Source organism: Cryptomeria japonica, chromosome 1 (assembly GCF_030272615.1).
Source record: "Cryptomeria japonica chromosome 1, Sugi_1.0, whole genome shotgun sequence".
Lineage (NCBI taxonomy): Eukaryota > Viridiplantae > Streptophyta > Pinopsida > Cupressales > Cupressaceae > Cryptomeria > Cryptomeria japonica.
Window position 1 is genome coordinate 260,659,023 of NC_081405.1, and position 144,179 is coordinate 260,803,201.

Sequence of the window (144,179 nt, forward strand, 5' to 3'; positions counted from 1 at the left end):
GGTTGTTATGTAAGGGTTTGGGCCCTCTCCCGACACTGAAAAACAAGGAAAACATGCTGAACTAAGCGAAAGCACTATAGTTTAAAGAATGTATGCTAAAACAACATAAGCATTGATGTAGGCATAAAGAGACACTAAACTAACAAAATCACTAATATAAAAAATTAGAGATGCTAATTGACAAAGATTTTATACTTGCCAACACAAACATTGATTCTATAAAAAAATGCATACATTTGATCAAAGGTGATAACACACATAACATAAGTGTTGATTCATATAACCCACAAAATAAAGGTTAGTTCATTCCAAAACATATGTTTCAGATATAAAAAATTTAATTCTTTTTGGGTTAGAACAAAAATCAAAATAAAACAACAAATATAAGAAGTCAAAAAGTATATTACAACACAAAACACACTAGAAATAAAAAAACAATCAAAACAGTTACTACATGAAGCTAAGACATTAAAAGATTGAAAGAGTTGAAATGTAGGACGAATGCGTAGGAAATGAAAGAGGTGTCGATCCCATTGTGGGAGTGGTATAGTCAAAGCACTGATGCACAAGGCTAAAGCAAAAATTTATAACCTTTAACATTAAAAAACTCAATAGTTCTTAAACTAATAGTTAGTTACTCAGAGATAGGTCTCATTGGGATGTAAAAATATAGGAAATAGAAAACAAAGCATAAAACATGAAAGAAATAATCAAATAATATAAAAAATTAAATTATACCTTACTTTGTCTCTAAAGTCTAAGTGATGCACCCAATTCAATTGATTTTCTCTTGATTCTTTGCTATGTGGATGGCTCTCCAAATAGCATAACCTTAGCAATTTGATAGGCAAAATGAGACAAATGGAGAAAAACAAGGAGATGACAAGTGAAAACTAAAAAGACAAGATGTAAAAGGTGTAGGATTGGAAAGGTGAAAAATGGAGAAAAGAGGAAAGTGTAGGATGTCTCTATGGAGAAAAGGATTCTCATAGATGTGTGAGAAACCAATTAAATAATTGCTTAAATGATGAGTTTGAAATTAAAAAAATTGTAGGGAAAAAGAAGAAGTATTAGCTTGAGAAATTTAATCAAATGTGCTCATCAACAAAAAACTTACATAGATGTAAATATCTTTTGGAGAGTAAAGATTCTATTTGTTCATTTGAAACAAATTCATATTAGTTTCAATGTGAAATGAAAAGATGGAAAATACCAAAAGAAGCTTGGAAATAGAGTTTGTGTCATTTTCTCTTTTGATGAAGTAGAACTCAACGAAAACTTTTTATTTTTTATTGTGATATCTACAAAAACATAAAGACCAAGTATGTTTGTATTTTGGTTAATGCTGGGGAAGCGTACCAGTAGCTGTTATAGATAACTTCATGCACCCATAGATTCTAAAACAGTACATCAAATTTTGACAATTTTTTTTTCTCGTCTCTGCATGCAACTTAACTGTTTATAGCTATTGTTTTGGCTTCTTGGTGGTAACAATGTATGTTGTGGGATTTGTTAGGCGTGCAAGGGTCAAAAAGTATACATTTCAAAGTGTGGCCTTGCTTAAAGATGACCCAATAACTAGGGGAAGAGCACCAGTAGCCGTCATAGTTCCAATAACCACACACTTATTGTCATATTTTTGAAAAGCCCATTAATAAATTTCACATGTACCAATAGCTGATCACTTTTTTGTCAATTTTTGTTCATAATTGGCCCATTTGTGCACCACTATTGGAACATTTGTGAAAAACTATTGGGACATTTGTCCACATGTAGTGGCGATTTTGAGTGGATGGTTACTTGAACATCTTTAATTAGGTATCAGGCGACACTTTGAAATGTATACTTTTTGATCTTTGTGCGCATAACTGATCCCACAATGTGCATCATTACTACCAAGAAGCTAGAACAATAGCTATAAGCCGTTAAGTTGCATACAAAAACAACTTAAAAAAACCATCAAAATCCGATGTACCGTTTAAGATCTATGGGTGTGCGAGGTTAGCCATGACGACTACTGTCGCTCTTCCCCTATGTGCATAAAATTGCCAATGCTTATGCACAAATGCCTGCCCTATAGGTACTAATAAAGATGCACAAATAGGTCAATTATTGTCCAAAAATGTTTAAAAATAGATAAGTACATGTGAAATTTATTAATGAACTTTTTAGAGTTTTTTAAAATTTCTTTAAAATTAATAATTGAGAGTTGGTTGTGCTAGAACATAGACGTAACTAGTGCTTCTCCCGTACTCATAGCCAGTCTATTTCTTGAAGATAGAGTTGAATGAAGTTGAAGAATTCATTTCATTTTAAACACAAATGACTGAAAGCTTGATTAATATGGCTGACTGTTTGCAGGTGTTTTCTGGTGATTTAAATGGTGACTATCGTACTGTACGCGTTGGAAATCGACGGCTCAAAATTGTATAGCCTACCTAGTGGTCAACCGTTAAAGCTGCCACCCTGAATGAGGAAGGTACGTTTGGTTTGCAGGCACCACAGATACCTACTTTGCTCCCACGCCTTTCCTTCCTTATGTACTCAGAATTAGGTGAGTTACGGTCCTCACAAAACTGACATTAATTCAATTCTTGTCAAATTCTCGATATGCGTGTTGTTCGCGCTAATTCTAATATAAACAAAATATATTAAAAAATAAAAAATCTAATATAAATAAAATATAATAAAACATAAAAAATATAATATAAATAAAATATATTAAAAATTATAATAAAAATATTGTTAAAATATATTAGATAAAATATATAAAATATTAAATAAAATTTACTAAATATATAAATAAAATTTATTTACCAACGTTTTCCCCGAGGTTGTCTGCCAATGCACGGACTGTACTTACCTGCAAAAGTTTAATAGGGAGGAGCATAGGCTATGCAGTGCCTTTTAAAGGGCTGCATAGCCAATGCCCGCCTTACCTTCCTTATGTACTGGGAGTTAGTGAGTTACGGTCCTCACAAAACTGACATTAATTCAATTCTTGTCATATTCTCGATATGAGTGTTGTTCGCGCTAATTCTTATCTTCCTTACCATTTTCGCATTTTGCATGTATCGGTTAATTCCTGCTAAAATTCCTGAGTGGAAGCGACAACCAGGGAGTCTAAAGTTGTTCATGTCGGGAAGTTGGTGAGATAGATTTTGGTGGGCATTGAGTGTATGACTTTGGCTTAGGTAAGTTCCGGTCCCCACAACAGTAACATGAATTTTTTTGTGCATTTCTCATTTACTCCACTGTAAAGTCCATGTTGAATGCAAGAGTTATTCGTGCCAGTTCCTGTCTTTATTAGCATTTTCGCATTTTGCAGCCATAGGCCAATTGCTGCTAAAAGTTCTTCTCGGAAGCAAGCAGCAGGAGTTTGAAACTGTTTTCTGGTGTTTTAAAAGGTCAGTTTTCTTCTTAGGCATAATATAAATGGTTTTTCATGCTCATGTCCACAAGGTTGGTGGGCTTTGAGTTTTTAACTTTCGCTTTGGTAGATCACTTGTAAGCTATGCTTTTGTAGATTCTTTCTATTGAAGGCATCTTATATGGGTTATTTTGAAAAGCGTGAGGTGTCTGTTACCGAAGTTGAATAAATGAATTTGAGCTTATAATTCCTGCCTGGAAGCGACAACTTGGTGGGATAGATTTTGGTGGGCATTGAGTGTATGACTTTGGTTTAGGTAAGTTCCGGTCCCCACAACAGTAACATGATTTTTTTTGTGCGTTTCTCATTTACTCACTGTAAAGTCCATGTTGAATGCAAGAGTTATTCGTGCTAATTCCTGTCTTTATTAGCATTTTCGCATTTTGCAGCCATCGGCCAATTGCTGCTAAAATTTATTCTCGGAAGCAAGCAGCAGGAGTTTGAAACTGTTTTCTGGTGTTTTAAAAGGTCAGTTTTCTTCTTAGGCATAATACAAATGGTTTTTCATGCTCATGTCCACAAGGTTGGTGGGCTTTGAGTTTTTAACTTTCGCTTTGGTAGATCACTTGTAAGCTATGCTTTTGTAGATTCTTTCTATTGAAGGTATCTTATATGGGTTATTTTGAATAAAAATTTTCAGGGTGACTTGATGGTTCTATTTATTTTTGGTCATTCCTTGACTGTGTTTTCTACAGTTCATTGTGTCCATCTGCGTAGAAGGTTTTGGAATGTCTGTTACCGAAGTTGAATAAATGAATTTGAGCTTATAAAAGAAGCTTTCAAACTCTTAGGTATTCATTTTCTCTTAAAAGTCACCTATTCTGGAAGCAGCAATTTTTTGTTTTTCAGTTTCTTTTAACTTCCTGTTCTTGGCGGGATTCTCAATGCAAATTAGTAAAGTTTTCGGTCGTTATTGCTCTCACTGATGTGCCTTTTGATATCTATTTTGCTGCTGTGTTTGCTTATTTTGCTGCTATTCTTGCTCCTCTTGCAGCAGCCATGATCTTGATGTTTACTAGAAATGCTGCGTAAGACAAAAAAAAATAAAATAATAAATAAGTTATTTAAAACAAAATCTGTTCAAACTCGCCCATTCACTCATGCTTGGTTCTTGCCTTGATAGTCGATAGGCCATATTTTGTGGGCAACTCCCCATCGGATTCCTATTCCACATTCTCACGCCAGCAAAAAAATTTCCAGATTCATTTGGGGAAAAAATGACTTTCAGACACATTCAGAAAAAAAACACTCGACTCGTTTATTTTTTTCCCTTTCGATAGCCATATTCGGCGTGTTCATTCTACTTTTTGTTCCATTTTCACAAAACTTACTTTGTCCCTTCATAGAGTTAGTAACGATGTTTAGTGTTTACTATACTCTATCTTGGCATCTATATTGACATTTTAAAATTTATTTGGGTTGTGCGGCTAGAATAACGCAGTAGCCATTATAACAAGATTTACGGATAGGTTTAAAAGTTTTTTAGGGTTTCTAAGACGTCTAGTTGTCCATTTTCATTTTTTTAATTAAAAAATTTACTATTTGCAACAGCAACAAGAAAACGGTTAGCCATAGATCATAAAATAGTACGAAAAGTCATTTATGTGAAATAAATTATATTTAAAATAAAATATAATATTTTTACTGATAATTTAGGTTAGATATAGGGTTTAGGGTATAGTGCTCTATACTTTTACTTGTAGTATGCAGCTCAAGACTTGTTTGAGAGGACCATCCGCAGGTGGCACATTCATTCATCAAAGTTTGGAGGGTATGCTTTCTCACAACTCTTGGCACTAGCTATGGGACCTTTTAAACAGCACCCCATAGTCCCTACCTCCTTCATAATTTCTATGCACTCTTCCGTATGCGGTGACTGCACCAGTACGCCTGCCTGGAAATACGCGGCTACCGTTTTTTACGCTTGCACCCTCCCTCTCTCTCTCTCGCCAGATATGCCCTCTAGTGGAGCAAGTTTCGCCACCAATTTTGGCGGGCCCCTCTTCCCTTGCTAGATTGCGATTTTTATAGCAGTCTCGTAGGGGAAGGGGGAGGGAGGGCCTGCCAAAATGGTGGAGCGTGGGGCCTTTCTAAAATCCCTTTTATTTTTTTAATATTTTTGAGAAATTTAATTTAATAAATTTTTATATAGTTTTTTTAATATATATTTTTTAACTGTATTTTATTTTTATTATTTAATATATTTTATTTATATTATATTTTTGAATTTTTGAATATATTTTAAATTTAATTTATTTTAATTATATTATATTTATTTATTTTTTAATATCTAATTAGTTATGCTTATGCATGGATGCATTCAATTCATTCGTTTTACCAAAATATGTCATTTAAAAATATGGTTATGGTTATTGCTTGGGTTATAATTAGAAATTGTTAGAATTAGGGTCACAATTAGGATTAGAATTAAAGCTTTTGATCTCAATTATAACAATTTCTAATTATAATTCTTTAATTCTAATCCCAATTGTGACCCTAATTCCAACAATTTCTAATTATAACCCAAGCAATAACCATAACCATAATTTTAACATTAATTATAACCTTAACCTCAACTCTGACCCTAACATCAATTCTAACCCTAAATATAATAATAAAATAAAGCCTTAATTCTAGCCCTAAATGTAATTAGAACTATAACCCTAATTCTAGTCCTCATCCTAAACTCAATTTTATTTTTATCTGATCCTAATTATAACTATAGCTTTAATTCTAAGCTTAAGTCTTATCCAATTTCTAATTCTAATTATGACTTTAATCCTAATTTTGATTATAATTTTCTAACTCTATCCCTCATTCCAATTCAAACCCTAAGAATAAGCCTAATTCTAACCCAAAAAATAACCTCAACTTAATTCTAAAACAAAAACTAACCCTCACATTAATTGTAAGCTTAACTTTAACTATAATTCTATCCTTAGCCCTATCCTTAACCCTATCCTTAACCCTAATCATAAGAATAACCCTAACACCTATTTTAATTCTTACCCTAATTATATTATAACCCTAACCCTTATTCTAACCATTAACCTAATTCTAACCTAATCATAAGCCTAATACTAATTTTAATCCTAATTATAATCTTACTTCTAACACTAATTATAACCTAGTTGCTGAGCACTCTAACTTCGTGCTACTCATAATCTTACATAAAAATTTCAAATTACTCCTAATTTTTTACAATACCTTACTTAGCAAGTCCCCTATTTATAACTAAGGTTTCAGGGCCACATCATCAAACATGATGCCACATCAGCATGCCTTTTTGCCAAGGTGTCCAAAATAGCCCAAAAAAAGGTGAGACCAATAGTCGTTCATGAGGGGCCTCAATACTTGTGCAGTTGATGTGGCATCATATGGGTATTAAAGCTACACATTAAATCAACAAGTATGGGTATTAAATCAACAACTATTATCACATCAATTGGAAGGTCCTCTCTTATTCATGATGTAAGTTTTGAGCTAGCATATGCACCTTAATACTCTTTCTAAGGTTTCTGTGAATAACCAATAATTTTTTAAATGACATATTTTGGTAAAAGGGATGAATTGAATGCATCCATACATAAACGTAATTAATTAGATATTAAGAAATAAATAAATATAATATAATTAAAATATATTAAATAAATATATTAAATAAAGAAAATATATTAAAAAATAATATATTAAGAATATATTAAAGATTTATTGAAAATATTTTTTAAATTTATCAAGTAAAATATAAATTAAATATATTTAAAAAATAAAAATATATAATATAAAAAAAATATATTAAATAAAAAATTAAGTACAATTAAAAAATATATATTAAACAATTATATAAAAGATTTATTAAAAATTTATTAGATAAATATATGAAATATTAAATAAAATTTCTCAAAAATATATATATATTTTTTAAAGGGGTTTTAAAGGCACCCTGCGCTATTTCGCTAGACGTTTGGAGGGGAAGGGGAGGGGGGTGCCAAAATGGTGGCGAAATAGCGGGGCCCCTGAGGGCATTTCTAGCGAGATTGAGAGGGTGCAGGCATAAAAAACGGCAGTCGCGTATCGGACGTTATAGTGCAGTCACCTTATAAGAAAGCATGCATAGAAATTAGGAAGGAAGTAGGGACTACTGGATACTGTTTAAAAGGCCCCATAGACAGTGCCACAACTCTTACATACCTATCAACCACTTGGTTCCCAAACCCTTTGTTCGCTTAAGTACAATGGAATGTGTATTAAAGAAGCTCACATACATTCTATCGCCAACTTATCGTACATCGCCCGTATGGAGGAGTTGATCACTATTATTTGCAGCCTTTTCCCAAGATGATAATCTTTACTTTTCTTTTTTATTATATTGGATAAAGCTGAAGCTGAGTATCAAGGATAAAATAGCAGTTCATAAAGGAACTGTTGGAATGCATGTAATTTCTCCCTATCGCAAACTTCAGTCTGCCACCGTCACTTCTACCATGCATCTGCAGTTAGTTCATTTACATGCACCGAACATGCAATGTCGGGCAGGAAATTCATGCATAGGATAATCGATAGTTAACAAGAATGCATAGATTAGTAAAGAAGTAGATTGCATATTTCTTCATAAGAATTTCATAAGATAGGAGTTAAAACTGTTTGTTCAGTCCTCTATTTGGCGCCATCCATCTCCCTCAGGAACTGTTGAAAAGAAACTAAAAAATACAAAGCCAAGCATCAAGGACTGCAATATATGTAACTTATAGAACAGCAATTACAGACAAAGGATTAAATTAGGAAATTTATTATAATTTAATACACTTACAGTAGTCCTCCCAACTTCAACAAAATACTTCAAACTGTTTTTAATCCGCAGACTACAACAACAATGTGTTTTTAATCAGCAGGCTACAATAACATTTATAAAACAGCTTGCTGTGTGTATAATTTTTTAGTTGAAAGTAGTTATTTTTCAATAAGATATTCTTGATTCATTTCATAAATTGATCTGTAGGTAAAATAATAATGATAAAAAGAAAGAAATTTTATATTTTTATATATTTGTAATATATATAAATTATAGGCAAATATAAGACTACTTTTATTATAGTCCTCGATAATTAATAATAATAAAATTAGCAATATAAATAGATTATAAGTATTATATTAGAAAATGTTTTTTATAATTTGTTTATGAATTTTTTTCTTTTTTAATTGATTTTGTATCTAGTTTATTTTAATTTAAAATTTATTAGAATAAAAATATTCTATTAATTTGATTAATATATTTTTTTATAAATGGATAAAAAATAAATTTTTAATTTATTTAGATGAATAAAAAACCTCGTTTTTATATATAAATACCCTTGTTGCACGAAAAATTCTTTCATTTCATCTTTGTTATTCTGGAGCTCTTTCTCTGCATTAAAGGCTGTACAAGTATGTTGAATATCTTGGAAATATCTTCAAGAGACAATCAATGTATACCCTTCCTCCGTTGATAACCACTCTGGTATTGACATTATAGAAACGAATACAGTGTAGAGTGAGCTCTAGTGCTTCATCTCCTTCAATCTTCTACTCGTTTGTCTTGGTTCGCAAAAGGGTGGGAACAACCTCTTCTGCCAGCATGAATCATGACTTACAAAGTTTAATGTTATAGGGTTTTCAATAATTTTAGAGTCATTTAATGTTACACGTCCGAGCCATTTCATTCTTTTGTATTTTTAATTTATTGCTCCTAATCAAGCCTCTTCTTGAGCTATGCTTTCTGGCTTCGCCACCTCTCTCTCACTAAACACAAATGGGTTTGTGTTAATCCATAATTAGAATCTACCATATTTTAATCATTCTCTTCTATTTTGATTTATTGTCAGTAGGATCTGGTTCAGATCTTAATCCAGTTCACTAGAATTGCTCTCCACCGAGATTTTTTTTTGGTTTTCAATTGTGGAGAATTGCGGTTTTCTCAATTAGCAACCAATATCTTTCTTTAACCTCTCCATTGAAATGTTTCCTAGTTTGGTTGATGCTGAAATCAGTTTGTTCTGATTCAACCTGAGGTCTTCTCACTATTCGATTTATATAGTGGTGGGTTCTTTTCACTCTATTTACGGTTATCCACGGTGAATAGGCCTTTTATTAAATTTTAATCTAGACTCTTCACATCCTTGCCTATGTTAATGTTTTTAACTTTGAATTACATTACTGATTTTTTAAAAATCCACAATCATATTTCTATTTGAACCAATGCAGAATTAGTTTTCCCTATCCTGTAACCAAGTCTCTTATTTATAATCTAGTTGGCAAGTCTCTTATTTATAATCTAGTTGGCTTGCGTTCAATGGGTTTTTCTATTTTTATATTAAGGTTTATTTTTTGTTATGGGTTTTTCTATTTTCATATTAAGGTTTATTTTTTTTTATATCCATTTATTTGTTGTATATGTTTATGAGATCTCCTCTTTATTTGATTGTGTGCTTTATAAAATTTTGACCAAATCATTTTAAGTCCATTGTCGTTTTTCTTCTTTAACACCATTTATTTCTTATTTATTTTGATTTATGATGAATATACTTTGTCCAAATTCATACGGAAGTCTCTTCTTTTTCCTTCCTGTTCAATTGTTTTGCTGACCCTTCAGTTCGTATCTGGAACGTGTGCAATGAGCTTAGATATTCTTACATTTGCATGTAAAACAAAATAAAACAATACTAAATCTGCTACACATTTGTTCTTCTGTTTGCACAGAAACCCAGCTTATGCCAATTATGCTCTGTCACGCAGCCCAATTATCTATTTTTCCTCTTTTTACCTCCTACAAAACTCCTGCCCAGCCCAACATGTATACCATTTCTTGTCTAAATTAAATCTGCAGGTTTATTGAATTGTTTCCTCCTTTCTCTCTATTCGCAGTCTCCAAAAGGTATTTTCCTTCTCTACTCCTATGCACGACTTAACTTATCCTTCAGCAGCCTTTGCTGGAAAAGAACTAATTAGAATTCTAGAAGACCTTAACACAGTGCAACACGCTGCACCTGAATAGTACAAGCATAAAAAATAAAATAAGATATCTATGCCTTAAGTACTTCAATTTGGGTTTAGGTAATTTATCCTCAACCAACGGTGTTGTGATCTTTTATTTCCATTATAATTAATGATCTAACTTCTCAAAAAAAAAATTTGGTAAACTCTTTTATAAATTTTTTAAAAAAATGTCTTAATTACTGGTTTTAACTTTTAATTTGTAAACTATGGTGAATTTATCCACCACTATTGTTACTTTCTCCATTTCCCTTCAAATTAATTTCTTGAAACTTCTGATTAAAAATCTTAGCTACACACCTCTCTACATCAATTAAAGTTCTCCCCTTGTTGATTAAATAAAGAATACAATACCAAAAATCTGAAAGTTAAACACATTATGCCTAGACAATACAGGTATACAAAGTACATCCTTATCCAACAGCATACAAGATTAATTTACACATATCTATTGTAATGTTAAATTTATTTAATGTCTTCTCATATACACCTATCTGCTTATTCCTTGCACTTCCCATGACTGCAAATGATATAGTTATTCTTTTAGTGCCAAATTCTTTATTTTTTTGTGTGGGTTTCTTTGTTTTACTTATTTTTCAGTAAATCCACTTTAATAGGTATGACTCTTTTACCCATGTATTGTGGTGGGAATTGTTTGTATTATAAATGTTGGAAGTTAATCTTTTAATACATTCTCATTTTAATGTAGTTTAATATTTTATTGTGATGGATTTATTGTGTTTATATATAAAGAGAAGAATTATTTTTTTTTACAAAATATATTACAAATGCTATTTACTTATATTATAATCAATTATTCCTTACAAAATAACTTTATTTTTTACAATTTCATCAACCCTCTTCATAAATTACCTAAACTATATCTACAGCACAATCATTATACCTTGTTGGAGTGCAAATGCTGGTATTGTAAAAGGAATTTTCAAAGCATTAGATCATGCGTGCATTCATAGTGAGTCTTGCCTTATTTGCTCTTCATTCAAGTGTCGTATCTTTGCCTAGGGAAAAATCTGTATAGAGGTCGTATTGTCTTGTATGACTGGAAATTTTTGACTTTCAATTTAAGATATCATGTTACAAGGACAAGATCAAAATAAATATGCAAATGTGATCTGATTCATGTGGTTCTACTTCTATAGCAGATTTTAGTTATGAATGTTCGATTTTAGCAGGAAATACAATGACTAAAGCTATTCAGAAATAACTGGAAAGCAAAGTTGATGGAATGTTCTTTGGATCTGATGAAGTTTAGAAGTCTTTTATACTGAAATTCTCGATGGTTCTTTACAGGTTCCTTATCAAGATCAACTTCTACAACTGCTGCACCTCTATGCACTGATTTATTTATTCACCAGGAATATACCATTTTGGTGTAAAAGGTAAATTAGGGAAACTTACAATAATCTTTTGCCTTTAATTTTTTTCCCCTTATTTTTTAGAGATCAAATTTGGTTCAATATCCAAATAATTTAGTGTTGTTTGGTAGGTGTACCACGGCCGTTTTTTTTTATTTTTATTTTTTTTAATATTCTTTTTTTCATATTTTATGTGAATTTTTTTTTATTAATATTTTTTGTCAAGTCTATTTAATCAATTATTTTCTATCAATAAAAGTAATTATTATTATTTTTTTCAAAATAAACTTAATTTTCATGAAATTCAGATTTATGTTTTTTAATTTAATATATTGTAGAAATTATTTATGATTGATTTAGAAAATTTGGTATTATAGAAACCTTAGGAATGATAGTTTTTAGGTTTATATTTAAAGAAGTTTTTTTTATATAGTTTTATTTATTTTATTTTCAACATTTCAAATAAAGTGAATAATAGAGATTTGAGTCACTCAATTTAAATGAAATTAAATGAAAAAATAAATACAAAAATTTCTATTGAAAATAAAATTAATTATTGTATATATTCTTTATAATTATTTTTATATATTCAAAATAATTTAATAATTTAATAAAGTTCAAAATAATTTAATAACGTTCAATCACTCATTTAAATTGTTTACATTAATCATTAAAAATGTCTATTTTCAAATTTACAATTAATAATATTATTTTATTAAAATTAATTATAATTAATATTACAGAAATATAATTAAAATAACAATCCTAAACTAATAATTAACAATTAATTTTGAGATTAATTTTATTATTATAATTATACAATTTTTTAATTAAATTAGAAAAATATTTTAAGATAAATATACTTAATATTTATATTGTAATTGTTTATATTATTTTATTGCAATAAGATTTATTGTTAATATTTCATAAATATAATTAAAATAATATAATTTTAAAATAACAATAATTCAAAATTATAATAACTAAGAATTATAGTATCTAATCAAAATTTTGATTAGATACTATATATGATTTTGTTAAGTCTAAGTGGTGGATACTGTTTTATCATTAGCACTTGCTTTGTAAAATGGGCATGAAAAAAAATTCAATTAGAAGTAGATTGAATTAAATAAATTTTTTTTTGACAAAAGGCCAAGGCCTATAATATATTTATAATAAGATTACAGTATATAATGTTGAAGGGGAGATAAAACACCCTTCATTCTAGAAAATCAAAATTACTTTACACCTAAACTTCTAATTCTTCCTTAAGAGGATAGGAGATACGAGATACGAGACATGTGCCCCCAAAACATTGTAGAAACATCTCAAACCAACTCATATGAAGATTTTATGACAAATTTTATTTATTAATAATAACAAAAACTTTGAAGTTATTATTCCATAACATGTCTAAGTATATTTTAAAAATTAAATTAATCTTTCTATTGAAAATTTTCTAACAACGGTTTTCTTAGTTTCTTTATTTGAGGTTATTGTCATAATTTTTAAAACTATAATAATAGTAAAAAATATACTCTAATATTACAAATCTAAACAAGAAAACATTATAATCTAAACTAATTGTTATCATGTAGTTACAAAATAGTAAGCCTTGCCTTATTTGCTCTTCATTCAAGTGTCGTATGCCTTTGCCTTGGGTAGTAAATTTTTGGCTTTCAATTTTAAGCTATCCTGCTCTAGGACAACATCAAAATATGCAAATGTGATTTGATTCATGGGGTTCTACTTCTATAGCAGATGCGATCTGATGCATCGAGTTGTATAGCAAATGTTCAGTTTTAGCAGGAAATACAAGGATTAAAGTTGTTCCATTCAGAATGTTTGTGTGATATGGCCGTAGAGAAATGCAATGGTCTATTTTGTTTTGGAGACGATATAAGCTAAAAGCTACTATGTGGATAATTTAATTTTATTGTGAACAATTCGGTTTCTGGTGCAAAAAAATAAAAATAATTTGTTTTAGATTTTTATGATCGAAAAAATAAAATAACTGAACAGGAAAGACGGTGGAATTTGACGGTCACCCCTACCTGTCATATGAATTTTTGATGATGGTTTAGTCATTTCAATGCCTTTCATTTGACGTTTTAAGAAAAATATTAACTGTCAAAAAATATAAAAGTAGAAGATTGAAGCAATGAAAGTCAATGCACATCTTTCTTAGGAAGAAATGAAAATCATTATCTTAATGAGAAAATAATGATAAATTAGTAATATATGCAAAATTCTTGAATTTACTAAATAAGTTTCTAAATTAATACGCTAATATATATATTATATTATATATTAACATTAAATGATAATCAACTAATACTTACTAATTTAGTAATAATAAACATATAAATTTTAAAATTATATATGTTATGACAAGTTTCTATAAAAATTGACTAAATTTCTAAATTCATATATAAAAAAATAGAATATATTGTAAAAATTCATATTAAAATATTTAATCAATTATATTCTATCATTTCAATTATGACAAGTTTCTAAATTCATATGAAAAAATAGAACTATTCTAAAAAATCTTATTAAAATATTATAAAATTAGAAACAACTACATCCTTCCATATTCTAAATCCTTCCATTTCAAAATATTCTAAATAAATTTGTATTTTTATAATAAACATTCTAAACTAATATATATATTATCTATTAAATTTTTTTACGGTTTACGGTTCAAAATTGAAAAAACGGCCATTTTCCCTGTCAAATTCCAGGCCTGGTGGAATGTTCTTTTGATGTGATGACGTTTGCAAATCTATTGACTGAAATTCTAAATGATTCTTTACAGGTTCTTTTTCATTATGGCGTTTGAATTCAAGATCAACTTCTGCAACCTTTGCACCTCTATGAATTGATATATTTATTGATTTGGCTTGGGAATATACCATTTTGGTGTTAAAGGTAAGTTAAAAAAATTGTTGTCCTTTTTTAACCTCTCTTTTAGAGTTCAATTTGATTTAAAACATATAGTTTTGTGTGTACAGTAAGTGTAAGAGGTCTTCTTTTTATATCCTTTTTTAAATGCATTCATCGCTGTAGGATTTTGAGTATTTTGTGTTTTCTCTATTCTTTAATATGTTTGAGGTTGTTTGCTTTAGTGAAAAAAATGTGTCCTTTTCTTTGTATCAAAAAAGTATTTTTGTTATGTATAAGGTTTCAAACTTGAATATATGTTTTTTTAATGTTAACTTGAATATATGTTTTTTTGTTTCAAAAAGATTAAGCAAATTTGGTTTGTGTTAGCATTTTGGTAGGTGTGGGGAGACTCCATTCAGGGTTTGATTTAATCCTCAGGAGTTTCTATACAAGTGGGTTTGATCTAATTTCCTTCAATTAAAGTTACCTTTAGGACTTAAATAATAATCATTTTAAAATTATATGATAATGATAAGTGACATAATATTGTAGGATTAGCCTTATACAATTGCAATGAACATGAGAACTTGTCATTAAATGTCTTTGATATCTATTAACACTTTGTCAAATGTAAGACCTTAGGACATGAATACCATCAAATTCCATGCCATCTCAAGTGAAAATTGGTAGTAAGCATCATGGTTCGATTGAACAACTCGCATAAGGTGGAGGTTGTGCAAATTCAAAGTCAAATTGATATAATGATCAAACTTGGCAAAAACAAAGCTTGATAGATGAAGAGGTTCGCTATCACTTCCTCAAATAATAATTTCAACTTTTTTTATCACTATATTGAGAATACTTGCAACAACTAATAAATTTAGAAGGAGCCTAACTTGCTAATAAAGCATGGGAGAATTATGGAAGGTAGTTTCTCTTTTCTTGAATATATAAGAGTTTCCTCTTATATGACTTGCAATATATTATATGAATAACACTCACAAGGATTTGAGCATACATTCTTAGTCAAACCCCTGTTTTGGTGATTTTCACCTCAACAAATAGCGGATTGTATAGTAAAATAATGTGTGCAGGAATCTTGTGTGTGGAAGACCCTAAAATGAATGCAAACAACTAGAGCAACCCTAAAGAGTAAACCCTAAATGCTTGTAATTGACAAAGTAAATTATCTAAATCAATGATGCAAAGTGATCTAAAACATGAATGTAAATATGTAAATTGATGTAATGAAGCTCACGCAAAGACATGAAAACAACGTGAAATCATACCCAACCCCTAAGGGAGGGGTTCAAGCCAATCGTCAATCGGTGATCTATTATTCTTCAATATCTTCTAGGCTCCTAATTGAAGATGAATGCTTGACAAATACTTGATGAATGCTTGATGAATGTTGTTGAAGACTCCACATAAACTTTTCATAAGCTTAATACTAATTTTAATCCTAATTATAATCTTACTTCTAACACTAATTACAGTACCTTACTTAGCAAGTCCCCTACTTATAACATGATCAAACATGATGCCACATCAGCATGCTTTTTGCCAAGGTGTCCAAAATAGCCCAAAAAAAAGGTGAGACCAATAGTTGTTCATAAGGGGCCTCCATACTTGTGCAATTGATGTGGCATCACATGATTGGCATACATTTCATTCAATTATGGGTATTAAAGCTACATGTTAAATCAACAAGTATGGGTGTTAAATCAACAACTATTATCACATCCATAGTTGAACTACTCGCGGCTCGGCTCGACTCGCCAAGCCCCTGAGAAAAAAACTCGGCAAAAACTCGAGAAAAACTCGGTGAAAAACTCAGCAACATAAAAACACGCTTAATTTTAATAAAAAATGCATTTTTTTTGCAAAATTTAATGAGAAGATGCATCCAATGAGTCAATAAATGATAACACAAAAGAAACAAGTTGATTCTAGATATATTTAAATGCAAAGTGTCTACAAAATCGCATCCTCATGAGAAATGCTGATGGCTGGAAGCAAAATAGTAAATAGTTTTTGTAAAACCAAAAGTAAATACAACTTCCTCTTCCCAGCTCTAGCTAAAACTACTTTCAAACTTTCATCATATTTGAAATTTCATCATTCATACTCATAGTTTCAAACTTTCAAATCTAAAATGTATAATACCAGGATTTCTTCAATGCTAATTATGTTGTTATATGGAGCCTAATCAAACTCGGAGGTTAAATTTTCCCTACTTCCATCAATGCAGTTTCCCCTATATTTTTCGACGGGGGTTTGGGGGTAGCGCCCCCAAGTTGGGGTCAAGGGGCATCGCCGAAGGATCCTGAAATTTGACAAAGTCTGGAAAATTGAAGAATACTCCAAAAACTAGATTTTGCATTATAACTCCTGGAGGTCCGAAACCACTCCCAAACATCCGAGAGTATATATGGAATATAACTTAAAGTATATACTTAAATGTTATGTTCCATATATGAATCCTGACTCGGCGATTACTTGAGGGCATAGTGGGCTCTCAGGGTGGCCCTTCCAAGTGAGTTTCCCCCTTCTCAGCCCAAAACCATATAGAAAAACAAAAAATGCATGTATTTTTTGCCGTTTTCTGTTGTTATGCTAACCTAGGCGAGTTTTCCTTTAAAACTCGCCGAGTTTGTGACAAAAAGTCGCCAAAAACTCGGCGAGTTTTCCTGGCGAGTAGAAGTCATTACTACTCGCCAGGTCCAAAAACTCGGTGAGTTTTTGTCACTCATCGAGTTTTCGGCGAGTGTGCCATCTATGATCACATCAATTGGAAGGTCCTCTCTTATTTATGATGTAAGTTTTGAGCTAACATATGCACCTTAATGCTCTTTTTAAGATTTCTCTGTATAACCAATAATTTTTTAAATGACATATTTTGGTAAAAGGGATGAATTGAATGCATCCATCCATAAACATAATTAATTAGATGTTAAGAAATAAATAAATATAAAATATATTAAAAAAATATATAAAATAAAGAAAATATATTAAAAAATAATATATTAAGAATATAATAAAGATTTATTGAAAATATTTTTTAAATTTATCAAGTAAAATATAAATAAAATATATTTAAAAAATAAAAAAATATAATATAAAAAAAAATAAAAAATAAAAAATTAAGTACAATTAAAAAATATATATTAAACAATTATATAAAAGATTTATTAAAAATTTACTGAAAATATAATTAAAAATTTATTAGATAAATATATAAAATATTAAATAAAATTTCTCAAAAATACATATATATTTTTTAAAGGGGTTTTAAAGGCACCCTTGGCTGTTTCGCCACCATTTTGACAGCCCCCCATTTTGACGGTCCTCCTTCCTCCCCTTCCCTGCGAGACGTTTGGAAGGAGAGGGGAAGGGGAAGGGGAAGGGGAGGGGGGTGCCAAAATGGTGACGAAATAGCGGGGCCTTGGAGGGGGAGGGGGTGCCAAAATGGTGGCCAAATAGCGGGGCCCCTGAGGGCATTTCTAGCGAGATTGAGAGGGGTGCGGGCATAAAAAACGGCAGTCGCGTATCAGACGTAATAGTGCAGCCACCTTATAAGAAAGGATGCATAGAAATTAGGAAGGAAGTAGGGACTGCAGGATACTGTTTAAAAGGCCCCATAGACAGTGCCACAACTCTTACATACCTATCAACCACTTGGTTCCCAAACCCTTTGTTCGCTTAAGTACAATAGAATGTGTATTAAAGAAGCTCACATACATTCTCTCGCCAACTCATCGTACATCGCCCGTATGGAGGAGTTCATCACTATTATTTGCAACCTTTACTTTATTTTTCTTTTTTATTATATTGGATAAAGCTGAAGCTGATTATCAAGCAAAAAATAGCAGTTCAGAACAGTTTATATATAACTCTGCGCATTTTTGTATTAGTCCAAAGCAGTCGTCTGGAGTTGTGTCCTTGTTCTACATTAGGATGTAGGTAGTTCTTTACCGGATCTGCGGTCATGTATACATATCTCTGTCTATTTTGTTCATATCTATTGTAAACAGTTTATTCCCTTATATGCAATATAAAAAGAAAATAAAAATTCTTTCATTTCTAAATAAAAATTCTTTCATTTCACTTTGCTATTCTGGAACTCTTTCTTTGCATTAAAGGCTGTACAAGTATGTTGATCATCTTGGAAATATCTTCAAGAGACAATCAATGTATCGACATTATAGAAAGAATAGAGTGTAGAGTGAGCTCTAGTGCTTCACCTCTTTCAATCTTTACCCATTTGTCTTGGTTCGCAAAAGGGTGGGAACAACCTCTTCTGCCAGCATGAGTCATGATTTACAAAGTTTGATGTTATAGGGTTTTCAATAATTTTAGAGTCATTTAATGTTACAGGTCCGAGCCATGTCATTATTTTGTATTTTTAATTTATTGCTCCTAATCAAGCCTCTTCTTGAGCTATGCTTTCTCGCTTCGCCACCTCTCTCTCGCTAAACACAAATGGGTTTGTGTTAATCCATAATTAGAATCTAGGATATTTTAATCATTCTCTTCTATTTTGATTTATTGTCAGTAGGATCTGGTTCAGATCTTAATCCAGTTCACTAGAATTGCTCTCCACCGAGATTTTATTTTGGTTTTCAATTGTGGAGAACTGCGGTTTTCTCAATTAGCAACCAATATCTTTCTTTAACCTCTCCATTGAAATGTTTCCTAGTTTGGTTGATGCTGAAATCAGTTTGTTCTGATTCAACCTGAGGTCTTCTCACTATTCGATTTATATGGTGGTGGGTTCTTTTCACTCTATAACTTATTCATTGTCTTTTTACGGTTATCCACGGTGAATAGGCCTTTTAATAAATTTTATTCTAGACTCTTTACATCCTTGCCTATGTTAAATGTTTTTAACTTTGAATTACATTACTGATTTTTTTAAAATCCACGATCAGATTTCTATTTGAACCAATGCAGAATTAGTTTTCCCTATCCTATAACCAAGTCTCTTATTTATAATCTAGTTCTATTTTCATATTAAGGTTTGTTTTATCCATTTATTTGTTGTATATGTTTATGAGATCTCTTTATTTGATTGTGTGCTTTATAAAATTTTGACCAAATCATTTTAAGTCCATAGTCGTCTTTCTTCTTTAGCCTCTATCCATTTATTTCTTATTTTGATTTATGATGAATATACTTTGTCCAAATTCATATGGAAGCCTCTTCTTTTTCCTTCCTGTTCAATTGTTTTGCTGACCCTTCAGTTCGTATCTGGAACGTGTGCAATGAGCTTAGACATTCTTACATTTGCATTTAAAACAAAATAAAACAATCCTAAATCTGTTCCTCTGTTTGCACAAAAACTCAGCTTATGCCAATTATGCTCTGTCACGCAGCCTAATTATCTATATTTTATATTTTTACCTCCCACAAAACTCCTGCCAAACATGTATACCATTTCTTGTCTAAATTAAATCTGCAGGTTTATTGAATTGTTTCCTTCTTTCTCTCTATTCGCAGTCTCCAAAAGGCATTTTCCTTCTCTACTCCTATGCACGACTTAACTTATCCTTCAACAGCCTTTGCTGGAAAAGAACTATTTAGAATTCTAGAAGACCTTAACACAGTGCAACACGCTGCACCTGAATAGCACACGCATAAAATAAACTAAGATAGCCTTCATCACTTTAATTTGGGTTTAGGTAATTTATCCTCAACCAACGCTGTTGTGATCTTTTATTTCCATCATAATTAATGATCTAACTTCTCAAAAAACAATTAGATAAACTCTTTTATAAATTTAAAAAAAAAGTGTCTTAATTACTGGTTTTAACTTTTAATTTGTGAACTATGATGAATTTATCCATCATTATTGTCTCCATTTTCCTTCAAATTGATTACTTGAAACTTCTGATTAAGATTTTCAAATTGATTACTTGAAACTTCTGATTAAAAATCTTAGCTACACACCTCTTTACATCAATTAAAGTTCTCCCATTGTTGATTAAATAAAGAATACAATACCAAAAATCTGAAATTATACCTAGACAGTACAGGTATACAAAGTACATCCTTATCCAACAGCATACAAGATTAATTGACACTATCTATTGTAATGTTAAATTTATTCAATGTCTTCTCCTATATACCTATCTGCTTATCCTTGCACTTCCTATGACTGCAAATGATAGTTATTCTTTTAGTGCCAAATTCTTTATTTTTTTGTGTGGGTCTCTCTGCTTTACTTATTTTTCATTAAATCCACTTTAATGGGTATGACTCTTTTACCCATTTATTGTGGTTGGAATTGTTTGTATTATAAATGTTGGAAGTTAATCTTTTAATACATTCTCATTTTAATGTAGTTTAATATTTTATGTTAGTGGATTTATTGTGTTTATATATAAAGAAAAGAATTATTTTTTTTAACAAAATATTCTTTATATCATCAATGCGATTTACTTATATTATAATCAATTATTCCTAACAAAATAACTTTATTTTGTACAATTTCATCAACCCTCTTCATAAATTACCTAAACTATATTACAGCATAACCATTATACCTTGTTGGAGTGCAAATGCTGGTATTGTTAAAGGAATTTTCAAAGCATTCGATCATGCGTGCATTCATAGCGAGTCTTGCCTTATTTGTTCTTCATTCAAGTGTCGTATCTTTGCCTAGGGAAAAATCTGTATAGAGGTCGTATTGTCTTGTATGACTGGAAATTTTTGACATTCAATTTAAGATATCATGTAATAAGGACAAGATCAAAATATGCAAATGTGATCTGATTCATGTGGTTCTACTTCTATAGCAGATTTGAGTTATGAATGTTCGATTTTAGCAGGAAATACAATGACTAAAGCTATTCACAAATAACTGGAAAGCATAGATGATGGAATGTTCTTTTGATCTGATGAAGTTTAGAAATCTTTTATACTGAAATTGTCGATGGTTCTTTACAGGTTCCTTATCAATATCAACTTCTACAACTGCTGCACCTCTATGCAGTACTGATTTATTTATTCACCAGGAATATACCATTTTGGTGTAAAAGGTAAGTTAGGGAAACTTACAATGATCTTTTGCCTTTAATTTTTTTCCCCTTATTTTTTAGAGATCAAAATTGGTTCAGTATCCAAATAGTTTAGTGTTGTCTCGTAAGTGTACCTCTTTATTTTTTTAATATTCCTTTCTTCCTATTTTATTTGAGGTTGTTTGTTTTAGTGATTTTTTTTTTATCAATTCCTTGTGAAGTATATTTAATCAATTATTTTCTATCAATAAAGTAATTATTATTTTTTTTCAAAATAAACTTAATATTCATGAAATTCAGATTTATATTTTTGAATTTAATATATTGTAGAAATTATTTATGATTGGTTTAAAAAATTTGGTATTATAGAAACTTTAGGAATGATAGTTTTTAGGTTTATATTTAAAGAAATCTTTTTTAATAGTTTTTTTTATTATTATTTTCAACATTTCAAATAAAGTGATTTTTCTATATAGATATATAAATTTTATATGTAATTTTTTTAATATAATTATTGAAGTGAATTATAGAGATTTGAGTCACTCAATTTAAATGAAATTATATGAAAAAACAAATACAAATTTTTTTATTGAAAATAAAATTAATTATTGTATGTATTTTTTATAATTATAATTATATATAATTTTTTAAATCATTCTATTTTTTAAATTATTTGAAAATTATTTTTATATATTCAAAATAATTTAATAACGTTTAATTACATTTTTTTTTTCATTCAATCATTAAAAATGTCTTTTCAAATTTACAATTAATAATATTTATTTTATTAAAATTAATTATAATTAATATTACATAAACATAATTAAAATAACAATCCTAAAATAATAATTAACAATTAATTTCGAGATTAATTTTATTATTATAATTATACAATTTTTTAATTAAATTAGAAAAACATTTTAAGATATATATACTTAATATTTGTATTATAAATGTTTATATTATTTTATTGCAATAAGATTTATTGTTAATATTTAGAGATCAATTTGATTTTTAACTTATAGTTTTGTGTGGATGATAAGTGTAAGAGGTCTTCTTTTTATATCCTTTTTAAAATGCATTCGTCGCTGTAGGCTTTTGAGCAATTTGAGTTTTCTCTATCCTTTAATATGTTTGAGGTTGTTTGCTTTAGTGAAAAAAATGTGTGGTGTTGGTTGTAATATTTTTCATAACTTGTATTAAAAAAAGTATTTTTGTTATGTACAAGGTGTCAAACTTGAATATATGTTTTTTTATTTCAAAAATATATGTTTTTTTATTTCAAAAATATATGTTTTTTTAATTTTAACTTTGTATATATATATAACATCAGTAGCTATATAGTTATAAAATGATATTCTCAAAAAATCTATACAAGTGGGTTTGATCTATTTTATTTCAATTAAAGTTACCCTTAGGACTTAAATGATTATCATTTTAAAATTATATGATAATGATAAGTGAGATAATATTGTAGGATTAGCCTTATACGATTGTAATAAACATGAGAACTTGTCATTAAATGTCTTTGATATCTATTAACACATTGTCAAATGTAAGACCTTAGGACATGAATACCATCAAACAACATGCCATCTCAAGTGAAAATTGGTAGTAAGCATCATGGTTCGATCGAACAACTCGCATAAGGTGGAGGTTGTGCAAATTCAAAGTCAGATTGATATAATGATTAAACTTGACAAAAACAAAGCTTGATAGATGAAGAGGTTCGCTATCACTTCCTCAAATAATAATTTCAACTTTTTTTATCACTATATTAAGAATACTTGCAACGACTAATAAATTTTAAAGGAGCATAACTTTAATAAATGCATAGGAGAATTATGGAAGGTGGTTCCTCTTATATGATTTGCAATATACTATATGAATAACACTCACAAGGATTTGAGCATACATTCTTATGAAAATAGGGTTTTGGGTGGCTATATAGGGTTTTGACTTAGTCAAACCCCTCTTTTGTTGATTTCCACCTCAATAAATAGCCGATTTGTATAGTAAAATAGTGTGTGCAGGAATCTTGTGTGTGTGTGCAAGACCCTAGAATGAATGCAAACAATCTAGAGCAATCCTAAAGAGTAAACCCAAAATGCTTGTAATTGACAAAGTAAGTGGTCTAAATCAATGATGCGAAGTGATCTAAAACATGAATGTAAAGATGTAATTTGATGCAATGAAGCTCATGCAAAGACATGAAAACAACATGAAATCATACCCAACCCCTAAGGGAGGGGTACACGCCAATCGTCAATCGATGATCTCCTATTATTCTTCAATGTCTTCAAGGCTCCTAATTGATGATGAATGCTTGCCAAATACTTGATGAATGCTTGATGAATGTTGTTCAATGTTGTTGAAAACTCCACATAAGTTTTTCTTTCACTACATAGAAGGATCCTTTATGCTTGCTAGCACTTGCACATGGACCGACCAAATTTTCAGGGCCGTTAGATATGATGATATTAGAGTGAATCCCAAAGTTACAATTGATTCTGAGTTGTTTTGATATGCAAAATTGGGCCTTAAAGGTCAAAATAAGACATAATTAGGGTTTATGATTTAATGATTTATTGGAGGTATAAAATAAAAAGGGGCACATTTAGGGTAAAGGGCCCAATTTTATGATGTATGAAGTGATAAAATATGTTTTTAGATTTAATTAAATTAATTAATTAAATGCCTAAAGAGAAATTACAATGCAAGATGCAAACACACTAAGGTGGGTGCTAAACTAAGCGTAGAATTGTACCACCCTAGCAAGGGTGTACAATTTACGACGCTACACCGTGTTACTATGAAAGGACCCAACCAGTTAGGTTCAAATTTTCTTGGCTTTTCACGTTCTGCTAGGTTCTTTTTATTTTTCTTGAGGACCCAATCTCCCACCTCAAAGTGTCTTGGCCTTACCCTTTTGTTATAAGTTCGTTTTAGTTTGTTTTGATAGCCTTGTAGGTGATTTAGTGCACTTTGCCTTTTCTCATCAAGCATTTCTATCTCTTGTAGCCTGGCAACTTTGTAGTCTTCTTCTGATATGATGCCTTTTAGAGAAACTTTGAGAGACAATAATTCTATCTAAATAGGTAAAATAGCTTCAATACCATAGACCAACGAGTATGGGGTGGCACTTGTGGTTGTGCACACACCTGTTCTGTAAGCCCAGAGTGAAGGACTTAACTGGAGGTGTCAGTCTCTTCCTGCTTCATTGACAACTTTCTTTAAAATTTTTAATATTGTTTTATTAGTTGCATCTACTTGAACATTACTTTCGGGATAATATGGAGTTGCAAATTGATTTTGAATTTGGAATTTGTCACATAGTTCACGTACCTCCTAGTTTCTGAATGGACACCCATTATTGGTTACTTTTCACATTGGGACTCCAAATTGGTAGATAATATAATTAAGTAGGAATTTTTCAATCTGCTTTCCAGTGTTATAGGTTAGAGGGATTGCCTCCACCCACTTGGTAAAATATTCGATAGCTGTTGGGATGAATTTATGTCCATTTGAGGATGTGGGATTTATCTTGCCCACAAGATCTAGTCCCCATTGTGAGAATGGCCATGATGATGTGATAGGTTGAAGATCCTAAGCGGGTGCATGGATCAAATCTCTGTGTATCTGACATTGTCTGCACTTCTATACATATTTATAAGCATCCTTTTCCATGGTTGGCCAACAATATCCAATTCTCTATAATTTCTTTGCCAACATAGAACCACTGGAATGTGCCCCATGGATTCCATCATGCACTTCTTGTAAAGCTAACTGTGCTTCTTTGACATCTAGACATCGAAGAAGGGTCCCATCAAAGCCTTTTCTGTACAGAGTATCAACAATGATAACATGTCTAGATGCTTCACGTATGAGAGTTTTCCTTTGATTTCTAGATAGGTCAGGAGACATATATTGGTCATGCAAATATGCATATATTTCATTGTACCATGGTGATTCTGGGCCTACTATCATGCATACATACTCAGAAGAAGGGATCTCATATGTTGGTACTATTAGCTATTCCACTATGAACTTGAATTGAGTTTCATTGTTTGGCATATCCAAAAGGGATCCTAAAGTTACCATAGCATATGCTGATTTATTTTCTTGTCTAGGAATTTACTCAAAGGTGATATGATTGAAGTGTTGTTTGAGTTCTTCACTCCTTTGCTTATAGGGAATCAATTTGTCATCCTTGGTATTATCGTCATCATTGACTTGATTAACAATGAGTTGTGAGTCTCCATAGACATTTAGGTCTGTTATTTTTCATCAGATTGCAGTATGAAGTCCTATGATGAGAGTTTCGTATTCAGTTATGTTTTTTGTTCATGGAAAACTTATTCTTTAAGATTTAGGAATTGAGTCACCTTGAGAGGTGACCAATAGGATACCGACAGATGCGCCATGATTGGTGTAAGAACCTTCAATATATAGCTTCCAGGGTATTGAGGCTATTATGGTGAACACAAATTCATTAGGGAAATCTGCTAGGAGTGGATGATCAGATTGATGTTCTTGCCAAAATCTTTGACAAGCTGGAAGAATACAATGTTTGGCTCAACCTAAAAAATTGTGTGTTCGGCGTGATATCTGTTAAAATCTTGGGATTCATTATATCCAATAGAGGAATTCGGGTAGATCTTGCAAAATTCAAAGCTATATTAGAAATGCCACGACCATCTACACTAAAACAACTTAGAAGCTTGCAAGGAAGGTTGCAATCCATTAGATGCTTCATAGCACAATTGGCAGAAAAGTGTCAACCATTTCAACACCTTCTCAAGAAAGGTATAAATTTCAAATGGATAGATCAATGTCAAGAAGAATTTTAGGCATTGAAGGAATACATATTGTCAACACTGGTATTAGTTCCACCAACACTGGGTAAACCTTTACTTTTGTATATATCAATAACCAGTTCTTCTCTAGGTGTCTACATTATAATCTTGAATATCTTGTTAAAGGTTGTTTTTAAATGACTTCAGGAAAAAGGTTTCCACTTTTAACAATTTTGGTCCCCCATTTTAATACACATGCCCATTTTTAAAAGAAAATAATGAGATTGTTGATATTATTGAACCAATAAATTCATAAACAGAACATTTACATGTAATTTTTCTACTAGCTAATTATAACAATAATTTGGGATGTTCCAAACTAGCAAATTAACAAATCATAGTATATTTTGATGCAATTGGCTAACAATATGGTTGTCTATTTCATGACTTGACTAGTGATATATCCATGATGACCTTGATAGTTGAACATGGTTGACCTACTAAATGGACCATGGGTACTATTTATGAGTGCTAGATTGATCCTATGATTATGGTTTTGACTAAAAAAATTGCAAAATTGTGACTCAAAAATTTGGCTAATTCTTGTTCATTTCACTAACTTCGATATAAGTGGATTAAAAATATGTTTATGTGATTTATTGATTTGCACTTGTATATAAAATCATTCACTTATGTTCTATCCATAGTCTCCCTTCTACATCTTTCCAATTCATAGTGTGTTCATTGAGCATATATTAGAATAATTTGATTAGTGCACTAGAAAGAACAATATTCATTTCAAGATAATCATCTAAGATATCTATGTGCTTACTTTCTTGTTGTTGATCCCTAGCACAATAGCACAATAATAAATTAATTCTATCTAGAAATTAATGTAGGGGAATGTGTCCCTTAGCAATACAAAGAACCTCTAAAATTATTCTAATATACTATGAGCCCTTAAAGTATATTGATAATAGAGAATTCAATAGATTGTGAAGTAAAAGTGCACAACTAGTAAAATTAGATTTATGATTTATAAAGTAGATCCACACATGTTAAAATGCCTTAGATCCATGGAATCAACCTAAGAACTATCACGGTCTTTGCACATAATTAAGGTGAAATAAAGGTAAAGTGAATCTACTTCTAACTTTAAGAGCAATCAATTTATCATAGTACTATATGTTTGTTTCTATCTATATTGAAATATTTGGTTAATAAAATCATAGGATTGTTGTAAGAAATCTTTGGAAATACTCTCCTTGGTCGTATAGAGCCTAAATTCTAGTAGAACTACCCACTCTCGCTAGTTGGCTCATAATTACCTACAATTTGATCCTTGTTAATACAAACTAACCAAAAATCCAAATTTTTAAATTCTCAAGTATATAGTTTTAGGATTGTGGGGTTCAATCTGGATCACCGACATTATTAAGCCCTATAATATATTTAAAGTCTAATTTCATAATTTAATTATTTTAAAAATTATCAAATGTGATATTTTTAGTCACCATCCATGCACATCCAAACTTTGAGACCTCCCTAATACTACATTTTCATGCTAGTGGTGTACTGAATTTTCATTTTGATATTGATATATCATCTATTCTATGTATGCTATAATGAGAAGGGATTCATTATTTTTCTTATTATATATTAGACCATTATGATTTTTAAGGATTTGTATATCTTTTTTATATAATTTCCCTTTTATGTCTAACACCCAACATAGGTTTACCTTGTCCTTTAGAAGGGTAAAAAAATTCATTTAATGTATAATCAAATGCATGAATATTTGACATAAAAGCTATTATTTTATATAATATTTCATAACACCTTATAAATTTATATTTCCTTTTATAATTTAGTAACGTAAATATAGTAAAATATTTTTCAGTAACCTATACTTCCAAACTTTAGGAGGTTTTCAAAATAAAATCATGCTACTTATACGATTTTAAGAAAGTTATTTACTTTGCATAGACTTGATTATAAAAAGTCATAGTTTTTTAGCACATGTACATGTAATTTTTGACAAATGATTTTTTATAAATTTCATCTCTTCTAGTTTGAACTTCAAGATCTTTGAGCAAAATGAGTCCACTTATATTTTATCTTAAATGGTTAAAATTAATGGATTAACCACTTAAATTGTTTTTCGATGAGAAAATAGTTTGGTATTTTTTCATTTACACATATAATCTAATAAATTGTACAAATTTGTTTTATCACCTATTAAGGAATTTTTATTAATTTATATTACGTCTTAGTGTCTTTTATCTTGTTCTTCTTGTTTTCTTCTTTTTGTTCTTTAATTGTTAATAGATCTATGTGTTATGCTATTAAGATTATTTAGATTTGGAAGTTGCACTATTATATTTTAAGAGTTAGAAATCAACTATGTTTGTTTCTTCTTTAAGGGCATAGTAGCATGTGTACATATAATATCAATAATCTATAATATGAAATTTTAAGTCATAAAATATTTGAATACATTCTTATACGTAGGGTGTGGATAAATTGAATGAATTCATTTGTTTTTATTTTTGTGAATAAATATTTTTATGAGATTCATGCAAATAAACTCTTTGGTTCTAAAGAGACAAAAAGTGTAGGAGAGCTACTAACTCTTGTCATTTGACTCATTATTGCCCTCAATTTGATCATGTGTGTTGCCTTGTTAATGTAACTAACCTAATCTCCATGTTTCAATTCTCTAATGCACTTTCTAGGATTGTGGTGTTTGGTTTGAATGACCAACACAATAAAGATATATAATATTTGAAATGTAAATTCATAGTTTACCAATTTAAAAATTGTAATCAAATATGATATTTTTAGCCACTACATCTACACTTCTAAACTACAAATTTGAGACATGTACAACACTAAATTTCTATGCTTGTTAAGGATTTTCTTATCATCTATATTTTTTCTTAAATCTTTGGAAAGCAAGACATTTTTTTCTTATATTTAAAAAACAAATAGTTTTCATTTAGTGTGCAATCAAGTGCATATGTTTATAAACAACATTTCAGTTTCCCATAGACTTGAGTTCATATGTTCATAACTTTGTAATATGCATCCATATAAGTTTTAAATATGATTTTCAATTAATTTTTTTTACCTAACCTATCCTCTTAGTTGTCCACATGTTTCTTATTAGATAAAATTCATATATTTCTTTCAACACCTCACTATTTATTCTAGTTATCAAATATTAGACATTGACCTTCAACAAACTAGATTAGATAATTGTTCTTACAAACTAAACAACAAATTTGTGTGCTTCCTCTTCATCATATTCAAATATTTAGACAAGGCAGATTCAATGGACTTAACTATCATAAGTTGTACAAAATTAAGAAGAAATAATGTAAGAAAAAATAGTAGTCAAAATAACTATGCTATGCAAATGAATTTATTTGTATAAATCATTATCTTTAAGTAAATATGTTTTCAACCTTTAAATTTAAATTTGAGTTGGCTCACTTAGTCTAGTAGAAATAATTGGTACATTAGAGTAAACTTGTAAATTATTTAAGTATGTAGTCTATTATAAAAAAAAATAATTGACAAAAATAAATTTAAATAAAGCTAGAGACTGAAAAAGTTACTTAAAGATTTCGTTACAACAACAATTGTTATTAAAACCATGAGAATAAAAATCCAAGGAAGTTTATTACATAACTACCCCAAAAACCTCCAAAGAAAACAACAAAATAAAATATTACATAAAAATAAATTAAAAACTCAAATCTAATTAAAATATCACATAAAAACATACAAGTTTATATTAAAATAATATATCAAAAACACAAACCTCGAACTAAATCAGTGGATATTCACTTTTCATCTTTTCAAGTGTTTCAAATGAATAATATTTTATAAAAGCCCATCTAAGATCACATTTTTACATTATGCCAACAACATTGTGTATCAAGTGACATGCTTTTGTGACTTCTCATAATCCCCCAAAAAATAGGCTGAACATTTGGGAATACAACCTTGAACTTAGAACGAGGGAGTCAAAACCCTACCACTGAATCTAATCAGAGTTCTCAACCCTTTTTTAGTTGGATTGAGGCTAGATCCATTGGATTCACCCCTCTTTCAATGTAAAGGTTAATTTGGTTCATTAGTGGTCTTATTCTATTAGGTAAAATCCTATTTCCAGATTACAGCTCTATAATTTGGTGAACCCCACATTTTGCATGCTTAATTTTTTATTATCTGATTGTTTATGCATTTTCAAATTTAAAGATTAAAATCACCCCCCAAAAAAACCAAATTTATAATTCTAAAATTTCAATTTGATTTTCATTGGCCCGCCATTTTGAATTTCCATTCAATTTCTCATTTTATTATTTTTCGTACTCTCTGGCTTTTGGCCTTTACTGGCCCGCTTTTCCAAATTTCCAGCCACTTTCCCATCTAATCACATCTGAAACTGTTTGCTTTTGGCCTTCAGTGACTTGTCATTCCAAATTTCCATCCAATTTCTAGTGTAAGGCCCAACGCGTTTCAATTTCATACTTTTTCCCTATGTTTTCTTGCATGCAATTTCCATAATGCAGTCTTTTTATGCCAAGCACAGCAATTAGATAAGAGACCGCGATTGAAAAACTCATAGTCGTAGGTATGCAAGTCACATGCATCACTGCGTTGTGAAATCTGGTGCGTCATAATATTCCAAATGTTTGCAACTCCAGATGACATGTTTAACCAATTCTTTGCATTCACAGGAATAGACAATTTTGGCATGTTTGATGAAGTTGATTCGCTTGTCCATTGAAAGTTTTTTTTTTTCTAAAGTTGATCAATTCATGATCGTTGAATTTGATTAGTTTTCTTTTTGGTCTTGAGAATAATCTTGCTGACCTGTTTAGTTTGTGGTGGTGAATGGTTTGTCTTAAAAAGTAAAGTCCTCCAGACTAGGAGTTTTTCTTAGATCAAGAGTTTCAGAGGTGTTCAACTTGAAGTGTAAAATTAGTTTCATTAATTGTCGAAGTATAGATTCTAGTTCGTAGGAATCAATGTTGTATCTTTTAAGGCTATATACAAAATGTAATATTCTTTAATTAAATTTTTAATAATTTTTATTTTGAATAATATATTTGTTCTATGATCTTTTTGTTGCTATTTTTGTAATCTTATCGTAGCATCAAAGTTGGTTAGTGTTTGACTCCATGGAAGTGTCCAGTGAAATGAGAGCATTTAAGAGATGTTCTTCTTACAATAATAAATAAAAATTATTGTAGAGTGAGTAACATAGGAGTGGCTAGCTAGTATAGAAGCTTAAGTGTGTTGAAGAATTTAGGAGAAAATGGATACCTTCAAAAAATACTATTTTATGTCATTTGATAGAAGTAAAAGTAATATCTTTGTTGTTTAAACGAATCTTTAGTCCTTGTTATATTTTTCTCTTACTAATTACAACAAACATATACAACAAATATATAGTCTTTCTATATTTTCTTACTAATCCTATTCATACAATTATCGATCCATCAAATTTTGGTATATAAAGATAAGGAGGGCAGCATCCTTTGTTAAGAAATTGGAAGTTGATGAAGGATGGAAGGAGAATTGCAATTGTTGTTGCTGTTTTAATGTCAAGCTGCTAAACAGTTCCAATCCTCATTGAAGGTTGAAGGTACGCTCAATTACAGCTATTTCTGTTTCATCATTCCTTGCATTGCTTTACCCTTTTCGAATGCTTACATTACAATTATGACAATGTCCATATGTTATTATTATCGTACTGAAGTTATCACTCTATTCTATGGTCCGTGTGTTGTATTTTGATCGACATATTTAATATTTAAAAAGTTTGAATTTAAGATTTAAAATTGTTAAAAATTAAAAGTTAAAAAAATGTTAAAATTAGAATTGAATTATGACTATTTTACTATTAATCGAATGAAAATGCAATTTAATTGAAACATATTTGACTCAAATGATGGTTCTTTTAGAGGGCCTATGTTTTATTGTCCTATAAAGTACAATGTGACTGCCATTACATTATTCAACTACATAGATGTTGGATTGGAAGTGGTAGGATTGAAACTAACTCGTCTACATAATATGAGTTATAAATTGAATTTTTATTTAATTATTTATTTTTGTAAGAAATGATGTTCAAATGACATTCCTTTATTTTAAATATTATATTGACAATGTATATTATGTAGATTGTCTTGAATGTTTTGTATGAAATCAATGGTAAAATGAAATTATATTTTTTTAAATTGGATTAAATAAATTGTATTCTATTTATAGAGCAATTTAAAAAATCAAGTTATCCAAAAATTTCTTAATGGTCATCTAGTTGACAATTGTAAGATATTATTTTAGTTATGGGTTCTTTAATGAAATACTACTGCATCTTCTTGATTGCAAATGGTAGACATTCACATGGACTAGAGGTATTGCACACTAGTTAGTCTACAAGGTTGTGGATATTCTAATTATCACCATTCTCAAGGTTAATAATATCCTTGATAATTTGCTAGTCACCATTACTAAGTGAAAGAGAACAAAATTGAGTGGCACAATTTTCATACAAGCCTAATAGGGTGCCATAATTTCTAAAGGGGACAATCCATTAAATGAAATTTGCATTCCATGGTAGGAGACATTGTTAAGGGTAGGTCATTGAGTTGCACCAACCAATTCCACCAAATAGGAGTATGAAAGTATATTCTTCATGAGAGTGCTGATATCCCAAGCTTATATGTGATGAATCTCTTATAAATATTTTACTATATTATTATAGTTAAATTTGAACTAAAATAATTTTACATAAAGAGTCTTTTTTTATAATTGTTAATCTCGTCTTAATGACCTCTAGTTGTAGTCGAGATAATTTGGTGGTTGAGAAGGATCTTCCATGATACATCTTTAATTAAAGTCTTAGCAATACATTTCAATATCAAATATTTAAATTGGATTGAGGAGTCTTTGACATCCATACAACCATGTTTATAAACTTGATTTCAATGTAGGAAAGAGTTTGAGTCATTTACCTTGTCCCGTCTCTCTTGACTAAAAGAAATTATATGATGTTTTCAACAAATTCAGTATGCAGTTAGATTTAGTACACAATCAACAATAAAAATAAAAGATATATTGATATTGTTTAACAATCTAAATTCTTCCAACTAAAAAATTCTAACATTTAATCTATCTAGTACTTTATAAAATTTAAATAAAATAGAATAATTTAATGTAACTCTAAAAAATTAAGAATGGAATACATAGAATAATGTAAATCTGATAATATTTTTTAATCTATTCTCTCTCCAATATTTAGAATGCATATTTAATCATATTTATTAACTAATTGAAATTCAAAATATAACATAAATTTGAGTTAATTAATAACTACTATAAATGTACATCCTGACATGGCACTAGAAGAGAAGGCAAAAAGGCATGGAGAAACTCTATTTTGTCCCTACGTGTTAGAGGATTTAGTAATTTTGGGGAAGTTGAATGCCCTCATTTGTTGTTTTTAAGACTTAAAACTTGTATTGTCCAATGAAGGAATTTGAAGAATAGACGTTTAATCTTGTTCAAGTTGCCATGTTTATGTCTAGACACATTGCAATTTCAAATTGTCTTCGAGTGTGTTTGAAGGCAGTGGCTTTTTCAGTTGCTCAATTCATGCTAACTTAATTCGCTTAGGTTTTTTTTGTCTTGAGAAAAATCTTGCTCACTTGTTAGACTGTGTGGCAACAAGTAGTTTGTCCTAAAAAGGAAATTCTTGCAGTTTAGGAGGTTTCTTAGATTAAGGGTTTTAGAGATGTTCAATTTAAATATTAAGTGTTAGTTTCAGTTAATTGTCAAGTTTAGAGTGAAGTTTGTAGGAATTAAGATTATGTTTTAAGATTATACAAAATGTAATTTTTAAAAAATATATAATATTTTTTATAAAAATAATATATGTTATTAAATGATATTATTGTTGTTATTTTTCATAATATTATCATGGTATCAAAGCTGGTTTGAGTGTGACTCCATCATGAGAGTGTTTAACGAAGTGAAAATCTTAAGAGATGACCCTCCTAGAATTGTAGAGTATATATAAGAGTACCTAGCTAGTTTAAGAGCTCAAGTTTCTTGAAGTATTTAGGAGGAGAGAAATCCACTTTAAAAAGTATTATTTTCTCTCATTTGAAAGAAAAAACTTTGAGGTGTCGAAGGATAGGACTCTATATCCGCGTGTTCTATTTAGGATGGAATGGAGAAGGTACTATTGTTATTACTATTTTTGAGGCCAATGCAATCAACCATCTAATATTCGATGGAAGTTATATGTGATGGGATCATCAAAACACATAAAGGAAATATAGGTTCCTTAACATGGCTCCATTTAGGAGTTAGAGGACGAGAAGTGCTTGAGGTCTCAAAAGGGGTAGTGGTCTACTCATTTGATAGTCTAGGGGATGCTTAGCTGTAGGGAGGGTGTTGGAAATATCATAAATGAAAATTTAACTTTCTGAAAGAAAGACTAGCTTTCTTTTAAAATAATCACAATTATCACACCAAAGATAACCAACAAAATGTTTTTGTTTAAACTAGTCAACTATTTAAAATTGTGTTGATTTCTAATGATTTTATTTTAAACATAAAATGTATTTAATAAAATTAAAGTAAATGTTTAAGGAGAATAAACTACTTAAAATAACTTTAAGAATAGATAAGCTTAAATAATATTTTTGATATTGAAGCATATATAAAAATAAATGTGGAAATTAGACCAAACTAGTGGATCTCTCTATCATAGTTCTATACAAGAAGAAAACTGGAAACATAGTTATATCCACAAAAAATGTCATTTACATGCACAACAAGATAAAAATAGAAGAATGATGAAATACCAATAAACAAAAATATCATTACTATACAAGTAGATAAATGATTCTATTATCAAGAACTAAATATTTATGACAACGATGTGAAGAAAATGAATAGGATGCCATCAAATATAAGGAAGAAGAAAATGCACTCTTCTTATTTGCAATATAAGAAAGAAAGAGATTTTTTGGGTGGCTATTTAGGGGTTTCCCTTAAGAAAGCTCCATAAACGATCTAATGGGTTTTTTTTAATATATGAATTTGGCTAAGAGGCCACTCCCAAGTTTATAGATTTTTCCCCATGCACACTTTCCAATTCTATTGTTTAGATTTGCCCAAAACAATCAAAAAGCTACAATATATGATATGTGTAAAATACATGCTACAATAATTGTATCAACCCACAAAAAAAAATATTCAAACATTATTTATGTATTTACTCTTTACCCCCTAGTGACATAGTGTGCTCATTATTTAGCTCATTTGCAAACAACTTTGTTGGAAATTGTAAGATCCCAACCACCACACTAATGCATTCACATGCTCATCCTACAACAAACATGAATGCAACTGTTAATACATGAAGACATAATGATTTAGCCTATCCTTGTCACCTCTCCTCACTTTTCTAGGCTTGGTCTTATCAACAAATTTATTAGTTGCCAGTAACCCATGTGTTGCCCATGCTCTATAGACTCATTCATAGCAGTTTAGTTTTTTTATATTGTTATTGAGCTTGTATGGCTACTCACTTTCTTGATAGTCCAACTCTATAGAGCTACTGATGAGAAGTAGTGTGTCTAATGAAAGTTGTCAAGTCAAAATGTAACAGCTAAATCTCAAGTGGAAAGTCTATAATAGTTTGTTTTTATCAATATAAATCTTACATTTTTTCTCTATTATTTAACCTTTTTCTATTTTCCTACAACAAGTATTAGAGCTGGAAAGATATAAGGGAGTGTAAATTGCTACACAAGCAAAGGGATCTAGAGTGGTTTTGAAGCAGTCAACCATAATCATAGAAGTAGATCAAAGTTTGAGAGGGATTTGTCTAGCCACACTCATTAAAAGTAATAAAGAATGACAAATATGATCATTGTAATTGTTTGTGTCGTGTGTGAAGTAGGGTACCTGCAGCTGCAACATAAACACTCAATAGATCATTACAAACATGGTTATCAAATTGAAATAAAATGAAAGATAAACCATCACAAAGCAACCTACTGCCATCTAAGAGATGCGAGTATGGATTTGCTCTCAGATTTGGATAAGAAATCCCAGTGAGTTGACTACACCTAGACGGAGGATTTGAAATGATATGATATGCAAGCTAGATGAGATTGATTATGCTAGATTGATCCAAGAGTCTAATTAAGCCAACAATATGCATGATTAAGCTATGATGATGATGCAATTAAGCTAGAAAAGAGATTGATTAAGCTACATGATTCAACGATTATGCTAGAAAATGATCAAATTAAGCTAGATCTAAGATGTAATTGCCTATAATAACAATGCTTAAATGATATGCTAAAATGGATATGCCTATAGTAACAATGCCTACAATGATATGAGATGGGATTTGCTTATAGTAACAATGCATAAGATGAAAATGAGATGGGATTGTTTGTGCTCCAAAATGGGGGATATTTATAGGATTTTGAAGGCCAGGGGTGAGGTGGCAGGAATCAATGGTCAAGATTGAATTTGAATATATCAAGGGTGAAATTGGAGGAGGTTGGAGAAGAGGTTGGAGGGAGGGACACTTGTCATCTCTGTGGTGACAAGTGTCAAGGAGCCTTTCTCATAAGAGGGCAAGTGTCCAAGGGATGAGATATTTGGCATAAGTGTCGTGTGTCTCAAGGGGAGAATATCCACACCATAGGAGGTTAGGATAAGGTGGTTAGGATGTGAAAGATAGGATAGGGTTAGTTAAACCCAGGGTTAGGCAAGAGGGATGGTTAGGTTAGGTGGTTAGAAGTTAGGAGGCATGTGGGTAATTTGAATTTAAAAATTTAAATAATAGGAAAAGGCTAATTAACTTTCAACAACTCATAAATTGATTTGTTTTAATTAATTAGGGGATTAGAAGGAATGAGTTAAATGGGAGGTGGATTAATTAATTAATATTAATTAATCAAAGGGGACTATTGAAATGAACCTATTAAATAAATCCTTAGATTATTAATAAGTAGATGAATGGGAGAATTTAATCAAATTGCTAATGAATTCAAATAAATTGGGAAGGGGGATTAATTAAATAATTGCTTATTTAATTAATTATCTTCAGACCATTTTTAGGGGTATACATTTTGCCCTTTTTTGAAGCGAGGTGTGATTACGCGTTGATTCAAAGAATATTTTCATTTTGATGATGTTAATATGATATCGGTTCGATAGGATGCCCTTGACATTGATTTCTAAATTGTGGTACGATGATGCCCCTTCGGGAGGTCAATTGAGATAATTGACTTTTGGAGTGTTTGGATCTTTGCGAAATTGATTTCTCGATTAGAAATGATTGGATTTCTGCAACATTGATTGATGAAAGTGTGAGTTCTTTGATCACGATGATGTGGTTTTGGATGCGATGATTGATAAAGTTTGATTGAATTGATAAGATTGATGAGATCGAGAGCTAGTCTAGTTTTAGGAATGACACCTCCTGTATAAGATAAAGATGATCAAAGCGTTTGTTTTCAAGAACGATATATGGGTCAGTGCAAGAAGATGAGTCCACTTTTTGGCCAAAAAGTGGAAGTGTTTTCCCTGATTTTCAGATTTTGTCTCATTTGAGCTTAAATTTTGAAACACTTAGAGATTGAATCTTGGAAAAAGTCAGTAATATAAAAGATAGCCCTCTGAGTGTAGTTTCCAAATATATAATTTATTTTAATACCCACATAATAAAAAATAACTTTTTAAATGGAGTTCTGAAAACTATGTTTTAAAAATGCCTGTTTCAAGACCACACCATGCATGTGTACGACCCACACTTTTTGACACAATTAAAATTATTTTCTCAAACCGTTTTGGGAAATGGTTTGTAACACACTGAAGATTGATGAGCATATTTTTTTGTATTTTTTTCTAATATTTTTTTTTTAATTAATTTTTTAATGGCCGTAATTATCTTTTTAAAAATTTGACGTGTACGACCCACATAATTTGATGTAAACTTAACATTTTTTGATTTTTTTTTTTTTAAATACAAAAGAATTTTGTGTAGATTGATGACATAATTTTTTTTCCAAAATTCTTTAAAATAAAAAAGTTATTAAATTAACAAAATTAGTTAATATTTCAAATTTATGGACCCGATTTAGTATAAATTAAATGAAAAATAGTTAATATAATCAATTTTTAAATAAATTTACATATTTAGAATCTAGACAGTATAATCTTAAATGGGTTTTAATTTCGTATAAAAATTCTCTAATTAGAGGCGCGTAAACTATTTCTGAAGTTCATATTTGTGCTTTCATTCATGGAGATTTGAATTTGCAGGTCCATGTCTCAGGTGTGGCCATCCCAGGCCTATCCCGGGCCTAATCCCGAGCCAAGTGGCGGGTTGTGGAATCAACTTATACAAAACGGGCCCTCGTTTTCAAACAAGGGCGGATTGTGGAAAAAAAGGAAAAATGCCATTTAGAAACGGGGGCCCGCTTTTAAACAAAACGGGGGCCCGTTTTTAGAAACGGGCCCCCATTTTTAAAAACGGGGGCCCGTTTTTAGAAACGGGCCCCCATTTTTAAAAACGGGCCCCCGTTTCTAAAAAACGGGCCCCCGTTTTAGAACAAAACGGGGGCCCGTTTTTAAACAAAACGAGCCCCCGTTACCTTTCGGCTCGGGAGCCCGAAGCACAAACGGGCCCCCGTTTATAAGAGTGCATTTTCCAATGCGCGGACTTCCGCGAATTTGTGACTCATTACCTTGCACTTGCCCATATCCTGTATAAGACTTGATCAAAACGTCTAGTTTCAAGAAAGATACATCTTGTATAAGACTTGATAGAATAGATCAGATGTGATCGATTGATAGAATTGATAAGGTTGACTAGATAAACAACTAACATTTTGTTGATATCAGGTTGCAGGAAGATTCAGATATGCTGATGTTGGTACATTGGAGGGAGTAGCACAAGATTTTCTCTAGGTCGATAATATCTGGGGAGAGATGAGTCATTGTTCTGATTGTGTATACACTTATGATGAGACATTGATGATTCCTGCAATAGATTTTGGCCATGGATAAGATGATCTTTTTGTAATCCCATGCAAGAGTAAAATGCAAGCTAAATACAAATGCAAATGCAAAGCTACAATCGGACTAGTCATTGGGTTATTGCGTTTTGTCATCATTGAGCATTTTAAAATGTGGGAAGTGAGTGCAAACATCGATGGTATAATTAAACCATGATGACCTGAGCACTACTTTCCTAGGTTTTGATATTGCAAGTTAGCACAAGAATCGAGGTATAATTGAACAAGAATGACTAGAGTGTTGCTTGCATAAAACAGGCAATACTAACCATTTCTATATGTAATTTGGAAATGTCTTCAATGATACTTCGATGATCATGTCATGAGACAAATTTGCACATATTAATGATTAATTTACAGACAACAGACAAGAAAAATATCATGTTCCTTCCTTGTTCCTCTAGTCAAAGACATCCTAGAGTCACTCAGAAATCATGATAGCGAAAATCAAGATATAAAAGTTGAACCAAAGTGTTAAAATCATTATGCAAAAAAAAATTATTGATTGAAAAGTATGGGTCGTGCTTAGACTGACATGTGATAGCTTTGATGGTTGATAATTTGATCTCATGTTCAACGTTGGATGCGTCTCAGTTTTCGTTTTGACAGAAGCAGCCTCACTATTGTTTTACCTGTTTGATTAAACTCAAAACAATAAAAAAAATTGGCCCCAACTAGGTGCAAGATTTTGCCACAAGCCTAGCAAAAAAGTCACTATGATATGCCCAATGATCCAAACCATGACGAGAAACCAGCTGTGATGCCTGTGTATGGACAAAGGCTTTATTATGGATATGAATAATGTTGACGGAAAATAAATGCAAGTAGAAGGATGCAGGAACTGATAGATGGAAGAGTTGGCAGATAGATAGCGCCTGTTTGCCAGGTTTTCTCCATCTGTTTTTATTGCACTTTTACACATATTTGATTTTTTTTTGTCATTGTTTCTGTATTTTTGTATTTTTACTGTTTTTTATTTTTTTGCTTTTTCATTGTTTTTTATTTTTTTGCTTTTTCACTGTTTTTTATTTTTTTAATTTTTTTACTGTTTCTTATTTTCCTGCTTTTTCACTATTTTTTAATTTTTCAGACATAAAATTCTTCAGATGCATGCTATTGATGGGTTCCTCGAGTTGATCTTTGTCCTGTGTTGATAGTTGATATGCTCCCGATCGAAAGACTGCTGTGACCACAAACAGACCCAACCAATTTGGTTCAAACTTCCCTTTCTTTTCTCGATCTGCCTGGTTTCGTGGATTTTCATTTAGTACTAGTTCTTCAACTTGAAATGCTCTTGGTTTGACCTTGTGATTGTAACTTCGACACATTCTTTGCTCATATACTTTTAAATGATCAAAAGCATTTTGTCTTCATTCATGGATCAATTGTCTTGTTGTGCAAGCAAAACTCCTAATGATACTTCGACGGTTGATACATATAGTAAAAATGGCTTTCCTATAATTTGTGACATTAGGATGGGTAGTTGCATGAGATAGGCATTGATCTTATTGAATGCGTCCTCACATTGATAGTCCCAGTTGAAATTAACATTTTTGTGCAATACATGAGTAAATGGTTGGCATTTATCTGCTAGCATCAAAAACATCATCCAAGCTACGTCTTGCGGGATATGAGGTATATTCGTTTATGGGAGTCCCTGTCTCAAGTTGCAATATTTTTGCTTGCAACTTTTGATTCTCCTCTTTAGATTTTTCATACAACCCCTTATAGGTGATGTTTTCCCTGACTAAAAATTTTGTCTGGTCCAAATTTAATCTGGCAACATCCAAGTTTAATTTAGCAGTGACCCTAGGGTCAGTCTTTCCAACCTGATGAACCATGAGGTGTCCAAAGGTTTCTTCGATATCCACAATAATAGGCCTTTTTTCCTTTGGATATAACCACTGTAGGAGATCCTTTTTATCAGGATCATATCCGGAGCCTAGGAATAATTTGTCTATCTCCTGAGGCAACACCTGTTGATTCAGGTCTTGCTTCTTCAAGAATCCATCAAACAGAAGTGCTGAATTTATGTCCCAACCAGAAAAGATGATAACATCGGCCTCTTTTAGTAATCTCCTCCCTTTCTCAGGGGTCATATCTTTCATGAGGGTATCGATTTCTTCTTGTAGTCTTTTCATCTGTTCTTCTTCTAGTCTTCCAGCCATGCTTCGTTTCACATGTGCCCCTTTATATTGGTACAAGAATGAAAAAAATTCCCTCAAAGAGGCGAATCCATCGTCAGCAACAAAATCTTCATGCTCTGTCATCCTTATGTCAACTACATCTTTAATGTTAATTTCACCAGTGTCCATATTCACCTTTGCTTCAAAACCAGGAGGATAATCTTCTCTAGGAGAATCAACAGGGATACTACTAGCAGTTGATTTTGGTGACATGTGAGCCAATGGTTGACTGTCCTTCTCATTGTTGATAAAATGAAGGAATTGTGGGGGCACTCTATGCATGATTTCTACTTCATGTTGAAGTAGCTTTTTGGCTATTTCCAGAGGATCTTGGAGGTTTCCAAGTAAGTCTCCATCCACCATCCCCCTTGCCCTTTTCCATTTGAAGGCCTCCCAAGTCATTTCACTCCTTTCTCTCAAAACTCTGGCCTCCTTTCTTTCAACGTTCTTGATCAAGTCATCTGGCATTTTAGCCACATGTATTCCAGCCTTTAGCTTTTGTGATGCCCTGGCAGCTCTTATATATCCCTCAGGATCAAAGTTCTCTCTAGGTTCACCCAGAGTCATGCCATAGTAGTCTAATTTATTTTGAAGTAGATGATAACTTTTTGAACTTTTAACAATAAAATCAGAAAAAGCCAATAAACCTGGAACAATGGACTGTTTATCGAAATCCGTGAGATGTTTGGCACTGACAGTAGATAGTTGTCTCACAATCTCCAAGCTAGCCACCCTGTTTGGTACTGTAATTGGAAGCATGTGTGGCTTTCCTTCATACCCAAATACCCTGATTTCTGTATGATTATTGTGGCAATACCAATCACCCCAATTGTGATCAATCTGTGACTTCGGAGAGAAGTCCTTTGGCCTGAGGAATCTCTTAATCTCAGGGGACAGAGTATAATCTCTATGTTGCCCAAAGGCCGCACTAAGGGGTTTCACAAAATACTCCTGAAAGTGCCAGTACTGGTTGTTCATGAATCTCTGATCCCATGCAGAAACCCACAACTGAACTGGTTTCTTCAAACCATTCTTATCATAAGCTCTGATGCAGAAATCATCTGACCAGAAATTGATTTCTTGTCCACAATAAAGAATAATATGCATTAATAAAGAGTATAATGAAAAATGGATATTCATAAGGTCCCCTTTTAACTTCTCTAACCCATGATTTAGGGCATCTGCAACACAAGTGGCATAATCAAAGGGTCTAGGGTCTTTCGATTGTAAGTCAGCACACAGAACCATAACCCCAATATCCATGAGAGGATGAGCCTCTAAGCCTAATACTTGGGCTGCAGCATAATATGTATACTTAAAATACGAATGGAAATGGTTGACATCAAATGGCACCTTGTCATTTTTGCTGAATGGAACAAAGGACCCGCCCACTTTCGGCCGGTGGATAGGTAATCTCCATGTCCTGTAGATATTTTCCAAGCTAAAGAATTCTTGTGACAGTTTCTGCATATTTATTCTCTCCTCTACTTCCCAGTCTAGATCAAATACCATATCAATAGTCTATTTGTTAATCACCACCAAAGGATTCCCTCGATAGTCGCATATGGTTTTGGTTCTTGGATTATAACAATCCACCAGAGCTTTCATTAGTTCAACATCCACAAACACATTTGGGACTACCAGTTTCCCTAAGTTTTTCTTCCATAGATTACTTATGGGCTCAGGAGCATCCCTTCTTTTGTAACTAAATAGGAACAATTCATGTCCCCTGATTTCGGTCCATATGTCTCCCAGATGTTCGAATCTATCCTCCAGTCCTTCTTCTTCACTCTTGATCTTTTTAGACCTCACACTGGATGTCGGGCACTGGTCTAGCAAATCTTGAGTCAAAGCTCTTCCTTCCTTCTTCTATCTTTTGGGCTTCTCTTTAGGGTTTAGTTCTTTCCCTTTCCTACTCTTTTTGGGAGAAGAAGACGGTTCCATAATTTTAGCAAATACAAGAAATTACACTTACTTGGAGAAATGTCTAGCTCTTCTGATTGTCGTCCACGAATTTTCGCAAGTTCCTCGCAATTTTCAGTCTCTGGGCATCAATCTGGCTCTTATGAAGATTCGATCAATTCAACTGTAACCGCATGGGCAACTTGTGCACAGTTAATGTCTCTGTGTCTACAACGGCTATTCAAATGTTTAAACTTAATTGCAGATGTGACATTCTTCACTTGGGCCTTTAACTCTTTCGCGGGAAGTACAGTTCGACCAAAATGATCGTAAGTCAAGTTTTCGATGAAACCCTTGTCTTCGGTCGAATGTTTTAATCTTTCATCGATAGCTCACTTCCCTCGATATCACTTTTTCGGTGAATAGCCAATGTCGAAAAGCCATTTTCAAGACTCATCGAAATCATCTTTTCATCGATGAACTTTCTTTCGATAAGTCATTTGCAAGTTTCATCGAAATCAAATTTCGATGAGTTCTGTTCTTCGGTGAAAGTTTATGCAAGCTCTTCGAAAGTCTTTTTCCTTCGATATCCCCCTTATCGATAAAACACCTCTGTTCTTGTTCGATATAATGTTATCGATGAGATTTGCATTTCGATGAATGCTTTATGAGTTTCTTCGGCAGTTGTATTTCTTCGAAATCACTTTTTGCTTTCTGCCTTTTTGCTTTTCAATGAAACTGGAGTATCGATGAGCGGCTTCCTTCATTTATCGAAAGTGGCATTCTGCCGAAAACATTTTGCATAGCGCTTTACACGTCATACTCCATTTCGACGAAAACATTCTTTCGGTGAAACTCTTTTTGAGATGCTCGATATGATATCTTGGCCAATAATTTCTTTAGTTTTCACGCTCATGAGAAGATTTCTTTTTTGTTTTAAATATAGTGTTCAACACCTAGTTAATGTAGTTGTGGGTTCAATTGTGTTAAGATATAAGGATATGTCATGGTCATTAGGAAAGGTATCAATGGCAGTATGTCTTTGATTTTCCCAATCAATAAGTTCAGGGTGGATTAGACATAAGAGGTCTTTAGGTTGAGATGTTTCAAGGATATTTAGGGTCTTGATAGAGCTGTCAAAGTTTTCAATATGTATGTCAATGTCTAGAATGGTACTCTCGTCAGAATGATCTTGCGCAAGGAGCTCCTGATCGTCCTCGATTAAGTCCAAGTGAGTCAAATGTGATTCTAATTCAAGTGGGCTAGTTCCTAATGTTTTCTCTACATATATATGGACTACATCGACTCCTACATCTTCTTCAAAGAAATTTTCTTTTGCTGATTCTTCAGAATGATAGGAATCCCATTCCCATTCATTAGAATTTGTCTCACTTGCAGCTTGCAATCTGTAGATTTGTTCATATAGCGTTTGATTTGTTTTCTTTGCTATATATTTTCTTCTTTCATATTCAACTTCTTCTAGACTGAGATTGAGTTCTGTCAACCTTGTTATCAACTCTCCTTGATTTGTACTAGGTTCTTGCTTGTTTTGATTGAGAGTTAATGATGCTTGGGAGGTGCATTTAGTTTGTTTTTCTTGTTGATCAGAAGCTTGCTTCTTTTGCCATTTCATGCTTGCTTGTTCTCGTTGCTTGGCACTTGTTTCTTCCATTTCAATTGCAAGTTGTTCTTGTGTGTTTTCATATTCATCTTATTGTTGGCTAGAGGATGTGTTCTCTGATAGAGTAACTTGTCATACCCTAAGCATGCTTTGTCTGTAGTCTGCTGAGTATTAGGTTGGATACGTTCTGAGATACCTTCTTTTCTTTTTCCTATAGGACCTATTCTAGTGTATCCCATTTTATGAAGGATGTTAAATCCTTTTCCATACTTTTTAGTAGGGTATTCTGACATTGTTGATCTTTTGTTGGACTTCTTCATCTTTGTATAGCCATCATAGCACATCCTTGTCTTTTCTTTCCTCTGATAAGGTCCTAGCACTAACAAATGCTCCATCAAATATTGGAAGATGTTTCACAGTTGGTGGTTGTTTAGAATTTGATGGTTTTCCATAGGATTTTGGAGAAAGTGGTAGTTGTGATAGTGAATATTTTCTGTTCACTCGATCTCTTAACTGCATTTATTTTTCCATACTTGACAAAATTGAGGCAAATGGTTTTTCTTTGGATTGTGTGTTTGAAGATGATGCCTCCCTATTATGAGGAACAATGGCTTCTTGAGTTGGTTTTACATTACTGCAGTATTGGAATGGATTTGAATATGCTAAGATTGTGATTTCCTACGTATTGTAAGGAAATTTTAGGAACTGATGATATGTTGATGGAACATCTTGTATGTCATGTATCTAGGGTCTTCCCAAGAGTATGTTGTATGATAAGTCCAAGTCTATAACTTGGCACACTGTGTCTTTCTGCAAAGGTCCCACTCTGATGGGTAATATCATAGTTCTTTTAAAAGAACACTCTTCTTCATCATATGCTTTGATGGTGATCTTTTTCTGGGGATCAATTGCATCTTCTAAATAACCTAGAGCACGGACAAGACTCTATGAGCAAATGTTTAAGCCATCTCCACCAACTATTAGGACATGTTTAACGTGCATCTTATGAATGAGGACTTCAATATGCAAGGGAGCATTATGAGGATGTTGCAAGGACATGTTGTCTTCTTCGGTGAATGATAAGTAGTGAGGGGTTATGTGTTAGAACTCGGAGGCCACTGATAGGTGGGGGGGTGTGAATCAGTTGTCTATTAATTTTAATCGAAAAATAACTTAATCAAACTTGATGCATGATACCGATAAACCAAACTTAATGTCGGTTGACAGTTTAACAGTTAATTACAGTGTCGGTAAAGTTTAATGCATGAAACAAAAAGACAAATAACATCCACAACACGTAACACATATATTTGTACATGGAAACCCTGTAAGGGGAAAAACCATGGTGGGAAACCTTACCCACAATCAAATGATACTACTATAGATAGTACATGTGTGTACAAATGGGGTCTGCACATGCAGAAAGGCCAAGTGCCTTGAGCTCACTACTCAATCACAAAATGAGAGTTACACTGACTACAACTGGATGGTTAAATCCAACGATAATGTACTACTCAAAATAGCATCTTCATATGCTGGATTCAGTATCGGTTAAGATCTGATTGTCTTCTTTAAAACCTTCCTTTTATCTTCAAATGATGTCTGCGTGAGTATCTCTTCTTATATTCGCATATACCTTATTACATTCCTCTTCCACTACTATGTTAATCTCACAAATGAGATCTTACATATACCAAAACCTAAGACCAAATGTGTAGGTCGGCTTATTAAGAATATTATAATTAAATCAATTACAAATAAGTTAAGATGTGATGCATCATGTCGGCTTAATGCATTTACAATAATAACCAATCAATAAATCATCCCCATAACGTGTCATGCTGATCTGGAATAGATAACGCTTGTCGGTCCATAACCTAGACCAATTTGCCGGTAATAACAAATATGCAAACTCGATTAGACCAATAACCAAATCACCAAAACCAAGTGTTCAAACCATGTCTTCGACATAACAAAGTAATCTTTAGATGATAACAAGTCATCCTCTGTGTCGGTGAACAATATAACCTGTCGGTGAACCAAATACCAGTGACTGTGCATAAGTCATTGAAAATGCCGGTGAACATAACCAAACATCTCTAGAAGGATAGGTGTTGATAAGAGTTGACAAGTGTTGACATCAATGACAAAACCAATACAACACATCCATAATACCAACAATCTCCCCCTTTGGCATTGATGGAAACACAAGATGAAAAAAAACCAAAAATCAAAAACCAACAATCTTCCAAAGAGATCAATTTACCAGAAATCAAAATACATAATATTACTCCCCCAATGAGTAATCTCTCTCCAAAAGATAATGTGTTTTTCCATAGATATCTCTCCCCCTTTGACGTCAAATGCCAAAGCAATACAAATACCAGAACACAAAACCAATAGTTATAGCCAACTACTCCCCATGAGAAGTAGCTCTCCTTCATCAAAGCCGGAAAAAGGTTTCTCTGTTAATTTCTGTTGGTCTGATGCCATTCTCCAACTGTCTAAGTTTCTACCGGTGAGGGTATAACCCCAAGCTTCTCTCTAAGATATTCAAAAGTTTCCTTAGGCAAAGGCTTAGTAAAGATATCTGCAATCTGCTCTTTAGTATTCACATAAACCAATTTCACTTCTTTTGCTTCAACATTCTCTCTCAAAAAATTGAATTTGATAGAAACATGTTTAGTTTTAGAGTGAAATACCGGATTCTTAGATATATCAATTGCTGCCATATTATCATAGTAAATGATTATAGGTTCTTTGCATTTTACCTTTATGTCCTTCAACATTTGCTTAATCCATAATACCTGAGTACAATTAGTTGTTGCTGCAACATATTTTGATTCTGTTGTTGATAATGATGTACAACTCTATTTCTTGCTCAACCATGAAATCAATCTGTTACCAAGAAAGAATGCTCCACTGGTGGTGCTCTTTTTGTCATCTACATCTCCTGCCCAATTTGCATCTGTGTATGCACATAAATCAAAATTTTCATCTTTACGATACCATAAACCAAGATTTGTTGTGCCTTGTAGATATCGAAAAATCCTTTTCGCTGCTAATTCATGATTTTCCTTAGGATTACTTTGAAATCTTGAAACAATACATATTGCATTCATGCATTTGGGCCTTATCTCATCTATGTCCACACACTTTCCCATACATTTTGTAGACACCTAAAATTATCTTCCAAATTTTTTGTTATTGTCAATCTAATTGTCATTATCACTTTTGAACTAACAAAATAGATTTTATATATTTAGTTAATTATCTTAATTTATCTCCTAACGTTAATTATAGAATTTTTATTATTTAATTATTCATCTAATCATTCCTCCAACATTAATAAAATAAATTAGGACTATTTATTCAATTAATCGATATCATTTCTACAGTCTAACCTTAGATAAGTAAATTAAAAAAATATTTATTTGGGCCCATCCTACATTCATGTCGTTAATTCACTGAACTCAATTGATTAATCTCATTAAACACTTACACTAATCAAACCATGATTAATTTAAAATTTATATTTCTCACTAATTTGATTAATTTATTTATCACTCTCACAACTAAAAAAAATTAATCAAAAATAATTTATAATAATAAATTATATACCTTTATTAAATTAATCTTTATTAACGCAGAACGTTCATTTTCCTTGAGAAAGGCGTAGCTGATATTATTTTAAGTAAAATGCAAAGCAGCGCATAGAATGGAATATTGGGGCCTCTTTATGGTAATCATGCTTCCACTCAGCCGACATAATTATTCTCAATTTGAGAAAATTTAGAAAGTCAAAGTTATGGCTTTCACATAGATGAAAAAAATATTCCTCGACAGACTAAAAAGTTATGGCTTCCACATTTACAACTCTGAGGTCGAATCACATGATTACTTACTCTTACTATCTCTTTTAAAGTTTATATCAGAATATATTTTTTCAATCGATGTGCAAGCCATAATAACTTTTGCTTTCGCAATTCTTCCAAATTGAGAATAATTATGTCGTCTGAGACCCTACCCAATAATTTTGGTATGTAAGGATGAGTAGAGCAGAACCCTTGGTTAGGAAATTGGGAGTTCAGGAAGGATGGAAGGAGAATTGCAATTTTTGTTGCTGTTTTAATGTCCATCTTCTAAACAGTTTCAATCCTCATGGAAGGAGAATTACAATTTTTGTTGCTGTTTTACACCTATTTTCTGTTCCATTCTTTGCATTTCTCTACCTTTTTCCAAAGCTTAAATTAGAGTAATGACAATGTCTATCTGTTATTATTATGCTACTGAATTTATCATGGTCTCTGTGTTGTATTTTGACTGACAGATTTAATATAAAGAAGGTTGAATTCAACATTTATGATTTGTTAGTCGCTATTACTAAGAGGGAAAGAGAACAAAATTGAGTGCCACAATTTCCATTCAAACTTAATAGGGTGTCATAATTTCAAAAGGGGTGAATCCATTAAATGAAATTTGCATTCCATGGTAGGAGACATTGTTAAAGGAAAGTAAATTCTTCATGAGAGCACTACCATCTCAAGTTTATATGTTATGAATGTCTTATAAATATTTTACTATATTATTAATAGGTAAATTTGAACTAAAATAATTTTACATGAATCATCTTTTTTGATAATTGTAAATCTCATCTTAATGACCTCTAGTTGTAGCCAAGATAATTTGGTGGTTAAGAAGGATCTTTCATGGTACAGCTTTAATTAAAGTCTTAGCAACACATTTCAATTTCAAATATTTAAATTGGATTCAAGGGTCTCTGACATCCATACAACCATGTTTATAAACTTGATTGCAATGTAGGAAAGAATTTGCAATCACTTACCTTGTCTCGTTTCACTTGACTAAAATAAATTATATGATGTTTTCAACAAATCCAGTATACAATCAACTATAAGAATAAAAGATATATATCATTGATATTTTTTTAACAATCTAAATTCTCCTAACTAAAAAATTCTAACATATAATTTATCTATTTTTTTTGGGTCAGTAACATATAACCTATCTATTACTTTACATAATTTAAATACAATAGATTAATTTAATTAATTCTAAAAAAAAATAGAATAATGTAAATCTGACAATATGTTTTTTAATCTATTGTATCTCCAACATTTAGAATGTAACTAATCGAAATTCAAAATATAACATGAATTTCAGTTAATTAATAACTACTATAAATCTGCATCCTACGTGGAACTAGAAGAGAGGCGTGGAGAAACTCCGTTTTGTCCTTACGTGTTAGAGGGTGCAGCATGGAGGAATGGAGAGGTAAAGAAATCATAGAAAACATTCCAAGAGGAGGAATAGGGGTGCAGTAAATATGGGGAAGTTGAATGCCCTCATTTCTTATGCTTATGATAAATATATAAGACTTAAAACTTGTACTATCCAATAAAGGAATTTGAAGAATAGATGTTTAATCTTGTTCAAGCTGCCATGTTTATTTCTAGATACATTGCAATTTCAAATTGTTTCTGATTATGTTTGAAGATAGTGGCTTTTTGAGTTGCTCAATTCATGCTAACTTAATTCGATTAGTTTTTTTTGTTTTGAGAAAAAATCTTGTTCATTTGTTAGATTGTGTGGTAGTGAGTAGTTTGTCTTAAGAAATAAATTCTTGCAGTTTAGGAGGTTTCTTAGATTAAGAGTTTTAGAGATGTTCAGTTTAAATATTAAGTGTTAAATTAGTTTCGATTAATTGTCAAATTTAGAGTGAAGTTTATAGGAATTAAGATTATATAAAATGTAATTTTTAAAAAATGTATAATAATTTTCTCTCAAATAATATATTTTATTCAATGATATTATTGTTGTTATTTTTCATAATATTATCAGGGCATCAAAGTTGGTTTGAGTGTGACTCCATCATGAGAGTGTTTTTAAGAAAATGAAAGGATCTTAAGAGATGAGCCTCCTAGAATTGTAGAGTATATATAAGAGTAACTAGCTAGTTTAAGAGCTCAAGTTTCTTGAAGTATTTGGGAGGAGGAAAGAAATCCACTTTAAAAAGTATTATTTTCTGTCATTTGGAAGAAAAAACTTTGAGGTTTCAAAGGAAAGGATTCTATAACCATGTGTTCTATTTAGGATGGATTTGAGAAGGTACTATTGTTATTACAATTTATTAGGCCAATGAAATCAACCATCTAAGTATTCAAATGGAAGTTATATATGATGGGATCATCAAAACACATAAAGGAAATATAGGTTCCTTAACATCAACCTTTTTCTATTTTTGTACAACAAGTGTTAGAGCTGGAAAGATCTAAGGGAGCACAGATTGCTACACAAGCAAAGGGATCTAGAGTGGTTTTGAAGCAGTCAACCCCAATCATAGAAGTAAATCAAAGTTAGAAGTAAATCAAAGTTTAAGAGGGATTTGTCCAACCAATATCACTAAAAGTAATCAAGAATGACAAATATGATCACTGAAATTGTTTCAATCATCAAGTGTCACGGTGCCAAAAGAAAAGAAATAAAGGAAATAAATTTTTGAAGAGATTGCTAAAATTATCAAAAAGGCCACTAAAAAATCTTAGTAGCAAAAAATTTGTAGTCAAAGTAAATCACATGCATCGCTAAGGCTACAACTATGCTATATTGTAGGTGACCCCAAAAAATGAAAAAGTGGATAGTAGAAATAAAACTACTAAGGTGTTGAAAGAATCCATTGAAAGATAGTTGATTGAAGCTATTAGTCTGAGAAAAGTTGATCTTAGAAGAAATTGCCCAGCTAAAAAGATGAGATCGTTAGATTTTTGTAGAAGGAGAGATGTACAAACAAAATGATCATAGAACATCACTCTAGATGAAGTGTGGAGCCACTACTAGCAAAAAGGAAAATCACTAAAGGGAAGTATTCATTATGGATATTGTTGGATCATATTATCTAAGGAGGTTGTATTCTTAGTAATCATTGTTGTATAAAATATCGATGTTAAGCATAAAGAGATTGGATGCAAGTTTATGCAATCTATGAAATGGAAGAGTTGCATTCTTTGGTGTTAACACTTTTTTAGGGGTGTTAACCTTTTATTTATGTCTTATTCTATATAGAAGGCTGACAAAAGTTAGAATATGTCATAAGAAAATAGGGTATTATGTATCTCTAAGAGATTGCTTGTGTTAAGCTACCATTGAAGGTGTGTTTAGTTGCATACTTACATTTTCGATGTAAATTTTCATGAGAAATAAAATAAGGTTGTTGTAGTGTTTGGTGAAGTTGTTGAGGATCTTGATATCACAATAGGATAAAAAAGTTCTTTTTGGTTAAGAAGAGGCCATTGACGATAGAGCTGCTTGTTGGAGCAAGGGTCATTATTTTGATTATTCACATATTTTGTTACCATTATTCTACGATTGTCAAGGAAGGATCTCAGTTGAATAAAGATATTTAAATTTTTTGGATTGGAGGTGAGAGGATTTACAGATGTTTGACTAGATCCAAAAGAGATAACAATAGCCTAAGAATGAGGACTCTAGGATAGCAGGTAAACAAAAAGTATGCATATAATAATATTGATATGTAAATGGGCATAGGTAATGAACTTGTATTTTGAGAAAATGTTTCATTGCTAGTAACTTGTGTTAAAAGGTAAAATTGAAAGTTTAATGCAATTCTTATCACACCAAATTTTTGAAGGAGGTGCAAGATTGGTTGTACCCAACACCCTAGGGTTCTTTTTTCATCCAAAGATGGAAACCTCGGCATATGCAAATTTAATTTACCCAAGTGTTTTGTAAGCCCTGTTAAGGCGGGCCTACATAGATTAGTGTGACAATAATTTAGTGTGTATTATGCATAGAAGGTATGTGGCATCAAGTTGTGCAATTATCTAAGATGAATCTTTGATTAAGAGGAGAATGTGACATGGTGTAATCTCAAAGTATGGGACCAAGGTAATATTTACAAGAGAGTTTAACATATCAATGAACCACGTTGATAAAATGATTCCTACATAAATAGTGAGTATAATGGTTGGTCACCCATGTATCTCAATAGATGGATCACTTTTTATATGGATGTAATAATCATTTTTACTATAGGTATAGAAATAGAAGTTAGGATCCTCGAGCACCAATATTGTGACTTAATGGGAGGTGTTGAGGGAAAATGAGTGGATCACACCTAAAACTACAATGGAGTGGTAACCAAGTGGGAAAGAACTCATTGTTAGAGCATACCGATAGTATTATGGGATTTCCAAGGCTCGATCCCTAGAACTAGAAGATATAAGATGCCAAAATATCAATGAAAGAAGTCAAGAAGGAAATTGGAATTGGTAGTTGTGATGGGGGAATGTTGAAAAATATTTATCAAAACTACTGCACTAAATGCATTCACATGCTCATCCTACAACAAAACATACTAAAACAATGAATACATGAAGACTTAGTGGTATGGTTTATCCTTAGCACCTCTATTCACTTTTCTAGGCTTGTTCTTATCAACAAATTTATTGTTTGGTAGTAACTCATGTGCTGCCCATGCTCTTCAATCCCATATGAAGAAGTTCATTTTCCTATTTATTGTCAATAAGCTTGTTACTCACTCTGTTGTGAGTCTATCTCTACGGATCTATCTAGGAGAAGTAGTGTTTCTGATGTAAGTTGTCAAGTTAGAATGTAAGAGCTAAATCTTAGGTGGAAAGTCTAGATAATAGTTTACTTTTATCAATATAGATCTTATGTTTGTTCTCTATTATTTCACCTCCCTCTATTTTCCTACAACTGGTATCAAAGTTGAAAAGATCTAAGGTTTTGATAAGATCTAAGGGAGTTCATATTGCTACACAAGCAAAGGGATATGGAGTGGTTTTGAAGTAGTTAGCCATAGTCATAGAAGTAGATCAAATTTTAAGAGGGATTTTTCCTACCATAGTCACTAAAAGTAATAAGGAATAAGTAGTAGAAACTTTGTAGTCAAAGTGGATCACATGGCCAAGGCTACAACTATGTTATATTATAGGCTCCAAAATATGAATAAGTGGATTAAAAAAAAAAGACAAGCTGCTAAGGTGTTGAATGGAGCCATTTGAAGATAGTTGATTGAAGCTATTAGTTTTAGAAGATTCAATCTTACAAGAAATTTCCCAATTGAAAAGATAAGATCACTAGATTTTTTTTAAGGAAAGATGTGCAAAGAAAATAGTGATAGTACATCACTCTAGATAATGAAGAGTGGAGCCATTGATAGCAAAAAGGAAAATTGTTGGAGGGAAGTATTAAAATTGTGTAAATTATTGGATCATTGTTCTATGAGGATGTTGTAGTCTTAGGGATCAATTTTGTATAAAAGATAGATGTTAATCATAAAGAGATTAAATAAAATTTTATCCAATCAACGAAATGGAAGAGTGACATTCTCTGGTGTTAAATCTACTTTAGGGGAGTTCTTTAGTGGTGTTGTCTTTTTTATTTCTAACTTATTATGTATAGAAAGTTGTCAAAACATAGCTAATGTCATAAGAAAAGAGGGTATTGTGTATCTCTAAGAGATTGCATGTGTTAAGTTGTCATTGAAGGTGTGTTTAGTCATATGCTTGCATTTTCCATAGTAAAGTTGCATGATAAATAAAATGAAGTTATTGAAGATCCTAATATCACAATAGGATAACATCATTGTTTTTGGTCAAGAAAATGCAACTGATAACACTTTCTTGATGGAGGACAATCTTTTGTTTACAAGGGTCATTATTTTGGTTCATTTAAATATTTTGTTACCATCATTCAACCATCGTCAAGGAAGAATCTCAATTTAATAAAGATATTTGAAGGTTTTTGATTGGAGGTAAGTGGATTTACAAATGTTTGAGTAGATCCATAAGAGCCAACCATAGCTAAAGAAGGAGAACTCTAGGATAGGAGGAAAACAAAAAGTATGCATAATTATATTGAGATGTAAATGGGCATAGGTAATGAGATTGTATTTTGGGAAAATGTTTCATTTCTAGTAACCTATGTTAAAATATAAACCTAAAAGTTTGTTCCAATGATTCTCATACCTAATTTGTTATAGGGGGTGCATGATCAATTGTACCCAACACCCTAGAGTTCATTTTTGGCCCAAAGATGGAAACCTAGCCATATGCGAATTTAATTTACCCAAGTGTTTTGTAAGCCTATTGAGTCAGGCCTACGTGGATTAGTGTGATAATCATGTAGTGTGTATCCTCTTATGCATAAAGAGGATGTACAATCAAGTTGTGGAATTATGTAAGCTTGCTGTTGAATTAGAAAAGTTCAATATTTCATTAAGGGGAGAATATGAGATAGTGTAATCTTAAACTATGGGACCAAGGTAATATTTGCAAGAGAGTTTCACATATTGATGAACCATGTAGATCAAAAGGATTACTACATAAATAGTGAGTATAGTGGTTGATTACCCATGCATCTTGATAGATGGATCACTTTTTATTTGGATGCAATAATAATTTTTAATAAAGTTACATAAAAAGAAGCTAGAATCCCCATGCACCAATATTCTAACTCAATGGGAGGTGTTCAGAAAAATTGAGTGGATCACAACTAAAACTAAAATGGACTGTTAACCAAGCGGGCAAGAGCTCATGGTTAGATCATCCCAATAGAATCATGGAATTTCCTAGGTAGGATCTCTAGAATAAGATGCCAAAACATCAATGTAATAAGTCAAGAAGGAAATTGGAATTTTTAGTTGTGATTAAGGGGGAGTGTTGAAATTTATTAATCATAATTACCACACTAAATTCATTCACATGCTCATCCTACAATAAACCAGGTTGAAACATTTAATACATAAAAACTTGATGATTTGACTTATCCTAATTATCTCTACTCACTTTTCTAGGATTGTTCTTATTAACAAATTTATTGTTTGGTAGTAACCCATGTGTTTGTCATGCTCTACAAACCCATCTATAACACCTCTTATATCTATCTATCTATCTATCTATCTATCTATCTATCTATCTATCTATATATATATATATATATATATATATATATATATATATATATATATATATATATATATATATATATATATGTTGCCAATAAGCTTGCATTTCTACTCACTCTTTTGGGAGTCCATCTCTATAGATCTGTTTATTAGAAGTAGTGTGTTTGGTGGAATCTGTCAAGTCAAAATGTAAGAGCTAAATCTTAGATGGAAAGTCTCCATATTATTTTCTCTAATCAATGTAAATATTATGTTTGTTCTCTATTATTTCACCTCCCTCTATTTCCCTACAATTGGTATCAAAGATGGAAAGATCTAAGGGAGTGCATATTACTACACAAGCAAAGGGATATAGAGTGGTTTTGAAGCAGTTAGCCACAATCATAGAATCAGATCAAAGTTTAAGAGGGATTTGTCTAGGAACAATCAGTCAAAGTAAAATTAATAATGCTAAATATGATCATTGAAATTATTTCATTCATCAAGTGTCAAGGTACCAAAAGAAAAGAAAGGAAGGGGATGAAAATTTGAAGAGATTGTTGAAATTGTTAGAAAGGCTACCAAAACAACTTAGTATTAGAAACTTTGTACTCAAAATGGATCACATGGCTGAGGCTACCAATATGATATATTGTAGGCCCAAAAATATGTACCAAGGTGTTGAATGAAGCCATTTAAAAATATTTGATTGAAGTTATTAGTCTAAGAAGATTCAATCTTACAAGGAATCACTTAGTTGAAAAGATGAGATCACTAGATTTTTTAGAAGAAGGAAAGATGTACAAACAAAATGGTTGTAGTAAATCACTCTAGATGAAGAAGTGTGGATCCATTTCTAGAAAAAAGGAAAATCATTAGAGGGAAGTATTTATTGTGGAGATTTTTGGCTTGCTATTGTATGAGGAAGCTACAATCTTGGGGATTGATGTTGTATTCAAGATAAATGTTAAGAATAAAGAGAATGGATGCAATTTTATGAAATATATGAAATAGAAGAGTGACATTATTTGGTGTTAACTATACTTTAGGGGAGTGCTCTAGGGGTGTTGTCTTTTTCATTTCTAACTTATTTTGTATAAAGGTTATCAAAAGTTACATCATTTCATAAGAAAAGAGGGTATTCTAATCTCTAAGAGATTGTGTGTGTTAAGTTTCCATTGAAGGTTTTTTTAGTTGTATGCTTGTATTTTCCATAGTAAATATGCATTGGAAATAAAATAAAGTTATTGTAGTGTTTGGTGAAGCTATTGCAGATCTTGATATCACAACAGGATAACATTGTTGTTTTCGGTCAAGAAGAGGCCATTGACTATTTCTACTTGCAAGAGGACAATCTATTGTTTAGAATGATTATTGTTTTAGTTTAGAGTGACATGGCCTGTCTAATACAAAAACTCCTAAGGGTAAGTAATTTCCTTGAAACATTTTAAAATATGTAACTTCAACTAAAACCCTTAGTGTCACCATGATAAAACATAAATATTTTCATATTTTCTCATTAGTATAGTTACTAGGTGAAAATTAACATGATGATGGTTATTTAATGTTGTATCATTGACACACATAGTATTCTGGTTATGTAGTGGGAGATTCATTATCTTTAAGGTCTTCCTATCAGAGGCTTCCACAGCTATAAAGTTTTTGGTTTGCATATGATTATATTCAATAATTACTTAATTGGAAAATATAAGTGCATTATATCCATAAACAAAAAGGAAATATTAGATACCTATTGGGTTGGACTTGGGACTTGGTCATGGATGTTTATTTGGTGGCTTCAAGTTCTAGGAAGATTCAATCAATCCCTTACCCTTTTTAAGTTTAAGATGGTTAAAAACCACTATTAGTGGTTCAATATTAAGTTTTAGGTACTATCATAAAAATTTCCTTTGAACCATCTAGGTCATTATGTTGAGGTTGTTGTTTCCTTGAGTTTTTTTTTCATTTGTTTTTCACAACCTATGACTAAGAAACCAACTAATGATATTAGCATACAAAACTTTGTGCACCCTTGTCCCAAGGTCAAAATATATGCTATGATACTAAATTTCATAACTAACTTAAAATTCAATAAAACTTAATTTTTATAGATGACATATTTAATTTTCTCAAACAATATAATTGAGAAAAAATTGACTCAAATATTAAGTCATGCTATGTAGTACATATCAATTCAATAAAATGAGATGCCCATAAACTCATGTATTTTAATTGGGAAAACTATACAATACAAATATTTGTATGAACTAAAATTTGATTAAAATTCCATTATTACAAGAAATTATATCTTGTGTGTTCTCCCTATTGACAAGTTGGTTCTTCAACCTTAGCTTGCTAATGGTTTCAACTAGGGTGCAATGTGATCCAAATAGGTTGATGCAAATCCTTACCCATCATTCAAGGTGCATATTTAAGAGATGCCAATTACACTAACATATCATGCACAAGGTAATAACTAATAACCTTGACCCATAAGGAGGTTTTCCTAGCTTTATTGATCTAGGTAACCAATTCCCAAAATTGGGAATGTTAAGGATTCAACCATGGGGATTAACTTACACTCTTAATTTTTCTATTATTCTTTTAAGCTTCATTTTCCCCTATAATCCAAAAGATGGGTAGGGTAGACTGATTATTAGGGATAGCTCTATAAAATAGAAAAATGGACTTGATATAAGGAATATGTTGAAACTTGATTGGTTTGGGAAGAGGAACGTGGTATTCTCTACATTCTTAAGGTCTACCTTATAAACTAGCATTCATCCTATGAAAACTATGTAGTGCATGACAAGGAATGGATGGTGGAGTGATTTAACTTGCAATGAGACTTGAATTAGATAATTTTCCACTCCACTCATCTAGACATTAATAGGTAAAGTGCATCATGCTAAGATTTATTATAGTTTCTTGTTAATATGAGTATTTCATAACTATATATTAGAGTGGATCCTACTTGTCTTAATCCTTTTGGTTAGATTATAAGCTGTACTCATTTTCTTCACAATTTTTCCATCTAAAATAACCACCATTTCCTAATATTAAAATAATATAAATATATTAAAGATTCTATAATTTAAACTACCTGTATCAATATCACACCTAATTTTAATTCCCGTAATAGATGTTACATAGTAAATCATTTTAGATGTCTTTTTTTTATAATTCAGAGCTGAAGCGGTATTTTTTAGCTTTTCCCTGGTGCTAATAACCAAACAAGTATACTCAAACCCAAGACCTCTCATTTAGGAGGCTCGCAGCTAATTGTTGCATTGTAGGGTCATCCCAAATCATTTTAGATGTTATTACAATATAGAAAGTTAAAAAATATTTATTTCTTTAATTTCCATATTCATTATACTCAAGTGGAAAATGATATAGGACAATGATGGTTTCAATTTAAAATAAACCTATAGGGGTCGAATCCATTCTATTAGAACCAATAAAGTGGAGTACATCCTTTTCTAGGTAGATTTGTAAAAAAGATTAAATAATACAAATGAAAGATGAATTTTTTTTTGTTATAGTTAAAGATTTTAAATAGTATAAATACTACACTAAATAGGCCATAATAGAATTAGTATGCCTAAGAAATCACTAGGTGAGTGAGGAAACTCACTAATAAGTGAACTAAGTGTTTATGACATCTAGGTTTAATTAATGCACAAATAAACCATCAATTTAGTCATCACTCCAAATGATAAACCATAATAAAACCAAAATAATGAGAAACAAAGAATAAAGTATATTTCTATAGGCATAACATCTAAATACCAAGTCAAATCAATATCCTAAATATTGGAGGGTATATCCTATGTACTAATAACACTTTTTTGTTCAAACGAAGTGCAAAAGAAGAGGAAACAAACCTATAACTAGGTGTTCAACTAAACCTTGGTGCTTGGAGAGACTTCAAACTAATCACCAAATGCACAAATATATATTTATGTACCTTTTATTCTTTCCATATAGAGAAAAAGATGCCCCTTTTGACTAGTGAAATGCCCATTTATTTCTCCCTTTTGTTTTCTTCTATGCCTAATTAATTATTGGTTATCACCAAAATGCATAACATTCCCCCATGAATTTCCATTCCATGTAAAACAGATCAGGCCATTTATTCTTCTTATCATCCCTCTCAACAAGGCCATAACATTTCCTATCTTACAGTTTTCCTATCACACTTCTTTCTTTGATTTGTTTCTTTATTTATTTTTGGATTTAATTTTTTATGTTTCCATCTTTCATGGGTCAATGGAAATGAATAGTGCTTTTAATTTATTATTCATTTTCTTCTTCTTATTGATCAATAAATTCCTCTTATTTAATTTTATTTTTAATTCATCTTTATGCATTTATGTTTAATCTTGTATATATAAAAATCAATTAGTATTGGTCTATATCCTAGGTTGTTAGAACTTGAACCAAAATTATTATCATTCTTCAATAATATAAACAAAAAGTATTTAAGTGATCAATGTATCAATTGAGTGAGAATCTAGGTTCTTGAGGTTACATGTATCATATGGACAATCCTTGCAATTTATGGGTAAACAAATAATTTCATAACATACTATATATTTGACACTTGGTTAGCGGAGTCCATGGTTAGGCCATTTTTTGTTTTATTAACGGTAACATGGATTTTAAAAGGGCCGAAACCCTTACACAATAAGAAGGATAAGCATTAAGCACATTAGAGAAAAAAAAGCATCTAAAAGGACCAAATGTGATAAGTTACACAAAGAAAGAAACTACAAACCCAAACAAACAACCAAGTCACTTTAGGGTTGTTTAAATCTAGATTATTTGAACAATTTTTGTTTTACAATAGGATTTTTTTTTGGAAACTACATAAGACCAAAAGTGGGTTCATCAAGCAAACTTGATCTCATGAGAGAGATATCTATAGTGTTAAGAGCATTCCCTTCATAATTAACAAATTTTTGAGTTTTAGTAGATGAAATAGCTTCAAAAACAACATGCATTTGTTCCCTTTTCCTCCACACAAATTGGTTTTCCATGTTACATGGGCAATTTGTAATACCATGGCCCACTTTGCAGCAATTGAGGAAGATCATAGTATAGTTTTCAGGCTTAATTTGATACACCCATACACCAAGTTTGAAAGAAAAGTTAATATTAGAAGGGGTCTTATTTCTTTTAGACATATGAGCATAGATTCTAGAAAACAACAAACACTTTTTTATTTTATTGATTTGATTAGTAGCAAAGTATTGTCAAAAAAAGAAATTTCTATAAGCATAAAAACCTCTTCATCCCAATATTCCAAAGGAAAATTTAGAAATCTAATCCAAATAGGAAATTTGAAGGAGTCTTGTTTTAAATTGTTATAGCCAAGAGGCCATTTTTAAGACATGCCATTTTACCCCATAAAAAAAGGACCTTCCAGTAGATCCTAAGAGCAGTCATCAAGGTTAGAAATGGAAAAGAAGAAAACTTTATTTAACAAAGAGAATACCTCAACTCGGCCCCTTAAATTTTATTTTAAAAGAATTCATCTTCTAATAGCATCTTGATATTGGTGTGATTGCCACAAAATCTCCCATTGAGCAAGATCTCAAACCATACAATTGACTTAGTATTAAGGGAGTCAAGGATAGAAATTTGAATATATGCCCCACAACCATGACCTAGATAGAGATAATATCATTAGAACAATACTCACCAAAAGGCAAATTTAACAACATAGAACACTTGTGTTCAACAACCATACTAGCGCACTCGACATCGACATCATTGATGTAGGTATTTTGCATAATAGTATCAAGCTCAAAAGTATGCAAATATGAGAAGGGATCATCAAACATTATCATACCACAACCAAAAGATGGAGATGTCACTATAGAGGGACTCGAGTAAGACTATTGGGTGAAATCATTCCCAACTAAAGTTATCATATTAATAGAACAAAACCTTATATTAAGACTAACATAAAAAAGAAAGGTGTAGAAGGAAAAGAAACCTTCTCATAAATAGATTCAAACAAATCTTTAATATCTCTATTTATAGAGCATAAAAATCCCCCAAGACTTGGACATGACCCATAACCCTCACTTCATCTAAACTTATTGAAAACCCAAAGTAAGCCATCTCATGGGGAAGAGCCACAAAAAGATGAACTTGATGGAGTGTTGAAACATCAAATATGAGAAGGAGGAATCCCTTTCATATCCCATGAATTTTGACTACATCCAAACACTACTTGATGTCCTCATGCACCTGCTTCTATCAAGCCTCTAAGAGAATGTCCAAATATAGCTCATCCACCTCAAACAAATAGTTCATAGGAAATCATCAAATTAAGTTCCATGATTACCTTCAACATCATCGAAAGCTCCATCTCCACTATCCATCCTCAAAAGGGTTGACATCTGTATTGTCACCATCCTCATCTCCATTGTATGTTTCTTCTAAAATATCCACACTCTTGAAATGTGTAACTTCCCTTGTTCCCACACCCACTCCTACCATTGCAACAATGCCCATGTATAATTCCATGCATTAATTTTTTGAGAGAGAGAGAGAGAGAGAGAGAGAGAGAGAGAGAGAGAGAGAGATATTTGTGTCTCCAGAAGATCTCTTCTTTTGATAGAATCTTTTCATACTCAGAAAGTAGTGATTTTTCTTTAAGGAAGAGATGTTCATCTATCCCCTTCTCAAGAACTTCCTTGTTAACATCCTTAAGATCCTTTTCTATTAAGAGTTTCTTGTCAAAGATGTTCCCAAAGTTCTCCCTATTCCACTCCAAGAGCTTCCTTTTGATAAGCTTCAGCTTGTTTTCCATAATAAACATTTTCTAGCCTGAGAAAACTAAATCATTCCACCAATGTTCAATTAGGTTGATGATGTTATCATCCCTAAACCACATGCTTTCAAATTTGAAAGGGCAGTTTCTAGGGGAGTGGTCTGTCAAGATGTTAAGTTGAAGTGGAAAGTGGTCTGAACTAGATAAAGGTAGGATCTCTGCTTCCATGGTGTAGTTGAGCTCCAAAAGCCCTCCATGGATAAAAAATCAAGTTTTTTCGCAATATTGCAGAAACCTATCCTTCTATTGTTCCATGTAAAGGCGTTCTCTGCCATCTGAATTTCCAATAGAGAATTCCTAATGATCCAATTATTGAAGTCCACAGCCGTTGGGGGTAGCTTGATACTGCCTCCCCTTTTGTCTTTTATCTTAGTGATGACATTGAAATCTCCACCAATGATACACACTTCACTCGGGTGATTATGAAGGAAGGCCTCAAGTTTCAACCAAACCAGAGCTTTGTCCCTATTCTGGATAGGACCATATACATTGATCAGATTAAATCTTAACTTATTTTTATAGCAAGCTACTACTCCACCTATCCAATTATGTTTTATCTCTAATTGTGAGAATGAGGAGAATCTAGGATACAAGATGATTGCCAAGCCCCCTAAAGCCCCCATGGCTGTGGAATGCTTCAGTGTTAACCATACTAGCATGCTCGACATCGACATCATTGATGTGGGTAGTTTGTATAATAGTATCAAGCTCAAAAGTATGCAAAGATGAGAAGAGATCATCAAAAACTATCATACCACAACCAAAAGATGGAGATGTTGCTATAGAGGGACTTGAGTAAGACTATTGGGTGAAATCATTCCCAACTAAAGTTATTGTATTAATAGAACAAAACCTCATATTAAAAATAACATAAAAAAGAAAGGTGTAAAGCGACAAGAAATCTCCTCACAAATAGCTTTATGTAAATCTTTAATATCTCTATTTATAGAGCATAAAAATCCCCTAGGACTTGGATAGGAACCATAACCCCACTTCATCTAGACTCATAGAAAACCCAAAGTGAGCCACCTCATGGGGAGGAGCCACAAAAAGATGAGCTTGATGGAGAGTTGAAACAACAAATATGAGAAGGAGGAGGCCCTTTCATAGCCCATAAATTTTGACCACATCCAAATACTACTTGATGTCATCATGCACCTACTTCTATCGAGCCTCTAAGAGAATGTCCAAATATAGCTTATTTACCTCAAATAAATAGTGGCACCATTCATCCTTCACAGGAAATTGTCAACGTAAGTTCCACGATTACCTTCAACATCATTGAAAGCTCCGTCTCCACTATCCATGCAAGAGGAATACACCATAGTCAATCACCTTCTACCTCATTAGAATATTCATCTCGATTGCCCAAAAAAGATGAATATGGAATAGTGACTACCTTTGCCTTCACTATGGTTTTTGTTGCTTCAATTTTTTTCTTCTCAAGACTCTATTTTAGACTACACCTAGAGAGGGCCATCCTCTTTGTATTCAAAAGGGGAAATTAATCGATTCACCATCTTCGACACCTTCATCCTCAAAAGGGTCGACATCTGTAGAGTCACCATCCTCATCTCCATTGTGTTTTTATTTTGAAACATCCACACTCTTGAAATGTGTAGTGCAAAAAAAACTTCCCTTGTTCCCACACCCACTCCCACCATTGTAATAAGGCCCATATATAATTCTTCTTCATTTCTTGCTTGTCATTGACTTTTTGAATCCCAAAAGTTTCTTGAAATTGCATTGACCATATGATATTTCAACTTTTCTCAATATAAGCACAATCTAGATAACCTTGCACCTTGAATATCGAATATCCACAAAATTCCTTACAAAATTCACCAATTAGTGATTAGTCCAACTAGTCAAAAACATATTTCATGCATTAATTTTGATAGATAAAATAAGTAATAATAACATTCATTAATAGTAAAATTATTGAATCATAAAGACGCCTACACAAACATACACTTAATTGAATAACATTTAATGAATACAAGTTCCACCCCTAGTCTAAATTACAACTAGTCTAGGTGTCTCAAAAGAAAATAAAGGGGTTCCTAGGGGATGTGAAAACCATACCTAGACTTCAAAACTTTAACTTCAAGACCTCCCATGACATCATTTCATTAGCATTGTCTTGAATTTCGGTATGATATTAATTCATCATTTACTATAGATAGGTGGATAATGCTCAAATATTCATTACTTTTCATTTTAATATTAGACTAGATCTCTATGTTTGTTGAGGATTTGTATATCTTCTTTTATCATTTTTGTCAAATCTATAACAATTGACATAATTCTCACTTTGCATTTCTAAAGGAGAATTTTTTTTTCATTTAGTATATAATCAAACGTTTTGATATTTTACATCAAAGAATACTTTTATACAACATTTAATAAAATATTTTCGCAATTTGATAACTTAAAAGCTATCAATTGCCATATCTATGCTTCCAAACTTCAATTTGAAAACTTATTAAGATAAATATTTTTATATGTAGAAAAAAACTTATTTTCTGTATATATGCTTACAAAATCATATTTAAAATGGAAAGAAGAAAAATAACACACATAATAACTTGATCTTATGTTTAATTCTCAATGAAAAAAAAAACATGGATTTCTACATTATGTGAAATATTTTAATAAATAATAAATAAATTGATGATAGAATTATTTTGATTTTAAACTCTTATTATTATATTTAATCTTTGAAAATTAAAAAGCTTCATTATTTTTGTGAACTCATTAATATATTTATGTATTTTTATCATAATAAAATCTTCCACAACTTGTGACTCTTGGATTAAGGATCTCTTTTAATTCATTAGTCATATCGCTTCATGGTTGAAAGTGACGAAAATATTAGACGAGGGAGATTTATGAAATGTAGAAAGAAATGACACCAGAAAATGTTAGAAGAAATGATTGAAAGTGACGAAAATATGTTACATGAATGAAAAGTGTCGTCTCCGCTACTCTTCTTTTCTAACGCGGAAGAGATATATATAAATTTTATACTAAATCGAGTAGTAATATAGTTTTCCTTTGTTCTTATTATTAATTGAGTGAAATTCAATATTATTATAGCATGCTCTTTCTTCTTGAAGTTCAAAGTTATTTGACTGTTTTAAATATTGTGTAGGAGAAACAGGAAACCATGCCGACCAAGTTGAAGTTCAAGATATTATATTTTAGAGATGCAATGCCAAATGGGTACCGTTTGGCCACGGTTGAAGAAGTTAGAAATAATTTGGACACCCTTAAATTCGGTGGATATGAGGGTGTATTCCGTCTTTTGGACGGTCGCCTCTTGTTGCCTGACTATCGACTTGAACATGCTTTCCTTTTTTTGGATTGCTCGGTGGTGGTGAAGGAAAAAGAGCGAGACGAGGATGCAGGCCTTTGGAAGAAAAAATGGTCAGGTATTACGAGGGATTAATTGTAGGGGTTATTCATTATTTCAGTTTGTATTGTCTGTTATAAATTCATATCGCTTTATATAATTATCTTCTTTAATGTGATATTACAGCTTGTTATCCATCAACTGGTGATTTGTTGAGAAAGCAAGTCTATGATGGAATTATTCTCTCTCAACAAGGGAGACATACTGCAATGGCCATTGCTTCCCTCCATGCAGATGCAGAAGTTATTTATTGGCTGCTCAAAACTACAAACCGAATAGAGCTCCAAGGTTTTACAAATTTGCTCAATTCAAAGGAGTTAGATTTTCTGAAATATTTCGCATTGAGACAAGATAGATTTTCTGCAAATTTGTTCGAAAGTTTGTCGGCTTCTGAGTTTCCACTACAGTGGCCACTTGAACATGATCATTTTCTACTTAGTGATTTTTCTATGATTAAGTACTGTAAGACTGAACGCCTTGTTTATGTTGAATTGTTGGTAGAGATGTACTCTACTAATATTGTTCACTACAAAGGTAGAGATGGTGTGTCCCTTTTGGATCAAGTTACACAAAAAGCTATAAATGACAAAGATTGGATACCCGTATTGACAAAGCTCTTGTCGGTATCTCAGCATTCTGTAGAAAATCAGGTTTCTAAAATTAAGCATCGCTTTGGAGACATTTTTATTGAGGCAATTGAAAGAGGGCATGCTCAACTTGTAGAAGATTTATTAAAATTGAAAGATGATTACATTGAACAACTCACTACAGCTGTCTGTCTGGAGGTTGCAGCAGAGATCGTATGTAAAGGCTATCTGCAATGCCTGCCTGATTTCTTAAATTTGTTAAAGCAAAAAGTTGGAAATGAGCTCCCACAAGACGAGCACGGAAAGACACTCTTTCATTATGCAGCCGATTCAGAAAATGAAAAAGTCTTCCAATTGCTTGTTGAGACATATCAAGATATGTACACAGAGAGAAAAAGGGATAAATGGGGAAGAAACATTCTTCATTGGGCAGCACTCAACGGACAAGCCGACTTTTGCAAGGATTGCGTGGATGATTGGCAGTTAAAAGTAGATGCCAAGGATAGTTTTGGCCGGAATTCATTACATTTGGCAGCTCAAGGAAAGAAGGGACACCTTGTTGTGGATTATTTAGTGGAATCATCCTCAGTGGACTTAATTTATGTAAGGGATGATGAAGGAAGAACACCCTTGCACTTGGCATCTGCAAAAGGCAACATTGAAATGGTTTTGAAACTACTATATTTCAGTGCAGAAAACGCTTCTCAAGGGATACATTACATTCAGCAAGTCGATGGCTTGGGGAAGACCGCATTGCAAATGGCAGCACGTGGAGGCCATACGCGTATTGTGCGGCTATTATTGGATAGAGGATGTGATCCCTTATCAGAGCGTGATGCCAATGGAAGCACAGCATTGCACTATGCCGTTCAAGCAAGAGATGCAGAGGCTGCATTGGCCATATCGCAGAGCCTCCTAAATAAATATGAGAATGAAAGTAAAAAAAAATCACTTCTGTTGTGGGCCTCAGCAGGCGGCATTGGCACTGCAGAGGAAACAGAAGGGGTAGATCCTTTGGTTAAGGATTTCTTTTTACAGGAGAAGGCAAGAGATGATATGAATTTGTTGCAGGCAGCAGCAAAGACTAAGAATGCAGAAATGGCCTGGGAGCTTCTAAATAGAGGTGCCCGTATGGCAGATCTTGACTATTATAGAAAAAGAGAAGATGATGGAGATGAACAAATAAGGAATGCAAAATTGGGTAAGCAATTTTACGTTATCATTCTTCTTATTGTAATATAATTTCGCAGTTCTTTTTTACATTTTGATTATTAATTTATGGTGACAGTAATAAGACAAATAGATATAGCAAAGGAGCACGGACAAGATAAACCAAGCCTGAAGGATAATCTCGGTAATTTATATGAATTTATAGTTTCAGTTTTCAATTGATCTATTTAATGTGGATCCTACCAGATCGACCGAATATAAAACAAAACATTTGTTCAATTTGTGTAGAAAGAAATGTTTTAGCCGAAGGTCTAGCTGCTCTATTTTTGAATAGATTTATAGAATCTCCAATCACAGTGGGCATTTCTGGTGAATGGGGAATGGGAAAATCCAGCCTCATGATTCAGGTGCGTTTTACTTTTGGTATAGAAATAAATTTCAGTTTTCAATAAGTACTTGTTTCATGATAACGAAAAACTTAAATCCTTCCAACTTGCACATGTAGACCGAAAGCATTCTGTTGATGGCAGCCTCTCAGTTGTCATTTCCAAATCTCCTCCGTTCTGAAAAATTTGTTGGAGCAGAGAAGATATCATTGAGTACTAGAGGTCGAAAGATATATGCAAGAATGAAAATCGCCATGAACAAATTAGTCTCATACAGCGAAAATGATAATCTGTGGGATGATGATTCATTTCTCGTTTTCCTTCTCCGTCGCCTCCCTCCAGCAATTTACCTTAGAATAAACAAGATATACAAATTGTTAACATCCAGCGAGTCAAAGGTATGTTTTAGATATATTTTTCTTATAAATTTGTGCAGTTTAACAAAAATTATTATAATATCATAATTCATTCATTTTGAACAGATAGGACTGCTGGAATTCTTGAAGGAATATCATCCCCAACGCCATGCCATTTATAAGTCCCTTGCATGCATGGATATTCATAATCGAATGGTGAGTTGAAATTAAAGATTTTAAACACATAAAGAACTATTAATTGATCAATAATTGTTCTATTGATATCTCTTGCTTCTATTTGTACTTATGTTCAGCTAAGTTCACACGTCAATGGAGAGAGTGAATTCCAACAAATGAGGGGAGTGCCTCGAGTTTTGACAATTCGATACAACGCCTGGCACTATCGTGGTGAGCATGAAGCTTGGGCTGGGCTAGCAGTCACAATCACAAAAGAAATTGAGAAGGCAATGACTCGAGCACAATGGTTCAGTACTTGCTGGAGATATAGTTGGGCTAAAAATAGTGTCAACATCTGCATACAAATATTTTTACCTTGTCTGTTGGTCACATTTCTAGCAGGTTGGGTGGCTTGGGCAGCTTGGGCGTTATTAAGGGATGCTAAGTTCAAAAATTTACAATATGGATCCATACCTTCCACTATCATAGCAATTGTATGGGTGGTATTGAAATCTATTATTTCTGTTGTGAAACCAGTGAGCACACAGATGGTGGGATACATAAATTCACCAGATCACACAGCTCATCTTGGCTATCAAGAGCAAGTCATATCCGACATAAATTTCTTGAAAGGGGAACTTGGAAGAAAGCCTCACTGGTTTTTTTCTATCATTTCTGGTGAAAGGTGTAGAAATTGGTTTGGTTTGTATCCCGACAATGTTGAAAATACATGCGTCCCAAAATTTATGCCAGCCTCAGAGGATCAACTTCGAATCATAACCTTTGTTGATGACCTTGATAGATGTGATGAAAAAGTTGTTTTACAGGTTCGTGATATCCATTTGAATTTTTTTAATTTGTTATATTTTTGTTTTAGAATATGTTATTTTATGGGCTAAATTGGTTTGTTTTATTTTTCAATTAACACAGGTCTTATCTGCTATAAATCTTGTATTGGCCGAGTGTAAGATTAATGTTATTTTGGGGATAGATAAAAAAATGATTCAAAGAGCAGTTGAGAGACGTTTTAAAGATAATGATGATAAGGATTTAGCAGACAAGTTTATTTGTAAGATCATTCAAATTCCATTGAGTTTGCCGGATCCTACAAATAAAGAATCGGATAATTTTCTACAGCATTGTTTAGGACACCAACCACCTAGAGATGCTACACTTGGACTGGAAGACAATGAAGACACAGATTATGGTGATATAGATACAGATAATGGTAAATGACAAGAAAGTGATGTTTCTACACAACATAATCAATGGGTTTGAAAAAAATTGCATTGTAAAATTATATATATTTAAGTTGATTAAAGCTACATCGATGTGAATCAGGTTTGTATGATAATTATTATATTTTGCCTTGTGTATTTATAGATGATGAAGGAGATGATGAAGGAGGTTTTTTTCCAAGAAGAAGAGAAGAAAATACAGTGGTTAATATTGATTGTTCTAATGGATTATCCACAGGTTGTAAAGGTAAGTATCCCAAATCCTGAAGTGACATATTGAGATCTTTTTAGTTTACAATGAATACATATTTAAACAATTCATAATTTTATATATGTGGGCAGGAGTTATCAAAAAAGTGTGTCATTTGTTTGCTTGCAACCTTTCAAGTGAACTTCGACAAATTGATGATGAGCTAGACACAAAAGGAATTGATTTTTTGACATTCTCAAAAGGAGTCCGATTAACAAGAGAAATGTTACTATCAAATTATAACCCAGAAGAAGCTACAACCTTGTATAAGTTGAAGGAGTTTGTCATGGGCGCCCAAAAACTTCCTCGTGAGTGGAAACGTTTTTTAGACTACCGCAAATTTGTATGCAATGTTCTTTCTATGAGAGGCAAAGTAAACAGGCTACCAAATTGGAAGCTAGAATTGGTGGCTTGGATATTTATTTGTTGGAATTGGAAGCATGAGATGAACACTCTCATCAAGGTTGGTGTAATAATATATTGCATTCATTTATTTCTTGATTGATGATGTAATTTAATAAAAAAATTAATAGACTCATAATTCTAACTACTTTTGTATATGTAGAGTTGGCACAAGTATACAATTGTGCAAGCTGGGTCCATGAAAGATGAAGATGAAGTAGAATATGTATATGGGCCTTCACTTAAACAAATCGTTAAGAATTATGTTGTTGAATTACAAGAATCACAACAAATTTTAGATTTTGATGTGGACTTGGTTTCAGAAGGAGCATTAAATAGTAGAACTATGGAGACACAAACAATTCAAGACAGCCAGACCGAATACTTCAATTGGTTGAACTTATTAAAGGCATTAAAAATTCAAGATGTTTCAATGAAAGGTATTCAACTATTTCAGAATTTCCGCCTTCATTGTGAAACTGATAATCTTCCATGGCCTTTGCTAGAGTCAGATTATAGCCAAGAAGAAGCCAAATCCTTGAACAAAATCAAGAAATTTGCCACTGGTAGGAGAAAAAATTCCCATGAATGGAAACAGTTTTGGGACTACAACAAATTTGCACGTAATATTCTTTCTAGTATTGGAGAAGTACAAAATCTACCAAGTTGGAAGGTAGAATTGGTGGCTTGGATATTTGTTTGTTGGCAATGGAAACATGAGATGAACACTATCATAAAGGTCAGCTTATTAATATTTCATTCATGTCTTCTTCAACTTATTTTATAATTTAATTTATTTGAGATTGGTATCTTAGATCGAAAGTCTTTAATTTTTGAAGTGTAGGGTTGGAAAAAGTATGCAATAGTAAAATGGAAGGATGAAGGCAAATCTATGGAAGTTGATGTTGAAGTAAAGGAACAAATGTCTGATGCACCTTCACTTAAACAAATTGTTGAGAATTTTATGGATGTCGATTTCAATAAAGATGGAAGAACAATAGATGGCCATGATATTACAAAAGTTGAAGGAAGCCGAACCCAATATCCTGATTGGTTGAACTTATTAAAAGCATTGAGCATACAAAATATTTCAATGGCAGGGATTCAACTATTTCAACAATTTCGCTTTCATTGTGAAATTGATGATCTTCCATGGCCTTTGTTGGAGTCAAATGTCAAGATATAAAAAGCTTGACTTAGTTAAATTTTGCTAAATATAAATGTAAGCATCTTCAAAGCTTGCCTACTTTTTATTATATTTGTTACATATTCAAACATTATTACTTGTTAACTATATGAATTTATTACAGATCTTACCACAACGAACCGGTGAAAGATCTTGGAGGGGAAGATATGGCTAAAAGATCTTGGAGGCACTGGTCCTAGTTCCAGAACCAGAAGCAAGAACAACAAGGGTACACCATATTCATCATGGAGGAGCTGGAGGAAATCAACAAGATTTTTGTCCATAAGAACAAGGATTTGGTCTCTTAATTGAGAGTTTTTTTTTTTTGTTTTGTCTTGTTTGTCTGCGTTTCTTTTGTTTTGATGTTCTGTTTGGCTGATGGCCGGCTGTTGTAAAACTTTTGATTTTGGGTCCATGTAAAACTCGTTTATTTTTAGCAAAAACTATATGAAATTATTTACACATCCTTTTATATATTTTTATTATGTATATTTTTATTTTATTTTCTAATATTCATATGTTAGAACCAAATACTCATTTGAAAATATAAGTTGAATCGTAGACTCTATTAATAATTCTCATGTTATTAGTGACGAAAGAGCTTAGTTTTCTTACTGGCTTTTCTTTTTTGGTTCTCTCCTAACTGTGTATATTCACGCCACAATTGGCTTCTGGGCTTTTGTCCATTTTATTGATCTCTGGCTAGCAATGAATTCACAAGTTATTTTTTATAAACGTATTAACCGTCTTCCTGCTGCATGCCAGGAAATATTGTTGATTTTGATTTTGATTTTGATAACGGTGTTTTCATTATCGTAGGCTTAATTACAGCTGCAATTTATTGTGAGTGAATAGAGGATTGGAAAACATGAAACTTGAAGTTTTGATAGTTTTCACACATTGAAAACTATAGAAGAATAATACAATGTCATTTTATATCATAGACTCTAGTCATTTATTAGTTTGTCAAAGCACAATACTATATAAAAGCTATTAATATGCCCAGATCTTGGAGAATGATTTGTTGAAAATTTGGTGAACAGAGTCAATGGAAAATGAAAAATTAAATTTAAGAAGAATAATACAATGTGTACATAGAAGGGTATTGGTAGATAGATTGAAATGTGAGGGCCATCGCTGGAAGTGTTTCATTCATTCATTCATTTCCAGTAAACGCTATTCGGTATTTTCTTAAATTTATTTAGTTTTATTTTATTGTTTGAAATTTAGTGAAATATTGGTAAGGCAAAAGTTTTAATTTAAGTTTTAACAAAATTTGTATTTGTTTAATTATGTAATTAAAATATATAAGTGTAAACATGTCAATTAAATTTCAATTAGATGCATTTATTAACAATATTTATTAATTATAACTAGAATTTGAAATTTAGTGAATTATTTGTGAGGCAAAAGTTTAAATTTGAGTTTTCACAAAATTCGTAATGATAACTTTGTCATGAATTTAATTGAAAAACCTAGGAATGCATAGGAGTTTACAATGTTTCTTTTTGCTTCATATTAATCCCACAACTTGGTATTTTGCTATCGCATAGAAAATGCTTTCACCACAATTGGTTGTCACATATAGGACATGTTGAGTATATGTAGAAGAATATGAATGGGAAGACAAACCATCAATTATTAAAGTATTGAACAACTTAAGTCAACCAAGGAAGAGACATTTTTGAGATTCCTTTAAATTGTATTACAATTGGAAATAATAATCAAGTCATCTTGCTCAATTTCTCTAACAAGGCAATAATTTCTTTCTCGGATTTTGCAGTTTATATTTTCTAAGTATTCTTCTGCAGATGCTTAAACCATTTTCTCCTTTAGTATTAGTAGTCAAATTTGGTATCTTTGCCTTTTAGAACCTCCAAGCAAAGGCAAATTTCATTTGAGTTTGGGCAAGCCTGTCTGAAGATTTTGTACTTAAATCTTATGCCATCTTCCAACTGTAACCTTGGATTTCATTAGCAATTTCAATTTGTTACATTCAATTTATAAGAATAGACAGTTGAAAATACATTAACCTTAAATTTGAAGGTACGAGTGTGTGTGAGATGCAGACTTTAAAAGTTTCTTTGTGTGTGTGATATAGACTATAAAGTTTCTTTGTGTGTGTGTGATACGGATTATAAAGTTTTTGTGGAGAATTTTTATTAGTAATATTATAATCATTAATGACCTTGTGCTTTCATTGAAATTTGTCTTCCAGATGCAGTAAGCTATTAGATGATTAGATAGTGGTTGAATAAATTTTTTTCAGAAAAACTGTGTAAAAAGGTTTTTCAAAAGCTTGAGCAGTCTGAGAGTGTACTAAATTTGTTCCCTTTTCCTCCACATTACTATTTTTCCATGTTACATGGGCAATTTGTTGTACCATGGCCCACTTTGCAGCAATTGAGGAAGATTATAGTATATTCTTCAGGCTTAATCTAATACACCCACACACCAAGTTTGAAAGAAAATTTAATCTTAGAAGGGGTCTTATTGCTTTTTGACATATGAACATAGATTATAGCAAACAACTTGATTAGTAGCAAAGTATTGTCAAAAAAAGAAATTTCTATAAGCATAAAAACCTCTTCATCCCAATACTCCAAAGGAAATATTAGAAATCTAATCCAAATAGGAAATTTGAAGGAGTCTTCTTTTAAAGGATTATAACCAAGAGGCCATTTTTAAGACATGTCATTTTACCCCATAAAACAAGGACCTTCCAGTAGATCCTAAGAGCAATCATCAAGGTTAGAAATAGAAAATAAAAAAACTTTATTTAACAAAGATAATACCTCAACTCGGCCCCTTAAATTTTATTTTTAAAGAATCCATCTTCTAATACATCTTGATGTTGGTGTGATTGCCACAAAATCTCCCATTGAGCAAGTTCTCAAGCCATATAATTGTAGTATTAAGGGATTCAAGGATAGAAATTTGAATATATGCCCCACAACCATGGCTTAGATAGAGATAATATAATTAGAACAATACTCACCAAAAGGCATATTTAAAAACATAGAACACTTGTGTTCAAAAACCATACTAGCACACTCGACATCGACATCATTGATGTAGGTATTTTGCATAATAGTATCAAGCTGAAAAGTATGCAAATATGAGAAGGGATCATCAAACACTATCATACCACAACCAAAAGATGAAGATGTTACTATAGAGGGACTTGAGTAAGACTATTGGGTGAAATCATTCCCAACTAAATTTATCATATTAATAGTATAAAACCTTATATTAAGACTAACATAAAAAAGAAAGGTGTAGAAGGACAAGAAACCTCCTCATAAATAGATTGAGAAAAATCTTTAATATCTCTATTTATAGACCATAAAAATCCCCCAAGACTTGGACAAGACCTGTAACCCTCACTTCATCTAAACTCATAAAAAACCAAAGTGAGCCACCTCATGGGGACACTAGTACATTTGGGGCTCAATTCCGACGACTGCTCGTCGGAATTTAGACTATTTTTCGTCGGACTTCCGACAAACGCAGTTGTCAAAAACTTGTTGTCAGATATTTCGACAGTGCTCACCAACGTCGGAATTCCGATGACACCCATCAGGTCTCCATCTCTTTATTTCTTATCGATAGCCTCATCGACTATTGGCAAGACGAAATGTTCCCTTCACCGCTAGTGTAAGTCCTGCCGATGGATTTCATCGGCATGTGCTACCTCGACGACACCTGGGACATCAGGTCTTCATCAATGTATGTCTTACCAATAGCCTCATTGGCTATCGACAAGACCAAATGTTCCCTTCACTGCTAGTGTAAGTCCTGTAGATGGATTTCATCGACATGTGCTACCTTGACGACACCCAAGACATGAAGTCTCCATTGGTATATGTCTTGCTGATAGATATTGATGGAGACCTGATGTCCCACGTGTCGTCGGGGTAGCACATGCCGATTAAATCCATCGACAGGACTTACACTAGTGGTGAAGGGAACATTTTGTCTTGTCGATAGCCGATGAGGCTATCAGTAAGACATAATCTGTGTATGTCTTACTGATAGCCTCATCAGCTATCGGCAAGACCAAATGTTCCCTTTGCCACTAGTGTAAGTCCTTTCGATGGATTTCATCGGCATGTGCTACCCTGACTGCTCATCCGTTGAGAGAATGTCGTCGGGCATATAGCATCCTCATCGGATGTTTTCTGGATGAGTATCAGAATTTCGACGCCAGTCATCTGAGAGAATGACGTCAGGCATATAACATCCTTGTCGGATGTTTCGTTGATTTCCATCGGAATGCTGATGTCATCCGACGACAACCAGGAACTATGTACCGAGGAGGATGTTGTATGTCCAACAGTATAGTCGTCGGTACAAATATAGGGGCCATCGGAATTCCGACGATTATTTAATTTTTTTTTTAAATAATACAAAAAATCATATAATATTATTGATTCTATGTATAACCTGGGAGACAGTTTTAACTTGCATTTGAACAAGACTATCACTTCAAGGGCATCTATAAGAATTATAACCAAAGTAAAAGGTTACAGTTAGTCTTGTTGTTTTTAACTTTTCTTTGAAAGACCAATAGGACATAATGGAACTTGACAACCAATCTTCCACACTAATACTCGAGCTGCAATTTACTTCAAATCATAAAAACATAAGAAAGCACATTGAGGCTATCTAAAGAAAATAGATTGATCTCAAGGAACTAATCAAATGATTGAACAAATAGATGTCATCAAAAATAAATAAAACATCTGATCTTCATATAAAATAGAGAACATGAGAGAATGAACTGATAATCAAAAAATAAAACTCAAAGTATTGCATTAAAATTATCTTCAAATATGATAACAACTTTTCTTCTGTCCCTTCTCACAAGAAATTCTCCATATATATAAATGAGAATTTTGTTTGAAAGTGAAAGGGAATACCCTCTCATTAAGACTCAAACTAACTAAAACCTAAATACAAATAAGCTAACTAACCCAACTGACAACTGACATAGAAAATATATTACATAAAGCTCTTAAAGAACCACAATTTGAATCATTAAACACAAGGGCTAACTGCCCAGAACTTGACCGCACTTCTAAATATGCTCCAAACAATTCTCTGATTTGATAGTATCTACATCAAAGATGACATCTCGAACAATAATTTCCAAAGTGATAAGCCACTCCATTTGTGTTGCGGTCTCCTTTAAATCAATCCCATCCATTTGGGTAGTATTAAGAGCAACATTAAGAAGACTTTGACATTAAGAAATCCATTTATCTTTATCCTTAATTTTCCCTCTCTAATCGACTAATGCAGGAATTCCATGTTTAACCATGTCCTTGCATTCATCAAATTCTGATTGTAATTGGGCGTCAAATGTGTCATGTTTTTCGAAGAGCATGTTGATTTGATCAATCTCTTTTGCATATGTTCCTTCCGAAGTTTTCTCATGTAACTTCACACCCAACCTGTTCTTGATCCTATTGTGAGACACAATATTGTTCATATTCTTTTGGAAAATAGTCCAAAACTCCTCTAGATAACCCTTTAATTTTTCAACTCTTTTATTTAATAACAAGGAAGCAATATCATATCTAACATTCTGCACTTGTTTGAGAATCCTTTGATTCTCCTACTATAATTCTTCACATTTCTTCTTCCATCTTGATCTGTTTGGGAAAGGCAATAGGGGAATAGTCTGACCACCTCTACTGAGGACTTCTTCGTACATAGCTTTGTATTGATCTCTCTCTCAGACAACTCTTGCCACCTGTGCTCTATTGAAATTTGAAATATCCACTCCAATGTCTCCAGAGATGATAGGGTCAGTCTTACGAACTTTTAACTTCATCATGTAACCAAATGCCTTGTCAATGTCAATGATTTTTTGCCTTTTTTTTGGTGGGTACAAAGCCCACAACAACAAAGCTTCTTCATCTTGGTCAAATCTAGAACCAATGAAAACATCTTTCACTCCTTGAATTTCCAATTTGAAATCTTTAGTTTCATAATGAAGTAAACTATCAGAGATAAATGAGGCACTCATATCCCACCTTGGAAAAATTATTATTCCAAACGCTGCTAATAATTGTTTTCCCTTTTGAGGAGTCATTGTTAACAATTCTACATCAATGTCTGCTCTTAACCTCCTTTTCAATTCAGTCTCATTTTCAGGGATCACATTAGGGATTGACTCTCTCAGTCTTTTACCTTTAAAATTATAAACAAATGTTTTTGATTTAACAAATACATCATCGGACACAAAATCAGTATGCTCCTCTAACCTCACATCTTGGTTAATTTGCAATGTGGCCATAATTTGATCATCCTCATTTTGTGTATGTTCTACTTCCTTTGCTTGTGACCTGGAAACAAAATCAACATCCTTAGGCTCATTTTCTGTAGTTTCTTCTTCTTCCTCAGAGTCCATCTCCATTAGCTTTTGCCTTCTTTCTTCCAATTTCCTTTTTAAATCGTCGATGACAACTTGGGATTCCACTTCCTCCATGTTTCTAAATACATCCTTTGCCTCACAACCATTATGAGGATAACCACCTAGATTTTGCTTCTTTTTGTAAGAATGAATATACCCCTCTGGGTCATATTTTTTTCTTGAAAAGTGCTCAAACAAATTATATTCTTCTATCAAATTTCTATCAGTAATTTCATAGGCTTTTGTAGAAACAATTGTAAAATCCCCAAAACTAAGAGTACCAGATCTCCAAAGTGTTTCGCATTGGAAACACTCAACTACCTCACAATTTCCAAACAGGCAATTCTATGAGGAACACACTTTGGCAGCATATATGGGGTTCCTTTGAACCCATAAATTTGAAATCATGTGAAGTCTTTGTTTACAAACCAATCACCCCAATTATGGTCTACTATCTTTCTACTATCAAATTCTTTTGGTCTAAAAAAAGCTTTGATTTTATCTGAAATAGAATAATCACATGGGACACCGTATATTCTACAAATAGGCTTAACTATCCATTCCTCAAATTTAATATAATTGGACCTCATGAAATGAGAGTCCCAAATGGAAATCCATAACTGGGCTGGTTGCTCTTCACCTTTTTTGTTTCTAGTATGCAAAATTAGTTCTTTGGGCCACATTCCCCGAAATCATCCGCAAAATAGCACAATGTGCATCAATAATGAATATAATTTGAAATAAGAGCTTGAATCTGCTTGAAGATCGAGAAAACTCTCATGTAGTTTATTTACCAAGTAGGAAGCATAATCGAAAGGCCTGGGTTCATACATCTGAATATTAGAGGCCAAGGTCATAGGTCCAATGTTCATTAAATCAATAACCTCCACACCTCCCAATTGCTCGCAAGACATGTAAGTATATTGCAAATAGTGTCTAAAAGGGTCAATGTTGAAAGGTGACACATCCCATTTTGTAAGCATCCTTGGCTCTTTCCTATGAATGGCCAACTTTCCTCCCAAAGATGCAGTATCGTATTTTTCTTCCAATTCTCCAAAAGACAATGGCATGTCAAAACCAGTCTCCATATTGAACACTTCATTAATAGTACCTTCAGAAAACCTTATGAATGCATCCCCGCCTAGGGCCCGAATACATCTTCTCATTGAGTCATAATTTTGAATCAAGATCTCCAAAACTTTCAAATTTACAAAAACATTAGGAACAATTATCTTTCCTAAGTTAGTTGACCATGGGTTGCAGAGGGGTATTTCCTTATTCCTTCTTAAATAATGAAATAGGAATATCTCATAGCCCCTCACCTTAGTCCAGATGTCCCCAACATTCTTGTACTTATCCTCCAATTGGTCCCTTCCTGACAAATGTTGCTTTGACCTCCTAGATTTTGGCCTAGGTGCTTGCATTTGGTCTATCACGTCTTGATTCAATTTTCTAGTAGGGACATCCTCCCCTGTCTTGGGCATTTTAGCCTTTGATTCTGTACTCTTTGTCGACCTCTTTCTTCCTGTTGAGCTAAATGATTCCATCTTTGCAACTGAAAACCCTTATCTTCCTATTCTAAAAGCTCCAATCTCTGCTGATTAACTCTGCCTACCGAAAGGACTCGAATCTAAGCAACTTCAATCAATTGCATTCGATGTTCAATCCAGAATGATTAACATTCTATTTATTTTCTTCGTGCGAGCCTATTGTGAGCATTAAATAGGAACACTTTGCTCACTTTTAAAATCTAATATAATAACAACTCATTGGCTTAGGTCTCCCCAATGTAATTTCTCTCTTTGGTGCCATTGGTGTTACTTACTCCATTCCTTGGCATAGTGTTTTTTAGGGTATGCCTCTCTAATGATTTCATCGAGCATCAAGATAACTAGAAAGTTGTTTTGGCGATGTGAATGACCTTCCTCGATGACTTTCTCATCGATGTAACTCAGATCTAATACATTAGGTTTGCATCAGTGTATGTTTTACCGATAGCCTCATCGGCTATTGACAAGACCCAATTTTCACTTCACCACTAGTGTAAGTCCTGCCAATGGATCATCGACATTTTCTACCCCTATCACAAGCTTCTGTGCATCTAAATAACTTTAAAAGGTTTCGACAAAGGTTTTCGATGAATAAGGCATATTGTGATCAAATTTGATTCTTTTTACAAAAATGCTCAAATTTGTCGGAATTCTGACGAACTCGGGCTTTTTTGTAAAAAAAATCAAATTTGATCACAATATGCTTTGTCCATCAGAAACCTTCGTTAGAATTTGAGGCCAAGTATATTAGTGGGAGGAGCCACAAAAAGATGAACTTGATGGAGAGTTGAAACATCAAATATGAGAAGGAGGAAGCCCTTTCATATCCCATGAATTTTGACTACATCCAAACACTACTTGATGTCCTCATGCACTTGCTTCTATCAAGCCTCTAAGAGAATGTCCAAATATAGCTCATCTGCCTCAAACAAACAGTGGCACCATTCATCCTTCATAGGAAATCATCAACTTAAGTTCCACAATTACCTTCAACATCATCGAAAGCTCCATCTCCACTATCCACGCAAGAGGAATATACCATATTGAATCACCTTTAACCTTGTTAGAATATTCATCTCCATTGCCCAAATAAGATGAATATGGAATAATGAATACCTTTGCCTTCACTATGGTTTTCATTGATCCAATTCTTTTTCTTCTCAAGTCTCTATTTTAGACTACGCCTAGAGAGGGACATCCTCTTTGTATTCAAGGTGGAGAAATTAATTGATTCACCATCCTCGGCACCTTCATCCTCAAAAGGGTTGGCATATGTAGAGTCACCATCCTCATCTCCATTGTATGTTTCTTCTGAAACATCCACACTCTTGAAATGTGTAGTGCAATAAAAACTTCCCTTGTTACCACACCCACTCCGACCATTTCAATAAGGCCCATGTATAATTCTTCTTCATTTGTTGCTTGTCATTGACTTTTTGAATCCCAAAAGTTTCTTGAGATTGCACTGACCTTATGATATTTCAAATTTTCTCAATAGAACCACAATCTAGATCACCTTGCACCTTGAATACCTTAAATCCACAAAATTACTTACACAATTCACCAATTATTGATTAGTCCAATTAGTCAAAAACATATTTCATGCATTAATTTTGATAGATAAAATAAGTAATAATAAAATTCATTAATAGTAAAATTAATGAATCATCAACACACCTATTCACACACACACACACACACACACACACACACACACACACACACACACACACACACACACACACACACACAATTCAATAAAATTTAGTGAATACAAGTTCCAACCCTAGTCTAAATTACAACTATTCTAAGTGTCTCAAAAGAAAATAAAGTGGTTCGTAGGGGATGTGAAAACCATGCCTAGACTTAAAAACTTTAACTTCAAGACCTCCCATGACATCATTTTTTCATTAGCATTGTCTTGAATTTTTGGTATGATATTAATTCATGATTTACTACAGATAGACTAGTAATGCCCAAAGATTCATTACTTTTCATTTTTATATTAGATTAGATCTCTATGTTTGTTGAGGATTTGCATATCTTCTTTCATCATTTTTTTTCAAATCTATAACAATCGACATAATTCTCACTTTGCATTTCTAAAGGAGATTTTTTTTTTCATTTATTATATAATCAAACATTTTGATATTTTACATCAAAGAATACTTTTATACAACATTTAATAAAATATTTTCACAATCCGATAACTTAAAAGCTACCAATTGCCATATCTACGCTTCCAAACTTAAATTTGAAAACTTATTAAGATAAATATTTTTATATGTAGGAAAAAAACTTATTTCCTATATATATGCTTACAAAATCTTATTTAAAATGGAAAGAAGAAAAATAACACACATAATAACTTGATCTTACGTTTAATTCTCAATGAAAAATAAAACATGGATTTCTACATTAAGTCAAATATTTTAATAAGTCATAAATAAATTTATGATAGAATTGTTTTGATTTTAAAATCTTATTGTTATTTTTAATCTTTTAAAATTAGAAAGCTTCATTATTTTTGTGAACTTGTTAATATATTTATGTATTTTTATCTTCCTCATAATAAAATCTTCCACAACTTGTCACTCTTGGATTCAAGATCTCTTTTAACTCTTGGTTGAAAGTGACGAAATTATGTTACATGAATGAATACTTGACTTTGAACTTGTGTCGTCTCTACTAATCCAATGTGTGACACGTGTGAACAATATTTAAACTATATAGATTGTCTAGGGCTTTTTGTTTCTACTCTTCTTTTCTAACGCGAAAGAGATATATATAAATTTTATACTAAATCGAGTAGTAATATAGTTTTCCTTTATGTTTAACTTCGTAGAGATATATATAAGTGTTATTGTTTTGGTTTAGAGTGACATGGGGTCTAATACAAAAAACTCCTTAGGGTAAGTAATTACTTTGAAACATTTTAAAATACGTAACTTCAACTAAAATCCTTAGTGCCACCATGATAAAACATAAATATTTTCATATTTTCTCATTGGTATAGTTACTAGGTGCACATTAACATGATGATGGTTATTTAATGTTGTATAATTGACACACACTGATGCTCTGCAAAATGGACAAGGTTAGTCTGAGATAAATAACACACACACAAGAAAAAATCGTTAGTGTTAGTCAATCAAAAACTAATCTATACAGGCATATCAAAAGAGACACTAAAATCATGCTAATATATCTAACAAATGAAACAAAGATAATGAGGCATCTCCAAATGCCTCTTAGCATGCTCTTAGCTCCTTCTCCCTTGTTCCTCTCCTCTCCAAGTTCCAAAATAGTGTAGCTCTCAGCAGCTTTTTGCACTGTGGATGCTTATGGAGGTTTGAGATTGAAATATTGCTCTAAATGTAAATAAAGAAGCTAATATTAAGCTATTGATACTAAAATGATTTATTTTAACCAAAATGACAATATAGGAATTTGCTATGCTAAATGCCTATAGGTTAAATGCATACAAGTTTTTCGGATATGGATTATGAAGAAATGGGCTCTATTTATAGGAAAAATGGAGCAATGGATGGTTGAGATTGAGTAATCTCAACAAGGGTCAGGATTGAATGATTTCAAATCCATGTGAGGGCTTTCAACCCAATCCCAGGATGACAAGTGTCAATGTGAGATAGGTTGAGAGGGGAGGGAATAAGCATTAAATGCTTGATATGACCTTGGGAGTTAAAGTCAAGGTTAGTTGAATGAATAAACTCTTTATTCAAAGAATAAAGCTTTTATCCAATGGATAAACTCTTGTGCAAATGTGAAAAGGATAAATATGGTCAAAACAATAAATGTTTGGGGGGACAAGTTTGAAATAACTATAAATGGTTATGTAAGAGCCATAAATGGTCATGTAAGAGCCATTAGTGGTCTTGGAAGACTTTGGGGGTTAATTTGTTGAACACACAAAGCATTAAATGCTTTTCAAAGACTTTTGAGTCTTTGAGAAGTGACTTCATTTTGCTTAGGAATGTGACAATAATTAGGGGATGGATTAGGCTAATTAGGAAGGGGTTAGAAGAATCTAGAAGGGGATTAGATTTTGCAAGTGAATTTGGTGGGTGCGGGAAAATAGGATTTTATTAAAATAAAAATTCATTTATTTCAATAAATGTGTGCAAGTTGCATTTGTAGGAAAATGCAAGTGGGGGGGGGGGGGGGGGGGATAATGATTTAAATAAATGTTTTTATTTAATTTATTTAAAAGAGGAATAGGGGGATTTAATTAAATAAATAGATTTTATTTATTTAATTGATTGTGAATTTGGTTTAATGAATGAATTAAAATAAATTGAATAATTTATTTAATTAATAGGAGAATGTTTGGAGATGAATTAATTAAATATTTATTTAATTAACTGATGGCTAGTGGATTTTTAATCAAATAAATAGCGAATATTTATTTAATTAGGTTGGACAGATTTGTGTGACTACACACACAATAATTTGTTTATGTAGTGGGGGTTTCGTCATCTTTAAGGTCTTCTTATTAAATTTGTCCATAGCTATAAATATTTTAGTTTACATGTAATTATATTTTATAATTACTTAATTGGAAAATATAAGTGCATTATCACCATAAGCAAAAAGGAAATATTAGATACCTATTGGATTGGACTTGGGACTTGGTCATGGATGTTTATTTGGTGGCTTCAAGTTATTGGACTATTCAATCACTCCCTTACCCTTTTGAAGTTTAATATGGTTAGATACCACTATTACTAGTTAAATGTTTAGTTTTAGGTAGTATCATAGGGTGATACCACAATACTGAGTTACACTTTTTGGTACATCCTGTGTTTTGTTGAAATCATACATTTTTTTTCAAAAATATAATGATTTAAGCTTTAAGAGGTCCCATTTGAAGTAATTAATTGATGAGAGTTAGATCAAAGGCTCTTAGATCAAAATTTCTTAGATAGAACCTCTCTACTTCTATTTATCATACTTCCAATGGATTCTCCTTCACACCGATCAAAATGTTGATAAAAATCCACTTTTACATTAGCTTCTGAGGGATTAAATGAATTCACTTAGAAGTTTTTCTTTTTTAAGTATTTAGTCCTTATTATAAGCTTTCCAAATAGTGTAATTTTTAATATATTTAATTTCATTAATATATTTATGTTTTCTTTCTTATGAATGTAGTTTTTTCATCAAACATTAAGGATTGTGTTTCACACATGTGAAAATTTTGAAAAATAGCGAAAAAACTTGTAAAAAATATCTTTTCCCTAGGTATTGATATCCTCATTTCAACACAAAAATAAAAAGTTAATTCAAACACATACAAAAAAATTTATGCATCATGGAATACACCTTCGTCCAAATTACAATTACTCTGTCTTTAAAAATTAACTAAAAAAAATATTTGTACCAAAAAATTATGAAAAAATATTCATTCACTAGATATTGGTGTGACAATTTTAAATTTCAAAAATTATAATTTCCTTCTTGCTGTAAAATTTTTTATGCATTACCAAATAAATGTCACTTCTTAAAAATGTTGATTATTATAAATATTGTGTTATTAAAAGTTACATAACAATATGAACAATTAATTTTTACTTATTCATTAAAAAAATATATTTAGAATCTATATGAAAAATCCCACAAATTAGTATTTTAATTCATCTTCAAATTCTTAATGGTTTAGTTGCTATAGGTTTTAGAAAGTAAAAATTTGATGTAAAATGCTGATTTTAGTGTAAAGTTTGACCAAAAAGTGTAACCCAATATTATGGGGTCACCTCATAAAAAAATCTTAGTCATTATGTTGAGGTTGTTGTTTCCTTGAGTTTTTTTTTATTATCTTTTTTTGTCAACCCATGACTAAGAAACCAACTAATGATTTCAGTATGCAAAATTTTGTGCACCCTTGTCCCAAGGTCAAAATATATGCCATGATACTAAATTTCATAACTAACTTGAAATGCAATAAAACTTAATTTTTATAGATGCGATATTTAATATTCTCAAACAATATAATTGAGGGAAAAAATGACTCAACTATTAACTCATGCTATGTAGTACACATCAATTCAATAAAATGAGATGCCCATAAAGTCATGTATATTAATTGTGCAAACTATACAATACAAATATTTGTATGAAATAAAATATGATTAAAATTATTTTATTACAAGAAATTATATCTTGTGTGTTCTCCCTATTGACAAGTTGGTTCCTCAACTTTAGCTTGCTAATGGTTTCAACTAGGGTGCAATGTGCTCCCAAATAGGTCAATAGTTAAATCCTTACCCACACCATTCAAGGTGTATAGTCAAGAGATGTCAATTATACTAACATATCATGCATAAGGTAATAATTGGGAATGTTAAGGATTCAACCACGAGGATTAACTTAGACTCTTAATTTTCCTATTCTTCTTTTAAGCTTCATTTTCCCCTACAATGCAAAAGATGGGTAGGGTAGCCTGAGTATTAGGGCTAGCTCTATAACATATAAAAATGGACTTGATATAAGGAATGTGTTAAAACTTCATAAAAAATTACATCATCTATAATTAACATATGGATTCTAGCATTGGTTTGAGAAGAGGAATATGGTATTCTCTACATTCTTAGGGTCTACCTTATAAACTAGTATTCATCTTATGAAAACTATCTACTGCATGACAAGAAATGGATGGTGGGGTGAATTCACTTGTAACGAGACCTAAATTAGATAATTTTCCACTCCACTCATCTAGACATTAATAGGTAAAGTGTAGCATGCTAAGATTGATTACAGTATCTCATTGATATGAGTATTTAATAACTATATATTAGAGTGGATCCTACTCGTCTTAATGATTTTGGTTAGATTATAGGCTTTACTTATTTTCTTCACAATTTTTCCATCTAAAATAACCACCATATCCTAATATTAAAATAATATAAATATATAAAAGATTATACAATTTAAACTACCTTTATTAGTATCACACCTAATCTTAATTCCAGTAATAGATGTTACATAGTAAATCATTTTAGATGTTTTTTTGTTTTTTTTGATAATTCATAACCAAAGCAGTATTTTTAGCTTTTCCCTAGAGCTAAGAACCAATCAAGTAGACTTGAGCCCAAGACATCCCATTTAGGAGACTCATATCTAACCACTGCATTGTGGGGGCCATCCCCAAATCATTTTAGATGTTATTGCAATATAGAAAGTTCAAAATATTTATTTCTTTAATTTCCATATTCATTATACTTGGAAAATGATATAGGACAATGATGGTTTCAATTTCAAATAAACTAATAGGGGTTTAGTCCATTCTATTGTAACTAATAAAGTTGAGCACAACCTTTGCTAGGTAGATTTGTAAATAAGGTTAAATAATAGGAATGAAAGATGGAAATTTTTTTGTTGTACTTAAAGATTTTAAATAGTATAAATACTACACTAAATAGGCTATAATAGAACTAGTATGCCCAAGAAATCACTAGGTGAGTGAGGAAGCTCGCTAATAAATGAAATGAGTCTTTATGACATCTAGGTTTAACTATGCACAGATAAACCATCAATTTAGTCATCATTCCAAATGATAAACCATAATAAAACCAAAATAATGAGAAACAACGAGTAAAGGATATTTATATAGGCATAATATCTAAATACCAAGTCAAATTAAAATCCTAAATATTGGAGGGTGTATCCTATGTGCTAACAACACTTCTTGTTTTTTCAAACGAAGTGCAAAAGAATCTAGGAAAAAAACCTATAACTAGGTGTTTAACTAAACCTTGGTGCTTGGAGAGACTTCAAACTGATCACCAAATGCACAAATCTATTTTTACGTACCTTCCTTATTTCCATCTAGAGAAAAATATGCCCCTTTTGACTAGTGAAATATACATTTATTTCTCCCTGTTATTTTCTTCTACGCCTAATAAATTATTGATTATCACTAAAATGCACATGGTTAATGTAATGGCATAAGATTCCCCCATGAAGTTACATTCCATGTAAGACAGATCGGGCCATTTATTCTTTTATCATCCCTCTCAACTAGGCCATAACATTCCCTATCTTACAATTTTCCTATCATACTTCTTTCTTTGATTTGTTTATTTATTTATTTTTGCATTTAATTTTTTTATGTTTTCTTCTTTCATGGGTCAATGAAAATGAACATTTTTAATTTATCATTCTATTTTTTTCTAATTGATTAATAAATTCCTCTTATTTTATTTTATTTTTAATTTATCTTTATGCATTTATGTTTAATCTTGTATATATAAAAATGATTTTTTATTGGTCTGTATCCTAGGTTGTTAGAACTTGAATCAAAATTATTATCATTCTTCAATAATATAAAAAAAAAATATCTAAGTGATCAATGTATCAATCGAATGAGCTCATCGAGGTTCTTGAGGTTATATGTAGCATATGAACAATCCTTGCAATTTATTGGTAAAAGAATCATTTCATAACATACTATATGGTTGATACTTGGTTAGTGGAGTCCATGGTTAGGCCAATTTGTTTTATTAAGGGTAACATGGATTTTAAAAGTGCCCAAACTCTTACACAATAAGAAGCCTAATCATTAAGAACATTAGAGAAAAAAAGCATCTAAAAGGAGAAAATGTGATAAGTTACACAAAGCAGAAAAATACAAACCCAAACAAACAAACAACTCACTTTAGGGTTGTTTAAATCCAAATTATTTGAACAATTTTTGTTTTACCATAGGATTTTTTTTTGTAAACTACATAAGACCAAAAATGGTCTCATCAACCAAACTTGATCCCATGAGAGAGATATCTATAGTGTTAATAGCATCCCCTCCAAATTAATTTTCTTTTGAGTTTTAGTAGAGGAAATAGCTTCAACAACACATGCATTTGTTCCCTTTTCCTCCACAAATTGGTTTTCCATGTTACATGGGCAATTTGTAGTACCATGACCCACTTTGCAACAATTGAGAAAGATTATAGTATAGTCTTCAAGCTTAATCTGATACACCCACACTCCAAGTTTGAAGGAAAAGTTAATCTTAGATGAAGGGATCTTATTTCTTTTCAACATAAGAACATAGATTCTAGAAAACAACAAACATTGTTTTATTTTATTGATTTGATTAGTAGAAAAGTATTATATAAAAAAAAAATCTATAAGCATAAAAAGATCTTCATCCCAATACTCCAAAGGAAAAATTAGAAATCTAATCCAAATAGGAAATTTGAAGGAGTCTTCTTTTAAAGGTTTATAGCCAAGAGACCATTTTTAAGACATGCCATTTTACCCCATAAAACAAGGACCTTCTAGTAGATCCTAAGAGCAATCATCAAGGTTAGAAATGAAAAATAAGAAAACTTGATTTAACAAAGAGAATACCTCACCTTGGCTCCTTAAATATTATTTTAAAATAATCCTTCTTCTAATAGCATCTTGATGGTGGGTGATTGCCACAAAATATCCCATTGAGAAATTTCTCAAGACATACAATTGACTTAGTATTAGGGGATTCAAGGATAGAAATTTGAATATATGCCCCACAACCATGGTCTAGGTAGAGATAATATCATTAGAACAATCCTCACCAAAAGGTAAATTTAACAACATAAGACCCTTGTGTTCAACAACCATACTAGCACACTTGACATCAACATAATTGATGTGGGTAGTTTGTATAATAGTATCAATATCAAAAGTATGCAAAGATGAGAAGAGATCATCAAAAACTATCATACCACAACCAAAAGATGGAGATGTCACTATAGAAGGACTCAAGTAAGACTATTGGGTGAAATCATTCCCAACTAAAGTTATCGTATTAATAGAACAAAACCTCATATTAAAACTAACATAAAAAAGAAAAGTGTAAAACAACAAGAAACCTCCTCACAAATAGCTCCTGGTAAATCTTTAATATCTCTATTTATAGAGCATAAAAATCCCACAAGACTTGGACAAGAACCATAACCCTCACTTCATCTAAACTTGTAGAAAACCCAAAGTGAGCCACCTCATGGGGAGGAGCCACAAAAAAGATGAACTTGATGGAGAGTTGAAACAAAAAATATGAGAAGGAGTAAGCCCTTTCATAGCTCATGAATTTTGACCACATCCAAATACTACTTGATGTTCTCATGCACTTGCTTCTATCAAGCCTCTAAGATAATGTCCAAATATAGCTCATCTACCTCAAATAAATAGTGGCACCATTCATCCTTCATAGGAAATCATCAACATAAGTTCCATGATTACCTTCAATGTCATCGAAAGCTCCATCTCCACTATCCATGCAAGAGGAATACACCATAGTCAATCACCTTCAACCTCATTAGAATCTTCATCTCCATTGCCCAAATAAGATGAATATGGAATAGTGACTACCTTTTCCTTCACTATGGTTTTTGTTGCTCCAATTTTCTTCTTCTTTGGAGACTCTATTTTAGACTACGCTTAGAGAGGGACATCCTCTTTGTACTCAAAAGGGTAAATTAATTGATTCGCCATCCTCATCACTTTCATCCTCAAAAGGGTTGGCATATGTACAGTCACCATCCTCATCTCCATTGTATGTTTCTTTTGAAACATCCACACTCTTGAAATGTGTAGTGAAAGAATTTTTTTTGTTGTTCTGACACCCACTCCTACCATTGTAATAAGGCCCATATATAATTCTTCTTCATTTCTTGCTTGTCATCGACTTTTTGAATCCCAAAAGTTTCTTGAAATTGCATTGACCTTATGATATTTCAACTTTTCTCAATAGAACCACAATCTAGATCACCTTGTACCTTGAATACCTAATATCCACAAAATTCCTTACAAAATTCACCAATTAGTGATTAGTCCAATTAGTCAAAAACATATTTCATGCATTAATTTTGATAGATTAAATAAGTAATAATAACATTCTTTAATAGTAAAATTAATGAATCATAAACACGTCTACACACACATACACATAATTCAATACCATTTAGTGAATACAAGTTCCACCCCTAGTCTAAATTACAACTAGTCTAGGTATCTCAATAGAAAATAAAGGGGTTCCTAGGGGATGTGAAAACCATACCTAGACTTCAAAACTTTAACTTCAAGACCTCCCATGACATCATTTTTTCATTAGCATTTTCTTGAATTTTGGTATGATATTAATTCATCATTTACTATAGATAGGCTAATAATGCTCAAATATTCATTACTTTTTATTTTAATATTAGATTAGATGTCTATGTTTGTTGAGAATTTGTATATCTTCTTTTATCATTTTTTTCAAATCTATAACAATTGACATAATTCTCACTTTGCATTTCTAAAGGAGATTTTTTTTTTCATTTAGTATATAATCAAACATTTTGATATTTTACATCAAAGAATACTTTTATACAACATTTAATAAAATATTTTCACAATTTGATAACTTAAAAGCTACCAATTGTCATATCTACGCTTCCAAACTTGAATTTGAAAACTTATTAAGATAAATATTTTTATATGTAGAAAAAAAAATTATTTCCTATATAAATGCTTACAAAATCTTATTTAAAATGGAAAGAAGAAAAATTACATTAAGCAAGTCGATGGCACCCAAAAACTTCCTCGCGAATGGAAACGCTTTTTGGACTATCGCAAATTTGTGTGCAATGTTCTTTCCATGAGAGGCAAAGTACATAGGCTACTAAATTGGAAGCTAGAATTGGTGGCTTGGATATTTATTTGTTGGAATTGGAAGCACAAGATGAAGGCTCTCATCAAGGTTGTCTTAATAATTTTGTATTCATTTACTGTTTGATTGATAATGTAATTTAATATATTCATTAGTAGAACAATAAATCTAAATGTTCTATTTTTTTTCAAAATATAGGGTTGGCACAAGTATGCACGTGTGGAAGTCAAAGATAAGGAAAAGCCAATAAAAGATGAAGATGAACCAAAGGAACATTGGTATGAACCTTCCCTTAAACAAATTGATATACAAGATGTTTCAATGAGAGGCATTCAATTGTTTCAACAATTTCGCCTTCATTGTGAAACTGACCTTCTTTTGTGGCCTTTACCAGAATCAAATGCTCACAAATATGAAAGGTTGAAATCATTATTTCTCTATCAAAAATAAAAATACAAACATTTTCCAAATAAACTCAAAAACTTATTTCAGTACATTGATTATGTACCCAAACATTATTATTAATGTCCAAGTATATATACTTTTGAAATGAAAATAAGTTTAATTATAGCAAAATATATTAGTTACTTTATAATGTTTTTTAAATAAATAATATTTAATCATTTCAATGACTTTTATCGTTAGCATTTAAAGATGACCTAAAAATTTGCGTTAAAGAAACACATAATTTTTAAGGCTTCTTTATGACTAAACCTTCAAATGTACATTTATAATATTTGGGCTATAAAGTTTCTTTTAGGGTCATAGAATTACAGGTTTCGTTACCGTAATGCGGATTTTTTTAAGCATTCTACTTTCATGAAGGTAAAAATGAGATACAAATATTAATGATTTTAGGTGGGTCTTTGAACATGGTATAAGGTTAATCTTTAAAAAAAAATGTATGGTATATTAGATTTTTTTTGGTTAAGATGTTTAAATAAATAATTCGAAGATAATAAGAATAATTATTTTCTATTTTTTTTAAAGTTGGGTTTGTATAATGTTTTTTACAATTTTAAAATAAATTGTTATAGATATAAATTTATATATAATTATTTATGTATCATTATCATACATGTATGAAAGTTTAAAATAGTATTTTTTACAACTAATAAAAAGTAATTTTAGATGAGAAATTTAAAATACTTAAAAAAAAAAAAAAAAAAATGATAAAAACAAGATTAATATTGTTCAAAGTATAGTTTATAAGTTATTTTTATTGTTTAAATGATGGGGATCGAGAAGATCAAATAAGGTAAATGCACCAAATTGTCTTATAAAAAATATAACACAACATTAGATATACTCCCTTTAGAATATTGTTTTTTTAAGTATTTCAAAAAAATTTAAGAAAATATTGTATACTTTAAGCTAATTTCTAGTGAATATATTTTTTACTAAATTCCATTATAGTAAATACATTATGGTAAAACAAAACATTGAGCATGCATTCTTTTACTTTGAGAAAATCATTTAAAAATCATGTTCTTAAAATGTGTTTGGAATTAAATCTACAAGTTGAAAATTTAATTTGTTCTTAAATTTGTATGAATAGGTAACAATTACTCTAAGAAATTTATATGTAAGTTTCTATGAAAAAATGAAGATACTACCAAAAATAGTTGAAGATTAAAATCTTAAAGTATTAAAAGTGCGAAAAATATTATCTGATTAGAAAGGTAAGAGATAGATTGGCATTATTGTGGTATATTTTTTCAATCTATTTGAAAGTGTAAACTTGATGGAGATTTTTGTATTATTAATAGACTAGACCAAAAATAAGACATTTGAATCTCAAATATATAAATAAAATAGCTAACACACACCAAGCAAAGAAATGAGGAGGCTCCATTCTTTTGAGTGCCTAAATTTTCTTATTTTAGACATATGATCATAATCATTATCAAACTAAATAATATTTGAACCACAAGATTATAGTAAGCACAACTAAAGAAAAATAGACTAATCATCCGGAATTGTGTTGGCTTTTGCATTGGGGTGGCGGCCTTCCCCTTGGGGAACCAAACTAATCATCTGGTTGAAGCTATGGGTGCTCTCCAAGCTATCAAATTAGCACACAATCTAGGAGTCAAATTGTTATGGCTGGAGGGGGATCTAAAAACATTATCAATTGCCTCCTTGGTAAGTACCATCCCTCATGGATGATTAAAAATATCATTGACACGACCATGGAGATGCTTGAGGGTTTCGATCAGTGCTATATTTCTCATGATTATAGAGAGGTCAATAGGAGTGCTAATTGGGCCGCCAATGAGGCAGTACGGAGTAGGCAAATCAAGATTTGGAATAGCAAGCGGGAGATCCCTCGAGTGGCAGGTGACATTTTAAATTATGAAAGATATCATGGTAAACAAGACAAGATTTGGTATCATTTCCTGGGATGATAGGGGTGGTCAGGACATCATGAAACGATTTTGTATGCAGTCGAGAAGGAGGTACATTAGTAATTGCTAGATCATCTTGCATGCTTTGTGGGTGATTTTTTCCTTTTGTAGCGGAAGCTTAAGAAATATCCATTGGCTTCTAGTGGCTTATTCCCTGCTAATTAGAAAGTCCATAGCGAAGAGTGGTATTTGCAGGAAATTACAGTTAGAAAAATTGATAAGAAAATGGGGGGAAAACGCAAGCGAACAGAGGCACCTAAAATTGATAAATGGCGGGACCGTCCCCAGGTTTGGGTTGTGCTAGAAGCAACAAAAATGACTAATTATATGGAGAGAATGCAAGAAAGACAGTCGAAAATCACAAGGATTTTCAAAAAGGGGTGGAATAAGTGCACCTTGACCATTGGCAATATGAAGGTAAAGGTGAATGAAACCATGATCGTTGAGGCTACGGGTCTACCGATGGATGGTATCAAATTCTACATGGATAGGAAGTTGTCAAATGTTGCAGTGAAGAAATTCCCTAAGGACGAGGAGGAGAAAGCTAGGCTGGTGAAGGGAAGTCACACTTACTACTCCCCTAAGGTAATTAAGATGACTTGGCGACGGGTTTTGTTTGCAATTATGGAATTTATTACTTTAGATGGTAGATTTACCAGGGTTTACAACTATCATTTTGTTATTCTCAATCATTTTCGATACAAGGAGAAAATTTTGATCCCCTATTACTTGTTATGTGCCCTAAATGTTGGGATTCAGGATGCTATTTCCAGTCCCAAAATAAATCCTACTATGCATGAGGGTCTTATGGTGGTTTTGTACAACCACATCAAGAATACCATGGTTCAACTGAATATTACAAAGGTTTCTGAGTTGGACAAGGAATTGGATGATTCAGATGATGATGATGGTGAAGGCTACGACACTGAGGCTGATGTTGAGGATGACCCCCATATCACTGGGTCAAGCAAGCGAAGAAGAAAAATAGGGTAAAAGGATTAGGGTAAAGGGTCAACCAGAAGGAAGCAGAAGGGGGAGGATGATGAAAGCTAGTATGAGGAAGAAGACGAGACTGAAGATGATATGGAGACTGAAAGCGAGGAGGTCCAAATCCTCTCTAGCCAGAAGCATAAGGGGAAAACTCTGAGAAGTGAGGATGAGGGAGCTAAGAGTCATTTTCCCTTTCATACTGGTTCTAAGGATAAGGGCCTGGCTGGGGAGGACACCTCCATGAAGGAAGATAAGAGTGCACAATTGAAGGAGGTGGGTCTGGAGGTGAACTTGGATCCTGTGGGAGACAAGGCCCAAGATGGCTCCCATTTGGATATTGACCTATGCTTCAAAAATGACACGGACTTCTTTAAAAAGGTTTTCCTTTGGGTTCAGAAGGAAATAACAAGCATAAAAGAAAAACAAACCCAAGAAGCCACCAAAATTGAAACTTTAGAAGCTATTGGCACTAGTAAATTCAATTCCCTCCCTGATTTTTTAAGTGAGCTTACCAAGGCAATCAGTAACGCTGAGGAAATCATTAATTCCCAACATAATAGCTTCCAAATCTTGGAAAATGGAGCTGGGGCTACTTTAAAAAGGCTGGAAGGGGTTGAGAATACACTCAAATAGATTGGGGAGTAGAGTCATTAGATCTTAAAGGCCGCCTCTAAAAGTATTAAGGTTCTTATCAACAAGCTTGAAAGTGATTGGGGGGAAAAGGCCTTCGTGGGCACCACTGAGGTGAAGGAAGACACCCTTGAAGATAAGGAGACCGGTCATGGTAGAAGAACTCGTGCAAGCACTAGAAAAAAGCAAAGCCAAAGCAGAGAGATTGAGGAAATCAAGAAGACTCCTGAGAACATTGAGCAACTAGAGCTAGAAGCTTCCGAGTTGCTAAAGAACTTTACCTAGCCTTGGCTTTTTTCTGTTATTTCTGTTGTCTTATCTATAGGTCCTATTTGTTGTGTCTTTCTGATGTTGGCTTTTTGTTTGCTGGTCATCTGTCTTTTCTATGTTTGTTGCCTCTTGCTTTTTCAATGTGCTCTAATGGCTATCTTTTGATCTAATGTTGTAAAGGGTTTTAGGGGCCCTTCAAAACTTGTTTTCCCTTAATAAAAAACTAAAGAAAAATAGAGTAATCTACCTTGAAATGAAGAGACTCGGAGATCATTAAGAACAAAAAATAATGTAGTCAATATAATTAGAAAGGTAATTCAACATAGTTGAATAATTAATGGTGTTCACAATTAATATACCATTATGGGAGGCTCTCTAAGTTCCAAAAATAGATGAATATTGGAGAGGAAACACTCAAGTGGCAAAAAGTGATAGGTAACTAGAAATGTCAAGTGATTAATGCAAAGGAATCTACCCGCGCGACTAATATTCTATAGGTTGTGAGAAAGGAGTTATTTAAAACTAAGAGAGAAATATTCTATTTGATGATAGTTCAAATTAGGATAAGCGGATCAATAACTACATGGTGGACTCTAGTTCAAGCACCTTTTTCATACCCAGAAAGGTTTGCTTACGCATTCAGCCTATCTTATGAGCCTTCCCCTAATGTAGCTCTACAAATGAATGGCACGTCAATAAATATTAATGGAATCATCAAATGAATTCCTCCATCCCTTTGTAAATTTCTTAATGTTCAAGTTTAACAAGACATAGATATGATTGAGGTTGTTATTAGATTTGGATTATGTCAATGAAGATATTTCACTAGTAAAATTGGGGCATACCTACCAATAGAATAGAACCATGTGTTCCCAACAACTAGATATGGAACATACATGAAAATACCATTTGAACTTCTTGATATGGACCACATTGAGACCAAGTATGCTACTTATAAACAATCAAGGGATTCTTTTATTGTGGACGATGTATCTCCTCTAAATTTTAGTGTATTTACTAATGCAATTCACTCTACTAACCATATCATAAATAAAGAAAATGAAGCATGGTGTTCATAAGTATATGTTGAAGAGATTACACTTAATTGCTTTTAAAAAACTCCTCTTGGAATTCACATTTAATTTATGAGGAGGCTTTTTTTTAAGGAAGGGGTAAACACTTTTGTTTTGAAGTTATGAACTTGTGACGTCATAAATGGGACACCTCATCACTATTAAAACATTCAACAATACCATCTAGTGGGATTTGAACCTTGATGGAAAGAACACCATCACCACAACTTAACCATCACACCATGGGCCACTACAAGAACTTATGAGGAGGCTTTGAATAGTTGTAAGACATGTTTGATGAATATGTGTAGAGAGAAAATCCTTCATGAAGCCATACAAGCACCATAGTTACACATATAGGCTCAAATCCTTTGACCATATCAAATTAAACAATATTAATTAAAAGAAGAACAAAGAGACAAACAAAATGAACCTAACCAAGTTACAATTTAGTTCACATATTTAATAATGATAAATTAATAATTAGACCCATTAAGCTTGATAATTTCTCATTGGGTGGTATTCTATTTAAGTGATGAGTGAGTTACATACTTTATCAAAAAAATATGAATGAATTTTTAAATTAATTAGCTTCAAAAATTTTAGAAATCTTATAGAGTTCAAAACAATGAAATTAAATGAAAACAATGCAACAATGCTAGTGGCATATTGATTTTAGGATACTCATGTAGAGATAAAAGATACACGGTGGAAGACAAAAGAGGACCACAAAAAATGTCAAGATCTCTCTAAGAAAATTGGTGAAGTTTGGAGAAGTATACACCCGAAGAAGAATTAACATCTAATCAAAATTTGTGCCAGATATGAATATTTTATAGATGGTTTTATGATGGATGACGAGGGTAAAACAAAAAGGTCATTAAACACATTATTTAATTATGACCATAGATCAATATTGCATGATATAAATAGAGGATAGCTAATTCAAGCATTAAACCAATCATGAAGAAATATTTGACAAAGTTGGTGATTTCCAAAATCATCTTTCCCATCAAGACTGACTTACGTATCTAACTAGGTTCCTATAAAAAATAAATATAAAATAAACCAATATGTTCTACACATTTGATGGATTATTCCCTCGAGTTTTAGTCAATTTTTGGTCAAGCATAAAGATCAACGCCGATTGAAATTGATTACAAAATGAGGCACAATTTTCTTATAAAAATATCATTTGGATAATCTGAAGTTAAACAACATTTTGAAAATTACTTGAAGATATATAATATAAAATTAACAAAAAGAAAAAAGACCATTTAATCATCTTGATAAACTCTTTTAGAGGTGATAGCAATTTTTAATCTTCCTAAACCTATAAATATACAATTGTTCTGTCTGAGGGGAACTTATTGGGACATGTATCTAAGAATAGTATAGTCATTGATCTCTAAAAAGTGCATGATATGCTAAAACCGTCACTTTATCAACATATATAAAACTTCTAATACTTCTTAATAAAAATCAATTTTGTTAGGAAGTTCATAAACTCTCCATGCACAATCTAGTTTATTGCCATGATGTCAAAGGAGGAATTGTTACAAGCTAGGGTTGTTGTTGCATCGAAAGATCGACTTGTCAATGCCCGATACAACCACTAGACTTATAGAATCTGCAGGAGGTTGTTAAACCATGTCGTGAATCCCCAAGAGGGACGTTGGCCCACTGCCAAAAATCCCCCTCCTAGTGTCACTCGTTGTGGCCTGTGTTATTCGAACCTGTGACCAAGCTCTAATACCACTTGTTACAAGCTAGGGTTGTTGTTGCACCAAAAGATCGACCTTCAATGCCCAATACAACCAATAAACTTATAGAATCCACAAGAGGTTGTTAAACCATGTCGCGAATCCCCGCGAGGGATGCTGGCCCACTGCCAACAGGACTGATGTCAAAGGAGGAGTAGGAGGACTAGCAATTAAGGTGAACTAAAGAACGAAAAAAAGAATTTGAATGGACCAAATAGCCCAATTCAGAATTTATTAGTATCGATCTTGGATCAAACTTCACCAAGGAATTCATTATGTATGTTAATGGAGAGCCAAGCATTGTTTTTAATAGAGAAGAATGAAGTAGATGGAAAAAGTGAGCACCCAATTAATTACTTTTTTCAAACATTAAAGGTTACTAATAAGATACAACTTTATATAGAAAAAATTATACTCTTTGTCAAAAGGATTGAAGACATTTAGAGACCTACTTTCTTTAAACAATATTAATGTTGTGGTTGTGGACTCAAGTGTAATAGAATGCATCCTAGGTGGTGACATTACTGAAAAAGAGAGTTGATTTGATCATAAAGATCCTTGAATAAGACAAAAATCTTACAATGCCAAAATTCACATTAAGTCTTAAATTCTTTGTGCACTTGAGCTTTATTTTGTCCATACAGTATAACCAATCAAGCAAAAAAAATTGTTGTCTTTTCTTTTCCTATATTACCCAAGTATCATTCCCTATGTTCTCATTATATGTTAAAATGATGCAAAAAAGTCCAAAAAATATGTTCTAACTATTGGTCATTTCCTTAAGTGTTTTTAGTGTGTTAGAGTTTTGAACTCTCAAACTGAGCTCTATTGGCATATCGTTTTCAAGCCTTCCTTATTTTAGCTCATTTCCTTGTTGGTATGTTAAACTTTTACTTCCCAAAATTCCATTCGCCAGACTCTATATCTCTTTAACCCTTTTCACTTATTCTACTACAGTTGGATTTTCACTCATATATTTATCTAAGTACGCCTTCCCATGTATCTTTGATACTTAATCTTAAGAAAAAACTCTATGTATATATCTTATTAGAGAGAAAATATCAACCTTTCTTATGCTTCAATACTTCTTGTTGGTCATTCATAAACACTCATTGCTAACATTCCTAAAGTATATTATCTTAATAGGATTTTCACATTTAGACTTCCTCCCATCCTGAATACCTTAATGGTATGAGTACCTCGTCATCATTGTTCGGAACCAATATCTTGTCTTGTGGCATGAAGCATGAGTTACCCTCAATTTTGTAAATTTAAAAAACTCTTACAATTTTCATTATTTATATGATATTCACCTTGATTGTCTCAATGTAACAAGCTACTGCTCCTGAGCTTAAACAAGAAGCAATTAAACCATAATAACATAAGGGAAAGATGACAAGAAGAAGCCTATAAATATATAACATTTTTTTAAAGGGAGACAATTGCAATAAACTATTAAACCTTTCTACAAGATAGGAGTAAGAACAATATAATTCAGGAATGAGTAAAGAGAATATATGATAAAATATCTATTCTAACTTAAGAACATAATGTAAAAGATCAAGGAGTTAATATTTTACTGTAATTGGTAGTCCTTCAGGGTTCCATAATCTTGTGAACTATCTAACAAGAGGGAAAGTATCAGCAAGGCGATTTTCCACCCAACCATAAACCTAGCAATCTCCCAAACAACTTTCAACTAAAAGCAACCTTGCCCAAGTCGCAAGGGTGTAAGAAAGTGTAGTGTCCCTCTTTGATACACCATTGGACATTTATGGTCTTACTTAGATACATTTATGATACTCTTGGTAGATGTTATAGTTTTGGTTTATATTTTGATGATATTAGTAGATGACAATTAATTACATGTTGATAGATGATACATTATGTTTTATGTGGACAATGCTACATTGTGGACTATGTTGTTGGGATTTATGATTGGATGTGCATGTGTATTCAGTGGTTTAAGTTTATAGATGATGTTATCATGATATATGCTAACATTACTTCATGATTACTTAACATGATGATGTTATTGATATTGTGTCTTTATTATGATGTATTGTATTTGTGTATGTGGAAGGGACAATGTCGTACCACTCATTGTGAGCGAGGTGTGACGTTGTGATTCTCTTTCCACCAGTGTGAACCACTCATTGTGTACTATACATTGACTCTACCTAGATTCACATGTCTGAGTGTGTCTCTAATCCCAATGACAAGTTGAAAATGGAGAATGACATAATGTCCCATCACATTCTAGGCCTAGCTGATACCTTGTTAGTTCTAGTGTTTTGGTTAAGTTGTCATGTGATGATTATTTAATTATTATATGGTTTGCTTTGAACATTGTGGTAATTAATTAATTGATAATGATATGAGTTCTAATATATAATTAATAAATAATTTATTTTATTGGAATTATTTTATTTAGAGGTTTTACAATTATCGCAATTTGAATTGATTATTTTATTTGGAGATTTTTATTTAATAATTAATTAGTTAATTAATTATTCTTTTATTTTATTTAGCTTTATTGATTTTTGGGATTTTTCTTTAGTAATTATTATTTTTAAATTATTTTTCTTGTTTTCAAAGGGGAATTGGAGTGAGCTATATGCTTTGCATTAAAATTGCTAAATTGAGTTTTGTGCATGGAGGATTTTATTTTTAGCATTTTCCCTCTATATTTTATTTAGGGCTTTTTGAAAAAAATTAAGAGTTTTGCATTATTGTTGTGTGTGTGAAAATTTTGGGAGAAGTTTTGCATTATTTCTCTAGAGAATTTCTGGTGATTTGGGATTTTCAGGTATAAGATTGCTTTTGGATTTCGATGAGATTTTCTATGCAATTGTTCATTGTGGATTGCGTAATGGAAAATTTATTCAAGGTTGTGGATTGCTTTGGCATTTTCTCGATTGTGGATTGCACTTGAATTCTTCTCTTAGTTTTTAGACACTTCTTCTATTTTCCAAGTTGGAGGTTTTTGTTATCTTTTAATCTTATTTTATATCTTTTATTTTCAGAAGGAAAAGATTGTCTTCTTTGTGTTTGGAATTGCTTTCCAGAGTTTAGGGGAGAAAATGGGAAAATAATATAATCAAGATTCTATTTGTTATGTATGGGAATGTTTTAGATTATTGTTGAGATTTATTTTTGTTTGTGAGGTTTCGTACCTTGAAAGATTTGTTCTTTGTGATTAATCCCAATACTTTGTTTTTAGATTATTCATTCAATTTTTGTTGAGAGTTTATCTGTGTGTGATTATTATGAGTATCATACATTTTGTATGAAGTTTGAGTTTCTTTGTGATAGGTGTCTCTAAGAAACTGTTTCCATAGTTATGTGTTCCATTTTGTGAATTGCTGTGCTACTCCTTGAAAGTTTTCATTTCTTTGATATCGTATGAATTGGATTTTGATTTAAGTAATTTTCGTGATTGTTCATAAGACTTTTTTGTTTTTCTATGCAATATTTTTTTCCTTATTTCATATGCGTTATTTACTTTTGTATATGCACTAACCTATCTTACATATGTGCTAGCCTATGTAGCATATGCACCAGACTAGGAAACATAGGTGCTAAAATATATAACAAAAGCGCCACATTATGTTACAAAAGTGCTACTTAATATTGTATACGCACTAATCAATATTGCAAAAGCACTGAATGAATAAGTTTTTGGAATTCAAGAACACTGAGCGGGGGGGGGGGGGGGGTGAATCAGTGTTCTGTCGGTTTGTTTATTTCAAGCCTTATTATTAGATCCACTTATTAATCAGTATGCATAAAAGAAAATAGCAGCAAGTAATAACAATGCAACCATGAGGATCAACACCATAACACAAATATTTATACATGGAAAACCTCAAAGAGGAAAAACTATGGTGGGATTGGTGACCCACAATATCTATCCACTGACCAAATGAATAAATATTACAAAAGGGGCCTACACATGCAGAAAGGCACACTGCCTAGAGCACACTACTCAACACAAAGGAGCCTCACTAACTACAGATCCAAAATACTGAATCACAAACAAAGTTTGAACTCTGAATGTGCATCTAGTATGTTGGATGAGTTATGGTTTAAGCACTATCTGTACTGGTTAACATTATATCCTCCCTTACTGGTAACTTAGACCGCTTTCCAATCCTCTTGATAATCAACCAAGACCGACTACAGATTATTACATTCGTATTTTGTCGCTCAAGATCTCGCTCGCATAATATCACATAACCTATCTCATATATATCTCCAAAATGACCTAACCGGACTGACTTATATACCCTTACATACATAAACATAAATGCCTTATGTTGGCTTACAATAATATTACAAAGTAATTACATGTCGGCCTAGACAAAATATAAACAATAATATTCATGATCGTTGCTGCTTTAACTTGTCAGATCAATCTCCTATGTCGGTCTCCAAACATCGGTTCATAGTTTGTCGGTTTCCATGAATGTCAGCTATTAATCCTTGAATATCGGTGAGTATCGGTTAAGTATCCAACCCAAAATTATGTGTGTTGTCATCAATGACAACACAATGATCCTGGATGAGTATCAATTGCCAACAATCTCCCCCTTTGGCATTGATGGCAACACTCATGTGAAAAATGGATCGTTGAAGTGTTGTTCCAGTTCTTCTCCACAAAATCCCCAAAACTGATCTCAGAAGGCTACTCCCCCTGAGCTATACATTACTTCTTATGTTCCTTAACATTTTTCACATCCAACCTCTCCCCCTTTGATAGCAATTCCAAATCTAGGGTAAAATAATGAATGAAAGAATGAAATCAAAATGTGTTTTCTGGATCTAGATGTACTTGAATATATCTGGATAGGCACTCTATAAAAATCCTAAGTAAGTATCCCAACCGGTTTTCAATGTGTCCAAATTTGATACAAACCCATCAAGAATGTATGCACGTAATTCTTCTTCTATTAGGTTTGTTAGTGTGGGTTTATTCATCTATTCTATTCATTCCCTTTTATGAAGTACTACTATGTTAAGCCAGGGGCTAACCAATCCTCTCAATTATTTGGCCCGTCAGATTAACCTGTACATATCCTTCTCCAAGGCTTATATCTCTGATTCTGTAAGCAAAATTTGACCATCAATAGCGTTGGTCAATGACTGAGTACCATCAAAAATTGTTTGCAAGATGCTCCAACTGGACCTTAGCCGCTTTTATTTTCAACTCCAGGTCTGTTGTTAATTTTGTTGTGTTAGTGCAAGACCGGTAAATACTGTTGCATTGATGAAGAGCTTCATCAATCATTGTCAATTATTCTGTCAGCTAGCCTTGTCTGATGTGATCATATTATCACAGGTGACCTTCCTAGATGCATTGTATCTCTCCACCAATTATCGGTTTGACACTTGTTGAAGAGTTTGGAACTCCTTTGCAATGTCTTTAGTCAAACCTTTAAGCTTACCGAAGGGGCTAGCTACTGGACTAGTGTATTCTGGAACTAGCTACTGCAAGACTGGTATAGCTTGCACTATAACTTGTTTCTCTTTCGATCCTTCCTTCAAAAGTCTTTGTGCAACTACCATCATCAATTCCAAGCTGCTCAACTACTCAATGCTCTTCTTTCCAAAATCTACTTGACTAGAAGTGTCAAGTGCCAACAATGAATGACTATCCAAAATTTTGCCAGTATAATCAACCCGTTGACTTACACCGGTGGCTTCGTCACTTGGTGCAGTAACCTGCTCTACCTTGACCTCTCCCATGTGTACACTTATTGTCAGAGGTTCAATGTCCTCAACCTATTTATTAATTACCTCAACATCAATAACCTCTACATCTAGAATGATCTGTTCCGGTGTGACCTGCTCAACCTGTGCAACTTCAATTGTCAGAAAAGCTGCCTCAACATCATGTACAATGGGTTCATCCGAGGGAATATCCTCAGCTATTTTATGTTCCAAAATTGGTGGGGCTTCACTTAATATACTCTTGCCCTTAGCATCAACCAGGATGTCTGGAATGTCAAACTTAGGAGGGACTTCTGGTGATAAAAAGAAATTTGGTTTATCAATACAAAATTTTACCCATGCCTCATGAGTATCTTTAACAATTTCATTCACTCTACCTACCATTAAGCTAAAATGACTGTGTCTACTCTGGAAAATTATTTTATTTGCAAAATCAAGGCAATTTTGCATCTCCTCTTCAGTAATAGCTTCACAAACAGTCAACGGTTCCTAAACCTTAATATGCTTATCCTCCTCAATAGTAGACAATCTTCTAGCCTCTAATTTATTATATAACTCTACCAGAATTTTCTTTTCTACCTCTATAAGAGCTTTCTTATATATATCTAAGTATAACAAAACTACTTCTTCAATCTCCTTCTGTTCATTATCATCCATATGTACATAATAATGTTGTATATTGCTCAAAATTCCATCCTTAGTAATTTGATCGATTCATTCAGCAACAGAAAGAGGATGGACAACCTTTATACTTTTACTGGATTCAAAAGCTTTGTCCAACTCTGATTTCTTCACCTTCCCAGATGGTGGAAGAGTGTCCTTTACCGGTTTCTTATTCTCTGTTGGTTTCCTCTCCTTCAAAATTTTGAGGAAATCACAAAGGGAGCTTCCCCCTTAAGCGTGTGACAATCATCAAACTACCTATCTCAATACAAGGTATTTTTAGTCATAATTTTGAGGAAATCACTTTTTCTTCAAGAAAACAATCTCATATGTCCCACCATGAAAGAATTTTGACTAGCAAGAGCAGAGTTGTGTAGGACATATACAATTATAATCAATTTTACTTTGTAATTAATTAGTAGATTAACTATTTTATAGTGATCATATGGGATTAAACAACTTATAGGATGTTATGGCATGTCTTCTAATTACATGATCAATGTTATCTCAAAATATATGAGAGCTCTAACATCTCAATAATTAGACATGCAACACAATATTCCAACGCGGCCATACATAAAAAGGCTCTACCATTTTTAGATATCATTATTATGCTATGCATTCTTAAGACCATTATGGTACTCAACAAAAATAATAACAATTATTAAAGCCACTAAATGTCTACAATCCTATATGAAAGGTGCCCCAAAAAAGAGGCCATGGAAATGAACTAGCCAATGGTGCATCTTTAAGAGATTAAAATATTTGACAAAACATATAGAATACAAGAGCTTATAATGTTTCTTTTTAATATCATCATATGTTAGGCATGCTAACTCAATAAGGCATAGGGTACTAGTTGATACGTAATACTATCAACCAATAGAACAATATTATTTTGACAATCTCTATGAAGCCCAATATGAGTACACACACTATATTAGATCATGTTTTTAGAAAATGATTGTTGCATCACTTGGAGGAAAAATCCCAAACAATCCTTGTGGGTTGCAAGCATACGAAAAATTTCTAATCTAATGTAACAATTGCCAAAATCTACATGCTTGAGAAAAAGCAAGTGTGGGCCATCTAATGGTCCATGAGGGTCTTAACACATTTCATGGGGTTGTTTATGAGTTGCATGAACTATAGGATCAAGTGAATGTTAGAGTATCGATTCTATCTAGAGCTAACAATGTGTGTTGATAATGACTAAACTTATGCAAGCCATTGGATCAAAACAAGATCAATTACCACTATTATCTTTGACAATTTTACTCTCATACAAAATCCAAAAAAGAAGTTATAAAAGATAAAATATCATCACAAGGGCATAACATCTTATAGCATGAGGTTAAACAAGAAAACAAAAGACTATTAACTGATCTTGTAGTAGTATTAAAAGCCCAACCAACTTTTTTTTGGAATTTTGATAAATATTTAAAGGGTCTAATGTATAGTTAAAAATAATCTCATGAAGAATATCTTTAAGCCTAAACATGACTCGTAGGCTTTGTCCCTTAACAAAGAAGTTGTGATGAGTACCTACACTTTTAATTTACACATTGATGATTGATATCTTATCTTAGTCCTGAATTAGTAAACAATGTGAAGGATTTAAGTCATTCTTTTACCATGTGACATTTCATACTAGGCACATGAACTTAGTGGCATTGCATTCGAATCTTAGAACACTAGTGATAAGGATTCCATTCAATCAACAACAAGCATTATATAATATTAATAAAACATTAAAAAAAGGTTAATCCCTCCAAGGGATGACACAACTCTAATCAAATTTCAAATCTCTATAATCTATTTGATGTTCATAATCTATTTCAAATCTCTATAATCTATATGATATAATGATTTCTATCTTCAAGGTTTCACATGGAGCTTCTATTTGATGTTCCTTATCTTTGATGCCATAACAAATATATTTTGTTGTGACAACATAACTTTTAAGTTTGACTTTGTTGACTTGAAAATAGGTGCATATGTATCTCTCACCACTTTCACAAATTTCTCTTTCCAAACATATTTTAGTCATTGATGTATCATAGAAGGTATGCCATTTAATTATTGTAAGTAAGGTCTCCAAACTAAACTATAAAATCTAGTCAATTAATAACTAATATAAAAAAAATCATTGACCTCCTTAATCCCCATATGAAGGAAAAAAATAATACTCCCCAAACTGTTTACAAGAATGTCATTGGTTATGCATACGTCTACCAGGGAAGTTGTAGGTTGTAGCTACATCTGAAATTTTTTATGTATTGTTGTTTATATTGTGATGGATATCCATACCCTGGTTGCTACATCTGCGAAATAAAATACTCTATTCAACTCTATCTCAACCATGGACATTAAGTGTAGTTAGTCTTTTATTTGATCTCTACTCAACTGGACTTATGTATTGTTTCTTTATAGAATCATTCACTGTAACATGCAATAATAATATTGTAAAGCAGCAAAATGATTTTTGAAATTATAGAAGGATTTTCTTTACTTAGTTTGTGTTGAAATTTAAGAAATGTCAGTTAAACTACATACGGAATTTGTGTGAAACTCGAATGCGAAATGATATAGCAGCATAAAATAGATATGGAATAAAATTTATTTATTTTGATAAGAAAACGTAGAATAAGTACATGGTGACATTTTATTTTATTTGTTCAAAGAGGAATTGTTAGCTAACTTTTGGATTGGGATTTATGTATGGAATGTTGAGAAGATTACAAAGGAAATTTGCTTAAAAATTTTCTTCACTTGATGATCTTTAAAGAAAAAATCTTTCTTTGATATAATAAAAATTTGTATTAATTATTTTCATATGTAGTCATATAGGAATCAAATGACTTTTATTATTTTATTTTATTCTATGAAATTTATTTAAGTTTGGTGAGGAAATTATTAAGTCGGAGATTGATAGGTAAGTTTAAGGGATAGCTAATATAATAGGAGGGAATATCATTATGTATATGGAGTTAGTATGTTTAAGAAATGTTAGTATATCTAGAATTTTCTAACATATAAACTTTATGAACCAGTAAAAATGGTATTTGATTTACTCCAAGTTGTGTATCTTGTAAATGGAATTGAAGCATATTTAAAATGTTTATATAACCAAATTTAGGAAAGTGATGGTGAATTCATATTTGTTTACTGGGAGGGTAGCTTAAAAAATTTATTTTAGTGGAATTATGCATATTAAATGGACAAGTGCCAAATATGAAAAAGGGGGAGGGGTAAATCTCAAAACTTGATTTACCTATGGTAGTCGACATCAAACTTTAACCAAAAAAAAATTTAAATCAATTTGATACTAGTTGATTTCCTATTCACTTCCTGCCATATCACTAACATTAAAACTACATGATCATAAGTGATATGTATGTTAGATATTTTCATGTTGCAATAGGATTTCATCTCATATGTCATTTCCAATTTGCTAGGAGCCTCATGCAAGGTTTGAGAGATCTTTGTAGACTAAGAGAACCAAGGAAGTGATTGCTTCATAGTTGGGTGGAAAATGCACCTTGACCATATTTTCGTCTCATAGGAGCAGATGGAGAGGAGTTCACGACAACTAGAGATAGATTTTTATATTATCCATATATTTATCAATACATGTATTTCAACCTCATAGTCAATTTGTATATGATGTAATATTGACCTTGTGGTCACTTTGTATATGTAATTAGACTAATATGGTCTCGCATTTCTATTATATCTCTGGTAGAGAGAATATTATAAATTAAAACTCTAATATATTTATCTTTGAAACTATTCAATATTGAGAATTATGAGGAATTTTTGTAATTTATTACTTATGAAAATTTGTGTCTTTACAAAACCTAAGCATAAGAAAGTGGTTAATCTTTAGGTTTTATTAGATCTATTGATTTAAAAACCAACACAACTAACAAATGATATGAAATTGTAAAAATGAATCAATTGATTAAGCTATGCAATATATCAATAAAATTACCACCTATTTAAGAGATATGAGCTAAGAAATTATGATTAGTCAAAGACTGCAAGCACATAAAAAATGAATTTTATAAATTAATTTCTTTAAATCTAAAAAATTTATGCAATTAAACTCTTATATGAACATTCAAATCATGAATCATGTAAGCTACATTGGGCTCACCAAATGAAATGTAGGGGAATAGAGTTCACTAGCTTAAACATGCAAACTAGGAACCATTTCCAACCTTACTTTCATTTGCAAATAATCAATTAGGCTCAACTTTACTCCTTTAAGAGAGATGATCATTGTGATCAATTGTTTCCTTTTTTATTAATATGATTGGAATGAAAAATGATGCAAGAAATAGATAAGATGCTAGGAAATTGAAAAGATTTAGCATAAATAGAAATATATAGAACATAAAGTCAACTCAGAAGCGTAGATCTAGAAATGAGATATAGAGAAGAACCTATCACTAAAATCAAATCCTAAAAAACATTGATCAAGTGTATTAGGTACCCCAAACTTGGAAGTGCTTCCATTAGCTAAAACTTCATATTTTGGCTCAGCTTACCCTATACCACTCCATCCAAAATTTAGCCAAAAAGTGTCAATCACATATATAAATTTACATGGACCAGGGGTTTTCACTTGTTCAAAATCTGGAACTATATGTCTCTGTCTTCTCTACAACTCTGCAACTTTTGGCTATCAAATTTGTAACTTGTTGAATATTTGGGCAACTAAGAGGGTGGTGAATCAGTTGATGACTAAAAACTATTTCTTTTATTCTTTTCACCTTCAAATCCAAACCAACATAATTAATTAACACATATATAGAATGAAAACATAAATATATAACAGATCACACAATGAACACCAAATATGAAGTGGAAAACCCAAGAAGGCAAAACCATGAAGAATCTTAGTTCTCAATATAAAAAACCGGTTAACGTGATTTTTACAAAACGTGTCTCACTGCCAAAATGTTCACTACAGGTGGGCTCATTTTCCATAAAAAGGCTCATTGTTGTTCAAAAAGAGAGAAAGAAAGAATTCACCACTAAAACACAATCTGCAAAATCGGATTGCTTCCAGTGCCTCAAAACAAACACACTCACAGTCATCACCAACTATCATATCTTTCCTTTCCAATCTCGCATATCTTAAAAGAAATGTTACACTTTTTCTCTATCTAACTCAATCAAATCATCTTCACATATATATTATCTTCCAGGAAACATAATCTTCCAAGTCTGCCAAGACAGGGATCTAAAATAGGTCAACATTAAACATTCTGGTGGTGGAAAGGAATAAGTAGTAGACCATACCACAACACACATCAATGGTCAAATAAACACATTACAATCACTACAAATTTCAAATCCAAAAACCATGATACACACACTACACCACAAGTCATTGCACATCCTTGAATTTTGGACTTAATTTGGACCCAAATATCATTACCCAAAACAACAAGAATGGGAATGGGACCAAGATACACATGAATACCAATGATCAACACCATATCCAATAACCTGAGATATCCAGATTAACAACACACCTTCTGGAGCACCAAATATTCTGGGAACACATATTTTGGATCACCAACATCAATGCCAACCAAAATCCAATTGGTTTGTTGACATCAATGAAAACCACTTAACAACATCACCATCACATCTGCAATAACATAACCTGCACACACAAAAGAGAGAAAAACATTATGTTGTATAGGGCTTGCCTAATTCAAACTCTAGGTTGGAATTAAGATCCAATATAGCAATGATTGATTAGAAAAGAGAGTGTACCCATGGTAGAGAAGAGGCTAAAAACCTTAAGGAAATGATGAATTGATAAATGATGCCTTTGCTATGAGCTTCTTTCCTTGAATCCTCCCAAAAGGTTCATGTTGCTCGATAGAAGCTAATGCATGAATTTATTAATGGAGGCACACATAAACTTGATCACGATTGTTGAACTTGAATGCTTGAAAACTTAATTTTAGATCTCTATTCTAATGCCTTGAATATGCCTGATTGTAATGCTCAATATGAGTGATAGGAAAGAATGCTTGAAAAGATATAGATGGTCAAATGAGAGGAAGGGAGTTGTACTTATACACAACTTAAATGTTTTATGTTTAAATTCTAAATAAGGTTGACACTTAGGAGTACTTTACCAGTATCATACAATTTATGAATAATTAGAGATTCACATTTGTGCTCAAAAAGGTTGGACTAAGGTGCTAGACATCATAGTCTAGGAGGTATATGGTGCTAGGCTCTATAGTATAGGAGGTCTATGGCACTAGGTGCTATAGTGCTAGCTTTCTAAGCCAAAACCAAGGTCAATAAGCTCAAGTTTGTTGGATTTAAAATTTGACCATGGCTTGAGCACAATCAGTCATGACTCAAGGGCATGAGGGAAAACCACCAAAGTGAGCCCAAAATGAGTATTAAAATTGTAGAGGAACACAATTTAGGATAATATAGTGATTAATCAAAATTAATTCAAATACCTCATGGATGATTCATATTTGGCATAAATTTGACCATTTAGGAATCTTTGAAGAAGGGTAATTATGAGATTTACACTATAAATTCAACCAGAAGTGGCAAAGTAAGAAAGAGATATAAGGTAAAAAGTTCAAGAACTTGGGAAATATAACAATAGGTAAGGCAATATGGGTAAGTGCACAAAGATGGGGGACCAAAAAGGGGTCTTAAAATGCCACTCTTTTTCTAAAATCAGCAAAGTTTAAACTTCGACAAGAAAATGAAGATAGTTACACTCAAAATGTAAGGATGCAGTAAGAACAAGAGTTGTAGTGCTCCAACTCTACTTTCTAAACTATTTTTTTTTTTAAATGGTGGAGATTAAGGGTTTCAAAAAGGGGGAGCACACAAAGTGGTGTTGTTTTTCAGAAAAAAATAACATAGCACCTAGTGTGCTCCTCCTAAAATGTCAACTTTTTTTTGTAATTTTAAAAATCGCTCTGATGAGAAATTAGCTAACACCATGTAGTTTATGCTAGATTTTTCAGCTAATGTTTTGGGTATGTGCAGTATCATGGTGTGCCAAAACAGGCCCTTAAGTAGCAATGAAATTTCAAAAAATCAGAGTTATGCAAATTGACATGAAAAATTGAATAAGTTATGAACATTATTTTTAAAATATGTAAGAAGAGAATCTATAGAAAATTGAATGTAGTTTCTAAGCTAATAGTTGTTTTTTGAAAAAAAAAAATCCTATTTGATGAAAATTTCAAATTTCAATGCAGTGGTACAAAAATTTCAGGAAAAAGATAAGAAGTAGTTGTATGTCTGACCACCCTAATCAAAATCAAATCATAATATTTTTTTATAAGATTTATAATATAAGTATTAGACTCATGTCCAGATGTGACACATATTTTTTTTTAATTTTTATAAAGTAAATAATTATTTATGATTTTTTTACTACAGCTTTTCAGAAATTCAGAAACTCCTACGTCTGACCACCTTAACTTGGTCAAAACCTTATGAAATTCAATTTTTTTAAATTTTTCCCTATAGTAGATGAAGCATAGGATGTGACGCATGTTTCAGATTCAAAAAATGTTATGTGGTTTGAAAGTTATGAGTATTTTTCAATCAGTCTATCAATTAGGACTTTTGTCAGAATTCAATTAGAAAATAAATAATTATTATTTATTAAAGTTGAAATAAAACAAGCCTTATATTTTTGGAAAGCTAAGAACGTCCTTAAAAAACCCTTTTTGTTTTATCAATTTTCGCTATAAAAAAAGTCGTCAGCCACCAGTGTAAAGTCTGGAAAATCAAGGAATACTGAAAAACACGTTTTTTCAGTTGACTTTCCAGGCTTGTCACTTCCAAGCCAAATCCCAAAGCAAACCCGAACCAAAATGTGGAGGGAAAAATTTATGTTGTAAAATTGGATAAAATCGGATATCCAGTTTTTGAAAAAATAAAAAAATATATTTTACTAAATTGGGCATAACTTTTGCGTTTTATATCGAAATTTTGATTTTTTACAAGCATTGGAAAGGTAATTAAGAGATCTATGATATGGAATGGGTATATTTTCAATTATTTGTTTTAAAAAATAATTATAATTCATTTAAATTCATCCTTCATTTTTAAAACATTAAAAACTCATCATTTTTTCATATGATTTCCCTATTGCATGAATTTTTGTAACAATCATCTCAAAATAAACTAAATAAGTAATTAATTAATAATAGAAAATTTATGAATTTTATTGAGTTCAATAAATTTTGATAAACCATGTTATCTATGTTTGTTCATTTCTCCACCTCTCTCTCCTAAACCTATCACTCCACCTATTTGTCTCTTCCTCCCTCTCTTTTGTCCATATTTATACATCTCTCTCTAGACCTATATCTCTAACTATCAATGAATACCTCATTAAATATCTCAAGCTCTACAAGGTTCTTATATTTCTACCTCTTCATAATTTCCTCCTCTATGTCACTCTCTCTTTCCTAAGATCTAGACTAGTCTCTCTGCATTTCCTTCTCATCTCTAGCAATAAAATTGAGAGGGGACAAGGAGAGGCATAGGGAAATATCAAAAAAGGAGAGGGGGAGAGAGGTGAGAAGGAGAGATTAATTGGGGGGAAGATAGACTCTGAGAGAGAGAGCTATAGGTAATTAGGTGGAAGGCGAAGAGAGAGAGGGAGGGGGTGATTGGGGTGAAGGGAGAATGAGAGGGAGAGTTTGAGATTATTAGTGGGTAGGAGGAGAGGGGGAGAGGGGGATGTATCAACAAAGAGAGAAGAGAGATGGGGACAGAGGTGAAGAGAAACATAGAGAGTAATTAGGGGGTGGGTAGATGGGGAGAGGGAAGTATCTATAAACCCATAGGAGGAGAGAGGTGATCGAGGGTAATTGAGGAAAAGAAATAATGTGAGAGAGAATATGGTGTCCTAAAGGGTCATATGGTGTCTCATGAACCTTTAGGACACCATATGACACCTTAGGACACCATATGATGTTGTTATAAGTCTTATGGTGTTCTAAGGGGTCATATGGTGTTCTATGAGCCTTTAGAACACCATATGGTGTCATTAGGGGTCTATGGTGTGTTAAGGGGTCATATGGTATCTTATGACCCCTTAGGACACCATATGACCCCTTAGGACACCATATGACCCCTTAGGTATTTTTAGGGGTCATATTGTGTCTGAACAAGTCATATGGTGTCGTTGGGGGTTGTATGGTGTGCTAAGGGGTCATATTGTGTCCTAAGGGGTCACAAGACATTATATGACCCCTTAGACACCATATGATCCATTAGGTTTTGTTAGGGCTCATACTATGTCCTAAGAGGTCATATGGTGTCCCATGACCCTTTAGGACACCATGTGACCCCTTAGGACATCATATGGTGTCGTTATGGGTCTTATGGTGTCCTAAGGGGTTATATGGTATTCTATAACCCCTTAGGACACCATATGACCCCTTAGGACATTATATGATCCCTTAGGATACCATATGATACCCATATGATGTCGCAAGGAGTCATATGGTGTCCTAAGGGGTCATATGGTGTCCTATGAACCCTTAGGACACTATATGACCCATTAGGTGTCATCAGAGGTCTTATTGTGTCCTAATGGGTCATATGGTGTCGTATGACCCCTTAGGACACCATATGCTTGGGAGACTATATGGTACTATGGGTCGTATGGTGTCCTATGACACCTTACAACACCATATGACCCCTTAGGATACCATTTGGTGTTTTTATGTGTCGTATGGTGTCCTATGACCCCTTAGGTGTCATTGAGGTTTATTTTATGTCCTAAGGGGTCGTATTGTGTCCTAAGGGGTCATACGGTGTCCTATGACCCCTTAGGACACTATATAACATTGTTAGGGGTCATATTATGTCCTAAGGCGTCATATTGTGTCTTATGATCCCTTAGGACACCACATGGTGTCATTATGGGTCGTATGGTGTTCTAAGAGGTCATATGGTGTTCTATGACCCCTTAGGACACCATTTTTATATTGTTATAGGTCGTATGGTCTCCTAAGGGGTCATATGGTGTCCTATGACCCCTTAGGACACCATATGGTTTCATTATACATTGTATGGTTTCCTAAGGGTTCATATGGTTTTCTATGACCCCTTAGGACACCATATGGTTTCATTAAGGGTCGTATGGTGTGCTAAGGGGTCATATGGTGTCCTATAATCCTTTATAACACCATATGACCCCTTAGGTATCATTAGGGGTCATATGATGTCCTATGACCCCTTAGGTGTTGTTAGGGGTCATATTGTGTCCTAACGGGTCATATAGTGTCCTATGACCCCTTAGGACACCATATAGTGTCGTTTGGGATTGTATGGTGTGCTAAGGGGTCATATTGTGTCCTAAAGATTCCTAGGACATCATATAACCTCTCAGGACACCATATGACCCCTTAGATATTGTTAGGGGTCATATTGTGTCCTAAGGGGTCATATGGTGTCTCATGACACCATATGACCCCTTAGGACACCATATCGTGTCGTTATGGGTCTTCTTGTGTTCTAAGGGGTCATATGGTGTTCTAAGGGGTCACATGGTTTTATATGACCCCTTAAGATACCATATGAGGCCTTAGGACACCATATGGTGTCGTAAAGGGCCTTATGGTGTTCTAAGGGGTCATATGGTGTTCTATGGGGTCATATGGTTTTGTATGACCCCTTAAGACACTATATAACATTGTTAGGGGTCATGTTATGTCCTAAGGGGTCATATTGTGTCTTATGACCCCTTAAGACACCACATGGTGTCGTTATGGGTCGTATGGTGTTCTAAGGGGTCATATGGTGTTCTATGACCCTCTAGGACATCATATTATGTTGTTATGGGTCATATGGTCTCCCAAGGGGTCATATAGTGTCCTATGACCCTTTAGGACACCATATGACCCCTTAGGACACCATATGGTGTCATTATGTGTCGTATGGTATCCTAAGGGGTCATATGGTGTTATATGACCCCTTAGGACACCATATGATCCCTTAGGACACCATATGATGTCATTAGGTGTCGTATGGAGTGCTAAGGGGTCATATGGTGTCCTATGACCCCTTAGCACACAATATGAACCCTTAGTACACCATACAGTGTCCTTAGGGGTCATATGGTGTCCTATGACCCCTTAGGACATAATATGACCCCTTAGGTGTTTTTAGGGGTCATATTATGTCCTAACGGGTTGTATGGTGTCCTACAACCCCTTAGGGCACCGTATGGTGTCGTTAGGGGTTGTATGGTGTGCTAAGGGGTCATATTGTGTTCTAAAGGTTCCTAGGACATCATATAACCCCTTAGGACACCATATGACCCCTTAGGTATCGTTAGGGGTCATATTATGTTCTAAGGAGTCATATGGTGTCTCATGACACCATATGACCCCTTAAGACACCATATCGTGTGGTTATGGGTCTTCTTGTGTTCTAAGGGGTCATATGGTATTATATGACCCGTTAGGATACCATATGACCCCTTAGGAAACCATATGGTGTCGTAAAGGGTGGTATGGTGTTGCAAGGGGTCGTATGGTGTCCTAAGGGGTCATATGGTGTCCTATGACCTCTTAGGACACTATATGACGTTGTTAGGGGTCATATTATGTCCTAAGGGGTAATATTGTTTCTTATGACCCCTTAAGACACCACATGGTGTTGTTATGGGTCGTATGGTGTTCTAAGTGGTCATATGGTGTTTTATTACCCTCTAAGATACCATATTATGTTGTTATGGGTTGTATAGTCCTCTAAGGGGTCATATGGTGTCCTATGACCCCTTAGGACACCATATAGTGTCATTATGCATCATATGGTGTCCTAAGGGGTCATATGGTGTTCTATGACCCCTTAGGACACCATATGACCCCTAATGAGACCATAACCTAAGGGGTCATATGGTGTTCTATGACCACTTAGGACACCATATGACTCCTTAGGACACCATATGGTGTCATTAGGGGTCATATGGTGTGCTAAGGGGTCAAATGGTGTCCTATGACCCCTTAAGACACCACATGGTGTCGTTATGGGTCTTATGGTGTTCTAAGGGGTCATATGGTGTTCTATGACCCTCTAAGACACCATATTATATTGTTATGGGTTGTATGGTCCTTTGAGGGGTCATATGGTGTCATATGACCCCTTAGGACACCATATAGTGTCATTATGTATCGTATGGTGTCCTAAGGGGTCATATGGTGTTCTGTGACCCCTTAGGACACCATATGACTCCTTAGGACAACATATGGTGTCATTACAGGTCATATGGTGTGCTAAGGGGTCAAATTGTGTCATATGATCCCTTAAAACACCATATGACCCCTTAGGTATCGTTAGGTGTCATTTTGTGTCATTAGGGGTCATATAGTGTCCTATGACCCCTTAGGACACAACATGACCCCTTAAGACACCATATAGTGTTGTTAGGGGTCATATGGTGTCCTATGACCCCTTACGACACAATATGACCCCTTAGGTGTTGTTAGGGGTCATATTGTGTCCTAATGGGTCATATGGTGTCCTACAACCCCTTAGGACACCATATGGTGTCGTTAGGGGTTGTATGGTGTGTTAAGGGGTCATATTGTGTCCTAAAGGTTTCTAAGACATTATATAACCCTTTAGGACACCATATGACCCCTTAGGTATCGTTAGGGGTCATATTGTGTCCTAAGGGGTCATATGGTGTCTCCTAACACCATATGACCCCTTAGAACACCATATCATGTTGTTATGGGTGTTCTTGTGTTATAAGGGGTCATATGGTGTTATATGACCCCTTAGGATACGATATGACCCCTTCGGTGTTGTTAGGGGTCATATTGTGCGACCCCTTAAGACACCATATGGTGTCATTAGGGGTTGTATGGTGTGCTAAGGGGTCATATTGTGTCCTCAAGGTTCCTAGGACATCATATAACCCCTTAGGACACCATATGACCCTTTAGGTATCGTTAGGGGTCATATCATTTCCTAAGGGGTCATATGGTGTCTCATGACACCATATGACCCCTTAGGACACCATATCATGTCATTATGGGTCTTCTTGTGTTCTAAGGGGTCATATGGTGTTATATGACCCCTTAGGATACCATATGACTCCTTAGGATACCATATGACCCTTTAGGACACCATATGGTGTCGTAAAGGGTGGTATGATGTTGTATGGTGTCCTAAGAGGTCATATGTGTCCTATGACCCATTGGGACACTATATGACATCGTTAGGGGTCATATTATGTCCTAAGGGGTAATATTACGTCTTATAACCCCTTAAGACACTAGATGGTGTCGTTATGGGTCGTATGGTATTCTAAGGGGTCATATGGTGTTCTATGACCCTCTAGGACACCATATTATATTGTTATGGGTCATATGGTGTCATATGACCCCTTAGGAAATAATATAGTGTCAGTATGCATTGTATGGTGTCCTAAGGGGTCATATGGTGTTCTATGACCCCTTAGGACACCATATGGTGTCACTAGGGGTTGTATGGTGTGCTAAGGGGTCATATGGTGTCCTATGACCCATTAGAACACCATATGACCCCTTAGGTATTGTTAGGTGTCATTTTGTGTTGTTACAGGTCATATGGTCTCCTATGAACCCTTAGGACACAATATGACTCCTAAAGACACCATATAGTGTCGTTAGGGGTCATATGGTGTCCTATGACCCCTTAAGTGTTTTTGGGGTCATATTGTGTCCTTACGGGTCATATGGTGTCCTACAACCCCTTAGGACACCATATGGTGTCATTAGGGGTTGTATGGTGTGCTAAGGGGTCATATTATGTCCTAAAGGTTCCTAGGACATCATATAACCCCTAAGGACACCATATGACCCCTTAGGTATCGTTAGGGGTCATATTGTCTCCTAAGGGGTCATATGGTGTCTCCTGACACCATCTAACCCCTAAGGACACCATATCATGTCATTATGGGTCTTCTTGTGTTATAAGGGGTCATATGGTGTTATATGACCCCTTAGGACACCATATGGTGTTGTAAGGTGTCTTATGGTGTTATAAGGGGTCATATGGTGTCTTATGACCCCTTAGGTATTGTCATGGGTTGTATTGTGCCCTAATTGGTCATATGACCCCTTAGGTGTCGTCATGGGTCGTATTGTGTCGTAATTGGTCATATGACATTCTTTGACCCCTTAAGACACCATATGACCCCTTGGGACACTATATGGTGCTATGGGTCGTATGGTGTCCTATGACCCCTTAGGATACCATATGACCCTTTATAATGCCACATTGTGTCATTAGGGGTTGTATGGTGTCCTAAGGGGTCATTTGGTGTCTTATGACCCCTTAAGACACCATATGGTGTCATTACGGGTCTTATTGTGTCTTAAGGGGTCATATGGTGTTTTATGACCCCTTAGGAGACCATATGGTGTTGTTAGGGGTCATATTGTGTCCTAAGGGGTCATATGATGTTCTATGATCCCTTAGGACACAATATAACCCCTTAGGAGACCATATATACTAATTTTCAAATAAGGAGAGATATAAGGGTGAAGAGAGATGAAGAACTGAAGAGAGGGAAATTAACTAAAGGACAAGGACATAAATAGAGATATAGATATTAAAGAGTATTAAGTGAGAGGGAGAAAAACTAAAGGACAAGGATGGATAGAAAGAGGTAGACATATCTCGATATTGAAAAGGAGAGAGGAAGATAGAGATAAAAAATGAAGATAAAGGGAGAGGGAGGTGAATAGATATAGATAAAGAGAGAGGTAAAGACAAAGATAAATATATGAAGAGATGGATAAAAATGGATAGAGAGGGGTAAAGAGAGATAAAAAAAAGGAAGAGATAGAGAGATATAAAGGAAGAGAAATATTGATAGATAGAGATAAATAGATAGTGAAAGAGAGTGAGAAAGAGATAGAGATTATAGATAGGGATAGATAGAGAGGGAGAGAGAAAAAGAGGAAGATATAGAGATATATAAAGGCACTATAGAGAAGGATGTGGGGAGAGAGAAAAATATATATAAAGATGGATTAAACAAAGAGATAAAAGTAGAGAAAGGGAAAGATACTTCAAGAGGGCGATAGAGGAAGAGACAGAGAAGTAGATTAATCATGTATAGAGGAATATATATAAAGATAGAGGAACATATAAAAAAGAGAGATTGATAGGGAAAGAGATGGAGATGTGAAGATGGAGATAGAGATAGGTATGGATAGAACATGATCGAGAGAGTAAGACAAATGGAGGGAAAGATGGAGTGAATAAGTAAGATTTAGAGATAATGAGATATAAATATACATGAAGATAGATCTATAGGGATATAGAGAGAGAGGGGACAAGATAGGGAGAGAAAGGAGGTGATAGAGACAAGTAATATATAAGTATAGGTAGGATAAGGTAAAGAAGGGAGATAAATAGAGAGAAGAGAGATTATTAGAGAGAAATATAGAAATAAGGAGTGACAATGATGGAGTGGGAGAGGGAGAGATATGAATAGAAAGATGGAGATATATGCAGAGATGCATGTAACTTGGGAATTTATTTATCTACATGGAATGAGAAAATAAGTGACATAAGTAGAGAAGAAAGAGATATATAAGATATATTATATAAGTATAGATAGACAAGTGATAGATAAAGGAGGTGATAGGAAAACAAAATGAGACTTTGTATGCAAAATTTGTGAGTATTTAAAGTTTTAAAATTGAAGGACTAACTTCAAATGATTATAATTAATTTTTGGTCTATAATATCATCAAAATACCTCAATCATTTGATAGATCTATGAATTACCTTTCCAACACCTATAAAAAATCAAATTTTCGATAAGAAATGCAAAAGTTATGCCCATTTTACTAAACTATATTTTTTATGTTGAGATAATCAGATATCCAATTTGAAAAGTATGATATCACAATAGTGACATCACAATGGTGACATCACAATAGTGACATCACAAATCAGATATCCAATTTGGTTTGGTATTACCAAACCAAATTTAAATTTCGCCCGACCCAAATAAAAAGTCAAAGCGGATTTTGGCGTGTTTGGGAAGGTTGAAAACACATTTTGTTTTCCATTGCCACTTTTTGGCCCCCCATGATCTTGCACATACCCTTTTAATGAATATACAAATTTGTACCAATTTTTGAAGTGGACACTAATTTTTTATCAAGGTGAGTCTCCAGTTCATACATTTTTTTGGTTGATTGATGATACTAACATTGCAAAATATGAGGATTGTTGTACATTGACAGAATCAAGTGAGCTATACTCTTTTAGAAGTCTAATGCAAGTTCATGGACTATACATACACGACATATGGTGTGCTTTTGTTCATCATGTGCAAATTAATCATGGAACGAGTGCGAGTCAAAGGAGTGGGTTAAGGAATGGCGTATGAGAACTCTGAGCCCACTTGACACATATTGACTCCTGATAGCATTGCAACTCACATAGATGGAAGCATCAGTTGAGTTTGACCATGTGTCAGATCTAATCCAATCAGGTAAATTATCTACATTCATATTTAATAAAATTCATTTTATATATGTGTTCACTCTATTCACATACATAAAAGCAAATATGATTGCAGGGCATGTTTATGCAGTTATTGGAACTGAAGACAATGAAGGGGGAACAAATTATTATCTATGTCATTGCGGGGAGGGAAAAGAGAAATTGGATGGCCCTGTGGTAGATGGTGAAAACATTGAATACCCTACAAGATCATTCATGGTTAGTGGTAGATGGCTTAGGAGGTACAAATTGAAGAAATCTAATTTGTGGTTATTTGAAGACTTTGAGACACATAGAAATATGCTTCATTATTCGAACGTTGTGGTGGCATGAAATGTTCACTTGACTAAATATGGGGGTAGACCACTGAACCAAAACCTATGGAAGGTTCGTGAGTCTGACCATGAGGAAATCATTGACATGATAAAGAGTAGAGCGGGTCCATATGGCTCACTGAATTGAATGTAAATGCAATAAATTAAACTATAATATCAAGCTTATTTGGATATATGTACATGTGACCTATATATTTGTACAAATGAAATATTTAAGGCATTTTAATATTAAATATCATTATGAGATACTTCTCTACAATATATTATTGTTTAACAATGATTGAGATACTTACTGTTATGCAATTATAGTTATGTGATTTTCAAATGGAAAAGAGGTAGAAATCAAGACATATTATATGTTACATTTATGTTATTTTTAAATGGAATGGCTAAATGCTAAAATAATAAGATATTTTATCACATATTCAATATTTAGACTTGTATTACTAGCAAAAATAACTTCTTCAATTAACCTTTTTAGAACATTGATATTTAGAGGGAACTAGAAATTAAAGGTTGCAACATAGCATAAATTTCATTCTGCTCGTCGTGGCAACAAACCATATGTATGAGCACATCCAGGTGGTTGGGTTTACACTAGGTATGCCCTTGTTTTGCTCCCCATGTTGCTTGATCATTCTGAGCCACACCTTAGCGATACTTTCCCTTGAGCGCTCAAAGTGTGAAAACTGTCAAACTTTGACGTCACGTAACTCAGAGCCTGTGGCATGTATGGATGAGCCGTATGAACCTATGGGGTCATGAGGTGCGTGATTATAAAAACCTTTCTCTTTTGGATAACTCAATTCCATTTTCTTGTGATGAGACTTTTTCTATTGCATTAAAAGCCATTAAATGCATTCAGTGAAGGGTTGCAAAATAGCATTCCTTTCGTTCTGCTCATCGTGGCAACAAAATGTTAGCACGAACTCATCCAAGTGGATGGTTTAATTCTAGTTATGCTATTTTTTTTCTCCCCAATTTGCCTGATCATTCTGAGCCACACCTTAGCGATGCTTTCCCTTAAGCGCTCAAAGTATCAAAAACCATCAAACTTTGACATCGCATAACTCAGAGCCCATGACATGTATCGATGAGTCATCTAAACCTATAGGGTTGTGTGGTAGGCAACTACAAAAACCTCTCCTACTTTCAGACAACTCAATTCCATTTTATCATGGTGAGACTTTTTTTGTCGCATTAAAAATTGTCAAATGCATTTAGTGAAAGGTGCCAAAATAGCATACCTTTCATTATGTTCGTTGTGGCAATGAACTATCAATGTAAGCATGTCAGGGTGGCCTATTTTACACTAGGTATACCCTTTTATTCTCCCCAATTCGCTCAATCATTCCAAGTGAGACCTTAGCGACGCTTTCCCTTGAGGGCTCAAAGTGTGAAAAATTGTCAAACTTTGATGTCGTATAACTCAGAGCCTGTGGCATGTATGGATGAGTCATCTAAACCTATGGGGTCATATGGTGGGTGACTACAAAAACCTCTCCCGCTTTTGGACAACTCAATACCATTTTCTCATGGTGAGACTTTTCCTATCGCGTTAAAAACTGTCAAATGCATTCAGTGAAAGGTGGTAAAATAGCATACCTTTCATTTTTCTTGTCATGGCAATGAACCCTTAGCACGAGCATGTCTGGGTTGTTGGTTTTAAGCTAGGTATTCCCTTGTTTCACTCCCCAAGTCGTCCGATCATTATGAGCCACACCTTAGCGACACTTTCCCTTGAGCGCTCAGTGTGAAAATCGTCAAACTTTGACGTCACGTAACTCAGAGCCCGTAGCATGTATGTATGATTCATCTGAACCTATGGGGTTGTGCGGTGGGAAAACCTCTCCTACTTTTGAACAACTAAATTCCATTTTCTCATGGTGAGACTTTTTCTGTCACATTAAAAACTATCAAATGCATTCAGTGAAAGGTGGCAAAATAGCATACTTTTAATTTTTCTTGTCATGGCAATGAAGCATCAACACGAGCATTTTTGGTTGGCTAGGTTTATGCTAGGTATTCCCTTCTTTTACTCCCCAAGTTGCTCGATCATTATGAGCCACACCTTAGCGGCGCTTTCCCTTGAGCGCTCAAAGTGTGAAAAACCATCAAAAATTGACATCGAGTAACTCAAAACCTGTGTCACATATGGATGAGTCATCTAAACCTATGGGGTGGTGCAGTGGGCGACTAAAATAACCTCTCCTGCTTTTGGACAACTCAATTCCATTTTCTTATGGTGAGACTTTTTTTCTCCCCAAGTTGCTTGATCATTCCAAGCCACACCTTAGCAATGCTTCCCATTGAGCACTCAAAGTATGAAAAACCATCAAACTTTGACGTTGTGCAACTCAAAGCCCTTGGAATGTATGGATGATTCATCTAAACCTATGGGGTCTTGTGCTAGGAGACTACAAAAACCTCTCCCGCTTTCAGACAACTCAATTCCATTTGCTCATGGTGAGATATTTTTTGTCGCATTAAAAACCATCAAATGCATTTAGTGAAAGGTGGTAAAATAGCATAACTTTCATTTTGTTCATCGTGGCAATGAACCATTAGCGTGAGCATGTCTGGGTGCCCATTTTTACATTAGGTATTCCCTTGTTTCACTCCCCAAGTCACCTGATCATTTCGAGCCAGACCTTAGCGACGATTTCCCTTGAGCATTCAAAGTGTGAAAACCATCAAACTTTGACATCGCGTAACTCAGATTCATGGCACATATGGACAAGTCATCTAAACCTATCGAGTCATATGGTGGATGGCTATAAAAACCTATTCCATATGGACAAGTCGTCTGAACCTACAGAGTCGTATGGTGGATGGCTATAAAAACCTATCCCTCTTTTGGACATCTAAATTCCATTCGCTCATGCTGAGACATTTTTTGTTGCATTAAAAACCGTCAAATGCATTCAGTGAAAGGTCAAAAAATAGCATACCTTTCGTTCTGCTCGTCGTGGCAACCAACCGTCAACACAAGCACATTTGGGTTGCTGTTTTTATGTTGCCCTTGTTTCTCTCCCCAAGTCACCCGATCATTTCAAGCCACACCTTAGTGACGCTTTCCCTTGAGTGCTCAAAATGTGAAAACTATCAAAATTTGACGTCGCATAAATAGGATCTTGTGGTACGTATGGAGAAGTCATCTGAACCTATGGGGTCATGTGGTGGGCAACTAAAAAAACCTCTCCTTCTTTTGAACAACTCAATTCCCTTTTCTCATGGTGAGATATTTTTTGTTGCATTAAAAATTGTCAAATGCATTCAGTGAAAGGTGGCAAAATAGCATACCTTTCATTCTGCTCATCGTGGAAATGAACTCTCAACATGAGAACATCTAGGTAGATGGGTTTACACTAGGTATGCCCTTGTTTCTCTCCTCAAGTCTCCCTATCATTCAAAGCCACACCTTAGCGACGCTTTCCCTTGAATGCTCAAAGTGTGAAAACTGTCAAACTTTGACGTCGCGTAACTTTGAGCCCATGGAATGTATGGATGAGCCATTGGAACCTATGGGGTCATGTGGTGAGAAACTATGAAAACCTCTCCCACTTTTTGACAACTCAATTCCATTTGCTCATGGTGAGACTTTTTCAGTTGCATTTAAAATCATCAAATGCATTCACTAAAAGGTGGAAAAATAGATACCTTTCATTCCGCTCATCGTGGCAATGAATTATCAATGTGAGTGCATCTAGCTAGCTAGGTTTATAGTAGGTATACCCTTGTTTCATTCCCTAAGTTTCTTGATCATTCCAAGCCACACCTTAGCAACGCTTTCCCTTGAGCACTCAAAGTGTGAAAATCGTCAAACTTTGACGTCGTGTAACTCGGAGCTCATGGCACATATGGATGATTTGTCTAAACGTACGGGGTCATGTTGTGGTTGACTATAAAAACTTCTCCTTCTTTCAGACAGCTCAATTCCATTTACTCGTGGTGAGACTTTTTCTCGCATTAAAAACTGTCAAATGCATTCATTGAAAGGTGGCAAAATAGACCTTTCATTCCGCTTGTCGTGGAAATGAACCATCAGTGTGAGCACATCTATATAGTTGGGTTTACGCTAGATATGCCCTTGTTTTTCTCCCCAAGTCGCTTGATCATTTTGAGCCACAACTTAGTGACATTTTCCCTTGAGTGCTAAAAGTGTGAAAAAACGTCAAACTTTGACGTCGTGCAACTCGGAGCCCGTGTCACGTATGGATGAGCCATCCAAACCTATAGGGTCGTGTGGTGGGAAACTACAAAAAACTCTCCTACTTTTGGACAACTCAATTCCATTTTCTCATGGTCATACTTTTTCTGTCACATTAAAAATCATCAAATGCATTCAGTGAAAGGTGGCAAAATAGCATACCTTTCATTCTTCTCATCGTGGAAATGAACCATCAATGCGAATGTGTCTATGTGGTTGGTTTTATGCTAGGTATGCCCTTGTTTTTTTCCCCAAGTCATCCTATCATTCTGAGCCACACCTTAGTGACACTTTCCCTTGAGCGCTCAAAGTGTGAAAATTGTCAAACTTTGATATTTCATAACTTGGAGTCCATGCCATGTATGGATGAGATGTCTGAACCTATGAGGTCATGTACTAGGTGACTACAAAAACCTCTCCCACTTTCGAACAACTCAATTCCATTTTCTCGTGGTGAGACTTTTTCTATCGTATTAAAAACCGTCAAATGCATTCAATGAAAGGTGGCAAAATAGAATAAATTTCATTTTGATTGTTGTGGAAAAGAACTATTAGTATGAGCACGTCTAGGTGGATGAGTTTACGTTAGGTATGCCCTTGTTTCTCTCCCCAAGTCACCCAATCATTATGAGCCACACCTTAGCGACACTTTCCCTTGAGCGCTCAAAGTGTGAAAATTATCAAACTTTGATGTCACGTAACTCGGAGCTCATGGCACCTATGGACTATTCGCCTAAACCTACAGGGTCGTGTGGTGGGTTACTATAAAATCCCCTCTCGCTTTCGAATAAATCAATTCCATTTGCTCATGGTGAGATATTTTTTGTCGCATTAAAAACCATCAAATGCATTCAGTGAAAGGTGGCAAAATAGCATACCTTTCGTTCTTCTTGTCGTGGAAATGAACCGTCAGCATGAACATGTCCAGGTGGTTGGGTTTATGCTTGTTATCCCCTTGTTTCTCTTCCCAAATTGTCTGAACATTCTGAGCCACACCTTAGTGATGCTTTCCCTTCAGCGGTCAAAGTGTGAAAATCGTCAAACTTTCATGTAGCATAACTCAGTGCCCATGGCATGTATGGATGAGCCATCTAAACCTATAGGTTCATGTGATGGGTGACTACAAAAACCTCTCCCCTTTCAGAAAAATTAATTCCATTTTCTCGTGGTGAGACTTTTTTTGTCACATTAAAAATTATCAAATGCATTCAGTGAAAGGTGGGAAAATAGCATACCTTTCATTCCGCTCATTATGGCAACAAACCATCAGCTCGAGAAAATCTAGGTGGCCAGGTTTATGGTATGTATGCCCTTTTTTCACTCCCCAAGTCACTCGATCATTCCGAGCCACACCTTAGTGATGCTTTCCCTTTAGCACTCAATGTGTGAAAACCCTCAAATTTTGGCGTCGCATAACTCAGAGCCCATGAAATGTATGGACAAGTCCTCTAAACCTATGGGGTCGTGTGGTGGGTGACTATAAAAACCTCTACCTCTTTCAGACAACTCAATTCCATTTGCTCGTGGTGAGACTTTTTCTATCTCATTAAAAATAGACAAATGCATTCATTGAAAGGTGGCAAAATAGCATACCTTTCGTTCCACTCGTCGTGGCAATGAACTGTCAATGCGAATGCATCTGGCTAACCAGGTTTACACTAGTTATGCCCTTTTTTCACTCCCCAAGTCGCTTGATCATTCTAAGCCACACCTTAGTGACACTTTCCCTTGAGCGCTCAAAGTGTGAAAAACCATCAAACTTTGACATCGCATAACTCAGAGCCCGTGTCACATATGGATGAGACATCTGAACCTACGGGGTCATGTGGTGGGTGACTACAAAAAACTCTTTGTCTTTCGGACAACTCAATTCCATTTGCTTGTTGTCATACTTTTTCTCTCGCATTAAAAATTGTCAAGTGCATTCAATGGAAGGTGGCAAAAAAGGATAACTTTCACTATGCTTGTCGTGGCAATGAACCTTCAAAGCGAGCATGTCCGGGTGACCGATTTTACACTAGGTATGCCAATATTTTTCTCCCTAAGTTTCCTGATGATTTTGAGCCACACCTTAGTGACACTTTTGCTTGAGTGCTCAAAGTATGAAAACTGTCAAACTTTGACGTCGCGTAACTCGGAGCCCGTGGCATGTATGGATGAGTCAGCAGGGGTCATGTGGTGGGAAAATACAAAAACCTCTCCTTCTTTCAGACAAATCAATTCCATTTTCTTATGGTGAGATATTTTATGTCACATTAAAAGCTGTTAAATGCATTCAATGAAAGGTGGCAAAATGGCATACCTTTCGTTCCGCTCATCGTGGAAATGAACTGTTAATGCAAGCGCATCCAGGTGGTTGGTTTTATGCTAGGTATGCCCTTGTTTCTCTCTCCAAGGTGCCTAATCATTTCGAGCCACACCTTAGCGATGCTTTCCCTTGAGTGCTCAAAGTGTGAAAACCGTCAAACTTCGACGTCGCATATCTCGTAGCCCAGGGCGTGTACAAATGAACTGTTTGAACCTACGATGGCATGTGATGGGTTCCTACAAACAACTCTCTCGCTTTTGACCAACTCAAATCCATTTTCCCATGCCTCGACTTTTTTTGTCGCATCAAAAATTGTTTGATGTATTCAATGAAAGGTGGCAACATAGTGTAACTTTCATTATGCTCTTCGTGGGCATCAACCATTAGTGTGATCGTATCTGAGTGGCCAGTTTTACACTAGGTATACCCTTGTTTTTCTCCCCAAGTCTCCTAATCATTTTGAGTCACACCCTAGCGATGCTTTCTCTTGAGCGCTCAAAGTGTAAAAACTGTCAAAATTTCATGTCACATATCTCGAAGCCCATGGCACATATGGATGAGTCGTCTAAACCTATGAAGTCATGTGGTGGGCATGTACAAAAACCTCTCTCACTTTTGAACAACTCAATTCCATTTTCTTATGGTGAGACTTTTTTTGTCGCATAAAAAAACTTCAAATACATTCAGTGAAAGGTGACAACATAGTGCCACTTTCGTTTTGGTCGTAATGGGCATGGACCGTCAATTCGAGTGCATCTAGGAGGCCAAGTTATCGCTACGTATGGCATTCTTTCGATCGCCAAGTCACCCGATTGTGACTTTAATTTTTTTTTAAATATGATGTGATCATTTTGTTTTTAGTGCGAATGGGTATAAATAAAAGTTATTTGAATTTTGAAAGTAGTTTATAAGGTCCAAATTTAATGTAACAGTTAACATCTAGCTTGTACTTGAAAGAAAAGGAAAACCCTATTTAAAAGAGTAATTTCTTTCTTAATCATATATGTAGACTAGTGCAAAATAAGACTTTCTAACTTAGTCTAACACTAATAAACTAACTCTAACTAAAGTGAAGAGACTAGTTATTGAAACTAAAAATGTAACTAGGATAATGTTACTACTGTTTGTCTCCATGGACTACAACAAAATAGAAATTCTAGGCATGAAAATAAATATATTTACTAGTTACCAAGCTATGAAGTTGAATTATTGAATAAGAATTTTAGACAAAACCTATAAAATATATAATATTTCACATACAAAAATGTTTCTACAATTAGAGAATCTCAATTTCAACCATCAAATTTATATATGTGATTTTGGATAATAATTGTAATATGATTTGCATTAACCAAAATAGTCATAAATTCATAAAATGTTTCATTTCGATAAGAGTATAGCATATATATCCAATGCAATGATACAAGCTTGCCAAAAGCCATATGGCAATAAAATGTCACATATACATAATACAAAATATATGCTCAAAAATGTCATTCAGGCATACAATAAAGGCCCCTAGTCTATTGATTTCTCTCTAGCTCAAGGAAATAGATCATGAACTGCCATTGACTATTGAGGGGATTGAGATATACGTAATGATGGCATCTTTTGAATGCGCTCACTACTCCTTTCTAGACTTCTCTGGAGCTCCAACTGATACAATCATAGCTATAGACATCAATATATAATATATATAAAAAATGAATTATAGAATGACAAATAATAGAACATTTACTTATTACAAACATATAATCACTTTGTTCATCCACAATGGGGGGATGATAATGCTCAAGAGTGACAAGGCCCTACAAAAAGCATTATGATAGAAATTAAAATTACATACAGGTATCATTACAATTTTCAATACAGATGATTAAAAGAACAATTGAAATGTACTAAGTTGTCTCATAGCTCTGCCAAAGCTTTTGAACTTGCTATTTTTGTAGCAACACCACGATCCAATGTAGCTCAAAGATCAAGAGGAGTATCTAATGTCAATAACTAAAAATGAAACAATAACTATTATTCAATTATCAAAACCACTAAAGTTGTTTTAGCACACTGTTAATGAATAAAGGTTACCTCAGTGTAAGTGCCTCAACAAACTTCACTACGAGGTGTCGATGTCGAAGTTCCAGTAACAAACTATTTGACATCCAAAGTGACTTATGAGAAAGCCATTCATCTAAGGTTGGATATTCACTTGTAATAGCTGAATTATTTATTGGAAACCTACTTGATCACTCGGTGGTGTTGTGTAAAACATGGCTGGGGGAATGTCACAAGTAGGAAAAACACTTTGACCCTACATTTTTATCACAATCACTATACTAATTTAGTTATTCTAACACTTCAAAATAAAATTTAATAAAAAAATTAAATGAATTTGCAAAAATTTACCTGGGTATCAATGTCGAATGTCTCACTCAACAAAGACTCTATCATGACCATATTCTCTATAGTAGATGGATGTTGTGTAGGTGCATGCTAACTACTATTAGGGTGATAAGTGCCAAGGGCCCCACATGAATGACAGTAGTGAGATGGAACTCAAGGCCTATAAGATTCATCCACATCAACATGTGCAAAGGCTCGACATAATGTATGAGGGTCTGAGTCAATGAGCTAATAGACTCTAAGTTATCCACCTCAACATTGTCCTTCACGATGGAAGGAACAATCACATGCTCCACCATAGGTCTACCCAAGGGTCTCAGTGTTAGACTTGGGTCACGTTGTGCCCTTTCTTTGTCATGTGATGATACCCCACACCTACCTTGAAAATTTAGCTAGTCAAAATAGTTAGGGATCTCATTGAGGACAAACTCACAATAGATTTTCCTCAAAAAGTACTGAGGCACCTTATGATTATTACATGGCAGTTGATCAAAAACCATCCACCACCTATCCCAAAATTTATTCTTCATCCCTTCATGGTGGCACCAATCGATAGGGAACCTCCTACATCCAGGCTTAAGGGTTGATTGGTTCTAGGGTCTGTGAAAAGTGCGCATAGGTCAACTTCGTTTATTTTCTTATTCTTTATTGCAACATATGATAACTTGTTTTCATAAAATTGTTTTTGTTCTTCTCTTTTATTGGACCATATATTAATTTGACCACTCACTAAACCTACATGGGCTGCAATAGATTGTAGTGACTCTGCAAGGCTTGTCCTATGAGAGGTTGTGGAATAAGGATCTTTTAGCCTATTTATCAACTCCTCAAGTTTTTTTTTTTGTTTTCAATTTGCCCTAATATGTTTTCTTGTGTTCTTGGGGGATGTCTAGGAATTGGGGGAGGGGTTGGCTGTGCCTCTTCTTCATAAGGCTCTACATGAGGAGGTGGTGGTGGGTTTTCAACATTTTCAGATGGATTTTGATTTCTTGAAATTTAAAACAACTTTCAATTTAAATACCTAATTTAATCCATATTTTAAACAAAATTAGAGAGTAAAAAAATATAAATACATACCTCTTCAACCCCCTCAACACCATGGTGCCATTTTGATGAAGATCTCACACTATTGGAAGCCAAAACTATGTCTCTGTTTGGCGTGTGCAGTATGGAAGGTGAGAAATGCAACTCCAAACACGGGTTTAGCATAAATTCGTTTGAAAAATGTTATTTTTTTACTTTTAAATATGTGCTTTGATATTTGGCATGCACCAAATGGCCTATTGGGGACCACCAAGATTTTTGGCATCTTTTTGGTTCCCCATCTTGGTGCATTCACCCAAATGGGGAATAGTAAATGTGAGGTTCATGTGGGAAACTTAATTAGAAGTGGTGAACCACAAGGGAGATATAGGTAAAATGGTCAATAAGTTAGGAAACATAATGAGGGGTAAAACAACACAAGGAATGGCCAAAGGCATTGCTCTAGGAGAAAAATGTTAAAAACATGTCAAAACATATACAAGGGCTAATGATGATAAAATTATGACAAATAACGGGAAAGGGCATAAAAATACCATGAGCACAATTTCAATGAGGATTTTTTTGTTGATGACATAAACCTTGAAATTAAAATAACAAGTTCAAAAGTAATGTCAAGTTAAGTTATATTCCAATACATAATACTCTCAACTAATTATCTAATGAAATTATAATCAATATTTTTTAGATATCCAAATGTCGACAACTTTATCCTAGTTCAATTAGTGTAGCATCAAATTTACATTTTTAACTTCTAATGTTTTACCAATAATTTATGCATATATAGATTGATAAGTAGTATACTATCATACTTTTGTTATACTTGTTTGCCAAGGTAATTAAATAAATAAACTCTAGAGTGGTCATCTAAAATCCTCTTCTTAATATTCTAATTTTTTTTCACCAATAAACATGCAATAATTATTTGTGTTTATTATTCATTTACATAAAAGAACCAATTATATATTTAACATTTTTATTTTTTTTGTACAAATCAATACTAATGTATTAATAACTCATTAATCTTAGCATATAAGGTCATTGTTTTCTTCAAAGTCACATAAATCTTTCATTGACAATTGAACAAGATGGTTTTGACCTAATTTAACTAATACAAATATTTGTTCCATTTATATCTTCTTCTAACGTACTATTGATATATTTATATAACTAATTCAATAACAAGTGTTTAATATATTCATTTTTTAATATTAAAAAAATTCTTGAAATAACAATTCCTTTTTTAGAGAACCCTTTTTCCAAAATTCATGGTCTTAACTTTTATATTTATTCATTTGATTTAAATTTATCAATCTTATAGACCCATTTAATATAAAAAAAAAATAAAAATTAAAAAAAAAACAAAAAAACAATTGTTTATTTGAAATATATATAAATTCCCATTTGTTGATTTTAATTAACCTTCTCCAAAATTAGTATATTCTGTAGATTAATATGCAATGATGAGATTGTACCTTTCTTTTGTTCCTCGAATTGTCATTTTTTTTTCTTGTTTTATATCTACTTTGCATCTTTTCCTTTGTTTTATTACACTCCCTCTATATATAACCTAATATTCCACTTTCCCTTTTGCTTATCTTCAATGCTCTTAGTGAAGTCGCAATTTAGAAGATGGTCATGTAGTTTCATACAATGCAAAGGAAGGTGAATCAAAATGGCTATGGAGTGATTCTTCATTGAATATACATAGTTTACAAATAATAGGAAGCTCATTCTCGTCTTTAATTATGTCAATCCATATGCTATAAATATGTTGATTCATTAATACAAGTTTTGATGGACTTGTCATGAAAATGTCCCAAAAAATATACTCAACCTCATTCGTCAAAAGGAAACTAGTAGATACTCATTTAAGAATCCTTCGCGAAGAATTAATGATAATACTCCATGTGGTCTAATGATTAGTGTTTGGGGGATATTATATCTATAGCCAATCAAATCTGGCAAGAACCAGGTGGCTCAAATTTATTAGCTAACAATGTAAAAAGACAAATATGCAATTATACATACAGAGAGTCTAGCTTTTTAATGTTAAATCCAACATTAAATAAAACATTACCATTTTGTTTTAGGTGGTAACTATGGTTTTGGGCTATCTATTTGCACAAGGGATTTTCGAGTGAAGTAAACTGTATCATCTTAGAACGATGTGTCCAATTTCATTACATCGTAACAAAATGACTAAAGGAAAAGGCTCGCATATTAGATTATATCATCTTACCCTTGGCTATTATTTTTAGAAGATTAATTTGGTCCATTTGATTTGTAGGATATTTAGCAAGCCTTGTAGTAGTAATAAAAAATTATTACTTTGAAGGTATAAGTTTTGTGTATGTCACATGACAATTTGTGGACCATGATATTATAAAGTAGGCTAGGTGGCTAATTCAATTATATGAGGACAAAATAGATTCCATGAATGACATTACATGATTTGGGACTTAACAATATTTGCATGTTTAATTGCATATATAATCTATTATAGTTTTGTTTATAAGGAGGTCTTCAAGTTTATAATAGAATTAAACCGGTATAAGGAATGTCTAGTGACAAATTTTTGGGGTGTAATTATACATAAAGTGATGATAAAGTTGAATGTTCTAGTGTGTTTTTATTTTTCTTAACTATCTTATAAATTGCCTAGGAGAATACCCTTCTTGGTCCAATAGAGATTCAAGTGAAGAACAACTCCCCTCTCTTACTAGTTGGCCCATAATTTCTCATGATTTAATCGCAACTCTTGCCTTGCTAATCAAAGTTGACATAGACTTTAAGTTTGAATTTTCAAGTGCATTCTCTAGGATTGTGTGGTTCAATTTGGATCACCAAAACTATCAAGCACTATAATATTCAAAGTGTAATTACATAAATTTAACGTATTTGAAAATTAGTAAATGTATTATTTTTAGTCACAACAACTACAATTCCAACCTGAACTCTAAGACCTCCCAAATTCAACATTTTGTATTATTAATTTCTTAAATTTGTGATGTTCTATCAATACATCATCTACTATAGATATGTTTGTAACAATTAATGGTTCATTGATATTTTTCTTATATTAGACTAAATATTTATTTATTAAGAATTTTTATATCTTTTTCTATAATTTCCCCTATAGCAAGCAACATATTTTTACATTATATTTTCAAAAAGTAAATTTATTTTCATTTAATACAACTAGAGTCCCTGCCTTTTGTCAAAAATTGAGATTTGTTCTATGTTTGTGTTGAAAAATGTCAAGTTGAGCATTGAACATCTAAGATATTGTATGTATAAACTATCTAAGGTTATTTGGAATAAAGAATCAAATATAAAAAATGCAGTTTGAATCTCCAGTAAAATAAAACATGTAGATTAATATTAGTTATATTAGCACAACATCAATGCTTACATCCTATAGAGTGCATCATTTGTTTATCATGTCTTCAATTTTGTATTGTTGGTAGAGGGGATTGGTTTTAATTGAAAAATTCAACAACCTTCCCTTTTCTTGAGAACATATTTATATATTAACAACATAATTAAAAACAAAAAAATGCTTATAATTTTTTAATTATTTATATGATTTTTATCTCAACTCTAACTTGTTTAAATTTAATAATATTAGTTACATAGATTAATTAATAAAATATTATATTTCGTTTCAATAAACGAAAAAAATACATGAGGAAAATATAACATTTAGATAAAGATGATAAAATATCTTCTTTACCACAACTAGACTTTTGCATATAAATGATTTTATATAACAAAAGCTATATTTCCTTTTTCTACTTATATTTTGTTTTTATATACAAAGTCAAATTCAAATATATGATTCCTTGTGTACATACAATGCACGGGTGAACTAAAACTTAAAAAAAAAGATTATATATAATTTCTAGATAGATATTATATTTACTAAACAAAGAATAAAATTAGAATGCATAAATTATACAAGAGTAGAAAATAAAATTCAAACTTGCATTTAGATTTAAAATTTAAAATGTATTCATTCAAAATTTAGTGTGATAGGTGTATTACAGGTGAATGTTAAATATTGACATATGAAAAAAAATTGTAAAAATATTGACTATTGGCTTAAATTTATGTATTATTATATTCAATAATATTAAATGGTAAAATTTTGCCAGTGCTCAGATCATTATGGATCAAGATCTAATCGCAAAAGATGCAACCAAGTATTTTGAAAATATCCTCAACAACTGGGAACACTTAGACCTCCCTAACAATAGAATCTTATTAAATAACATAACCAAACTGATAATAGAGGGTGATAATTTTAAACTCTAATATCACCCATGAAGAAGTTAAAATGACTTTGGCACAATTTCAAGGAGACACAGCCCCTGGACCGGATGGCTTCCCTGCTAGTTTTTTTTTAAAATGTTGGCACATCTTAGGGGACGAGGTTACTAATGCCTTGGAATCCACCCGCAATGCAGGGAAATTCCTAAAAGAGATCAATAACACATTTTTGGCCTTAATTCCAAAAAAGGAGAATCCCTCAAAGTGGGAAGAATTCAGACCCATTTCTCTATGTAACATGACTTATAAACTACTAGCTAAAGTCATGGCCAATAGACTAAAAAAATTACTGCCCACCATAATATCAAAAGAACAAACAGGCTTTGTACCCAATAGATCAATTCTTGATGGAATTATTATTGCACAGGAAGCCATCCACTCTTGACAGTCCCAAGGGCAACCTAATATGTTGATAAAATTAGACATCAAAAAGGCTTATGACAAAATGGATTGGTATTTCCTTTGTAGCTGCATGAAGGCCTTTGGCTAACAAACAATGGATCAATTGGGTTTACTTCTACATATCGAACCCTAGATTCTCTATCTTACTAAACGGAAAACCGAAAGGCTTCTTTGAAGTATCCAGGGGACTTAGACAAGGTGACCCTTTATCCCCATTCTTATTTATAATTATGTTTGAAGCCTTAGGTAGAAGCTTGGATGCATGACAAAGGTCTAGCAGACTGACGGGGATTCATCTCACTGGTGAGATAGAACCATGTACCCATCAATAGTTTGTTGACGACACAATGATTCTGGGGAAAGGACATTTAAAAGAAGCCAAGGGAATTAAGAATATATTACAGTCTTATGGGCTAGCTTCAAGATAGATGGTAAACAAGGAGAACTCAGAAATATTCTTCTTTAATATGGAAGCATAGGAGGAATACAGGATAGCTTCGTATCTAGGGTACAAAATAGGTCATCTAGCAATCTCATATTTGGGAATGCCTCTGGATAAAGGTATCAGAACCAATAAACTCTGGGATCCCCTGATTGAAAAAGTAAGGAAGAAGCTGTCATCTTGGAAAGCCTTATGGCTGACAGGGGCAGGAAGATTAACTCTCATAAAAACAGTATTAGTAGTAATTCCTATTTATCTTCTATCATGTATACTACTTCCAAAGGGGCATATAAGAAACTAACTCAAATAATTAGATATTTCTATTGGAATGGTGCAGAGGATAAAAAAAAATGAAACTGATATCATGGGAAAAGATATGTCGAGAAAAGAGTGATGGAAGCACAGGAATAAGAAAATTACTATGGCAAAATAAGGCTTTAGGGGCAAAATTGGCATGGAGAATGTACACATCCTCAGAAGCCAAATGGGCCAGAATCCTTAGGAGGGAATACATATCACAAAATCAGAGAGAGGCAATATTTAGGGAAACAAACCCACCCAAGGGATCTAAAATTTGGAACTTTATAAAAGAAAGTTGATCGCTCATAGCGAACCACATATCCTGGGATATTCACGATGGTAAAACTGCCTTGTTCTAGGAAGATTCCTGTGGGGGTTACCCCTCAATAGATAGTCTAATGAACACAACCGACATAAATGACCAAATAAAATCTTTATGGGGTAATCATGTAAGGGATTATACGACATTGGCACCAAAATCGACAATGGGATGGAAATGGAAAAACATACTCCCATTCTTGGTGGACAACAATGACCGAGAATTAGTGCAAATTCTTGAGGGAAAATTAATAACACTCAGACTTGGGCCAGATGAGCTTATATGGTCGAGATCAAAGGATGGACAATACAACTGCAAAGATGGTTTCAGAACCATATATGATGAGGCAAACAATTTCAAGGACTATATCCCTAACACAATATGTTGGGACAAATTCGGTCTCCCAAAAGCTGGCTTCTTTGCATGGGCGACATTTCAGGGGAAGGTCCTAACTGCGAAGCAATTCAAACTTAGAGGTTACGAAGGACCCTCAATTTGTTTCCTATGCAAGAAAGATGAGGAAACAAACGATCACATATTCACAACCTGTAACTACACACAAAAAAACTGGAATTGGCTAATGGCACAAATTGTCATGTTGTGGAATGGATATGTAGCCCAACAATATTAATTTGGGAGATCTAGAAGGAGAGGAATAGGAGAATCTTCCAAGAGACAGAAATGAAGGTAGAAAATTTGATAGCAAAAATAGAAGCCTCCATCACAGAAACCTCCAATAATAGGAATACGACCATTCCACAACATGACAAGACATTTACAGCTTCGGATAACTACATCAGAAAGCAGTGGAAGGGGATTAAAATCCCTCCTTTCTTTGGGAAGGGGAACATAGACAAGATCGATGGTAGAAAAGCATGCAAATGGGTTCCCTCGGAGATTGGATGGTGCAAACTCAATTTTGATGGAGTATCCAGAGGCAATCTAGGGGAGGCAGGGGTAGGATGTATAATCCACTCACATGAAGGGATATGTATTGGATCAAGCTCCCGGTATCTAGGGCATTGCACTAACAATAAGACAAAATTGTTGAGCTTAATAGAGGGTTTAAACCTTTGCAAATAATTAAAAATATCCAAATTGGAAATAGAAGGGGACTCAGCCATCATAGTTAATGCAATAAGGACTAGGACAATGCCAAACTAGTAGCTCATAATTTTATTGGATAGAGCCCTTTCTCTAATGGAAAGATTCTCAGATTACACGTTCAATCACATATATAGGGAAGCTAACACATTGGCAGATAAGCTAGCTAATTTAGGGGCAGATGGAACAAATAGAACCACATCATTAACATACAAGCAATCAGACCAGGATACTCATATGCAGGTAGAGATTTAGATAGAATCCTAAAAACAACACATTCACAACACATTCAAATATATATTGGAAGGTATACATATATATATGCACAAATAGCGGTATATATGTACGTATATATTTGTATTTATATAATTATATGTGCACACGTGCATATATATGGTAGCAGATACATATATAGATGTGTGTATACATATATAACTATATATATACACATGGACACATATACAGATATATGCGCATATAATCATATATATACCTATAAATAGTATTCTTAGAGCAGAGCAAACAAATATACACAAAGTATGTTGGTATGCATATAGGGATGCAAATATATGCATGTATACAAAATAGCATACAATGACAGGACATAATAGGGTTGGAACTTTCACAAATATGACAGAAATGCTCATCTGTACACATATAACAGGATTATCTTAAATCTATGTATACATATGTACATGTATATGCATATATATAGATATAAAAATATGGATATAGATATATATGCATATAGGTGTATATGTGTATACATAAATATACATGCATGTATAGAGAAGTATATAAATATGTATATAGATATATATGCATATAGGCATATACATAGGGATCTCTCTATGTAGACTGTTGGGTTTCGACATAACTCCAAATATGTTCCTCCGATGGTTAAAAGTTATTTTGATGAGTCCTCCTTCGTAGTTCGCATCTCGTTTGGTACATCAGGTCACCTTATCGGGTATTAGAACAACTCATTTTATGTTTCTCTGATGACCTGATGACATCGCCCTCATACTTGTCCATCTTTTTACCTCTTCAGTCTATCAACATATACTTCCCCGATGAAACCTCCTTCTTGTTCATCGTGTTGCAAAGCTTATCATGTGTCAGAACATCCTATGTTTCTCCAATGACCCGATGACAATGGGCTCCAACTTGTCTGTCTTTAGGTCTATCGGTTTATGCTCCCCCGATGAGGTTTCCTTCCTAACAACTACCTCAGCTTCCTCATCGAGTATTGACGTAGCGGAAAATATCTTCTTCCAAATAGCTGATGTCATCTTGATGACATCACCTTGGTGCCCTTTTAGTCACTTCTTTTGGTGTAGGCTATCCCGATGAAACCTCATTTCCATCTGCCATGATATTCACCCTATCGGGTATTGGGGTAGCTATTTCCTACATTGTCCTATGTCCTGATGACTTCAAAACATCCGCTCCGCATTCTTCTTCATCAGTGTAAGTCAGTCTGATAGCCTCCTTCTCTCTGCTCATCTTGTCTTCCTCATCGAGTCTCGACGTAACCTAAAACACCTCTCCCCGATGACTCACTTTAGGTATCGCCTCATCAGAGTAAGTCCATCCGATAACACTGCCTTTGTCACCTAGTCCATCATGTATCAAGGTAACGTAGAAAAATGCTTTCCAATGACCCAATGACATCACCAACAAGTGACCATTCCATTAGATATTGGCATAGGTGTCGACAACCTCATCAGGTATCAAGGTAACTTTTTCTCCGTGCATTTGATAGTGAACGCTATGCCGATGACTATCACGATATTGATGTAGCTCTTTCTGAGAGATTACCAACTCGCCAAACTTCTTCCAACTGATCGCACCCTAAGAAAATGCCATCGGGTGCATTAGTAGAAGGCTTTCTTTCACAAATAATCATACTAATGGACTTTTGAAGCACTAAAAACATTCTTGAATGCACTCATGACCCTACTTCTATGATGAACCCTAAAAATGTGCTATTTTTTTATATTCAAAGAAGAGTACTTGGTTAACCTAGAAATGGTGATAAAATGGGTGGATGATAAGCTTCATATACCTTACCGGGAAGCTTACTGATGGGATGGGGTTTGGGATAGACCAGCCTAGTCTATGCTCTTGGATACTTTCTTTGGATAACCAGGTGCTCTAACCACCCCTAGGGTCTCTAGGACTTCCCCTGCTTGTGGAATCCCCCGACCTTGCCCAATCCACCCACCAACAACTTGAAAAACTACTCCTAAGGTCTCACCTACTCATGAGATTCAAGGAACCCTTACTTAGGCTAATAAGGGTTTGGCTTGTTCCACACCTTCCTAGGTCTTAGCAAGGATAGGTTAGGTCTAATACATGGTTTTTCCACCCATTCATGTGCCCCCAAGAGGTTTCAAGCTTTCAACCCCTTACCGATTTCACTATTTTGTGTTTTCCCTACAAAATAGGGCTACAAGGATTGTGACCAATTAGGCCTCCTATCCGGTCCTTTAGGGCTCCCTCTTGCAAACGATGCACTTGCTTGTGAAACTTCCTAAAAGACCTGCTATTCATTTGGCAAGGACTCAAGGATTTTTCTGGTTTTAGGCCTCCAAGTGTCCGCACACTGCCCTAGGTGGATTTTAAGGTTTTTAAGGGTTTTTAAGAGGGTTTTAAGGCCTGCCAGGGTCACAGTGTAGGTTTGGTGCTCTTGCCACCTTGTCTAGATTGGTGGAAGCTCCTCCTTGACACCAATGGTACTCCACTCACCTCTCCACAAATCCTCCAAAGGGTGCCTCCTCCTCTGACCTTCCTTGCTCTCCAAGACCTCTGCAACACTGTTCAGTCTCACCTAGGAGTGGGTCTTTAGATGGCCTCCCTGCATCTTCAAGGGCCCTTCTTGCTTTGAATTATAGTACAGGTTTTGGACTCTCATTCCCCATGGTTTCATGGTGATTCCACAATGGGGAATGGAGTTATGAACCCATTAACACAAACTAGTCCAAAACTGGACAGTGAGAAGGTAAGTTACAAAATATTTACAAACACACCACACTTGCAAAACAAAACCTACTCTAGATGCTCAAAATGGAAGTATATACACCATACAAGACACTCCACACAGTTTTTCTTTAAAATCAATACATTAACAATCTTTGTTTACTCCATTTGTGCCGACTGGCAACAAAATTGCAGTCACAGTCAAGTCACTTTGCTTGGGCCGTACAACGTCTGACATCCAACCCATTATCTTAGGGTTTGTAACTACTTATACTACCCTTCTCTCGGTGTGTGTGCCCACATTAGGGTTGTCAATGCTAAACTAAGGATTTTACCAATTAGGTGGAAAAGTTGCTTGACAACTTTTAAAAGTTGTCATGCAACTTTTGCAACTTTTGAGAAACTTTCTCAATGTTGCTTTTCTTGACTCCTAGCCCCATATTGGGCTAACCTAAGGATACTACCATGCTAAGAAGGACCCTAAAACACCTTAAAGGCACACATACCCTCTACTTTCAAGAAAAACTCAACTTTGACTCATGACCCTAGGACCTCAACTAGGACCCTAACTAAGACCAATGAGCACATGGCTCTTATTGTATATACAATGGCTTATTAAGAAGCAAGAACACAATCAAAAGCAAATGGTGGGAGCCCTTTGAAGGGTGCTCCTGCACCATACTCCCCCTCTGCCACAAACTAAGGAATTAGGGGAGTGAGAAGAGTTGGATCAATGCCAAGCTTCTTGAACTTGCTCTCCTCCACCCAAGTAGCTTCAGACACAGGTTGACCTGCCCATTTCACCAAGTGCTCCATGTAGACCTGGTGTCTAGTAGACTTCTTCACCCTTGACTCCAAGATCTTCTCTGCTATGGGCTGCTTCACTTGAGGTAAGGCATTCACTTCCAAGTCTTGTAGTACCTTGGCTTGGTTCTCAGTCTACCCTTCTATCTTACCGTTGTACATGATTAGATCAACAACATTGAAGGCTGGTGAAATGGCTAAGTTTGAAGGAAGTTCAACATTATAGGCATTCTCACCATATTTTTCCAGAATTCTACAAGGTCCTACCCTCTTCATATGTAGTTTGGTAGGCTTACCACTTTGTATCCTAGCTTTTCTCAAATGGACCATCACAAGGTCAGCCACCTTGAACTGAACCTCTCTCCTTCTCTCATCCATTTTGGCTTTCAGTTTTTGAGTGGATTCAAGGATGGCTTTCTTAACCTGCTCTTGGACTTCCTTGATGGTTTGAGCAAAGTCCTCTGCTTGCCCACTCTTCATCTCCATGGAACCAAGTTCCCTGAGTTCACACACTCCTCTTGGATGTCTACCATAGACAACCTCAAAAGGACTTCTTCCAGTGGTCCTATTCACACTGTCATTATATGCATACTCTGCTTAAGCTGAGCTAGATGAGAAGTTAGTTCCAAGTCTCCTCCATAGTGTTTGCCAAAAATGGCCCATGAACTTGCTGTCCCTGTTTGAAATAATGCTTAAAGGGAGTCCATGAATCCTCACAATCTCCTTAAAGAAGAGATGTGCAACATAGCTAGCAACATGTGTGGTTTTACATGGAATAAAATGGCTCATCTTGGAAAATCTATCTACTACCACATAGATGCTATCCATACCTGTCTTTGTCTGGGGAAGTCCTACTACAAAGTCCATGCTTACACATTCCAAGGCCTATTTGGGACCGACAATGGTTAATAGAGACTAGCATTGCTTGATCCTCCTTTTGCTCTTTGACACACACCACATTGCTCCACATACCTTTTCACATCTCTTGGTAACTTTGGCCAATAGTAGTACCTCTGTACTGGATCCAAGGTTTTGTTGACTCCAAAGTGTCCACTTAAATTGCCATTGTGTTTCTCTTGGATGAGGTTTTCCCTCATGGATCCTCTTGGCACACACAATTGATTACCTTTGAACAAGAGACCATTTTGGAGAGTGTAATCT

The 144,179-nt window shown here is 33.2% G+C and overlaps 1 protein-coding gene across 7 annotated transcripts; it reads left to right on the plus strand.

Annotated features, from left to right (window-relative positions):
- The first annotated feature begins 3,054 nt into the window (after window positions 1-3,054).
- Window positions 3,055-72,796, plus strand: LOC131073782 (uncharacterized). 7 transcript variants are annotated; one of them, XM_059217064.1, is made up of 19 exons: window positions 3,070-3,194; window positions 3,329-3,407; window positions 3,570-3,686; window positions 3,802-3,898; window positions 11,771-11,859; window positions 14,654-14,766; window positions 32,097-32,195; window positions 66,322-66,601; window positions 66,709-68,370; window positions 68,458-68,523; window positions 68,628-68,746; window positions 68,845-69,123; window positions 69,208-69,297; window positions 69,396-70,085; window positions 70,189-70,486; window positions 70,642-70,743; window positions 70,839-71,209; window positions 71,312-71,887; window positions 71,993-72,368. In XM_059217064.1, the coding sequence occupies exons 8-19, from the start codon at window positions 66,337-66,339 to the stop codon at window positions 72,332-72,334; spliced, it is 4,860 nt and encodes a 1,619-aa protein (XP_059073047.1). In that variant the 5' UTR covers window positions 3,070-3,194; window positions 3,329-3,407; window positions 3,570-3,686; window positions 3,802-3,898; window positions 11,771-11,859; window positions 14,654-14,766; window positions 32,097-32,195; window positions 66,322-66,336; the 3' UTR covers window positions 72,335-72,368. The 7 variants fall into 7 exon arrangements, with proteins under 7 accessions (XP_059073051.1, XP_059073047.1, XP_059073046.1 ...); XM_059217063.1 differs by having other exon boundaries at window positions 3,820-3,898; XM_059217059.1 differs by lacking the exons at window positions 11,771-11,859; window positions 14,654-14,766 and adding an exon at window positions 21,670-21,761 and having other exon boundaries at window positions 32,070-32,195.
- Window positions 72,797-144,179: the final 71,383 nt, after the last annotated feature.

What these genes read in the sequence shown, in the direction of transcription:
- LOC131073782 (XM_059217064.1), top strand. Translation starts at nt 66,337, where the DNA reads ATGCCGACCAAGTTGAAGTTCAAGATATTATATTTTAGAGATGCAATG. An exon ending in TGGATATTCATAATCGAATG is followed by an intron (nt 69,298 to 69,395) that starts GTGAGTTGAAAT and finishes ACTTATGTTCAG; the next exon opens with CTAAGTTCACACGTCAATGG. An exon ending in AGATGAACACTCTCATCAAG is followed by an intron (nt 71,210 to 71,311) that starts GTTGGTGTAATA and finishes TTGTATATGTAG; the next exon opens with AGTTGGCACAAGTATACAAT.